General features: G+C 36.0%; 2 long non-coding RNA genes across 3 annotated transcripts; one reads left to right on the forward strand and one right to left on the reverse strand.

The window, feature by feature from the left end:
- Window positions 1-28,851: 28,851 nt before the first annotated feature.
- Window positions 28,852-93,481, reverse strand: LOC129735431 (uncharacterized). Its single transcript, XR_008731069.1, has 3 exons — window positions 93,100-93,481; window positions 55,497-55,569; window positions 28,852-29,008 (listed from the first exon to the last, which is right to left on the reverse strand). It is a non-coding gene; the product is annotated as an uncharacterized LOC129735431 (long non-coding RNA).
- An 11-nt stretch (window positions 93,482-93,492) lies between these two features.
- On the forward strand, window positions 93,493-118,619 carry LOC114016444 (uncharacterized). 2 transcript variants are annotated; one of them, XR_008731068.1, is made up of 6 exons: window positions 93,493-93,784; window positions 96,765-96,860; window positions 97,853-97,958; window positions 103,097-103,270; window positions 108,522-108,585; window positions 112,170-118,619. It is a non-coding gene; the product is annotated as an uncharacterized LOC114016444 (long non-coding RNA). The 2 variants fall into 2 exon arrangements; XR_003560885.2 differs by having other exon boundaries at window positions 108,522-118,619.
- The last annotated feature ends 25,560 nt before the right edge of the window (window positions 118,620-144,179 follow it).

Below are 144,179 nucleotides of genomic sequence, written 5' to 3' on the forward strand. Positions count from 1 at the left end.
CATTATACAAGGCACAAAATGAGACTTCTTGTATTTACTGGCTTCCTTAAAATTCACTATGATAAATTGATTTTTAAGAAATCCCTTAATGAAATGAAGCTTACATGAGTTAATAAACTGTCCATCTGTTTGTCATCTGTTTCCCAATATTTTTTTAAATGATTGATCAAGTTCTGCCAAATTTGAGAAGAGTGGAACTCTCAAAGACAATTTATCTTGTGTTTCATCAATCAGGTGGCTGGAAAGGAAAGGCTGGCCCATATACTTAGAGCCTGAGAAGGGCTTCAGCTCATTAATTTTCTGTTCTGCTTGGCCTGTTAGCAGCCAAAAATAACAAATGGATCAACTTATACCGCTTCTTATGTAACTAGCAATTAATGAGTGAATAAGGGAGTCTGAGGCATCCTGAGAACAGTGTGCTAGGTCCGAGGGATAAAAATATAGGGAAGTGTGGGAAATACTGAAAGGGAAAATACAGATACATGACATATGCTCTGTCATTGGTGCATAGTACAGAAAGCTATAGGAAATCAAGCTGCACTATTTTCACTGCCCAGAAACTATTTAATCACTCTTGTTATAGGTAAATGTTAGATAAACTGTTCATCCTGTTGCTTGTATGACTTGCCAGTCTACAGCTGACTTCTGCCAATGTATGCCTTGCTTCATAGTGTATTTATATTGATTTTCACTCACAGCAAGCCCTGTTCATTGCTAAGTTCTCTATAGAGCCTATGCCCTTTTCTTAGTTCTCTGCTCAAAAGTAACTGAAGGCATACATTACTAAGGAATAAAGAATACATTGCATCCTACAAAATAAAAGGTATTTTGATTTTGTTTGTCTCTTTCTTGATTATAAGCTCTTATTGTAAAGACAATCATTTACTGGGTTTTTATATGGCACTAAGTTATTGGAGGTGTTACCACACTACATTGTTAAGGGATAGCAACAGTTAGCTTGGCTTAAAAGAGAATGAACATGAAAGCACTGTCTTATGTTGCATTTAAACTACTATGAAATATAACTCTTTTTTTTTTTTTTTTTTTTTGAGAATGTCCGCCCAATGGTATTGAGCACTTGTAAGTTTTCATCACACATTCATTACATTAGGCCCTTTGCAAATAGCATTGTTTAACATCAAGAGAATCACTATTCAGGATTCTAAGCTTCATTATATTCCCATTGTGACATCTGTATGATAAGGAAAAGACTAATTTATGTAATGAGATGGCAGACACTTAACAAGCTATCATAAATCAAGTCAAATCATACATGCCTGTTTCTATATGAATATATATGCTTCACTACTACTTATATCATCACTAACTCCCAGATTTCAGTTTACACAAATTTTTTTCTGTTTTTGAGTCTTCTTAATGTAATGAGTCCATTTCTATTTCCTTATTTCAGGCTACTGACATCACTGCAGGAGTATAGCAATAACAGGAGGCTGCAGTAAACAGATCAGAGCAATTATTACTTTCCTTTCAATCTCCTATCAGGTTAGGACATTAGATGTAAACAATATAGTTGTAAATCTCGGCAACATGCTATGAGAGGCAGCTTATGGAATAAGATACTAAAAGAGACAGCAGCATGAAAAAGTGTAAAAATGTAAGGACCAGAAAGAAAATGTCTTTGACATTAAAGCAGTATAAAAAGGTGAGACCTGATTGTCTTTGCAGACACTACTGTAAAACAGGGATAATGCTATCAAAGCAGTGAAGTTAACATCGGTTTATCTGAGAAGATATTAAAAGGTTTATTTTTCAAACATATCTACTCTTTTGTACAAGAAAATAAAATATGGTAAAGTTATGTGATGAGATGAAAGGTAGTTCTGGATCCCTAGGTAACAAAATTAATTCTTTAAATTTTGACCTTATTGGTAGTGCACATAATAAGTAATTTGCTTGTGAAACTTGCAGGTCAGTGTACAGTACACTGAAATCAGTTTACCTCTTACTGTTTTCTTTGAGAAAAGAATAAACCATGTATTTTAACATGGGCAGAGACTCAGGAAATTATTTAAATGCCACAATGTTTCAGGAACTGAAATGCATGAGCTAGAAAGATGACTACTGACTAAAGCAGGCTTATATTTGACTTTTTCATAACTGTGGTGAGAGGAAATATGTTTGACTAAGTTGAACTGGAAGTTAGTAATTTTTCTGCACAGAAATACAATAAGAAATGAGCAATTCAATCCAAAATTTTAACTAATCAATGAACCTATTCCCAGTGCTATTGATATATAAAACCTATAAAAAAAGCTGAAACCTCAGACCTCACATGTATGACACCTGAAACAGAAATCTGTCAGAAACAGTTGTATCTGTTTCACTGATCATGAAACAACTCCTGCCTTGCCATATGTGCAATTAAAGGTTTTAATTTTTTAGTATTTTTTTTGTGCTTCTTTTAGCAATATCTATCACAAAACTAAGGGATTTTGTTAGGCAACTGTCTGTGGTTTGCAGATGAGAATTTCACCTATTTCTAAAAATATTCATAAAGGAGAACTGGTTAAAACGCAAAGCTCAAAAACAAAATCAAAGAGAAAGAATGAGGGTAAGCAATCAAGTATATTTTAAATTATTAAATAAGAAACACAAACCTCAGATTACCAGGAGGTTTTATATTTATATTTGGGATGCTTAATGTGGAAAATTTTATTATCTTATTCCAGGTCCCTCCATTCAATTATCCTATTTATAATACACCTTCTAGAAAAGCCTCCTGGCCTTGATGGAAAAAATCTAATAATAGACCTAAAATCTGCATATCTCAGTACGAACTGCTTGATGTCTCAGTATCAAACAGCATAATTCTAGAAATTTGGTCTTTTGCAATTTTCTGGCCCTTTTCTTACTATTTTTTACCAGTTTTGGACGTTAGCTAAAGCAGTGATTAACACATATTCTTAAGTGAGCTGATGTTGCTGCAACAAATAAACATGGCATGACCCTTCCATTAATGCTGCTGCAATTTGCAAATTGAGTTTTAACAAGATCTAAGTTTTACTCCTGGGGCTTTGGAGGAAAAAAAATAATTCAATAAATAAAGGTTGGCCTCCCAAAGTTATGACAGCCACATAAAAGAGTAATTGCATGGTGTCTTTGGGAAGTCCTGGGCACTTTGATGCTTGGAGTCTGAGTCTTCTTTCTGTTGCTTGTATACTAAAGCGCGTAGTCATGTACTTGCCTGAAAATTTGAGACTGACCTCTTTAAAAACAAAAGGAAAAGGTGATGGACAGGACTGACTCAGACTTACAAAGCAGCTGTACAGGCAGGGTTAATAACTTAAACTTAATTGTGTGGTGTGGTGAGATGAATGAAGTCTAATACCAACATCTAATAAAGATTGCTTAGATGTAGCCATGTTCTTAAACGCCTTCCTGGGGGTCAGTGTGCAAACCAAAGTTTTTAGATAATAATGTCCTTCTAGGTCATACAACCAAAATAGACATATTTTATTTGTTTGTTTATTTATCTGTTCCTCATAAGCTTAAACAGCATTACAGCTGTCTGTTCATTAAAGAAAGATTCATGCTAGAAGTAAAGAAGTAGAGCAGTAATGGTTAACATGCCTATGGAGCACTATCTACCTACCTATGCATCAGTTATCCCTATCTCGTGTGAAAAAGGAAAACTTTTAAGAGACTAAAAATATAAAAAAAACCGGAATGTCAATCTCATAACTTTAAACATTGCATTTGATGCTGACTAATACTGTATCAAGGAATAATTGATCTACAAACTGAGTTTTCAGGCATTTTGCCCCTGTGGGCTAACTAGTGTCCAACCAAGATCAAAAGTGCCTTTGAAATCCTATGTTCAGAGACAAGGCATAAAAGTGTTATATGATCTAGGGCAAAATAACTAGCATGCAGAGAAAAAAAAAAAAAAAAAAAAAAAAAAGTACATTTCTCCCCAGATGATGTGTCAGATCTAGTGATACACTGCTGAAATGCTGATGTAACCTTGGACTGAAATGATAGTAACTTCTGTAAAACTTTCAATTGTGTAAGATCAACATCATCATAAACACTAGGTACGTAGCAGATGACCAATCATCTAGCCAAGGTTAGAGTTCTGTCTTAGAAGTGTAAACATTTTTATACTAAGCTATGTCATGTCATATTGTGTCCTGAACTGAAAACCTGTAGTTTCCCAAGCTAAATGAGAATGACTATTAGACCTTTTGGTATGTTTCTATGGAAAGAAGCTGTAGCTACCCAAGAAAGGATTTATGTATGTACTGTGCCATTTCAGCAGAATGCTGGCAAATGAGTTTTAAACTTCCTTGCTTAACCTCCTATCTGAGACATCTGTGATGTCTAGCAGCTATGCTTCTCGATGCTTATCAGTCCAACTTTAAACTAAGTGATGTCCATTTTTTTTTTTTTTTGCATACTAGCTTATGTATCAGGAAGCAGAAGACTCATATTCAAGGTCCATCTCAGGAACAAGGGGCTCAAACTAGCATCTGCCACACTCCAAGAAAATAACTCTTAAGCACAGAAGGTACTTGGATAGCAAGTTTCCCATTCTCCTGTAGAAGCTGGGACATTCTTTGTTTAGTTTGTCAAACTCCCCAGTTCAGAGGAGCTGTATCTCATTGAAAAATTCTGTAAAGAAAAATGATTCTGTATCTACTTATAACTGCATTCTGAGGAAAAGAGCTCTAGATACATTCTGCCTTCTGGAAAGGAAGAATCTAGCACCTGTTATGAACATGTGAAAGAAAAGAGATGCAGGCTACTCCAAAGAGCAACCTTCTCCACACTTCCTTTACCTTTGCCACCACGCATAGTAGAATTCAAGATTCACTCGACAAGAGTATCATCTTGGCAAACTAGTACTTAGTGCACTCAGCCAGAATAGCTGAGACCTTAGCATATTGTGCTTTTTCTGTATTTTATCTGATGCTTGTTTAATACAAAATTGAAAACACACACGAAGTCTCATACACACAAACACATTTTTGCCCTGCATTTCTGGCTAAATAAGTTTTTAGGCCATTTGCAACTGCAGTTGATTTTTTCAGCCTGACCTAATGTAACAGTGCTAGTGGACAGGGACACAGTTATGCAGGTTATTTGACATCTTGTTAGATTCTTCAAGGAACTGTTTTGGATAATAAATTAAATTTTAAAACAAAGAAAAAAATTACCACACAAAATATTTTTAGAGTAGTTGAAAGAATTCAAAATTAAAAACCTAAACAACTTTTCTGCCTAACTCCTAAGCACTTAAATATTTCTAATTCAGAAGAACAAAAATACTTGTATAAACCTGCATTTCATCATAATGAAACTTTGTGTGTGTGTATATATATATATTTGTTTTATATACATTGCTGAGAACACACAAAAAAATGAGCTAGAGAAGTTTCCTCTCAAGAAGGACCTTCTGCTAGTTATTCTGCCTTGCCTCTCTACCAAAATTAAAAACTAGATTTTTTCTAAGGAAAGCAACTTTTGAAAGAAAATTATTGTTCAAAACCTCTAAAATACTGATGATTTAACAGTTAGTATGGCATTTAATGATTGTCTGACAAAAACCTCAGACCATTCTGGAGTTTTTCATAAAATCTAGGACAACCTAAGTTTTAGGAGTAGTGCTGTACTGCAATTTCAGTAACATGTTCTCTAAAGGCAAACATGAGAGAAAATGAGTCATACAATAACTTGTTTGTGTGGTTTTGCTGTTGGTGATTGGTAGCTAAGCGATATTATTCTGCTTTCATTTGTCAGCTATCATAGTACTGACAACCACGCATCTCTAGCTTTGACCAGAAGCAGATTTCACTACCAAAGACAAATGGCAAGATACACTAGGCTTCACATTTTAAATCATGATCAAGTCCATACAATGCCTTTGGAAAAATGTGATTCGATTAGTCAACACTTAGTGTGTGAGTTGAATTAATGATTAACTACATAAAATCTGCTGAATATATTAACTTTTCAGTTGTAATTGATATTAATGAAAATTTTACTGGTTACAAATCAAAATTACCATATAGGAAAACAACCACAACATTTTTTTAGGGGTTTAATTATATTTTTATGGAAAACTGTTCCATACTAGAAACATAACTGCATAATATGGTAAGAAAGATTGTAAAATTCCATAGCAGTAGCTTATAATAGTTTTCAAAATTACTTGTCCTTATCCAAAGTCAAAAACATAATGTGACATCGAAGATGCATAGGAAATAACCTCATTGCCTTATACCATTTTTTACACCTCTAATTTTAAATAATGTGGGTTTAATGTGGGTTATAGTGTTAATAAAACAGTAAAAAATGTATCTTAAATATGACAGAACGTTTCTCTACCCTGTGCATGTAAAAAGATTACACTAGTTAACTTCTGAAAATCATAAGGCTTACAGGAGAACTAAAAAAAACGACCAAACCCCAAAATTACTGAGATATTGTAATTACAAACGCTATTCAAGTCAGTACATTGAGATACTTGTCAGATTTCCATTTCTATTTGTTCAAAATTACTGATTTTATCAGTCCTAACATTTTTTCTACTTGTTTGATTTTTGTCACAATAAGTAAGCACTGCAAATTTGGCCTCACCCTCATGGTGTGTCAAGCAAGGACATTACCTCACAGTCATGTCATAATGATGATTTAATTAAAACTGGGGAAGTGCTCATATTATGCTAATGAACTCTACTGCCAAAGCTAAAAATAAGTAACTTCAAAAATAGCTATGGAAACCTTTAGAGTGGCAATTATTTAATTACAGGGCACCTTTAAAGAAATGAATGACAACACAAGTTAATATAATTATTTTTCCAGTTATGCAACTTCACGACAGCTGTTAAAAACAGCATTCAAAGTGTAGAATTTCAGCTAACATAGATCAAGGCAGCTCCATGGAGTTCAGTTCAGTGACAACTGTTTCTGATTATGCATTAAGCATTAATTCTTTAGTTGTTATACAACTTCTGTTGTTTGACATCTGAGGTATCACTCAGGTCCCTCTTAATTTATCATTAAAAATACGATAAAGGTTTAATGTACTAAGTTCTTAGCATGTTGTTACACATGGAAGCCCTGACATATTAGCAGGAAAGTCCCAGCAGTGCTGGAAATGGATGATAAATTAAAGTAAGTATAATGCTCCGATACTATGATAATCCAGTCTTAATGAGTTATTGCTGATGTTTTACAATGTTCATTTGTGTTTGCTGCAGAAAGGATTGCAGAGGGACCAAAATGGAACCCCACAGCATCTTTAACTAAAAATATATAGGCCAGACTGAAAGAAAAATCTTGGTTGTATTTAACCACTTCAGGTCAGCTTTTGTGATTGGGAACCCATCTGCTAAATGGCTACCTAAATTCAGTAGAGTCTTCCCTTTTTGGTCTGAAATTTTCCTCCAGAGCTTTTGTAGCAATAGGTACAACTTCTTGATCTGAGCAGTCAGGTTATTTACTCTCCAAATAAGACCCACAGGAATTAGAAAATAAGCTGACAAGATCTTAATGTAGCTGACAAGTAATGCTCTAAAACCACTCTGCATAGACAGACTTCACTGAGATGTCAAAAGCAAACCAAGAAAAAGGACAGGAGTCTAGGTCTCCATAATCTAAAAACACAAGACATAGAGATGCTTTCTTTTTATATCATATCTTATCAGATATGAGACAGCTTGAGTAGGTAGGTTTAGGCATACCTCAGCCTGCCATGGTTCAAACATGCTTTCAATGATCAAGCACACGCCCCAGCCACCAGGTCAGAAGTTAAATGAAGCGTCACAGGTGTTCAGTTCTAGTGAAATTGTGCCGCTGTGTAGCAGTAAGTACAAGACATGGCCAAAAGACAAAGGAAAACCCCTCATACGTCATGCCTAGATTTCCACTGTTATTATGTGGTTTCTCACATAAAGCTTGACTGTGAGCTTTAAATACAGATGAAAGTGATGGTTTTGTATTGCAGCAGTATTTTCCTCTATCACTGGATTATAAAAAACAGAGGTATCAAAAGGAACAAGGCAAATAATAAATTCAAAGGTTAAAGCTCAGATGACTGAGCCTTTTATGCAACTCCAGCCAAACCAACACACCTCCACACACTGAGAAAATAGTAATTGCACAGAATATGCATGTAACCAAAACAAAGAGTATTGAAAACCTTCAAGATGGTAGAACAGTTATAAAGACCTAAATTCTTTGAACTATTAGCAAATTTAAGTGTAGAAGAATGAAGGCAGTGGGTTGATCAGCATTGCTAACATGCAGCTGTGGCCTTGCCTCAGAGGCGGTGGGTTGATTGACATGGATGATGTGCAGCTGTAGCTCCTTCCTGCTAAGTGGTTAAATAGCTCTGAGGAGGAAGGGGGCTGGGTGGTCTGATTTCTGGGGGAAGGAGATATAGCACAGATTGCAGAGTCTGACTGATGGTAAGAGCCTTGTTGTAGCCTACTGGTTTGTTTGTGCTGCAACAATTGGTGCCTTGTGTGAGGCAGACTGAGTTGGACTCTGTCTACAACATTTAAGTATTCCATTATAGAGATAAAAGAGGATTTATGTTTTGTACCTTTCAGTTGCTAAGCTCTAGGATAATTCTACAGCAGATTCCTGGGCTACCAGTATTGAAAGGAAAGTTAGTTAAACTGTCCATGAGACTGATTAGGAAACATCTCTTAAAATCAATGTATTGAACTCAGAGTTTTTACTACAGTTTTTAGAATGTGTCAGAGAAGAAAGGAGTTAGGGTATTCTGGGCTGACTTTTACTAATTTTTCTGTTGACATCCTGTCTTTTTGGGACAGCTGCATTCTCTTGGAGTCAGCAGGCAAAGAGCGTAGAACAGATAACGCACATATCACTGAATAAGACATATCTTATTTTCAATATTTTCTCGAAAACATCTTAATGTGAAACTAATTATTTTAGGTTTGCAATCTTACTAGTGAACTACTCTTCTCTCAACCTCACTACCCATATAGTTAATATAGCATCATAAAAGTGATATCTCAGGAATTTAAACACTATTACACATTTACATTACTGTAACAGTAGGCTTAAGACAATTTGCTGCATTTCGGTATGTTTTGGTGGGGTTGGTTTGTTTGTTTGTTCATTTTTCCCCCCACTGTCATCTCTTTTCAGCAGTGAGAAAGTGTTAGACATACTTTCTAGCATCTAGATTAATCTGTATTACCTAGCATCAGAAGACGTAAGCATAACTGTTCCTAGCTAAAGGTCACTGTATGATGTGCAAATATAACAAATGTGAAATTCTTATAAGCAAGTGTAAAGACAAGGTTATTAGATTTGTGCCTACAATCTTTACCTGTGAATTTAGCTCAGTATTTTAATGATAAGGAACTGGAAACAGCTGTCATTTAAAAAATTCTCGTGTAGACAAAGCTCTTAAGGTAGGGTATATAGTAACTTTAAATTGCTCTGCAACAGTAATTTCAGGGTAGGGATTAATGGCTTCCCTATGATAGCGGGCAAAACATGCTAGTTTTAACTGATTTTTCTGGTGTTTTCTATGTCTATAATTCTTGAACTAAAAATGACACTTGGTTTGTCAACCTAGAATCTTGAGCATTAACTTAAGAGATAAAAATTTGTTCTAATAAAGTCTGTGATAAAAAGAATTAGATTCATACAAGTCTACTAATACTTTATAAACAGATCACTTCAGCACTAATTGTGTCTGCAAAAGGAGAAAGAAAGCAAAGAAAATGAAAACAAGAAAAAAAAAAAAATGTCAAGCCCAAAGACCTTGTTAGATGCCTGTTAGATACATGCTGAGTTTGGCCCTGTCAACACCCGTAACTGTCTGAGATTCCCCAGATGTGGAACTTCTGTGTTGAAATATGACTCAGCTTTACATGGGAACTGAAGAAGATCACAATAATGACATTCAAGTCCAAGAGTGTCTTAATCTAATGCACAATAATCCATTCTATATAGCAAAAAAAAAGATATAAACGAATATGCTAGCTGCTCTACAGTAACTATGCCTGTAGTCTTCTCTCTCTGTGAAATGAGAGTAATATGTAATTATTGTCTTTTAAAAAAAATACTAGAGTAAAAGTAATATGTCCTTGACATAATTAAATACATGACAATATATTAATCACTTCTTTAGATGTCCTAAGAAAAAGTATAATTATGCTTATAATATATTAAACCCCTGGTTATCCTTCATGCTCTGAAACAAGTAAAATTTTCAAATAAACTGCAGATCTCAAAATTATCCTCACTGTTTCAAATGGCAATTACAACTGACTATGCGTCAACTATGGAAATGTCTAATTCACTTGTCAGAAATACATATTTTTATTCTGAATCTCAGATTAAGTGAATTGTTTGATTCTGGAAGTTTTCTAGATCAAGAAACCTTTTTTGGTTTCAGTGATTATGATGAGCATTGAAATCAATTATTTTTCACATCTAAAAAGTATTTTGGTGGTAAATTTTAGTTTGTTGTTGCAAACACAGCAACATAATGAAATGGCAAAATTCTATTTTGTCTGTGTTCCTGGGAAGTCTTGAGCCCGTTATGCTTTCCATATTCACAGACATGCTACCTTTATATTTAACAGTGGCTCAGATGTGTCTCATAAAACCTCTCTTTTGCACATCAAATTTCAGTGAAGAGGTGAATTGATTTAAAGGAATAAAATCATTCATTTTGAGAGAAAGCACTCTATTTTCACTCATATATTCATTCCTTTTAGTTTTCCTTCATAAGTATTAAAGATACATACTCCAAACATTTGTAGGGAATTGCTGTAAACTTCCCGATTTTCTACTACTTGAAATCCCTTGTGATTAAATGACTAATTCTGGGTCCAAACCTGCAGAATCCTACACTGCATTCTGACACTCACTGTGCTGTATGTACATTTCACCATCAAACAAACCATAAAGTTTCATACCTACTTTTAGCTCTATGTGGAACATTCTTCACCGTGTTATTCTGTGTGTTCTTGTGTTTCCCCCCTAAGAACCTGAACTCTATGACTAGCCATGAAAGTACACATGGAGTAAGTCTCATCTCTTTTAAAACTGAATTAATTGAAACAAATACGCACAACACCCGAAGATGACAAGAAAACTTTTCCAGCTTAAATGAACTAAAAGATCCTTTAAAAATCTTCTCACTTGCCTCTTTGCCCCACAGTGTGTCTGATTTCTGTAAGACTATAGCGGAAATAATAGCAAAATGCATAGACACTAATAGTGGAAAAAAGACATTGCATAATTCAGGAATAAGCATATCTGCTTAAATAAAGTTGAGTCCAGGAAGTTCCTACTCCCTTGTATACCTGACAGTGCTGTGGGATTATTGCTTAATTAGTATTTTAGCCTTGGCAGTGAAGATGCATATGAAATTATATTGAAATTCAAAAGCTGCCATTTATCCTGGCTATATGCCAGTCATTGCAGTTATCACTGGAAGCCTGTTTTTCTTCATAGCTCTGTTGGAATAAACACTGCTGAAAATATATAATAGTAATGATAATTGCAGTGTGAAATAGCTGAAAGAATATCAGTAACTATTGTTTAAGGGGCCCCCAAATTAAGGGAAGCACTGGACATGGGCTTCTGAAGTGGGAGCAAGCTCATATCCTGATATCCCTGAATGCTAGCCCTCAGCTATCACCTGCTGGAAAATCATTCTACTTAAAAAGAAGTTTGTAAATTAATTTATCTTTGAAATTATACTCCTGCAGAAAGAAAATATTCAGTATGAGTGGGGTCAGAAGAAGATGGAAGAGAATCTATAATCTAGGATAAGGTTAACTGGTTTTCACTGCTCAAGGTTGCTTTCCTTTCCAGTTTGGAATTTAAATATATTGATAGCATGTCACAATCTAAGAGGAGGAGAAGGAACTTTTGTGCAAGGCAATCACATGCTGAAAGTATAAGGCATTGAGTTAATGAACAAATGAGAGCTGAGACTTCTCAGACAGCCCAAGATAACAGTGATGATGATTCTATACTACATGCTGGCATGACTTTACCAGACCATGACTGCTGAGCAAATCAGTAAATTTGGTAGCTTGCTTAAAATTTTTCTCATAACATAGCAGGAGACTCCACAAAGGTGTTCCTTCAATAAAAGGGAAGCATTATTTAAAAACACAAACCTTGCAATGACAGAAATCCTTTAACAATCCAGTATTTTAAATTCCTCCAACAGACATATCATTTGTCAAACAAATCAGAGAACTGCAGGTACTGAAGCCATGTCAGGATTTAGGCTTTGTCAGTTAATATCCATATGCCACAAACATCGTCACTGTTTCTGACTATGTTTTTATAGTTCTTCAGTTCAGGAGAAAGAAAGAAGATTCCTATAAACCTATCTTTCTGATATTTTCCATGGAATCCTTTTTTCAGCCTTTCTTATCATGAACAGCTTTAAGTTTTTACTTTCTAAGATGTTCAGACATAACAATTATTTGCAAGTTCAAGTATACAATCTGCAGATGATATTGTGTGTCAGATTTATAAACATTATTTTCTTACTTAGAGCAAGGTAAACTTGTTAAAGATGTCCAACTTAAACCTAAACGCACTTGCTGTGGCTTTAAAGTTCTCTATTACGACCTCATATTTCAAGTTGAAACAAATTTGTAAAAGTCTGAACACTCAGCAAGATATTTAATTTAGTAACTTAAGTTCATTTGTTATATATTACCTCAAAAAGCTTTGTACAAGTGTTCCTCTGATAAAAGAGAATTGTTTAACGCAATGAGTGTATATTTCCATCTTGATTAACACATCTCATAATCCTTAAAACAAATTAGGCTACAGTACCTAAAGTTCTGCCTCTGGATGTTCCCCAAAAGCCTTCAATTGCTATAAAGCTGGGGACACGTTGTTAACAAGATTTTATGTTTGAAGTGCAAATTAAGCAGAATTTAAGAGTTGATGTCCTAAGTAGTATTAATGTTCTGCCTCCTGCAAATGCTACAGTACTTGACAAACCTAAGTTTTACCCAGAAGCATTGAATCATGCACCTAAAGCTTGATTTTGCACAAGGCTACTTATACTGGACTGTTGAGTGAGCTTTGACAGTGGTCTGCTACCTTACTTTTGAGGCTATCTGAGTATAAAAAAAACCTGCTGCCAACCAAATTTAAGCTTCTTGCTCCTGAGGTTCTTTATACATTTAATCATAGGATCATAAAAACAGGGCAGGATAGGATTACAGGAGGTCAGCAATTTTATGTCAGGATCAACTCTAATAAAACCATTCTTGACAGGTATATACTGAAGATGTATTTAAAAACCTCTAGTTATGTAAATTCAGCAGCTATATAGGCAATGTGTCATTTGGAAATTGTCCCCGTTTTGCTCCACTGTACTGGTCCTCAATTCATCTTCTCTACAGTCTCAGAGCATTTCTGAGATCCCTTCTGGAATGCAGTTCCCTTAGGAGGAGCAACAACTAAGGGTCTCCCTAGCAAAGCCCTTATGACAATGGTTCACAAGTTAGTTTGCTACAGAAAACTGTCCAACAACCAGTGTATGCTGGATCATGCTAAGTCTTCCTCTTCCGGGCCATGCTGGCCCTCCAACAGTACAAACACTCTCAGGAGTATGCCTTCAGCCTGTATGTGTGTCCTCATCCTGGTTTTATCACAGTTTCCAGTACTGTGACCTCTTTGGGTTTACATGGGAAAATGTCAAAGTAAATAAAAGATCAGAGTCTGTTATAGTCTAGGAAGAAAAATGAATGGAATTTCTGAAAGTAAACTAAAATACATAAAGGGGACTATTCAGGATTATAAAGAATTAATTTATTTCTGCCACAGCTCAGATTCATTGAAATTTGCAGATAAAGCCTGATGCTGAAACTCTTATGCATGCCAATAATCTTCATTTTGTGCTATGCATCAGCTTCAGTACTAGTGGATATTGAAGCATAAGGATTATTTACCAATATAAGGATTAAGAAATCAGCTTTAATAACATAAAGTTAAATCACAGAAAATATCAGTGCTTCTAGACCAGAGATGCTGAGCCAGCTGTACATTAAGGTTTTTGCAAGTGTAATTCAGAAATGGAAGTCAGCTCCAAAGACACACTTAGATGTCTGCAGTGTAGGTGTTTTGCTGAGCCAGTTTTTTGAATCTCCTTTGGAGAAAACAGGAACTAGTCAGTGGGTGGATGTAGTCATTGAAGGTTAGAGACCTACTCAGTAGACCAAATCCAAGTATTTACTTCAGAATTAACCGAATAGTTCTCTGGCTTCCATTTAACTGCAGTCACAAACCAAATAAAATATGAAGCATGATATTGTTTGTAAGAAAAGATGCAAGGTACCTAATTTATTCTCATCAGTGACCACTGAATAAAATAACATGCCCCATTTCTATGGGAATTTGGCATTCTTCTTTTGCTGCCAATATTCAGATTAAATGTCTGCAGCACAACTGAAACATTTTAAGAAAAGAATAACTCTTTCTTCTTGTGCTTACCATTTAGGAAAGAAACCAGAAAGAAATACAAGTTCATCCTCTGATCTGTGCTACATATCCAGTATTAATCTTATTTCTCTTTGAAAAAAATAATAAACCAAAATGTTTATGGGTGTCTCTTCCAAGGGCAGATAGCCTGCAATCACCATTTATCTTTGCTTAATTGTCTATCCTGCAGCTGCTTTGTATGTTTAACTTTTGTTTAACATTTAATGCAGTTTTACTGTAATTCCCAAATAGTGCCAGAAAGGTCAATGCAAACGATTCTTTAGTACTCCAGGTCACAGACCAGGCAAGGTGTCTAAGGAATTTCCCATTCATGCTTCATCGAGTCCTGCATCACTACTAGTGCATGTGTGTTTCAGGTAGCCCTGGGAGACCATGTGAGTGAAGAGCTGGAAAACATCAAAACATGGTTTGGAACACTTAAAACAAAATTCCACTTCTTTCTATAAAATGGAAGCCTTAAATTAGAATATATCTTTAAGGGTTGAATCTCATGAAAGGTGAAAGACTTCTTGGTAATTGAGTATTTCTGACCTTAATCTTCAGTACAAAATAAGAGTAAAAGTAGCGGAGTCCCAATGTGGCTCTCAAGAAAAAGAAAAAAATATGAGTCAGTTTTGGCAAAGGTGCATGCTTTTTTTTTAAAAAAAAAACAAACAAAAAAACACCACAAAAACAAACAACACCACACAGGATGTATTTATTTAAGCTGTATTTTCTGAAAAGAAAATGCATTATTACTTAGAAACAATTGCAGTTTCTGGAAGTGACAAATACTTGCATGGCTCGCTACTGACTATGTGCTCTTGAGTATTTTTTGGCCTTTCATTTTGTTTCTACCACACAGACAGCAATGTTTGGTACTTATTCAGACAATTTGAAGAAAATAGTTGTGTGGTGGGTTTTTGTTGTTGGTTTTTGTTTTTGTTTTTTTTCCCCCAGGCATTTTGGTAATCATAGGGGAATGTAATTGTGCACGAAACAGTACTGAATGAACTCCTGTGTAAAGGGAGATACATCATTTCTCTTCCTGAGCAAGGAGTTACAGCTGCGGTGCCGATATAAGTAATTAGCTGCTTCTTACACCTGATACAAGTCATGTTTGCTGCCTGGCTGCTCAGAGCTACACAAACAGGCAGGTCCTATTTGCACAAGTCAGAAATAATAATAAAAACCCTTTTGCATATGCAGTCTAGAATTCTACCCACATTTAACAGTGCAAATAGCTTTCTGTTTAAATAGTTACTTTAAAAGCTGGGAAACTGGAAGTCTTTTTCAAAGCAATTTTTATTGAATTTGTCATCTAACCAGGCACAACTGATGTCTTGAAGTGTTTGAATAGAAATGGTCAACTATTTATAAAACTGTAGAATGTAAATACAATATATTACTGGCAGTTTAACAATATCTGCATCCTAGTTTTCAAGTGTTGTAGCATCTGAGCTGTGTGGTAACTGCTAGAAATCTGAAATTTGGCAGGGACTTCTGGTGACCTGGAAAAATCAGTTTGCATTTGGCCAAGAGAGTTTAAAGCAATCCTCTGCATATGAAGGCTGTATTTGCATGGACAACTGACAGAAGACAAAAGCAATGATCCATCAATATTTTATCTCCCTCACACCTCTGTATGCATGCACCAGTGATAGGACAAGAGGAAACAGTCTCAAGTTGCACCAGGGGAGGTTTAGATTGGATATTAGGAAACATCTTCATGGAAAGGGTGGTCAAAGATCGGAACAGCCTGACCCAGGAGGTGGTGGAATCACCATCCCTGGAGGTGTTTAAAAAACATGTAGATGTGGTGCTTAGGGACAAGGTTTAGTGGTGGACTTGCAGTCCTGGGTTAACAGTTGGACCTAATGATCTCAAAGGTCTTATCCAACCTACAGGATTCTATGGTTCTGTGAATTCTGTGTTTAGTTGAAGTTTTCAGTTAGTGCATGTCCTGCCACTATCAAAATGAAGAAGAAAAAGAAAATGATTTTAATATAGAAGAATGTACAAATTGTTTTCCAGATGGGGGAGAGATGTGACAAGAGGTTCAAAACCAGCACTGTCATGCCAGAGATGTCATGCCAGCAAACGCATCAGTATGGCAATCATTACCTTCTCACGATGAGGAAGTGGTATGGAACATGTTAGAGCTCTCTCCAGTGGAGGAAGCAGACTTGTGTCAGGCAGGACTGGAAATACATGTATCTAAAGTCCTGAGCAAATCAGAAGCATACAGGTGTATGTATTTGTGAATGGTACTACAGGAGGAAAATCACTTCTGCAGGTATAGTGGTGCCTATCACAAAAGAATAATGCAAAACAATATTGTAACTTTGAAGAAAAGCCATAGCGTGTCACTGCCTTCCACAGATAAACTAGTACATTTTATGAAAAAACTTCAATATGTTTTGGGGTGGGTTTTTTTCTAATTTAATGACATATTAAATAAAAAAACAAGCTATTAAACTGTAAATGAAAATGCAGCATGAAAAGGAGATAACTAACTATACTGTGGGCATTGTTCTGCGATCATATTAAGTTTTTTAGTAAGTAGAGATACTATTCTGGGTGCATGTGCAAATGAATCTGCATGTGTGCTGTTCCATTCCATTTCATTCACTTCATAAAAAATTGCCTGCAGCTTCTTCAAGTCACAATACAGTAGCAAGGTATTCAGGAGCAACAAAGAATTAGAATTGCTGTTAGTGTAACACTATCTAATGCCAAAAGGTTTCTTATTAAAACAACAAAAAAAGATTAGTTCCTTTGGTTTTCTTACTACAGGACTAGAATTTTGAACTCTAGGTATAGTTTGTTCTGACTTCATTTTGTGCCAATCAAATTGCACTGTTGCTTATAGATGAAATTTCAGGTGCCTGCTAAGGACAAACTTCCTATTAAAATCCATATCAATTAGCACTGCCTTGTGTTTCATTCTACTTCATATTTAAATGATTATAAGAATGCCTGAACAGAGTCCACACAGGTGATTTTTAATCTCTAACCATCATTATGTACTTCTTCATGGTCCAATTCATTAGACAGCCAATCACATTTTTGTTCAGTGGAAAGGAGGTTTCAATAATCCAAAACATTTCAGCCTTATACCTTCTACATTATTATCCAGTAAGGTACAGGACAAAAGGACAGAATATTTTGCTAAAATAAAATATATTCTTTGCTCTGTGTAGTGGTATACTTCTATCCTAGAAAGTAACCTTTCCCAGTGCTTGCAAGAACAATACATTTCTTAAAGAATCATCAATTTCTATTATGTCCTAATCCTTATGGGGATGTAATTTAAGTATAGTTATTCTATGTACAGTTGCCAGTTCTCATTTTTCTATCAGGCTGTTGCTTTCTAAAAAATGTTAGGAACATTTTAGAACTAAACCCCGGTTCCAAACATCTTCAAAACACATGTATTTGATGGTTACATCTAGATTTTATTCTAGTTAATAGTCTCTATTTTTATAAAGAACAAATAATAATAATAATTAAAAAAAATAGATTCCACATCCAATTAGGGAAGTTACATGGATAGAAAGAGGTATGAGATTAAGAATGTCCTTGATATGAACATGATGCTAACAGTCTGGGATGAGAACTGCCAGAAGAATATTGGGATGTAATGGAAGCTCCAGGAAAGAATGCTTTTGAAAGCATGTTCCTCTTTCTTTTGTCTTTCATTTCTGTCTACATGTTTTTGAATACACAGATTTGCCTATAAGTGCTAAGCAAATACTGGGGAAACTGGAGAAGGGGGAAGTTACTTTAAAACCCTAGACAGTGAGTTGACTCTTTCTAAATAAACAATTTTATATAGGATACTTGAACTGTAATTGCTCCCACAAAATTACGCTGCTTGCATTGTACTTAAATGAATATTCAGAAATAGTTCCCCAAAAATACAAATTTGGAGAATGATGTTCTTTGTATCAATAGTACTTGCTCACTGAGCTATGTAGGAAAGGAAAATTGTATCTCACTGCATCTTGAGAGCACGTTCTCCTTGTTTTATCACTTGCCCAAAGTTAGATAGAACTGCAAATTAGGCATCTTGTTTATAGGGAGAAACAGAGAACATACAGAAGACATGGGACCATCCTTTTATAGGACAGTTTCACTGAGGACTCTGTGGTGACTCACTGTATGGAAATTCACCATAAGGGTTTAGCCTGAAACTGGAGATGGAAATGTGTACTGAGCTGTAGCGAACAACACGCCAGTTTTCTGATGTGGGCAATTGCCCAGTAGGCATCAAACCAGAAGCCCATTTCCAGAAGAAACTAAATGCTCATTTTCAATTGTTAATTAGGATGGAACTCATAAAAAGAAGAGGCACTTGCAAGTTGCGTTTTTTTGTCACATGTCCAAACTTCACTTTGACTCAGTCCAAAGTTTCAAAAAATTGTAGCATAATATCATTGCTCTTATCATTGGATTACTGTACAGGCTGTCACATGTGGGTGGCTGTCAACAAGATGTACTTCATTACTTTATGCCTCAGATTCTCAGTGAGCCATTATGAGTCATTAAGTGATCAGAGTCATTTGTGCAGAACTGCAGATTCTACACTTTTCATCTCACTGTCTATTTTTGCCCATGGGATATGTTGCCATATTTGTGTTATATATATATATATATATATCTCTAAACACTAATCACAGTAATCCAGTGTGAATACATTAATATAGATTAATACAGAGTTTGCAATTACCAGGAGCTTCAGTCCATGAAAACCAGGTGATACTAAAAATTCTCTCTTGCTTTGCATGTGTAACAGATGATAGAGGGTTGGGGTTTTTTTGACATGATTACCTGAATGCTTTGCTTTACAGCTGATGCTAATGAATATAACATGACTCATTCATTTGGAGTTTACATAGTCCTCTAAATGTCCTTGAGCACATGAGCGAATCTTAGCTCTCAGTGAAAGCCAGTGAAGGCAGTGAACATTGTAGATGCTCAGCACTTCACACAGCTCTGCAAAACAGCCAAAAGTGAATATGCCCCCGAGTATTCGCACTAAAATTGCTCTGGTGCAAATTCAGTTAGTCATGGCAGTCCAAGGAGAAGTAACAGATTCTTTTACTCAAAGCAGTCAGGCACACACATATGTATATGCATACATGTATATATTTATTTATAATCTTTCATAAAGCTGATGCTTAGAACAGTGCCAAAATACTGCTTTAGTAAAGTCAGTACATGGAAAGTAAATACGCATTCATATAAATTCATGAAAATGTACAGCTGGGAAAAAAATCTTGAATTCAGACCTTGCTATGTATGGATAACTTATGCAACCTATTTTTCTAAAAAAAAACCAAAACCCCACCAAAACCTAAAATCATTATGCTGTTATTTTAATTGCCCAGTAGCAAGCATCTCAGCAACTGGATGCTGACCAGAAATTCATCCATGAAGTAAAAGCAAGGGGTAGTCTGCCTTCAAATCAGAATTTAAAATGGCATCAACATTGCTTTAACTTAAGTATGCAAATTTTATCTAGATAAAATCTGTTCTATTTCATTCTGTCTCTGGAAACAAAGTGTTTGCTAAATTCCACAGTCCCTTCTGAATCAACATTTACATCTTACATTTCAGCAGAAACTGAAAAACAGTGTCCTAGACTCACTAACAAGTTTCCCTGCCCTGTCTTTCTGAGAAGGTCAGAATCAACACTGGAGTAGGACAAAGGCAATATAAAAAGGAGGATGATCTCTTGTTCCTGATCCAAATAGGAGTAGATGCTTTATTTGAAAGATGGCAGCACTTAAGCACAGGATGCAGTGCTGAAATATTGCTTCAAGGCACATTCCAATTGACTATCCTTGCAGTCTAAACAATTTCCTTTTTATAAGTCAAAGTGAAGGTGACTGTTCTACCAAGATGCCTTTCTGGTTGCATTATAAATGTAAGTGGAAACAGGATCTGTGTTCAGGACCCAGGACTCATACTGCCAAGAACATAAAGGCTTAGCAGTGTTAAGTGTGAGGCTGGGACACAAGCAAATGAGATTTGTTCTGTCAGAGTGGCCTCTCAGTGTATCTTGCAGAAGGCTATTTTTGTCTCCCTCCGTCAGCACTTAATGTTAGCAAAGCACTGGCAAAAAGCCTTCATCAGTATTGAGGGAAGGTGTTTTATGCATAAGGAAGTTAATCCCAAAACATCTATTCTTATACATTATTCTGCCAATCTTACTCACTGTTGGAAATACAGAAGCAATATACCATCAATAATAATTATTATGCTTAAGCTCTATAGGAACAGTTCCAGAATTTCCAGATGATCTCTACTTTCCAAACAGCCATACTGATTTCCCAGCGTACTGGAATAGCATTTTTGCATGATTTATGTGCCAGATCTTCAGCTGCTCTGAATCAGTGTAATTCTACTAAATCCAGTGGATGTATGTTGTAAAACAATGGGGGACCTGGACTGTGTTCTGTTTTTCAAAAAGAATACTGATTATTGAGTTTATTTGAAATCAACTTGACTATTTGCAGAACAAACTACTTTTCAAGGTGAGCTGTGGGATGATATCAACTGATGTGCTCCTGAAAAACTCTTCAATAATAAACAAAAACATACTTGTATTACAAGCACTTTATGGATTTTCACCCCCAATATCCATATGACCACTTTTCTGTAGTAGGTGGATTAACGTTATTTCAATGCAATTTAAAAAAAATAATAGTTGAGAGGAGAAATAAAAATATCTCTCATAGTGACATTTCTTTTCATAAAATTTCATAGCACAAATCAGTCACTGAACCCATTGCTTACCTTAACTTCAAGCAGAAATGAAAAAAAGATTAATAATATTTTACACAAAACCTAAAACTCCTTACTAGACAGCCCTGTGCCATAAATAAATTAAAATATTGCTATGACATAGTATTAACACCTCGAATAGGATCTTCAATCATAGAATGGTTTCGGTTGGAAGGGACCTTAAGGATCATCTAGTTCCAACTGCCCTGACACCTTCCACTAGACCAGGTTACTCAAAGCCCCATCCAGCCTGCCCTCGAACACTTCCAGGGATGGAGCATCCACAACCAGGCAATCTGTTCCAGTGTCTCACCGTCTTCACAGTAAAGAATTTCTTCCTAATATCTAATCTAAATGTACCATCTTTCAATTTAAAGCCATTACCCCTTGCCCTATCACTACACTCTGTAATAAGGAGTCCCTTTTCATCTTTCCTGTAGACTCTTTTCAGGTGCTAGAAGGCCACTATAATGTCTGCCTGGAGCCTTCTCTTCTCCAGGCTAAACAACACCAACTCTCTCAGCCTGTCCTCATAAGAAAGGTGCTTCAGCCTTCTCATCATCTTCATGGCCCTCCTCTGGACCTGCATGAGGAGGTCCATGTCTTTCTTATGCTGGGAGCCCCAGTGCTAAACACAGTACTCCAGGTGAGGTTTCATGAGAGCAGAGTAGAGAGGGTCAATCACCTCCCTTGACCTGCTGTCCACAATTCTTTTGCATGATTTATGGATGTAGGAGGGAGAAAGTAATCTGAATATACATGCAATTAATTTGCGGTTATGATATGTTTTTAAATTCCTAGTCTTTTAATTAATTCATGGTTTTGGCATTGGTCATGAGAGTCAGTAAGTGTTGACCTTGGTAAGAGCATGAAAATCACCAAGACGAAGTTATGCAAATCATTGTTGTTCTGTCTCAAAAGAAATGCTTTTGAAACCACTGTATGTTGTTCGGTGTGGTCTTCTGTCTGTAGGATTTCATAGTTCAGATGCAAGACAGTATGAACATTTCCAGTTCATTTCAATACAAATGAGGAAATGGATTAAATTAATTTACCTTCAGCAGTAACTTTTTTAACTGCTACTTCTGAATCTATGACAATACATTTGTCCATCCCCTGAAGGCAAAAAAATGGTGAACCAAGCCCATGTCATTGAGGAAAAAAGGAAAGTCATACCTCCCTAAAGCCTCCAGTGTTTTGAAAATCTATGGTATAATATATTAACTTCTAGTTTCAATTAGCATGGTTTATTATCCCTCAAGGTCAGTGCTTTAATTTAAACTTCATTAATTATAATTTCACCTCAGCAAAAGTCATTATCTAATTATTATTTAATTGTGTATTACTGTTACTTAGCTTAATAAGGCAGTTGAGGGTAGACTTATTATAGGAGGCTTTAAGCAAAGTTGAATTTAATTGTTTCTTTTAATGCACATTGTTTTAAGAAATTATGATAACAATAATTAGCAAATGGTAAGTAAAATGGTGAGATAGGTAGGGTAAGATTATGGGGAGCTAAGTAAGGGTCTATGGTAGATCTTTTTGACACAAGCCATGCCTCAAAAAGTTTGTATTTTGTATCCCAGCACAGAGGTTCTAATTCAGGCATTCAAAATACAGCAGAGCAGAGCCTTGAATGGATATGTAACAGTTATCTGATAACCTCTCAGCAGAAGGCTGGATGATGAATGGGTACAGCTGTGATCTAATCTTTACTACACCTTGCATAAAAGGTTAAGACATCTCCAATAGTTCTGGTAAATATTAGGTTTTCAGTTTATTTTGTGAACTACTTCCTTCTCTGCACACAGTTGAATTGGGCATGGTTTAAGTACTGGTTGTTAGAGAACAGCCCAGTGTGGTACACTGTGATCAGACCTGAAACCATCTTCCACTAGCCTGTGTTCCACCCACTGGTCTTGTTCATGTCCTACTTCATTTTTATTGCATCACTGTCACTGCCTAGCCCATAATGAACATTCAATTGCTTCTTCTCCCACTAATGAACTTGTAGGGTGTAATGTTATATTTATATCATCATGATTAGAGTAACAGAAAATGCACATTCAGATATATTACCAGCCTAAAATCCATGATCTTATATGTGAAACATTTTTCCCACACACACACCCCCCCGACTCTATCCACCAAGATTGAATTGGAGTTAAAAAGCCAAGGGAAATAGACTCTTTCTTTTCAGAGGGTTGGTCTGTCAGAGCTCTAATTTGTAATTCTCCTTTTGAGACCGTCAGAGACTCTTTTTGCAACTGAAAAGTTTAATTACTACAGTTGCAAGGGTCATGACTCACTCACTGCAGGGAAGATGAATAGTGCAGAGCTATTAAATAAAGGATACTTGCTAGAGTTATTTTTAAAGGTACTTATGACAAAAGTACTACTTTTCTTTAGGATGATAACTTGATGTCTCGTCTAAATTTCTGCTGTCATTCAGAAAAAAATGCGCTTTTATCTATTCCATGTACTTAGCTTTTAAAATGCCTCCATAGTTCACATTTATTGCTAAGTACAGCTTTACTGGTATCCACAGCTTTTTAATTCATAAATTAAATCAGGAATTTCTGTATTGTTTCGACTATATGATGCTAATCAAAAGACAGAAATAAAATCTTCAAACACTCATTCATACATAAATATGACCCAGACATCAGCTGCTGGCCACATTCAAAATGTTTTCCTGCTTTCCCTTTATGAACATTTGGGTGTTCAAGTAGATCAAGCACATGTAGTCATACAAAAGACTGCATTTCATCTCAAATATTTATCAGAAGTGGTCTTCTGGTGTTTTGCATAACTAGTCTAGCAAAAGAACAGGAACAGCAAAGAGTGTTATATTTTTGTATATACTAACCCAAACTCTGCCAATCCTTATAAGAGCTATTAAATCAAAATTCTTATTTGTAAATTAGTTACAAAAGTCAAGAAATATTTATTTCTATTTTGTTGTAACTTCACTCACATTAGTGGCACAGTAAATATTTATACTCTGATCTTTATTTACAGTATCTCTTTTGTTCCATTTCATTTAGTCAAAGTAGCCACCTGGGAGATCTACCCATATGAAACAACTTTCTCTTTTTCTCAGGTTTTGCCAGAAAACCCAGTGTTTACATTAGAGACATGATGTGTTTGCTGCAGGACCTGTATACCGTAAGACTTTGCCCCAACACCTATATAAATCTGGTATTTTATCCACAGAATATGTATTTTAATGCATTCCCTTCAACAAATAAAAACTTCATGATTTTGTTAGATATAATACTTTCTTCATAAGACATTATTTCAAGCAATTTCCTAGTTCTTGACCTGTTTTAACATAATGTTTCCATACTGTAAACAAAAGTTTTGCAATTGATAAAGGACTAAGATGTGCATCATAAATTGTATAATATGATGGAAATTGTACTAACATCACTTGCTTATTGTCATTTCTATCAACATTACCAAAAATATTTTCCCTGACATTGTACCTTTGAAGGAACTCATTGAAATATATTAAATTGAAGTCATCTGAGGCTGGACATTTAAGAACATCTCCAAAATAATATATAACACTAACCATTTGATCAAATGGTTTATCTTTTCAGAAAATGTCTCCTTCCCTGTCTCCTCTCCCCCCTGCACCCCAGTGAATCACTGTGATTCTTCTCTAGGTACTCTGGGAAACACAATTTTTAATTTTCATACGTCTCCCTCCACTGCTTCTCAACATGATTATATATTTCTCAATCTTCTTAAAGACTGCTGTTGAATAATGACATGATCTCTATTTAATGAACATCACTATGAATTCTTCTCAGCGTAGGACTGCTTTTCTAAAATTAATGCAACACTAGCATGTTGGAGGAAGTATTTTCAGAAAAAAAAACCACTTAATCATATCAGAAATCTAACTACTAATTCTAACGATGGAAAGAAAGTTCAGTTCTATCTAAATATAATCACATAGTTGCAGTATTGATGCTTCTTAATTGTGTTTCCATGATTCAGGGCTTTGAGTATACTCTAGCACAGCTGATATCTAGAGTTACTACTAACAGTTTTTTCTGGTACGATTTTTTCCCCCAAAGAATGTCTGTGAAATTTTATGGTTAAGTTTAGTTCTATCCATAAGTTATTATAATCAAATGTCTAACTTAATTTCTAATATAATATCTCAAAGTATAAAACCTCATTTAAAGCTGAACACAGCATAAATAGATGGAAATTTGATTAGCTACTTCACTGCTTACACTCTAGTATTCTGCCAAAACAGGGTTGCTGTATTTAACTGAATTTTGTTTGGACTTGCTGCACAAGGAGGCCACTTCACTGGAAATGCAATGAACAAAGTATAAACACTTTCTGTTCCAGTTTAAAATACAAACAAACAGGCAAACACAAAAACCCCACAACAAAACAAACCAAAATTTAAACCCATAGGAACCTATAATCCCTTTGGTAATGACCACAGGCATAGACTACAAATCAAGAGAATGACTAAGGTTTTATTAGGTATTTGATTAAATTCAGTGTTCCACAATCATTGGAGAGTGTATGTCAAGTAAAAATAAAAATACCTGTCCAGTAATGTAGCTGGTTTGGCACGCATGCAGAAGCCTAATGAAAAGCAGCTGTCTTAGAAAAGGGTGAAAGGCTAAACATTTTAGAGATCCTGCCCGCTTACTTATTTTAGACTCAAATGAGTGATAGTTATATTACACTCTACTATATCTCACATTCCTCTACAACTAAAATTTATCGTTTTGCTGGTGGAAGTGTGGGAAGCACTTAATGACCTGTCACCAGCAGCAAGCACAGAAAGAGCCACAAGAGACTAAACTGACTTCCAAAAGGATGATATCTGTTTTACAAAGAGTGAAAATAAAACAAAGTAACTGCAGTAAAATTGCTGCACCTGCTTTTACTTACATTTGAGAGGTACCTGGAGAAGCTGTAGGGACCACTTAAGATTCTTTATGTAAGTTAGCGCATTTCCTTAGCAGTTTAGTTAGATGAAGAACTGAAATGATAAATTTTTAAAAACCACTGCTATTTATTTTGTTACAACTCTTAAGTAAATAGCTCAAAATGGGAGAAGTTTGGAGAGGCAGAATTAGATATAGACTAGGGAATTCTTCAGAATATTTTGTGTCTTCAGATACTCCTGTGGAGATCTACATTGGCCTTCAGGCTGTCATTCCTTGCAAGACATTTTCTCTCCCAACAATACATAGTTCGGTAAAGCACTAAGTCAGAGATGCTGTGTGATCCATCTTTGTGATCAGAATGGCAAGGGAGCTTTTGCATTCAGTTTGCATAACATACTACAACATTTGTAGTGAAAGATGCCGATGATATGTTTTCTGTTGAATTATAGGTCATACATATCACTGAGAGCTAACATCTTCATATGCTCCTTAGTTAAAATTTGAAGATGGTGTCATGGAAGCCAGTGACTAAGTACCACACAGCCAATCGCTCACTGCCCCTGCCCCCTTGGTGGGATGGGGAGAAGAATCAGAAAAAGGTAAAACCCATGGGTTGAGATAAGAACAGCTTAATAACTGAAGTAAGTTTAAAAAAAAAATAACAATTTTAATGAAAAGGAGAGGGAGAAAGAGGAATAAAACCCAAGGGAACAAACACAAGTGATGCACAATAGCGTCGGTCACCACCTGCTGACCAATGCCCATCCAGCACCCAAGCAGCAATTGGCCCCTCCCTGGCCAACTCCCCTGCATTTATATACTGAGCATGACATTCTGTGGTATGGAATATCTCTTTGGCTGGTTCAGGTCACCTGTCCTGGCTCTGCTCCTCCCCAGTTTCTTGTGCACCTGCTCACTGGCAGAACATGGGAAAGTGAAAAACCTTTATTAAGAGTAAGCATTACTTAGCAACAACTAACACATCAGTGTGTTATCAACATTATTCTCATACTAAATCCAAAACACAGCATCGTACCAGGTACTAAGAAGGAAATTAACTCTGTTCCAGCTGAAACCATGACAGATGGTTAAATCAATTGGGTGAGACCAGGTAACAAGAACAGTGATACAGAATGTCCAAAACAGAAGAGTAGACGGAATGGTAAGCCAGGTTTTCTCTAAGCATTTTCGAAATTCATCTTTCCAAAACTGAAAGCAGCTGAATTAAAAGAATAGCTGTCATAGGCTCTCTTATGAATCAGTGGAGAGGAACAGACACTGAAGATGAACTGAATTACTCTCTGAATGTCTGACAACATCTGGAGCCACTAGCAACAATATTTATCATTTAGATACCTCAGTTAAATCTCAAAAAGAGGTGTGATGAATCTTGTATATTGGTCAGTAAAGTCATAAGTAGCATGGAAAAACTACAGGGGAAACACAGTTTGAAACTAAGACTTTACCTCAAGGGATCCATGCAGCAAAATAAAAAGGGGGCAGGGAAATTCCACTGGATTCTGATAATCTACATTACATTGTTGCAGAATTAGTCCCTGTCTCTGTTTCTATCTATTCCAAATAGCTCTCAAAAGCCAATATTTAAGCATAGTTTAGGAGACAGTTGAGTTCAGAACCTTTTCCAAAAGTTAGTATGGACAAGGCTGCATCAAATACATTCTCAATGCCACCATACACAGGCCTCCAAAAATATTTTTAAATTTAAATTTAAACCTTGAAGCAATCCACATGTACCCACACCATTCTTAATGGCACACAGCCTACATCTGCAATTTCACAGTATAAAAGTACCACTTCATTGGACAGAGACAAAGATCTCTATTATTTCAGAAACTGTGAACACACGAAAACAGCGTTCGCAGGACAGCACAGTGTTGAGAGGAGATCCAAGTTCTAGGCAAGATAGTATGTTAGTTTCACTTGTTCTGGGACCAATGATAATACACTAGCTTTGTTTAAGTAAACAGCACAAATAAAATACCCCGAAGTTCCTTAATATGTAGGTTAGACATTTAATGCTCTCTCACTGGAAACATGGTTTAGTCTGCTTCCCTTCTATTAATATATCTGCCCTGGAAATAAAGCAGGTCTCTGACAAAAGAACCCACTTCAAAGGCCAGTTTACTAGTAGGACAACCTTACAGATTTGTCATTGTTCGTTCAGAGAGTTAGAATAGGTAGGATTGGCATTGCTTAGTGTCTGCCATGTTCACTAAGGCAGATCTAATTTAAGATGTCTGTAATGTGGATGCCTACTCCTCAGTTAACCATTCAGGATTGTTTGTAAAGGTTAAGAAAAAGACAAGAATGTACTTGTCACTGAAACAAGAACATTGAAAATATTCTTTAGAATAAGATTAAATGCTTATTACTATCTGTTCATTGAAAGGGAAGCCTCAGGTGACTAATTCAGACATTGTGAAGTCCAAGCTTGATCAGCTGAGTCACAGTATGGATATTGCTTGGTAAAATTATAAGAACTACTCAGTTCAGTTTTCTAATTTTAGGCACTTGCGAGTTAGCACCCAACAGTTTTCCAGATAAAAATCTCCATTTAAGAACCCTTAAGAGATTTTGCCCTTTCTAGACAAACTATAGCAGGGGTCTGAAGGCAAACATTTCCACTTACCAGTTAATTCAGCACCAAGAAAGTCAGGAAGCACATACACCAGAAACAAGGATTTTTGCCTCTGAAAGGGACTGTAAAGTTTTCAACAATTTTTTTCTTTAGCGTGAAGGCTCCTCCACAGCAGAACCATACCAGGCAAGGTGCATGGTGTCAGCCATCCTCCCTAAGAACAGTGCAGACAAAGTAGAGACCTGAAACATTCAGAAAACCTAAGTTTATTAATTAGGGTATAATTCATAATACTTTGCCTTAGACCCAAATATAAGTACATTAAAATGGTGTAACCAGCAACAGTATGTAAGTATTTTGTTAGAACTGTGATAAAATAGCAAGGTGCAACGCTTAAGAATTTTACATGTGTTAGCAATATGACCACAAAAAAGGCAAAACGGTGATGTGTATAGTTGCACACAGGAAAAATCTAAGTAACAAAGTCTGCAAGACAAAGAACAATACAAGCAAAAGGGACTGCAAATATACAGTCCTCTTCCTGAATGCAGAAGGATGACTGGCAAAAATGAAAATAAGATGTGAAGTATTAAGAGTACTTAAGGGTGCTGTGAGGGACAGTATCAAACGCCTTACTAAAATCTAGAAAAACTGCATCCACCATCTTTCCATCATCCACTAGGTGGGTGACATTATCATAGAAGGATATCTAATGAGTTAAACAGGACTTTTTCTGAATCCATATTGACTCTCCCTGATGACTTCATTGTTTTTTTTAAATGTCTTTCAATAGCACCCAGTATAATCTTCTCCATAATTTTTCCAGGAACTGAACTTAAATTAAGGTTTTTTGTTGCCTGGGTCTTTCCTCATGCTTTTCTTGTAAATCTGAATAATGTTAGGTAGTTTCCAGTCAGCAGAGACCTCTCCACACTCCCAAGACCTTTGGTAGATGATTGAGATGGGTCCTGCCATAACGTCCGCTAGCTCCTTCAGAATTCTGGGATTGACCCCATCAGGCCCCATAGACTTATGAACATTCAGCTGATACAGCTGGTCCCTTACAATTTCAGTGCCCACAAATGGAAAGCCACTGTTCCCACACTTGCAGTCCTTTCACTCAGAGGACTGGGCAGTCCAAGATCTATCAGTATTATTAAAGACTGAGGGAAAAAAAAACATCAAATGCCTCTGCTTTTTCTTCATCCCTGTTAGTCAGATGACAATCTTCATCAAAAACTGAGCTAATATTTTCCTTGGATCTCCTTTTGCTGTTGATGTACTATAAAAAGCCCTGCTTGTTATCTGAGACAACACTGGCCAGTTTCAACTTCAGTTGAGCTTTGGCCTTTCATGTCTTCTCTCTGAATACACAATTCCTTTTTCCTCTTGAGTTTCAAGACTTGCCTCTTAAGCCAAGCTGGTCTTCTGCCTCATTTGCTTGTTTTAAATAACAGTATCCATATTGTAATTTAGCATTTACTGTAGTAATCAAATTCCACAAGTTAAGAATATCTTGAATGGAAGTGGAGAATTTTTACTGCAAATTAGCCTATGACAAAGCTGAGAAATGTGTAAATCACCATAACTTTGAAAGCATTCAAACTAAGCTGCACAGCCTAGGGAAGGTCAGTAAAATACAGTCAATTCCTCTGCAGCATTTTTAATAAAGCTTTGCTATATATTTACATATGACAGGAAAAAATGCAATAATCAGATAAGTCCATTTTCCCATCATTTTTTTTCAGCACTACGGTAATATTTTCTCTCTTATCAAGCTAAACAATACTGAAAAATAAATGGGTACATGTATTAGAATCCTAGCAAATCTAAGAAATTTTGTCTGTCAACACTTCTGCATGAATACAAATGCAGCCTATTTACCAGTACATCAGAAGGATAACTTTTTATTAAAAAAAAAAAAAAAAGTCAGGAAATTCTGAAGATATGGTACAAAATTCCCTGTCTTCTATTCAGTTAGTGAAACTTCCCAGTACAACATGAGAACATTATCAACATTACTCATTTAAACTGATCTGCCATTCCCATACCACTTTTGTTTTGGTAGAAATAAAATGAAGATTGTAGAGTTGGTTTAGGTAAGTATTTTGAAGTTTTACTACTTATTTTTATTTTATTTTGTCATTGAGAATAATGGAAGTTCAAAATGTCTCAAGGAAATACTGTACCTTGGATGAAACAAACACGATAGCTCATCAGGAAGGTACAGCCTGAAAAAATGGTCTGTTCTTCTGCCTACATATCACACAAGTAAAAAAGTAAGTAAGAACAACTCTCACTTGTTTCATGTACTGAAAAGCTTGATTGAAAATGTGCAGTATATAATTGCTCTAGTCAATGGATACACAAAAAGGTTATCATGCAAGTGGAACACATAGTACTTTACATATAACTGAATTTGGGGTTGGTTTTTTTTTAAATTTTATGTACAGGATTGTTTTTAAACCTTTCTTAACTTTCAGTCTTCACTGAACTGTTCAGGAGACTGTTCTTTGACAAAAGATGATGTCATTTCAAAATAATTTACAGATAAAATATTTGTCATTGTTTGTTTGAATGCTAAGCTACAGTCTCACTGAATTTAATGAGAGCACATTTCCAAGAAAGTACTATCTAGTACACATATAGCCTGCAAAGCAGGTTATACGTTTCATAGTTCTTTACCATATTTGGATAATAAACACAATTCATAAAAACTGAAAAACTGTGGAACTTTCCAGAGGATTAGTGCTGAGCATTTTTCATTAAGTGATGCATTTCAGCTATCTTGCCTACCTTTAACTACATCAAATCCACCAATTATCTTTCGGTGTCTCTACTAGATTATCCAAAATGAATTGCCTTGCTTTTCAGATCTGCAGGCTATAAAGTGCTAAGTATTTGGGCAGCCATCACTGTCGACATTTTCAGCACGCTTGTTTCATGGCAGAGCAGAATTTGGGTGCCAAAGTATGATGAAGAAAAACTGCCTATGTGACTTATAAAGTTATCTCTCCCCAGCCTAATACATTGCTGAAACCAAGTACAGCCTGAAGTGTAGCATCACGTATGTTAGCGGTTACTATCATTCTATGTGTTCCAGAGGAAAAAAACCCCATGTTTTTGTTGGAGATTTCACACATATAACAAAAGAAACATAAACAAAATTGTAATTTTAAATATCTGTCAACCCTAAGCTGTTTTAAACCTTAAGAGGAAAAAAAGCCTTAGAAGCTATTGTGAAACGTATAAATTATTTTGAATAGCCACCTGTTTAACAAGCTTCTGAGAAACGTGCTAATTAAAAAAAAAATTAGGAAACCCACTCTTTTATTCATTAAGTGGCAATCATATAACTCCAACTTAGCTATAAAGGCTTATAACAGATTGCTTTCCATATTGTCCTTCTACTTCAAGAGCAGTTGCTGCTTCAGATTGCATTGCATGGCTTGCCCCAAGCTGGGTAGCATTATAATTCCAATGTTGTCATACTGGATCAGCACAACTGGTCCACTGTCCTAACCCTGTCAATATCAAGTTTATATACTTCGTATCTGTAAAGCTTCTGAAGACAACTGTTGAACTACCATCCAGAGAGAAATACTTCCTTAATTTTCCTTAGTTAGTGGTTGGTCTAGGACCTGAATCTTGGCAGATTTTTTTTCTTTGTGCATGTGCACACACATCTATTTGTGTGTTGTATGTGCATGTATGTGTATGTGCACAGGTGCTTGATGAGGCAGTTCGTACTTTATTAACCCCATGAACAGACAGATAATGATATTTTAATTTTTTAACAAGATGGTAGGGTAGTATCTAAGTATCTAAAAAAGGAGGAAAGAAGAGAGCTCTGATTTTTTCTCACACCGTAATCTTACATAGAAGTGGTTTTAAAAGCTGACTGTAGCAAAAGAGAGCATGAACTATAAAATAAATCAATGATGTTAGGAATATCAGACGGATATTTATATAAGATGAATACTGTCAGTTATTAAAACACAGAACGTAGTTTGGGGAAAAACTCTTCCCAAAAAGTGTAAACTATTTGTTTTCACTTCTGTCTGAAGTCTACAAAAAATAAAAAAAGATCAATTTCTTATAAAAAAATCATAAAGGCAACAGTTGAATATTTTTATATTATCCAAAGTTATTAGTCACTTTAAAGAATCTATTGTCTTCAGCTTTTTGCATACATGTACTGCAAGACGGTCTGTCAAAATGCTTCAACTATAAAACTACCTAGAAAAGAAGTACAAGGTACGCCAAACAAAAACTGAACAGCCTATACACCCCCAAAATTGAAATGTTGTCCAGAACCTTTGAAAACACTTTCTTCTAGAAGATAACTACTTTGTATGTTTTGTGTCATGCTTATTTTAGAAATTTACACTTTATTTTATAATTGTATATCCTCCTAATCTATTAATTGCTGTTATACATATTCTCCTACAGCTTTAGCATAAAGAAAATCAAGCTTCTTTAGTTTCCTTTAATTTAAATAGATCTGCATTCTTCTTACTTTCCATCTTTGCATCTGTTTAATTTCAGATAACTGTTTCTGCACCTACATGATCTGAGTGGTTTATGGAAATAAAGTCTTCCTGTGGTTCAGAAACCACTATTCACTTTCTCTATTGGATATACTTCAGCTGAATCTTTCTACAGTCACATTTATTTCCAAATCTGATTTCTATTGGTGACACATTGTGCTATTAATAATGTGCCCTACATGCTCTCTTCATTATTTGCCTTCAGGGATAAGTTGCCATCTTATAGCTGAAATTCATTTTGTATTTGATCTTGACATTGTATCCCTGCGTGTTGCTCTACTTCAGTATCATCAAGGTCAGTTGTTACTTCCCATGTGATATTCCAGTCCTTCTCCATGTTAACATTACCTCCCAGCTTTGTGACAGTATTTCTTCACATGGACTTGCTTTTTTACAACAGTATGAGAGATCTGAGCCCCCACCTGTTGAATTCCCTTGCACATTTTGAAAATCAAAACTGTCAGTACTTTAGGTATAAAACTTTTTCTCATTATAAGCTAGAAAGTTTATTTCTGAAATGCACAGCATCTGACATATGTAATTAAAAATACTAAACATTTCAAAGCAATCCTGGTATGACTAGTCAAAGAGATCAGAAATCTTGTAAATTAATTTTTCACTATGATCATCTACATTTATTTGATGATTTTTCATTTTTAAACCCAGCAAGAAGTCTGAAACATAATATACTTCCTTTTGCAACTGTTTTTTCAAATGCAATAGCATCTGGACATGTTTTAACAAACATTTCTTAAGTCCTTGATTAAGCCTTTCCTTCATAAGTTCAAAGACTTGAAGCATACAAAAAGAGAACTCCATGTAAATATTATTCAGTCAGCCATATTCTTTTTACTCCCCGGTGACAGCTATGAAATGAAATTCCTATTACATTTTTCAGCTGAGATCTGGGTTGTATATTGAGGAATCCCAAAAGACTGAAGCAAACACACATTTTACAGTGTATGCATGATAAGCATTTTGCCTCTGGGATAGCTGTCATTCGACTACAAAATGTATTAGATTTACATTCTGAATATATAATCGCTATTATAATGTTTCATATCAATAAATTAAAAGATAATGGTTATGATAGGAAAGCAGCAAAATAACATTTCAAAGTCAGTTTATTTTCATATTTCCCTTACCAAGAAGCACTCAATCATGAATATTGAGAAAAAACCCTAAAGGCAAATAAATATGTAGACAGGGTTATGTGGTCAGTTTGGGGTTTGGTTTTTGTCGGGTTTTTTTTCATAAAATATTTACTTGGTGATATGCTTCCCCACCATGTGATAGTTTCCCATATTAGTTGTGGATAAAATGTAAAATTGATGTTTAGATTAATGTATGCTGTATTGATATTACCAGTTTCCATAAGAGAATTCATGTCTTTGCTAAATTCCTGTTTGGACAATTAAATTTCTGGATTGTCTAAGCAGTTTTATTTCAAGTATTTACTTCCTTTATTTTTGACAGGAGTTTAACATCCTTTTCTAAACACTAAGCAATCTTGGCTACAAAACAGTTTAATTTAATCCAGATGTTGCTGAGATTCAGTGATAAGCTAGAGATATTTTGATGTGCCATTCCATTGGAGATGATCAAAAAGGAAACGTAACTCCTAGCTCCTGGCTGTTACCCAATGGCAAATGCCTCTCAATTGCTTCTACTAATTTAAAATGCTCTGCTTTCCGAAATGCATTCTGGAGAATTTTCCTATTAAAAATTCAGTTACAAAAACCAGTTCAGTATTACCAGCCAGTTCTAAGGAGAAACATTTTAAAAGGGAAGACTTAGTTACTCTTTTTTTTTTTTTTTTTTTTTTTGGTAAATAAATCCATTTGTCCTGGTTCCAGCTGGGATAGAGTTAGCTTTCTTCTTAGTAGCTGTAAGTTGTGCAGTGCTGTGTTTTGACTATGATGTGAGAACAATGTTGATAGCACACTGATGGTTTTGGTTGGTGCTGGGTGATGTTTATACTAAATCAAAGACTTTGCAGTTCCTTGGACCCTGCCAGCAAGAAGGCTGGAGAGGCACGGGGAACTGGGAGGGGACACAGCCAGGACAGGTGACCTGAACCAGCCAAAGCGATATTCCATACCATGGGACGTCATGCTGAGTATATAAACTGGGGGAAGAAGAAGGAAGAGGGGGACATCCAGCATTACGGCATTTGTCTTCCCATGTAACTGTTGCGCGTGATGGAGCCCGGCTTCCCTGGGGATGGCTGAACACCTGCCTGCCCATGGGAAGCGGTGAATGAATTCCTTGCTTTGTTTTGCTTGTGTGTGCGGCTTTTGCTTTACCTATTAAACTGTTCTTATCTCAACCCTCGAGTTCAACATTCCTTTCCAATTCTCCTCCCCATCCCTCTGGGTGAGGGGGAATGAGTGAGTGGCTGCGTTGGGCTTAGTTGCCGCCCGGGGTTAAACCACAACACCATTAAAGTGAGTTGGTGATTTGCAGCCAAGATGGAACTGAATATTTTTAAAATATTTGGTTTGATAGTTTCTTTCAATATATATATGCAAGCTTTAAGTACATAGTACATCTGTTTACTGTGCAGACCTGTCCATTTAGAAATAAAAGACTTCAGAAAATATAGCAAATCTGATTATTTATAATGGAAAGTGAAACATTCAGTGAGACAGGTTCTGACTGCACACCTCCAGAAAGGAAATTTCATGTTTATTGTATTTATGATAGTTTAAAGGAAATTAAAGAGGTGAAGTACAATAATGACAAAAGTTGAGACAAAGTATGACATCCTTCTGTCTCACTGTAGACCCCTCCCAGACAATTTCTGATATGTTGCTTAGCTACTTCTTACTGTCTGCATTTCGAGCTGCTACAATCTACCAGTTCAAACAGCAAACTGCCTCCTAGAAGACTGTGACCTTGACACAGACAGTCCTCCAGAGGATAGCTGCCATCACCCAGGTCTTATATTGGTGGCGTTATCCATGGGAGTTGGCCTGTGGTCCAGGCTTCATCACCAGGTGAAGGAGCTAGGCGAGGAGATGAGCAGCCTGTGAGGCAACAGGAGGTTGACAATGTCTTCACAGAGACCCTACAAACACAAAAGCCTGAACAGCACAGTGCAAGGAAGTAAGAATATCAAGAGGCTATGCTTGAACAAGTGGAGGATTGAGGATCCAAAGATGAAAGTACTTGGAAGCTTGCGACTTCTGGCATCAGGAGAAAGCCTCCATTTTCAGATCTGAACTTACAGAATTAGTGCAGTGCTCTAATCACCAAAGAGGGGGATCACGATCCATTAAGGAAAGCTTTGGAGCTAGCTGAGGTGAAAACAGATAGTCTTCTCTTCTTTCCCACAGGTGGAGAGGAAATGGCTGGGTGGGACTGGATGCATCCTGTAAATCGACAAGTGCAGCTGGTGATGCAGGTAGTACTTCAGGTTTTATGACCATGGATCCCTCTTTGAAGAATAAGGACTGCTAGTGAAAGACAGGTTCTATTTGTCAAATTGAGGTAAAGGCAATCTTGCTAAGAAGGTGAGGAAAGCTTTAAACTAAGTATGTCACAGGATATTGATCTGAGGGAGAACAGTGAGGATCACACAGTGGGGAGAGCTTGTTACAGAAAGCCAGCCAAGGCCAGGAACTATGGACAGACTCATCTTAAAATAACTTGATGAAGTCTCTGTACGGGAGACCCTGGTTCTTACAGAGTGTTGAACTTCCCTGCTAAGTTGCTGAAAGGGCAGTACAGCAGGATGCAAACAGCATGGGAAGTTTCTGGAGGAATTTAAGTAATGCAATCAGCAAAACCAGAGAACCCTGAACTGTCTACTGGTAAGACCAACAAAGGAGCACAACTGGGTCATTGTCCCCACTGCAAAACTTAACAAGATGACTCAGCAGAGAAACTAAATTTCCAGAATGCCTTGCAGGATGTTCTGGGATGAAGCAGAGAGAATTTTGGGACTGTGCAAACGTTGTTATAGGATATTTTAAAAGAACTATTTGAAACCTACTGTGAGATGTATAGGGTAAAGACCGAAGGAGCGGAATGGAAAGGATGCAGATGGATAGGGGAGGAGGAGTATGGGAAAATAGAGGGAAAGAGTTCTGCTTCTTTGAGAACATGTTGTTTTCAGGATACGTACATTAACTGAATCTGTTTTACACACAGAATGTTAAATCATGAAACATAAGAAGTTGTTACCATGGTCCTGAAATTAAAATGCAACTAATTAAATTAGTAGCACAATTAATGTTTTCTGGTTTTCTCTTTAAGAAAGGATGACATTTAAATAGTTTTCTTAGCTACTTCTGAGATGACAGGAAAAAAATCATAACTCAATAAAGTTTTTATTTACCTTATACAGTGTATTAAATATTTTCTAAGAATCAAAATAGTTCTTAAGATATGGTTTTAAAATATCTTTAAACCAGAATGTACCTTAAATGTTTTCCGGTCCTTGTATGAGGATCATAAATCTATGGAATACTAGAAAGACATAGATAAGCATAACCTTTAGGTATTACTTTGAAGCCTTCCACACTTTATTAAAATGTTGATGTATTCTACATATACTTCTCAGTCATCCAAGATCTTCCTACACAATCTGAATGAGCTTTACTGTAAAAAAGAACATAATGTGTTTTAATTTAGAAGGATCATGCTGATCACACATGGAAATGGCTGAACTTTCTTGGGATTGGAACTAAAAATCTCTTGGAAGGGATTAAGCTAGGAAAGTTCTACCCAAATAAGTAAAAAAATTAGAAGTTGCAGTTGGCAGATAATACAAAAGTAAAGATAAAACAATTGGTACATTAAAATTTTAATCTTTACTATAATCCCAGTTATAGAAATATTACTGGAATATTAATTCCTTCTTTACTATTCTATTGAATTTCAGTAGCACCAATGAATCTTAACTGTAAAATACCATAAATAACAAGAGATGCTTGTTATGTTTCCATGTATTCTTACATTTTTGTGCTTCGTATATCATTTGGGCTCTCATAGTGTCTCACAGTCACTCTAGCCACATTAGATAATCAGTCAAAAACATCCCTACTAGCAGACCCATCCCTATGTAGGCAAGTTTTTACTTGTGTGTTTCTGCAGACTATCGGCTTTACTGTTAAGGATTACCACATCTCATTTCCCTTAATTAATTAATTAATTAATTAACACTATGATGTATTTCATTTTACATAGCTTTGTGGAGCCCAGCTTCATTTCCACATAGCAGATCCCTTCTTTTCTTGAAGCTATTTTCCTTGTTCAAACTATCCTTATAGCTTGTTGACCTATTTTTTAAGCTCTTATTGAATTGTCATGACAGTTTTGTTACTATCACCATTAATGTCAAGAAGCAGAGAATATAAATTTTAGATTAAAAAAGAAAAATTTGGGTTGTATTTATCAAACCCACAGAGGAGAAGTGACTCTTGAGTTAGTCATGCAATGAGTGGGACTTGGTATTCAATACACACTATGAGGGTTATGCACTGAAATTCAATACTTTTGAACAAGAAAAGGAAAAACTCTAACTTTCATTTTAAAATTACTACGTACATAAAATTGGGGAATACAGTTAAAAGGAATATCTGAAAGATTAACATTAGCTTAGACACAAAATGAAGGTAGTGTAAAGATGAAATAGTAGATATTCAGAGTAGATGCACGCTACCTATCAAAAGCCATTCTAAAGCCAATATACTTTAAAAGGAGAGAAAAGACAGCCACTTTAAGTAAGGAGTGGAAGCGTTATCCAAATTAGAAAAATAGACAGGGGCATAAACTCTAGTGTAGGAAAATAACAGAAGTTTGGCAATGATGACTGTAAACAAAAAAAGTGGAAGTTTTTACTCTGGAGGGAATTTACCATTGTGGTTATCTGGAAACTGTGCTGCTCAATATATTTCTAAATGTTTTAGAAAACAATGAATAATAAGACTAGAAAGTTTGCTGGTAATGTTTAATTATTCAAGATATATGGTCACAGAGATCTGTAAACAAGAAACCTTCTATAATGACACAGTACACAATGAAAATGGAATTCCACATCAACAAATGCAAAGAAGCTGATGGAGAAAAATGTCTTAACTACACATGAAATACTGGCTGCCAAATGAATTGTTATCACTTTAGGAAAGAGGTAAATTAATTTATCTGGTGTCTAAATTAAATAATAAAGGATGTGAAGGCCTTTCTTCACACTTGACATAATTAAATTGTGGAATTTGCCATAGTGTATATACAAGCCAAAAATATAATGGAATTGAAACAGTACCAGAAGTCACAGAAGAAAGATTTATTAGTGGCCATCAAGAACAATAAGTCTAAATATGATCTATATTTGGAAAGTCCTTAGGACACTTAGTACCAAATGTAATGACAGTAGAAAGGTTATTCCTCACTTACTGTTATACTGTTTTCCCTAAGTATATGCTAATAACTTGTATTGTAGCCATTTTGCACTACAAGAGTAATAATACATTTTAACTTTTCATTGTATACGCTAGCTTTCACATAACAATCTTGAGTGATATTTTTGTATTTTTATTAGTATGCATAAAAGTATTCTGCCCTTTCTGAGCTTGTCTAAGAATTACTCAGTATCTAAAAATTACTTTATAAAGGATTAGCATTGAAAGCTAGCTTAAAAAGAAAGTCCAGAACTATAATTCAGCATATTTTAAATCATTCTTTGAAGTTTAAGACTATTTTTTTGTTAATTTTCATTATCTTTTCATCAGACAGCAACAGAAATTTAATTTTTAATCTTGGTCTCAGACTGCCTGCTATTACAGCATATATGTGTGTTATTCCAACTTTGCACAAATTATCTTCATGTATGTATGATGGGAGATAATTTATTTCAATAAATATTTACAATATTCTGCTTTAAATGGTAAATATACCTTAGAGTCCACACACTGAAACACTAGAAGTTGCTTCTGTGCATGCTGTTCAGAATGCCTTGTTAATAGTTTACCTCTTTAAGTCAACAAGAAGCAAAACTTGTAGCCTATAAACAAAGCAAAACTGATTTGTATCATGCCTACTTTTAAAACAAACTGAATTTTGAGGTGAAGATTTCTAAGACAAGCTATTCAGAACCACTCAGTCACATGGGAACATCCAAAGGTATTGAACTCAACTCATCATTCTATGTGAAATTCCGACTCTAAATTCTGTTTTATATAACTCATTCTTTTTAGATGAAAAAGAAATTATACTTCTCTATAATGTTCATTATTAACTGCCTGAATCCTGTACTGGAATTTCAGGATTTTTTTCCTGTAGATTTTTAATTTATTTTGCCAGTAGGAACAAAAGCATCGAGAAAAGTACAAATTAATGCATTGATAAATCTCATAATGATTCCAGTTTATGGCATTTCATACTGTACTGCACATAATCATACAAACTCCTTCTGCCTCCACAGGTCGGTATTAATTTAGCTATGCTGTAAAGTACTCAGAGATTATTCTGTAAGAAAATCACACATAAATATCACTTACCATCAAAAACAAATTAACTGCTATTCCAGATCATGTAACTGAGTATCGAGGTTTTTTTGACAGGTAGATTTAGATATCTTTAAAGGGATTGCATGAAAAGGTTCATGTATGAAATCTGGTTTAAAGAAAAGCAGCAGTTCCCACTCACCCCCATCCCCACCCCACCTCTCTACAGATTAACATTCTTTCAAGACTTAGGTTTAGTACATTTTTGGTCATGGCTATGTTAAAACTTTAGGAATTATGACTCCTCTGGAAATTCAAGTAACCTAGCAGTGGGTATATGAATACACTGCATCATTCCACTATAGACTCTCCTGATAAGGCTCAGGAAGATCTGAAGATAAACCTTGCCAGAGAACACTGAGGTACAGAAGACACTCTGTTACTTTATCTTTTCCATGTCCTTTGTCAGTAGGTCCCTTGCCCCACTGAACAGAAGGTCCACACCTTTCTTAGCCTTTCTTTAGCTGCTGTTGTACTTACAGTAGCTCTTCTTGCACTTCACAACTGTTCCTAGTTTTGGCTTAGCTTTTGTGTGATATCTCTTACATCTGATATAAAAGGTAATAATGTCAAAAAGCTATTTTATGTATACATAGATCTTTCCACAGCACATTTAAACGCTGAATGTCTTGGAAGTATATCAAATTAAGCTACTATTGTGCTCTGCAATTTACTTACTTATTTATTTATTTTGAGGCTTTGTTTGGGTTTTAGCACTTAATTTACTCACATTGTACTCTACCTTATTCTTCTGTGGAAGATTCAGTCTTCTCATGATTAAGTCCCAGAAAAAATTATGCACACTAGTCTAGATTGTTCATCACTGCTTAAATGGAAAGGGAGACCACTGGGAAAAACAGGGCTTGCTCACTTGAGAACTTTAAAATATTAAAGGTGATACAAAGCCAGCTTCTACTGATGAAATTGGTGGGGTTTTTGTTTTGTTTTGTTTTGTTTTGTTTTGTTTTGTTTTGTTTTGTTTTGTTTTGTTTTGTTTTGTTTTGTTTTGTTTTTAACCGTTACTTTATCTGATACACATTTTTCAAGGCAAGAAACACTTGGCAATATTACTTCTGTAACTTTGTTTCATGCTTAGCCTAGACTTCAATTATGCTGTTTGTACAAAAGGGGTATCTTTAACACTGTCATTCTGTAAATGTGTTAATAAATACATGTGTTTCCACAACAAAGGAATACAAGTTCTAATGACCTTCAAATATTTCTAAAATAGCATCAGTGATGTATAAAATTAATAGATTTGCAATCTGACTGCTGTTTACATTTATATGTGGAGAGTATATGAGATCTTACAGCAAAAGCTGAATTTGAAATCTCTTCTGTAAAAGACTGGATTTTTCCTCTTAGAAAGAAATATCTTATGTTCCTAGAATATTTATGTCAGGTTGCATATAAACACATATCCTCTAAGTGCAAAACTTCAGCTTGATATACTTGCAACCTTTATTTTGAAAGAGAAACCCAAATACGCATGTAATTACTAAATCATTTTTAATGAAGTGTTGATCATCATGAATAATGCAAACTACTGAAGATGATCAATGCCCTTGACAGACATGCAGTTGTGTATTCAACTGAATGTATAAAGTTTAATAAATTCTGAACCTTTTCACTAATACGCTGTTGTTGTGAATGTTGAAGTGAATTTTTTAAAATAAATAATAATAATAATTTAAAAAGCACAGAGATACATATACAAAAACTAATCATGTGTGTAATTACTTTGTAGGAACATGATGAGAAGCAAATGCAAACTTCGATTAAAAAGCTAATTTTTTATATTTTTTCTTTTCCCAGGGGCTATCATGTCTCTTTTAAAGCAAAGAGAGAACCCACATATCTTAAAACCTGAGATTCATCAATGTGACCAGACATTACATGCTTCCACAATTCTCTGGCTAGCCTTCTGCTTGATAAGCACAGAAGGAGCAGAAACAATAGGCATTTTGTAAGACAGCCAGCCATGAAGTTTGAATATTAGGAGTTTAATAGAAGAAAAGCTAAGAGTGATCTGTTGGAGAGTAGAGTTGGACCAAATGTATGCACTGCTCTGGACCTGACTATCCTGAAAAAGCTGTTGATGAAACCAAGGTCTGCTTCAGGATTCTTTTCTTTGCATAGAACAAGTATCATGTAATTGCAACTCAATCTCCTAATTGCCAGCATTTGATTGTTATTTACAGTGAAAATTAAACTCACACTGTTATTTCCACTGTAACAGATTGATCATTTTCATCCCAACTCATAATCTCTCTCCCTGCTTTTTTTTTCATCCTCTCATAGAGTTTAGGAAATGGTAACAAAAAACTTAATAGAAATGGAGACATCAGCTTTTCCAGTGATATGTCTTAGGTTTAATTTGCTTGCAATATCTTTTAAACCATATCTTATAAATTTTTGTTAAAGCTGTCTTTAGTATTTCTTATTTTGGGGGTAAATAACTTCTGGTTTTAGGAAGCTGAAGAAGGAACTGTTGAGTAGAGTAGATTGGTTAGAAGCTGGTGTCTTTTTTGTATTAACTGTCTTATTTTGCATCACTTCTGTTTCTAATCCCAAACATCTACTTATCTACACCATTTCTTTATCAGAATGCTTTCTTAAAGGGAAAACCATGAAATGTAACATGTTGAAAAAAATTTAGAAAAGCTAACTGTGGGAAATTATCTGGGGAGATTTTAATAGCATGACAGTGAATATACTTGCATACAGCACAGATGGTCAGAACTTACTCTGATGTCTTCATTGCCCACTCATTCACTTCGCTTCATTTGCAAATCAGAAGATAGAATGCAAAGTTATGTTTTGCAGCAAAGAATAGTTATTGCAGTAACAGTGTGACAGTGTTTACCTTTATGCTAACCATCTGCATCTTCTGTACCATATATTCCACTATGCTTTTAAATAGAAAAAAAATCTCAAAATAGGCACCAAATTTCTGGGTGAAAGATGTGTGTATACACACATATAGAATATATACATACATATAGAATACATGCACATTTATATATTCATATTATGTGTGTGTGTATACCCATACCCACTCACACACACATTCAGGAGGGTTTTTTAAGAAGGCGTCATTTAAATTGTCACACAATTTAACCCATTTAGGCTTCAGCCACAAGGAATATGGTCCTTAAAAAGTGAAACTCATGTCTCCTATTCCTTCTGGAGTCTGTCAATGCTAATGGGAGCTAGGTGAATTGCTTTCAATAACTCAAAAACATAGAAAATGAAGAGGAGCTATGTGGGTCTTTCTAGTAACTTCTTTAATTCATTGAAGAATCTGACTTCCGTATTATACTGAAATTTCCATAAACACACACACAAAAATCAGATTCTTTTAAATCTATGTTCCTGAAAAGGATTTAACACAGGGACAATAAATATTTTAGATTGTTACACGTATTGGTTTAGAAAGATTCTTCCACCAGGGCCACATCACATATCAGATGATTGTCCTTTTGGAGAAAATATTTTCTTATCTTTGTTAAGTTAAACGAAAAAAGTTCAAACTTTTTGGCTCCAAACTGCCATTTGTCACAAAGGATCTGAATGTTGAATGCTAGAGAAATCTAATTACTCTGTATTTCTCAGAAGCAGTTACTTCCTGGTTCTTCTAATATCTGCTTTTCTTCCCAAGGTACAGCTGGATGTGTACAAATATTATAAAACCTTTTGTCAGGTATGTTGTGTGTTTTCTGGAAGGTCCTCTATGTTATTCATGGTTTATCTCAAGTGATCAAATTCACACACAGAACAAACACACACAGTGGCATATATACCTGTGTGCATGTTTATTTACCCTTGATCAACGTAACTATACATATAATAAAAATTTTTGAAGAAAATATTATAAAATGACTAGCATAGGCTCCTTACAGACTCTGGGATAGAATGAGGATTTGATTATCAAAGAACTTTCTAAATTTGTAGTTGATATTCATCTCCATTGAGGTATCATCAGTGTAAACCTTCGTTGTCAACAAAGAGAAATACTTTCAAAACAGAAGCAAACAGGCCTTTATATCTACATTAAGTTGAGAAGACTCATTCTCTGAAAGTATCTTTCAAAATAACTAGGGGTGACCTGGTGACTACCTTGGATGAAGATGCCTGCCCTCTAAATACCTGTGTTGTGCCATATGAATTCCATCCCATTTTTCCTCAGGACATATGTAGTATTTACAAAGGCCACTTAACTAATTAGATTTCCTACCTTATTCATAACAATTGTGTGCAGAAAAGTTTATTTGAGTGGTGTATCTTAATGTAAGATTACACTTGTCATAAGTCATTGAGTATTACAGGGAATTGCCAATAATAGATTATTTTTCAGATGACCTATAGATTCAATAGAAAATTGTCATTGAATTTTACTCATTCAGCTGGCACACATTAAGAAAAAGAATAGCATGGATAACTGCATCTTTATAGTGTAAAGGTTTTCTCGTCTTCTCTAGTTGCCTTAATTTCTTCTTTTTTTTTCTTTTTTTTTCTTTTTTTTTTTTTTTCTGGTTGCTTATTCATTTAAGTAAGATTCCCCTCACTAGATCAGAGAATAGAAGATGGCTGGCAGAAGGTTGCTCAGATTTGATGTATGAGGTGAAAGCAGTGTTACGGGAAAAGTGATTTCCCAAGTCACTCAATTATAATGCCGTAATGAAGCAAAATTACTCCTAGTGAAACACCTTTGTTGAGGAAATATAGTCAACATGATCTCAAGAACAGAGTTAGATCCACTGCACAACTAAACGAGTTACAACATTATGTTTACATGCAGTCTTAATGTTTCATAGTGGCTTGGATTTATTCCACCCTCATTTTAGCAAATGAATTGAGGGTAGAAAGCTAATTTCTCCGTTATCCTCACTTTCTGAGTCTTTGAATGGCAAAGCCAGATTCTTCCGAGATGAAGCTATACAGGAAAATGCAGTCTATTAATTTGTTATTTCATAACAGGAAGAAGAGCACCTAACGTATTACAACTCCTAGCCCATGGGAGCAGCCTAAAATTAGCATACATTACAATGCCTAAAATGAAAATAGCATGGGCTTTTGGTCCCCACACCAACTATTTCACTCTGTAGGTCCACTCAAGCTGTGCTGCACTAATTGCTAATGTAGACACAGCCTCTGACATCAGTTTGAAGGATAGCCTTATTAACTTTCCACTGGAGTCAGCTGGAAAGAGTGGGTACCTTCAGAGTGCTTTTCATTTCCACAAAATCTCTTACTCTTCAAAATACTGCACTCTCTGCACTAGTTATGGGCAGCTAAGCTAATGTTATGTGTCATTTATAAGTGCTTGAAGTGAAAGGTCTTGATGCTATGTCTATGTCTGCACTTAGACTTATTCCTTCCTGCAAAACCTTTATCTTAAAATGAAATCACCTACTCACATCCTTTGAGCTCCAAGTTCCATAAGCACATTCTGCAAAGTTGCTGCAAACCATCCAGGTTAAATGGTACTAACAAACTTGTAATTAGATGCAGGGAAATGTGCTATTCTAGCAAGTGGAAAACCTACATAAACTAACCATCACAATTATAATCTACAAAGTAATCTAATTTTCATATTTATTGGAGAATAAATGGTTCTACATAGCAAGATTGGAAGTAATTTTCTTTGAGAAATTTATTGAAAGCTGAAGCAAAATCCTTGGCAAGAAACTGAATTATTCTGCAACCAAGATGTTCCATGAACATTAAAAGAAGACATGTCAAAATTATCAGTGATTTTAAAAAAAAAACAGAAGGAAAATTAAGAGAATCTTTCTGTGAGATCAACCTTTAACATAAACAGAAATGATCAGAACCGAGCAATAAATGAGCCTGCTCTGTTTATTCAATTTTCTATGATAATACTTCCTGTAATGCTTAAGGTGCAAGTCTTAAGAAGTGTAATATAAGTCACAAGAAATTTGCAGATAGAGGGTTGATTTTTTCAGTCTGAAAGGAGATGTTTTATTTTTTAGACGGTCCAGGTGAAGAAGTTAGAACAGAAAACCTGGGGTATCTAACTGTCAAGACCTTAAACAGATAGTATACGTTCATGTATTAAAATAACAAATTCATAGACAAAGGCTCATATATTTTTCTGTTATGATTTATTATTCTGTGCATGAATATCACTTGAACATTTATTTTTGCCAGTCATAATAGTTTCTTATTGCAACTGGCCTTCCAAGTACTATATTTTCAACTGGGAATGCCTCTGAAAGTACAATCTTCATAGTCTCTATGGCTAATATGATCTTTACTACTTTCCTCTCTTTTCTTTTTTATCTGTAACTCATTAATTCATGAAGGTCAGAAGTCCTTCAACTAGTATGAAAAAACTCAACAGTTTAAAATCCCATAGCAGAAAAAAGTAAAAATAAAAAAACACTTAAAGATCTTTAACTTTCCACTGTTTCTGCCTTTTGGAAACTCGATCAGTGCCTATGTGACAGTAATATTAATGATGATTTTTTGAAGAGTAGGTGTCCTCAATTATGCAGTATAAATTGAAGGTAAAAACAAAACTCTATTAGTATGCATCCTTACACTTCTTTGCCCCTCCACAGTTTCCTCATCACAATGCACTTTCTCTTCTACTTATTGCAAAGAACTATTCCCTTAACTCCTCCAGAGACTTTGTAATAGTAATACATTAAGCTCAATACCACCTGGATTACGGTGTTTGAATAGCTGAAGGGTTTTTTTTTAATTTCCCTTTAGTTTTTTTCTCTTAAACAAAAGAGGAATATTAAATTAAATATTTGAATGTCACAAGTATTGAAAAATTATTCAAAAACATCACCTGTAGAAAATAAAAAAATTACTATCTCTATCCAATTTGAAAAACTTTTTTGTCATAATATATTTGGGTATTTAATTTAGATATTTCTAATTAATTAATATTATTCATTGTAATTAATGAGTATTGCTGAGTTTCTGGACACAGCCATACAGTGATCTCATTCCTACTTTTTCTTCAATGATGTTCCTATGTAAAATGTGAAATCAATCTGACATGGGAGAATTTGGGTGCTGCAGCCATAAGAACAGAACCACAGCATCCAGTGTCACAGGGTCTCAAATTTATTTACTAAGCAGTACCAGGACAGCCGCTGGTTAGTGATTTCTATGCTACAGTGTTCACACACTACACACTTGTAAAAATTAAGGCTCCAGCCTCTCCAGTCCATTTCAGATGTCCACATGGATCCAGGGTATCCCCATACATAGCGATAATTAGCATATTTTACATAAGTCATAAGCTCAGCCCCCAAATGTGTGATGCAAATGTAAAGTTCTTAACAGTTACATGACAACTTGTGTTATCTTTGCTTCTTTCTTTCTTTCCCATATGTACCAGAGTAACCCAAACAGGCAGAGCTGCGTAGGTGTCCTCTGGGTCTCATTCACTTGAGCAGTGGTGCCAGGGGTAGGCCTTACCCCATTGCAATAGCAAAATTATGACTGATCTAGGTTAAAATTCAGTACATAAGGCTTGCAAGAGAAGTTAACAATGATGAAAATCTAGGAAAAGGGACTTAGTGGAGTGAGTCCAGTGAAAGGCCGCTAAGAGTATTAAGGGCATGGAACATCTTGCATATGAGATGAAATGGAGAGGGCTGGGACTGTTCAGCCTGCAGAAGAGAGACTCAGGAAAATGAAGAGAAACAGACTCTTGTCATTGGTGCCAAGAAGCAATATGCATAAATTGAAACACATGTTATTTTGTCTGAACATTAGAGAACAGTTGTTTACTTTGAGGGTCGTTGAACACTACAACAGGTTTCCCAGGGAAGTTGTGGTGTCTCCATCTGTGGAGATATTCAAAACCTGACTGAACACAGTCCTGGGCAACCTGCTGTAGGTGACCATACTCTGATTTAGGCAGGGGCTGGCTGAAACAGTCTCCAGAGGTGTTTTCTGACTTCAGCCATTCTGTGATTCAGTGATTCAGCTCCTCAGCCTTCCTCTCCACCCATCCCTGTATTTTTGATGGTCTTTGTCATCTCTCAGGAAGGTACCATAAGTTTAGCAGACACTTGCTTGCATGCCACCTATAAATAATTCACACTTGTCAGTGATACCCTCATAAAAAATGCACTGGGGACATCAAGTCACTGTTTTATGGTCTGCATCATCCCCCTGGAGCTTTGCAACTGTGTAGTGGCTCAACTTCAAAAAGAGGGGTGGTAAATGCCCCTTCTGGAGTGCTAGAATGATCCCTGCTCCTACATTCCTCTTCTGACCACATACAATGTAGTGTCAGGTGCCTTAAGAACTTCCTGCTTAGCTATGGACACATGAGTGAAAAGATTAATCTTTCCTTAAACATAAACTTATTAAAGTTAGATAATCAATTTTGTGCTGGTTTCCATTGGCTCATTTTAAAGTGAATGAATGCAAACAGTTCTAGAGGGTTAGAATTTCAGAAACTCAGGATTATATATCAAGATAACAGCTTTGAGTTGACTTTACAAACAAGCTGTAAATTATTATCTTGTACTGCATTTTTAACATTTAATAAATTATTCTGATTCCACACCAAAGAGGCTGCATAATTACAAAAAGGGAATTAATGCTAAATAATATTTAAACAAAATTTGCATTTCTTTGCAGAGTTAAAAATCTGAATTCATCTATAAGTGTCAGCCATTATTTGTTTTTCATTTCACAAATAACTTTCTTATCTGAGTCACCTTGAGACTTTATTTACAATTCTGTTTCGGGTTTTTTTTTTCAAGACATGCTGAAATACCACTACATCTGGCTGAGAAATCCAGGGCTTGTTTTAGCAAATTCTTGCTTATGCAGCCAGCCTCACTGGTTTTAGATTATATGGGTTATGAAAAAAATAATTATATAGGCAATGAGTTCAAGATATGTAATGGAACAGGGATGATATGAAGTGAATGCTGAAAATAAGTAGCAATATTCATTGTTGTTTGCTATGTAGTAGTAGTAAAGCAATTAAGACCTAGAATCAGATTGCCTTACCTAGGCCTTACTTGAGATCTTATTTGATATTTACTCATAGATTAAATATGAAACATTTCTTTTTGAAGAGTAAACAAAACAAAATCCGTTTAAGATAATAAGTGTAATACTTTTGTTATCAGGAAATCTTATAAAAGAAACATATCTGAAGAATAGTGTGTCACTGTTAAAAAGCATAAAAAACAAGCAAAAAAGAACACTGTTAGAATAATTGAATCTATCTATAAATAATTTTAGTCTGTTACGTTATTTAACACTTTTTGCTATATATGAAGCTAAAGAAAGTTCCACATTAAACACTGGTACACATTGACGAGGTTTGGGTCATCAACTCATTCTCACTACACCCTCAACCACAAATATTTTATACTTCTAAATTAACCAGATATAATTTAATTCACCATGATATAATTCATCATAGCATGAAGTCCAAAATTCAGACTTAAGCAGTGCTTAGCTGCTTCAAAATATGAAACATAAAATTCCCTTTATTAGACAAAGAACTACCTATAACTAGCCAATTGTAATGTTATTTTTATATTCACATATAGGTGGCTAAATATAGATATGTAGATACAGATTATTGCCAGAAGCTGACATGCTCATTCAGAAAGTTAAATACTTGGGGTTTTTTTGCCTTCTTCAGACAGGAATATTACTAATATCCAAAACAGACATGAACTTTCACTAACTGCAACACTTTGGACAAATTCTACTTTCTGTCCAGTGGTGTTTGACTACAATATGTATTAAACAAACAGGCAAAAGAGAAATAAGATTTCCATTTCTCACAAGAGCTTCCTTACTGCAAAGTTGTTCTTTTTTTTTTTCTTTTTTAAATGAGTCTTTCATCCTTTTATACATGTGACCTCACTTCAGCAGAAATTCAAAAAGATGATACAATGGCTTCTAGCTTTTAAACACCCACCTGTATCTACCACAATGAATGAAAAATTTTATAAGAAAGTGGAAAGACAGAGTAAAAAAAGAACAACTAAATGATTGCAAAAAAAGCCATTGCTAGATTAAGTAATGTCTAAAGGTAGATTATGATCAGATTCAACAGTATATACAATGGCAAATGTGAGAGGTGTGCAGGGAACTGCTTCTTTGCTTCACTTTCTCACCTGTCCAGTTCTTTTCCTATATCAGCTTCATTAACAGACATGCGCTACCAGGGAAATCAAACATGTAAAAGAATTACCAGGTCACCTCATCTGCAGAGAGTGTATGCATCTCAAACAATGCACAAGCAGGGCCTGATTCATTCTAGTACCTGTATTTTCTGTTTCTTTTGTTGCATTTTACAAAAATTAGTAAGCAGTACATATGTGCTTTATTAAAGAAAAAAAGATATTCTGGTCTTTATCGTGTCTTCTGTTTGTTTATCTTCTATCGCAATAGCAAACTTTTTTTTTTAAGATTTTGGCTCTTCTGAGAACAACTGTGAAAGGACTTCCTTTTTCTTTTTAAATGTACTGTGGTTTGGCTAAAACTTTTGCAAGTCTCCTGCCCTCTCTCTATTTTTATCACTTTCATGAAGAATTAGAATAATCAGTTTAATTTCAAAAGTGTTAAATGTTCCCATTTGAAATCTAATTGCAGTCCATCTGGCCTTAGTTAAAGCAACAGCTAAATAGAAGATATTAAGTAGAGCATAATTACATATTACGTTTCAAAATTTGAAAATTAGAAAGTAACTTGATTGAACAAACTGTGGTGCAACAGTACATACCACATAGAATATGCATTCATTCCCAAACTAACTGCTAACTAGGATAATTTATAGAATCATTATCATGTGCTTCTTCTTTTTGAATTTTTCTCTTTGACATTTTTGCATTAAGAAATCATTAAGTTTTGTATTTTAATGTAATTTTTCCATTTAAATTACCAAGCAGTTACTCATGATGGTTATGACTGTGCATGGCTTTTGGCACTAATATATCTCTGAAAACATATTGTTTATAATTCCAAATCCTCAGCTTTATCATTTTAAATTTTAACTCCTCTCTGAAGCTGGAGTAATATCGTTCCTTTGTGTTCAGCAAAGGGAAGCTAGGGAATTTGCTCTTTTTTATTGCACCTTTCTTTCTTGTAAGCTTTAATTCAGAAAATAGTTAAATATGCTCCTAGACTAAGAAATCTGTATGTGCTATACCTGCTCTAGAACTTCCCATTTTTCTTTCCAGCTGTGAATGCATATGGACTGTTCTAATCACAACATGTGTTATGATGTTGGTACTGCATCCTCTTCCTTTTCACTGCTATTAACACTACATTTTCCCTTCTGCACCCTTTCAGCTGCCCTTTAATCCTTTAGTGCCTCTTGTCTGCTCAGGTTGTTCCTTGGTTTAATATCCCCCTTTTTCATCATTAACTACTGTCATTTTTCTTTTCTTCAGCCCCTTTTGCATGCAAGCCTGCATACTTGGCCCTTGCCTATCCTTCTGCTGGTCACCCACCTTCCCATTTTCAAACAATAGAAACATGAGAGGAGTCAGTGGGACTTGTCTAGGCTTCTCTCAAGCAAAAAGCTACAACCACTTCAGATGCTAATCACAACAGATTAGTAAGAGTAGGCTATGGCTACACCTGGCATACTGTGTTACTTACACATAACAGAAAAAAGTACCAGTGAAGTGCATGTCAAAAGTCTCATCAACTTTAGTAACATTAGGATTTAATTCTAGCACACATGTCTACAGTTTGCAATTTAAGTTAATGCTCAACTGTGTCTGCAGCAATCTGTGTACCAAACAGCAAAAGAAAAGGGAATATGGGGGGACACAAATGTGTTGCTGACTTATCACTTTAAATTCCTGAAGCAAAGACACCTGACAAACCACCATTCCCTGAATGTGTTGCCTTAAATATGTCCCATAAAACTGGGGGGGGGGGGGGGGGGGGAGAAGGGGAAAAAAAAAATGAAAGAAAGAAAAAAACCAAACAACTGGGAACTCTTCCCACTGCATCAAGTTTATTAAACTGTGTGCTTACCAAGGAAAGATCTAGAAGACATGGTAATTCACAGACATGTTTCATATAAGCTAGTAAACAGGTAAACTGCTTAGTAGTAGGTGCTCTTCATTTTATTTTCTCCAGCAAAGGAGCTCACTAGAGCAAGTGTATGCAATGTTTTAATATTCACAGAATGCTAGGAATGTCTGTATTGTTTTGTGTAAAATGATTTTACTCCTTTTTTAAAAAAGAAAACATTATGTTCATCATTCAACTTTGCATAAGGCATTAACTTCTAATCTGGTAATGTACATAAAAGTCAAGTGTTGTTAAAGTCTCTCTTAAACCAAGCATATGAATTTCAGCAACATGAAAGAAGTGTATATAATATGTTTTCCTCAGAATTCATAGAAAGTCTACTAAACCCTGAAGTGACTCATGACATGAAACAAGGGCATGTAAAGCATCAGGAGTATAAATACCTGGCCTCGGTGGACTGTTGATGAGCTGAATATTATGCTTCTGCTGTGAAAAGACAGAAAATCCCTACAGCCTGTTTGGATCTGCATAATGATCTGCTTTTGATTGCAACTTTTGCCTGTTGCTGAAGAAATCTGTGGTGGCTGAATTACATTTAAATATGGGTTTTATCATTTTGATATAAAAAAGGGGGATGGTCTTCAAAGGAACATGACCATTTCAGCCAAGTTGTGGATACAGAGGGTTTGTCCCAGGGGTTTTACTTTTGTCAAGGTAGCAATGTGGCTACCCTTGCACAATTTTTGCAGTGTTTCATCACACAAATTGTTCCATTTGTTTCCACAGAATGACATGCACAGTCTAATTACATCCAGCAAAGTTTTGAAGTGCTTAGCTTTAGGCACATGAATGACATAAGTGGCATATGAATAAACTCACCTGTAGGCCAAGACTGATTTAGATATATGTCTAACTGCTTTGTTGAACTAGTAACTCCAGTGCTACTCCATGGGAGTAAGAAAACAGGATTCAATAAAAGTTTGAGACACCTAAAAATATATGTTTCTTTATGTAGCATCATAGGTTAGAAGCAATCTTGTGGTCAGGTAAGTGTCTACATGAGTTTGGTGTTGAAAATCCAATCCCTCAAAGAGATCAGCAGCTCAATTACTTGCCTAAAGATGGGTGTCTTGTGCTGCATGAGATGTTAGAGTGTTCCTAAGACAGACATGTTTCAGGACTGATCATGGCCCCCTGGAATGACCATTAGGAGCTGAGCAGGTCCATAGCCCTCACAGGTGACATACATTTTGGCAACTGATTCAAACACAGACTGCCAAACTGGGCAAAATAAGTGTTTTATTTAGAGCCTTTAAAAAGTCTGGGGAAACAGCCAACAGCTGCAAACCAGTCAGTTTCTTAACCAAACTCAGAACTTAAATACAGAGGTTTAATCCAATCTTTATTTTCCTACCTCAGGAAAACAAAAACAAAAAACACCCAAACCAAAATAACCTGCAGGTTCAGCAATACCAAATATAAAGATGTATCATAAGACAAAAGAATGAGTTCTCAGCAAGTGACTTGCTTTTATTCTTTTTTTTTTTTTTTAAGGACAAAAAATAAATCACACAGAAATTATGCAGTAGAACATCTCCACTATTTTGTTCAAGCAGGACTGTAGGCAGGAGACAAATGGGTACGCCTGACTAGACATCTGAATATCATGGTAAAACCTAGGCAACTAGGCAATGTGGAATAAGAATTTATGACAAGAATAACTCATGGGATGGATTAAATTACTTCCAAACCTCTGTAATTACAAGAAATAGCATGTATTAGAGATGAAAAAGCCATTCCTATTTCATGGTTATGGTGTGAATGGGGTGAACTGCCACTCCATCTATGGATATTCTTTTTTCTTTAGCTTTCTGAATATAGCATACATTTAGCTGAAAAAATGTGTAGGTTTTAAAAATTTAAATACTGCTATGATATTTTACAAGTGGAACTAAGATACAGAATTTGCTAATACTTTCCTTGGTCTATGCTTTTTTACATTCTTACTGAAGAAGTCACGCTCTGAATTAAACTTTGTGTGGGAGAGAAAGGCATTTAGCCTGCATTACCATGTAGTCAGTTCAGTTTGAAGGAAAACAAACATAATGATTTGAGTTGTTAGTATTTTTCTCCTCTGTAGTTAATACAAATGTGTTTTTCAAAAATCTGCAATGCTTAAAGCATTAAGATCAACATTAGTTTTAGTCAAAATTATATAATGCAACTTGAAAATTGAAGACAGAAAACACAGAATGAAGTAACACAGCTTGTTCATGAAGAGCATGAGAAAGATTATGGAATTTATGGCACATGCAACAGAAGGAAAATTATGGCATGATAGATGCATTGTCCAAATTTTCCAAAGGTAGCTTTTAGTTCTTGTACTTACTCCACTGTAACACCATAGACTGCATTTTTTTCTAGTGCTTATTCTTTATGAAGTGATTCAGATTTACTGGCCAAAATCCTCAACTGAATTGTAACTCACAACAGGTTAAGTCCCCTAAGGCAAACAAAGCTAACCATAGAGAAAGCACTCAAGAAAGAAGTCTTCTAGCAAGTAGCACAGAGGTGACATAAAGAACATTCAAGGGAAAAGGTATCTGGTGCATTTTCCTGCACTTACCTACCGATTCCAAATGCTCCATTTATCCCACTTCTGAAATGGTTAGAAATTATATGTCAGAACATATGGTTATCTGAAATAATAAGAAAAATGTCTTAAGTTAACTCGAAAGTCAGCAAAATATTTGTGTGAACAAACTATAGCCTGAGTTGATGTAATAATAAGGTAATCAGTAGTTAACCTATGCATTCATTCTCTCCCAGATACTGCTTCTGATGAGGGGTATTAGATTCGCAGTAGTGTGAATGACTATGGAGTTTCCATTAGAAGGCATATCAGCTAACAAAGTGAAAATCCAGGAACACTTCAAACTAGAAAAGGGATTTTGTTTATGGCTATAGAGAGAAGTATATTTCCTTGAATATCCATAGCCTGCATAGTTTGACAATGTGAGGTCAACAAAAGCCCACCCAGAAGTACTGTCCTGATGTAGATATCCACAACAAAATAGTGAACTAAGAACCACCAGAAAGAGAGGCATGCCAGTGACCTACTCTCTAAGTAGAATCAGAATAAAAACCAAAATAAAATGAAAAGGACTTCATTAATTGTGAAAGGAAAGCTAATAAAACTACTCACTAGAAGAAAACATTCTGATGGGAATGGGGGAAATGGATTCTCGTGTTGGTATTAAATAGTGCAATCAATAATAATTGTAATGGACACAGAAAAGGAAACATTCTTACAACCAAAACCTATAGATTTTTGAGGAGCTTGCAAGAAGTGATAATTTAAATGGAGTTACAAATATACCATCGGCCATTTCTTCAGGACTGACTTTTACATAAGACAAAAGCTGAAATTGACATCTCAGAGATAAAAGTTATGGGTAAGAAAATGCTATATGAGGAGTTAGGAAATATGTAAAAGCCAGAGGACAGTCATGAAATTAAGCATGTAGAACTATGGCAAAAAATTAATTAAATGTTTCATAAAAGTTGCAATGAGTTTTTGCTATATAAGGAGTTTTAGTCAAACTTGACCCCAAACTTCAGAGCTACAGACAAAGACAATATGAAATAAGCTTTCTAAATTGCCACTTACTGAGATGGTGTTGAAGCACAGAATGTTCATTTTCAATGGACCAGGCAACAGAAACATAGGTATTTATTTTATGTAAGAATAGGTAACATAAGAATGAAGTATAATCTGGAAAAAAAAAAAAAAAAGCAGATTTCAATCAAATAGCATTTTCTTGAGAAAGTACAGATATAATTTTTGTTATAAAAATTATGAGTTAAACTCCTCAGATGTGCCTAAAAAAAAAAGTGGACAAGGAAGAATCAGTACTAATAACACATATTCTGAGTTATTTTTTAACTGAAGTATCTGACAGCATCATTCTGCTGTCCAGTCCTACTTGATGTGCCCACCACATTCTACATAGCATCCAATTGCTAGTCCAGAAAGCATAGGCTTTCCTCAAGTCCTGTCTTTTATCTCCCAGCTGTGTTCAAATGCCTTTGATATGCTACCAATGGCACTAGACACTGTTCAAGCAGGTGAATAAATCCCTGAGTGTTTTCTGTACCAATTAAATATAGAAAAGCATAAGAAGCAAGAATATTATGGCTGACATGCACAATCATTATCAAAATAAAAACACTTTCAGTGCTTCAGAAAGTAGAAACCTGACCTTTTCACAAAGGTTAAGTGTCATTGCACAAGAGTCTCTATCATAGCAAAGAGTGCTGCTGTAAGTCAGCATTTTAATTACCTGACTGATTTACACTTCCAGTTTATTTACCTCTTCTCAACAGCCAGCTCATCTTTCATCTTCTGTGTGCAATCACAAGCAGTGTGAAATGTTATTAAAATGGTTAGGCATAATTGATAAAGAGGCAATTTCCCAGCATGCTTAAATGACTTTCAGCAGGACTTGTTTTCTTAAGTTGTTTTTAAGATCCTGCCCTAAAGGTTCTCTAAAGCCTGGCTTCCAAACTCAAGACAGCTGTGGTTTCATGCAGAAGACACTGCCTAATTCAGTGGATTAATGTATGAGACTAGTACAGCAAAAATCTCTCAGTACAGAGGCAGGGTATGCAATGCAAAAGATCCACCTGGGAGGGAGGAAAAAACCTGACATGCTTGCAAGAAAGTAAATACAGAATGAGAGTATTTTTCATTATCCCTGTTCACTTGCAATTAAGAAAACTGGCGTAACTGCCTCCTTACTAGTGATTCCAGAAGGGTAGCCTTGCTTGACCCTTTGCATAGATGTCCATTTTCAGTTAAATGTGGTCCATAGCCTTTCCTGATTACCTAAGGATGAAGGAAAAAAACCCTTTGCTTATCTTACTTCAGCTACTTCAAAACCATTTTTCCACAATATTCATTAAAATTGATTTGTCTTCCAAGGTGATTCTTATTTTATAGACCCATAAAGTGGACATAGAAATAAAGGCTTTAATCTGCATGTCTCGTTTTGAGGAGCAATTTTCTTTTAGGCAAAACTAAGGTCCTATTTCAAACAGCCTAATTTCTGATTACTACAACCTGAGTAAGAGGCTGTTTTATTCTTATCAGCAGAATTTTATTAAAAGGGAACCTACAGCCTTCAGCAGACAAGAAACATTATCTGAACTCTGCCTTCATCACCTCATCAAAGCAGATTTATCGAAAATTGTGCATGTCTAAGGGACTGAGTACTTTGTTGAAAAGACTGTATTGCAAAGAAATGACATCTACATTATCAAGGACAGAATGTTACTAGATTTATAAACTGCCAGGCATCATAAAAGAAATTGCTGGCTGAAGCTATATACTGTTTGCCATGTGATGTCACACTGGATATAATGTAACAGGATCTGGCACATCAGTGGTACGATTAAAGGATAATATTAGTACTGTGCCTTTTTAACTAAGGAATAATTCAGTTCCTAGGGGATAAACGGGAAGACTGAAGAGCTAGGAGCTTATGACTTGAGATTACTGCAAAGAAAAATAATTCATTACTATCTCTTCAACTCCTATTTTATGAATGTGCATCAAAAGTTGGTTTGATAATTGGTATTTGCAACTAGTCCTGAGTTTTAATAATGTATTTAGAATTTGCTTTTTGATTAGCTTAAGACAGTATTTTCATTAAACCTTAAAACATTCATTTTAGAAGAATCTGTGTTTAGAATGTCACTTGAAGAGATGGCATTTCAGTCTCTATTCACTAAAGAAGTCCAGTTATAAAGGGATCAGATTATCCATCTGCTTCAGCTCTCCAAGTCAAATCTCTTCTCAATTTTTTCTAACAGCCACAGTTTTCTTGAAATGAGTTACGCTAGCAGCGTGATGCTTCTCATCGGTAATTGCCTACTTCATATATTGATACATTAAACCTTACACCATAAAGACTGATTCTCTGCCTCTTTGGTCTCTGCATACATTTTACTGAATGTATCGTTTCTAGCATGTGTTCTATGCTTACAGCTGTAGAGACAGTACATGATGTACTAATAATACAGATAATAATACAGATTTCGAGAGCTTTGTTGAAAACAGCTTCTACATTTTACTGAGAAAATAATCTCCTTGGTCTCTACTGCCAGTATCTCTGGTTCCAGAAATTATTCTATCAGGGGAAAACAAACTGAAGTCCTAATGCTCTCAGTAGCAAAACTGTAACTGCAGTGAATCTAGGAATATATTTTTTATCTTTTTTGTCTGCAAATGGTATCTACCAACAATCACACCACTGTTAAGAAGAGCTATGTACAGAACTGATTTGCAAAACTAAATGTGTATCAGCAATAATGCATTTTTGCATTCTGCTAGGAATCAAAACAACTATCCCATGATACATTGAAGCAGATAGTTAGGTACTAGCCCATTGACAATGGAGACAGGACTCTCAGGGGGATTTGTGCTGATTCCAGTCAAGGCCGGCACCTTATTTTCCTCAACACACTCCCAGAATCAAGCCATGAAAAGACAGCAGCTGCCACCAACAAGCAACAGAAATACAAGGAGAAAGGATTCACCCTAAAACAGCAGGTGAGTGAGGAGCTGAACGCAGTATTTCATAAATGACCTAGCTGTCAAATGACTGAGAGTGACTGGCATATGGAAGATACAGTGCTGTGATGGGGTTTAAGGGACCATCACACTGATTCTTCTTTAGGATGCCACTACTGGTCTTGGAAGCTGACTTATACCAGGGAATCTACAAAGCACCAGAAAATGTGCTCATGCTCAGACATGAATCCAGTGTTATGATTAACTGGCATGATTTTGTCTTGAAGTAGTAGCCTGCTCTCAGACAACTCTGGGGCACAGTTCAAGGAATAGCATGTACAACGGACTGTTCCTAATAATAGGCAACCAACCTAATGGGAATCATCCTGGCTGTGGGGTGGGAGGTATGGGATAGAGCCTGGGATGTAAGCTGTGCATGCTGTTTGGCCCTAGAAACAGTCAAATGTTCCTGGACTGTTTATTTACCAGTAGAGATATAGCCTGGAACTAGCTTTAGTTAGCTTCAGTTCTCCGGCTTTAAGGTAACGCTACCAACATCTTTTGCAAAGCATTTTGTCATCTATTTAGAAAAAATATTGGTTAAAATGAGACTTGGTTATTACGTTCTCTCAGCCCAACTAAAGTTCTATTAAGAAAAGAATCACTCTTTCACTATGTTCAGGTCTTCTCATTTTCAAAACCTTTCCCATCTTAGCTCCCCACTACTTATTGATTTTCATCTCATCACATTACCATCAATGCACTCCCTCTTTTCTGCAGATGATGCCAGCCCTAGTTGTTTGCTTGCCTTACTTCTGCCCAAAATATCTCTGTGCTTCCTACTGAGACAGCGTACTGGTGCTGGCTGATTAATTTACTACATACCTACCTTCAGTTGCCTCTGAGGGCCTACTTCTATGTAACTTTTACAGCAAGTCAGTCAATATATAACTTAGTCAACAGCTCAATAAAACTAAAGTTTATTATACAGTCACTAAAAAAAAAAAATAAGCAGAGGTATGTGGTTTTTTCCTCTGTTAAGTCCTTTGTTGTTTTTTTTACTGAAAAAAAAACCAAACCATTGAGACAAGTATCATACCTATCTCTTTAAGTTTACAAGCTTATAAACTTATAGGTTCCAAGCAGAATGGTATAAGAAAAAGTATCATAAATTACAACATAATTAGTATTGCATCAAACTTGGTAGTACACTACCACACCAGCACGACCCAGCTCTAGACATAATATATATCCTGGTTGTGCTGTTGCTTGCCAGAACAGGTATAGTTACAAACCCAAACCTGCAATATTGTGGGTTTAGGTGTATTTCAGAATTTTTTTGTAACTAGAAATTGAACATGTTTATAACAAACTTGTAATCACTAATCCTTTTTACCAGTTGAGAATAACAACAGGTGTAATTTTGTCATAATTTTCAAACCACTTGCCACTGCTTTGTTTCCAAGTTGCATGAAACGTTATTATAATTTATGTGTGCAGCCTGGCTCTTAGCACTACTCAATCTTTAATGTCCCCATTATGTTGCTCTAATAGGTATTCTTTCATACAACTGTTTTTCTCCCTTCTCAAACATAATGAATCTCTAAGTCCAAGACCTGTATTTCTGTTTCTTCTAACATTTTCTTCTCATCTACATCATTGTTCTACTGTGAAGCTTCTCTGACATTAAGGCAGAAACAAAAGGGTTTATTTCTGGGTCTAAACATTTTCCTGCAACTTTCTTGGTAATCTAAAAGTTCCTCTATTACATGGATTTTTCATAATTTGATCACAACTAGCCAAGTCCAGTAGTCACTCTGAGCAAAAGTCCTATAATTGCATATCAGCTGCATATGTTATGGATTATATAGAATTCTAAAGCATTACTGTTGGCCTCAAAGCATTGTTATTAAAGGTAGTTTACAAAAGTAACTGAAATAAATACGCAGTCATTACACTAGTATATGTAACCTGCCATATAAGTTCTCCTTTCTTAAAATTATCAGAGTAAAGTTGTATGCTCCCGGAGTAGAGCTGAAAGCAAGGAGGAATACCCAAGAATAGCTCAACTGTCATGGGATGTTTATTTCAGGATACTTGAATCCAGCTCCTTTTTTCCTCCCACTTTGGACAGGAGAGGGTACTTTCTGAGATTAAGACACCAGAATCTAATTAACTACCTGTGCGCCAGGGATCTTTTCCTTTGAAAAAACAAATAAACAAACCCCAAAACAAAAAACAGACAAAACACAAAACAAAACCAAAACAAGAAGAAAGAAAGAAAAAAAAAAGCTGTTTCTACTCTCATGGAAGAAATACGAGGTTTACTGGAAGAGCACTTCTCAGCATCTAAAGCTATGAGAAAAAATGGAGTCACAGCAATATTCAATACCTAATACTGCTGCCAAGCATTAGGCAGCCTCCTACTGTGTGACCACTGTGTCTAATAATTTTCCTAGTTTAGCTATATGAATCAAGAATATATTTCTTAAAAAAAAGTTTCCTTTGTTCTTTTGAGAATGTAGGTTATATATCTTGTTTCATAATGAATAATATGAATAATTATGTATTCAGAAACAAGCATGGCTCTAATATTTTAAAGTAAAAAAGGAGATTTGCTTAACTGCTTAACTGCTACTTTGCAGATCCCTGTTTTAGGTCAGAGACGTTGCAGTCAATGCATAAATACATTAAAAGCTCAGGTACCCATATATAATTAAAACAGCATAGCAGCAATAATTCTTACATGTATATTTGCCATTGCTGTACATAATCAGGTGTTCTAGCCCTCTTAGTCAAAGCAGATAATAGTAAGAAGGAAGTAATGTGCTTTTAATTTATCCAGTGGCTGGCTGCTTAAAGATCTCACAGAGGACAGAGATGAAGTAGTTCTTTTTACTCTTGGTGAAGGGATGTGAACCTGTTACCATCACCGAAAACACATGAAAAAGAGGCTGCTATGGGATGACACAGGTAAGAAGACTTAATCCCCTGCAGCTAAACAGGAATCTTTGTATTCTGCTTTGCAGGAATAACTCACTATACCCTATACAACTGCACCTAGAATAGAATGCTGAGTTACAAGGTCTATTCCATTACTTTTTAAATTACAAAATTTATAAAAATTTGGTAATGCAGGAAATGGAAGCTGGAAAGTTCCCTAATGTCAAGCCCACAGAGGGACACTAGATGCCTTAGTTGCTAAGCAGAGGTAAATTGAAAGCTACTGTAGCCTTCTAGCCCAGTAATACTGTATTGCCATTGCTAGGAACAGGCCACTGAGTTTGCAAGTCCTCAAAGCAGAGTCTTGTCAGACTTGTCTTGTCTGAACCTGTCTTGAATGCTTACATATTTATTTTTATTTGCTTTAGCTGTGACAACAATTGGTCTAATTTATTTTTTCTAAAAAAAATAATAATCATATTTTTCTTTTCTAATGGCTGTGTTTGAGTTAGCTTACATTTGATTATTTCTATGTTAGGCTTACAGTTTTTGTACAAATAGTAGTAGTAAGCAGTTACTCCTTTTATAACGAGGTATTTATGACTGATGTAGTGATGTTGTGTAGAGAAATACAGTCCTGGTCTGATAGTGGAAGCCCTGAGAACCGGGAACATGGGATGTAGAAGAAGGAGCACAGGCACAGGATGATCAGAGACAGGGCCCAGGCTGATAATGGAGATCCAATGGCTCTAATAAACACACCCACAGCTGGTTCAAGAAATGCAGACCAGGAACTGAACAACTAGTTTTAGGCGTGACAGAACAACAAACAAGGCTCTGACAGACATAAAATGCACCACATCATACACTAAATTTGAATGTAACTTGCAGACTAAGAGCAAGATTTAAAAGCATGTTATCAAGTATAGGAGCATTGACATTATGCTCCTTTCAGCAAAGGGCTTGAATACCCCCACACATACACACCAAACTACAGCCATTGAAGTTAGGATCCAGACAGGCAGTGGAAGGGTGAACACGGCATGAAGGGAAGGAGAGGAGATTAGGAGTTGTGTGTATAACACAACCCTGTGTTTGTTTACTGCATTTGGTAAAGACACTGTCCATGTTTGCTGTTCTTTAAGATGTGCAGACAATGTAGCAGCTGGATTAATCTGCAACCAGCATGTTGAAAAAGGGCGATATTTATTCTAAAATCAGTAAGCACATTGCTGATTTTTCATTTTTAACTTTTGCTATTAAGTGGCAAAATATTGAAAAAAGATACTCAGATACACATAATACCTAACAAAGGAAAGACATGGCATTTAAAAAGAAACACACTCCCCTTTCATTTATATGATGTTTTTTACAGGATTGTGTTTCTCTTGAAACTAGATTGATTGCATAGACTCCAAACATTAAAGCTTCTGTTTAAAGCAAATGAACAAACAATTTATCTTTGCCACGTACAGAAAACAGTTTTGAACGTTTTTAGAAATTATATGCTCAGAGTGATAAAGTAATCACTAGGAAAAGCAAGTAGGTCTGTCCCATGTACAAATTTATACTATTAAAAAGACTATTTATCATTCTTGTCTAAAAACCATAGTTCATTTAGAAAAAGTACCCTTTCCATCACCACAGTTAGAGTCCGGAATTTAAAGAACTCTCACATAGCTCTCTTGGTTTTGGGTGTGGATTAGGCACTGTATGATTTTTCTTTAAATGAGCACATTCTGAAGAATTTTGTTTTCTCCTGACAAACTAATATAGAGTCTGACACGTTAGGGAAGTAAGTACAAAAGGTGTTCAAATAAATAATTTCAGTCATTCACCTTTCTGTGTAGATAACATTTCAGTTAATACTGGAAAATTATGGAATGCTGCAAAGTATTAAACCTCACAGAATGTAAGAATACAAGCTGGGAGTTACTTCCAGCAGAGTCTGATACCTTAATCATACTGAAGAGTATTTGGTTTTGAGGATAACATCACTAGAAGAAAAATAACTAGTTATTTGTGCTAACTGCTGCTCAGCATGTGTAAAGCTTCCACAATTTGGTCCTACATATTTATTCAGAACTCAAAGAATGTATCAATTCTAGAAAGATTTAATTAAATTTACCACATTAGTAACAAAATATTTTCAGAACTGAAAAGTTAACTTAGGGAATTGAACTTCTGAAATTAAAGTATTACGCTTTTCTATGTCATGTTCATGCCTTCATCTTTCAGGAAAAATGGAAAAGTAGGATTCTTAAAGGTTGGTTTTGATCACCCTGACAAAGTAAGCAGGCTATTTGCACACATCACTTGGATTAATTCTGCAAGTACATATCTGTGGGAAGGAGTTAGTTCACAGCAGTGACAATATGGTTTTTTTGGACAGAAGTGTTTGAAGCAGAGTGGAATCCGTGTTGATTAGGCCTTTGAAAGTTTTTCTGTATGTCTTGGCAGTATGTGAGGAGCAGGAATGATGATTTTCTACATAGTCTAAGACTAGTTTTGTATAAATCTTTTCAATTTCAACCCGTTTGCCTCATCTAGAGTGCTCTGTCATTGAGTGCTCCAGTTTCCATCCTCCCCAGCTCCATCCACTGTTAGAAGCAAGAAATCTCTGGCCACTCTAAGAATGTAGAGGAAGTAGCAATTTAAGAGGTAGTGTATAAATATGAATCGTCAATGTGTGGCAATGAAGACTCACCATCTTTTCTACCATGGCTCTTTTCAAACAGCATTTAAATGACAGGCATGGCATAAAATTATAGACCACATTTATTTGATTTCTTTAGTTGTATCTATGCTATAAATTAATAAAGTAAAACAAAAGGTGAGAAGTTGGGGCTTTTTTGTTCCTGGAAGAGAATGGCTTGCATCCATGGCTCCTAAAACATCCCCCCAAAACAGAGGGGTCATGTCTCTATCTATTAACATGCCTTTAGCAAAAATAACTTCCTGTCTACCACATGTAGTTCAGAGAAGAACAAACATGTCTGAGGTCTAATGAAATCAGTGTTGGATGAAAAAAAAGTCATGTATACAAGACACACTTTTATAAGTGTCACCATGCATGAAGGAATACTAGCCCTTCTTCTATGTCCCAACAAAGCATGCAAAAACAGAAGTCCAGTAGCAGTGACAAGCTTCTCCTACCATGCAAAAAAGTTTATTATAAAAGCTTACTGAGTGTAAATACAGTCTCAGAAGCCACAGGCGCACTGAAGCCACTGTGAAGCAAAGGCTCATTTATGGGATCACCTTCACAGCTCTATGATTACACTAGTGCTCTACTGTTTTATACAAGAGGACGGTGTCCTCTAACCTATCTGGTGAGAATAATTTTTTGGGAATTGCCCTGATCTCTACCTTCACTGCAGCACTTTTGTTTAACTATTACTTTTTTTTTTTTACTGGAAAATCCTGTAGACAGAAGATAATCTGGATATAAAGCTTTTCAGCTACATAAAACTGGTGCTGAAAAGAGCAAGACCTCAAGTTTTCTTCACGACTATGTAAGTTATGCTCCTTTACACTTCATGTGATACGTTTGGTATTCTAGAACAAGATTTTAGCTAAACGACTTAGAGTACACTGGTTAATGTATTTTATACAAAGCTTTTGAGTTTCTTTTAGTAAACAACAGGATAAAACAAACAAGTCTTTTATTACATTTAAAATGCTGATCTCTGAGCTGTTATTAATTTTAGGGTAGGATGGAGGGAAATAAAGACTGAAATTGCAAAATACTCTGGTACTGGAACACCTACAGTAAAAGCATTTTAAAACTTTTATATCAAACATTTCTGCATGTCATGGGTGTACTTTCTTATGCTTATCTGCAAGTACCACATTACAATCTGATGAGTCAGAGATAAACAATTTTTGACCAAAGCCATTAAGTTTCGTAAGGGAAGCACTCATCCTAGTAAATCTGGCATAAGCATAATCTTCTGTAGTTTCTTTTCTCTTTAAGACACAAATACCCTCTAATGAGAAAAAATCTTCAGCATGTTGCAGTTCTTCAAAATTTCTAACATTAGAAGTTGTCTTTGGCAATGGCATATTACAGCAGTAAAGGTATGTGTACTTTTCATAAATGCAAAATAACTTGGAATATTGGGTAAAAATTGACATATTTCTGTTTTATCAAGGGGTTTGGGATTCTGAATTGAACCTTATGATATTTAACTAACTTCAGGGCATATGTTTTTTAGAAAAAATTCTACGGATTCTGAAAAAAAAAGCAATCAAAAATTTGGGGTTTACTTCCAATACTACCTCAGTTAACATTTACAAAGGTTTAGCCACTAGATATTATTTAGCACATTATTTAGTATAAATAGTTTTGTTATCTCCGTTCAGAATCATAAGTTGCATTTTTGAACATTCAGGCCTTAATTCACTGTTTGTTTAATATCAACTACAGTAATTCTTTCAGACATCTCTCATGCTTGAATGTAAGTATCCTGCTAAATATTTACTGAATTACACAAACACTTCAACATTCAGCCACATCAAGCAATCATAAGAGTAAATTCCATTTATGATTTTTTGTCCCTTTTTTATTCTTTGAAAAGAAGGATTTCTGCTTATTTTTCTTATTAAAAAAATAAGTTTTGTTGAACACAACATAAAGTCTTTAACAGATGCCTGCTGACATGTTTATTAAGTATTTTAAGTGCTTAATAACCATTATTTTCCCCTCCCTTTATTGAAGAAGGGAACTATACAGTAGATAGCTCAACACACAGCTCTTTTAAAAGAGCAGTTCTAGTTTTTTCTTCTCTATGGCAGTTATTATCCATCCCTTTGATGTCATTTTTTTCTACCTGTGTAAGCCATTTTAAACGCCTCTGCTGTATTTCTGAGTTGCGATTGCTTTAATGAATATTCACAATCACGTTTTTATGTGAAATCATTCCCTCCTTTGGCTATTCTAGGACGAATTTACTTCATAATAATGGCATTAAACACAGAATAAATTAAATGTGTTTTTTTATTGATCTATCCTGTGATTTCAAGTCAATTTTCTATACTGTATTGTTACAACAACTGAAGAAGAAATAATTTACGTAACTCAGTATTTGCTAATATTATACAACAAACTTTAAAAGATTTCATATAATTATGAAACAAAGAAATGTAGTTATTGAGTTAGTTTACAGTTAATTTTCCCACAATCAGTGGCGTAACATTTAAGGAAACGACAAAATGAGTATATAATCAATATTCTTTGGTATTGCAGATCTACCTAATGTAAGCTTTAAATATATATGGAAAGCCAGATAATTTGTAAAGCAAAGCCTTGAAAGATATGGAATGATAAATTAAGGTAATTTGTGTGAATAATTTGAAACTGTGATAATTCGTACAATGACTACATTGTAGTGATGGTACATTCAAAAACCTCACACACCTAGTAAAATGAGGTTGTCCAGTTTTGAACTCTGTCTAATGCAAACGTTGTTAGTGTAAACCCTATGGACAGATTAAGATGAGATTGTATGCCAGATTTGAATGTGCAATCCCTATGTTCATATTACAGTAAGTAAAAGACACCCTTGAGCTTTGGATCTTCATTGTGTCATCGTAATGGCACAAAAAGACAAGTCAAGGAAAGGGCACTTGACATCATACATGTAAGTAACAGACAGAACCTGATAAAAATGTTTAGCAAAAACATTCATTTGAAATAAACTGCTTTTAACTGGAATGCCATAAATTTCACTTAAGGAAACTACCATTCCTGTGGTTGTGGGAACTTCTATAGACTTTACTGAATTATACAATGCAATGTGATACAATGCAGTAACAGAGGTCTAGAATTAAAGCAGTAGATAAATGGAAGAAAACTGACACATGTGGACTCAGGAAGAGAAGAGAGGGGAGAAGATGATAATGGAGATAGATGTGATTGCACAGGTGACTGCTCTAAGGGTCTCAGAATTATTGATAACAGTCAATGGCAAAACAGAGAGGATACTCAACAAAATTAATTAGGGAAAAGAAAAAGCACATGTGTGGCATCTGGCATTTTTACACAGCTGCTGTAAGGTCCTCTTGCCAATTAGAAGAAAAACACAGCAGGTAGGTTGCTTTGTCTTTGACTACAGTGCCACTGAAAAAAGGGAACATGCTTTTTTCTCCTGCCTTGTATCATTTATAGTTTGCCTCCACAGCTGATGGCTGAGATGTATTACTGTACCATTTCTCAAAGCTTCCCTCTGACCTTTGTTGATCTGTATTCTATTAACTACCTTGCTCTCTTAGATGCATCAACTGAATTGCCTGACTGAAACAAGGGACAAAACTAATACTAGTAAGGTTAGTACTATCACTAGTTCACTGAGACTTGGAAATATTTTCCTTGCATCCACTCTCCCTTGACTTCACTGTATGGTTTTGACAAAAAAGATCAAATTTTTTTCCACAGTACAGAATGTCTCATTACATACCAGGCACACTTTTCTGCCTTTGAGTTCTACATGGATGAATGGCTTTCTAAGTCTGCCTGATAGTTGCTGGTAAACTAAAAATCCAAATTATCAATGCTGTGCTTTAAAACTGGTTTCTTTCCTTACATGGGCTCCTGGTTACTCACAAATAACATGGTTTTCCAGAACCGGAACTTTTGTCTGGCTCATGAACAATTCCAGTATATGTCAGATAATCACAACAAATTAACTAGATGTACAATTTAGTTGTAACTCATGTTAAATGGGAAAAACTATAGAAATTAAATAAGCAAAATTGTTTAATTCTAATTCTTTCTTATTGGTGACCTGTATAGTCATCAAGTAGCTGAGCAAGATGATACAATATGTAAGTGTACCCAACAAGTACTGACTTGTTAAGAGTTTTTTGACCATTTTTGTACAAGTATAAGCAGCAACACAAACTAAAAAGACAAGTTTATTGTAATATACTGGCTTGGCTTGAGTATTACAATGGTAATTACACACAGAAACACATGTATTGTACATATGTTTCAATAGCTTACTAAGTTCAAGATTTGCACATGATAAAATGGAAAGGGAAGTCATGGGCTTAGTCTCTTCACCCTAAAAACGTAACAGTAATGGAGTTACTTTGAGGATACTGCCTCACTGAGGATTAAGACAGCTATAATTCTGCTTTTCCCAGTATTTATAATGTTTAACAGCATCTCTGTTTGCCGATTTGCTTTTATGATGAAAGCTGCATAGAAGGATTATTTATTGCCTCTGAGTTCTGTGCTGTTATCCTTTTTGCTCTTCAAACCTTGCTAGGCCAATTAATATTCCTTATCTCTAAGAAGGGTAGTTCTTCTTATCCCCAAATACACGTGGTTTTACAGCAGCTCCCAACACACCAATTATTCTAGAATACCAGTATGATTTCATTATATTATGGATAAGTGCAGACTTTGTTCTACCTATGAAACTAAAAAAAAAGCAGAACATAATACTTCAACATTTTGCTTTTTGCATTCTGCTTCAATTTTTCTATCTTATCCTTTTATAGAAAATTGGGTACTCAACACAGCTGAAAGCAAAAATCTAACATTTAAATATCTAGTAAACTATAATGAATGTATTTATTTTTTTCAAAAGGAATATTGTCATTTTCTGTTCACAGTTGAAGCCAAATCAATGAGAATTTACTCAGGTAACTGAGTAGCGGTGAAAGGGGGACCTAAAGAGTTCAAATCATGCACAAGAACTGATACTCAGCTTCACACAGATGCTGCTCAACCCAGTGACCTGGATTTTCAGCAGATGTCACATGGGCCTTCTAGACCTATTGTAAAATGGATCTGTATTAATAATTCATTACTGCCTTTCCTCTCTAAACACTACAGCCATTTATGTAATATTAAGAAACTCCAGTGTTGTGCTCTTTATGCCACCATCTTACATAAAGAAATGTACATCTACCTCACTTCTCCTTTCTCCAGGCTCTACAACTGCAATACATTATTTAATGATAAACAACATTATCTCCTGTCATTACTGATTAGAAATGTGGTTGCTTAGCACCATCACACAATTGTAGTACTGAATATGGAATAAAACAAAAAAAATAATTAATTATATTTTGATGTCTTATAAAATTTGATAAAACAAAGTTTGTAATTTGATAGAAGATGAAGTGCCTCTCCTATATGGGCAGACCACTACATTTGGTAGAACCCATTCTGCATCTTTTTTTAAAGCACCCTTTTACAAGCTTCTTTTTTGTACTCTGCTCAGAAGGCTGCATTATGGCATTACTTACAAATTACAGTGGATTCACCCTGAAACATGAAAATCTCAACTGTAAGGCATATTTAGCTTACATGTAAAAACAATCTGAACCACAAATTTCTCAATGTGAAAGTTCATAGAACTAACTCTATGTAATTAATTATTAATATTCACATTGTTTCAGAAATATTAGAAAGCATTTCATATTCATCAAAGTACAACTGTATTTAAGAGCTGCTGCTTATAGCACCAATCATTGCAAAAGGTCAGGATATAACATTCATTGCCCATTTTTTCTAGTTCCAAAATGTTTCAAAGTGATTTACAGTTGTGACATTTTGCATATGTTTAAGTTTTAGGTATAAGTAACAAATTAAAATATATATCAATAAACAGATAAATCCCTGTAAGTGATTTCCTAAATTTTTCCACTTAGAATGACCAGGTAAGGGGATAATAGCCCTCACTCTGCAATAAAGTACATTTAATTTTAAGAAGAAATGACATTGATATTTTATCCTATTTTTTATATAAAAGCTATTTAAGGCTACAACTATATATATTTAGAACAGTAGGTCAAAAAAAACAGAAAACACTGTCTTACCATAATTTCACCAATGTATTTTTTTTCCTGTCTTGATGGAAACTGCAGAAAGATTTCCCCGTAAGAATCACAGAATGTATGATCCATCTCACTCAATTTTGACATATAAATTCAGACCACTACATTTACTGATTCATCAAGTTCAGTGGAGGGAGCTAGGTTCATTCATTTACAGAATAAAACAGATTTCTCTTGAATGTCTTTCTCACTCCATTTGCTGAAGTGGGGCTGGTTAATATTTCCTCATAAGAACAACAACAATTTACCATTTTTAAAAATAAAACTTTAACATTTCCCTCTTAAAAGCATGTCTTTGTCATTAGGGCCTTTTTCTAAGAATTGCCTTCTAAAAACCAATTTGACAGCCTACCCTTGTCTATGTACATTTATATTTTGTGATCTGTTCTGAAAGTATTTCAAAACCACGGACAATATTCTCTGTCTTGAAGGACAAACTTATAAAGAAAATTAAAATTCTTTTACTCATCTTCTGTATCTGTAGCTTATTTGATATATGATTACAGGCAAAAATACATGTGTGCAACATATGAACACTCTCAAAGATATATACTCCCTTTTTTTCCTATCTTTCTCCTGAAATGCTTTGTGTTCCATTCATTTGAAACCGTTCCAGAGATGAGTACAGGATGTCTAGTTTTACAGCCAAACCAGAGGCACTCCTTATAACTGTGATCTGGGAAATGGAGCCACTCATTTTACAGCCGAACATACCTCTGTCTTCCATAATGTCTCTATAATGTATTATATTATGTCTCTGTAATGTTTTATACTGTAATCTATAATGCATTTTTTAATTTTAATCTTTCAGTTCTTGTTCAAGACAGTAGATATCATATCCTAAGGTTCATGCTGCAGAATGCCAGCAACGCTGACATCTTTTTATGTAGAAGAAAGTCCAAATGTCACTCAAAAACTTGTGGGTGGTAGACTGGGAAAATTCTCTCTGTAGCCATAGGCAGGGTGTTAGTTACCTTGCTCTGCACGGTTGCTACATTGTTGCATCGCATGGTTAGAAAGAGAGGTACACGGCAATGGCAGTGTAGGCTGGCATGAATAGGTTAACCAAAACGGAAGAAAACTGAATTTTAAACTTCCTTTAAAGAGCAGTTCTTCCAAGTTCAGGCTGGGGCATAGAAGACTGACATAAGTAAAGACAAGACACTTTAAATGATCTATGGGGTTAGGGGGTTGCTTTTTGAATTTTGACGAGGATACTCTTTTTGGAGGCCTTGTTAAGTTCTGAGGTTATGTGCGAAGGAAGGGAAGAGAGCTGACAGTGATAAACTGGGAAAACAAAGCTTTTCCAGTATTTTCTGTCAAAGAAGAGCTCAGCCATACTTTTATTTCAGTGTCATTGGCTGCTTTAAGTTGCCAGGTAGTATTTTACATTTTTTTCTGTATTTTCCAAACTCTCATCATTGCCACTGCTGGATGGCTGGAATAGATGCCCGGTCATTGGCTGCCAAGACATCAGGAGTATGCTCATCTGATGGCAAATATAGTATCACACGCACCATAGAGGGGACTTAAACAGTAAAAAGAATATAGACACTTGTGGGTTGATATATGACACATTATTCTAGAAATAGGTCATGTTCTTGCCAACAGACATTACACTACCACATCCAACTCTATCAAAGAGGTTTTAGAAGTGGTGGGAAGATGATTTTTTGAAATAAATCTATATTTTGACTCATCTACATCATCTTAAGAAATAGAAGAATAAGGAAGGTACAGTTTTAATTAGTTCCATGTGTAAGCCATTCACTGCATAGGAAATGAGAGGGTTAGGGGAAGTTCAAGTATTTATTGTAATTACTTGTTTAGGAATCAAAATAATAATAAAAAAAAACAGGTTATGACTTTCATAACTAGGTGATGTGTTCTAAGGGCAAAAAAGGCAGTATGATCCAGTGAGCAAATTACAGGTTGAATCATGTTGTAGTTTATATTTTAATGGCAACCTGTAATGTTTCCGTGGGCGTTAAAGCCTAGGTTTTGGGGTTTTTACTTTTAAAGATTAACTGATATTTCAGAAGGAAAATTATTTATTTGGAGGATCTGTGGTAGATTCTTTCAATTTTTTGTTCTTTGAATATAAAGATCATGATGTAAAGAAGGAATTTTAAGTAGATCTGGTTGTTCTTACAGAAAGACAAATACCTTCACTTTGGTTTGAGCCTTATTTCTGAGGAAAACAACATGGGATAAATCATAATTTTTGAAGGCAGAGTACATAAGGAGGACATTTTATGCAGTCCACTTTAGTTGTCTAACTTTACTAGTTGTACTGCCTTCTTAAATGTTGCAGGCTAGTTAGATCATTATTCGGGGTTACACTTTCATTATTTTGAATTCTACCACCACATGCAGAGCCTGAACTATTCGTGGTGTTCAACTGTCATGCTTGTAACGACATATATATGGTCTGATTAAAGGAACTTGTAAGGAGGAGCACTTGTTGCAATGAATATTCTTTGTATGGTGAAAGAGTTAATCTTAACTGTCCCAAAGTCCAATAATTCAAGATTAGGTGATAATATATATATCACGTACACAATGCTTGATTTCACATATGTAGAGGTAATTTCTCAATGTTATGTATTTTTTATTTTGTTTAGTCTTGATCAGTGATATAAAGCTATAGTTCTTGAGTGCTAAGCTGTTACTAAAGGAAATAGCATCATGTTTGTAGGCATATATATCATTTATATATATATAAATATATACAGTTTATATAAGCAGAACATATATAGCAGAGATTGCAATTCTTAAAATTAAGATAGTGTCTTGAAACTGAATTAGATATAAATTGCTGGAGAAGTTTGTTTCCATTGGAGAACACCTTCAAAATAATTATAAAAATATTCTAATTGCCTTTTAAATGTGTTTTCCAGCACTTATGGTGATTTGCACACACTTTTTCCTTTTAATAGCAGCAGAATGACAGTCAGGCTATTTCATTAGAAAATGACATAATCATTAAGAATGTTTTCAGTACCAGGACATCTCATAAATTCTGGCATATGAAATCATATTCCAGATTATGAACTTATTTACAAGACTCTAATTTATTTTTTTAACAGTAGCAGTTACTTTTCCTGTCTTTCATGCAGGTGTTCATAACTTAGACTAAATTCAAATTTCTTAGCAATGTTGAAAGAAGGATATTTCAGAAATGTATTGACAAAAGAGGAAAAAAAGAAAATATGAACACACAGGAAAAATGTTTATGTCAAAAATTTTGCTATATGATCTGGACAAGATAATCAATTTTTATTCATTCACAGTAATTAGGCACAACCTGTAATAATAGGGAGTATTATTTATCAGAAACTGAAGTTGTCTGTTAATGATGAACCATTGGATTTTTTTTATATTTCAGCAAAAGCTTTTACATTATCTTCAGTTTGCAAGACTAATGCTAATTACTGTACAGATTAATAGCTGTTAAGTATGTCCTACATTCAGTATAAGTGAATAGAAATTAGTCTTATATTTAGGATATAAATAAACATCATTGTTCATAGACTGATTTTAACTCCTAAATACCTACATAGTCCTGGCACTCAGAGCAGCCATTATAGTGCCCTTTGCATTTATAAGGTAACAAAATACATATAATATCATAAGGCAAAGTTAAGTGACCTTGGCTCAATGCATATAAAACCGTAAGTCCTGTAATAGGCAGTGGACAGGTTCTTGCTAGTTTGACTGTCAGCTGTTTGTATACTGTTTATACTCTCAGTAATTTAATTCTGACAAGTGCTATGATGGCAGATAGGCTAACTGCGGTAGTAAAAATTTTTGCTTATATGGAAAAAACTTAGTTATCATCCTTGCTATTCCTGTGGCTTTTCTCGGTTTCACTATGAATCAGGATATTATTTTTACAGCATGCAAGTTCCCAGCTGTCATGCACAGGTAACTGTGGGCGTGTCCTATCATGTTCCAAAACCACCTCAAGTTCCTATAGAAACAAGTAATATAAACCAGCCTTCAACTTTCAGATAATTGACTGCAGCAGCAAGAATCATCCTTAAATACTATTTTTTAATCCATAATGTAATGGCCATGCTATGTGCTGGGAGCGAGAGGATGAGAGAAAAGAGGGAGTGTGAAGCCACAACTCTGGGAACTGATTGTAAACAAAAAAAAACCCCACCCCACCCCCCCCCCCCCCAAAAAAAAACCCAAACAAAAAAATGGACAGTGTATTCACATCAGCGAGAATTTTTTTTATACTTTTGCATCTGCAATGGAATATGTATGACAAGTATCAGCTGATAGTAATTTCCCTGCTCTACACAGCAGCCCAAATTTTCATTTTAGGCTTTATTTTAGTCACTGTTGCCCATGCAGACAGGGAGGTTGTGAGAAGTAGGTTTTCACAAATAAAGTGAGTCCTCAGGTTCACTGAAGACTACAAATAAAAAATAATCATATGATTATTGCATAACATCATCTTGGGGCAAGGTTAAGTTGTACCCATAATTTCACTGTGCTTTTCTAGTGCCTTAATATTTTAGAATTTCTTTAAGTACTCTTTTTTTACAGTTTAATTTGTAAATAATTATAATATATTCCAATGATCATGTTGAAGGACAGAGTTTGGGCTTTTGTTGGGTTTTTTATAGAAGTTATTTACATTTTTTTGATACAGGCTCTTACACTTAAACCTTCTACCACAGAGGTTTTCTTTGTCGGGATTTTCTTCTTCCTGTCTGCTCTTCCTCTGAAAACACAGAGATGGATATTATTTTCTCCTCCAGAGTTTCTTTTTTTTTGTTTCTCTTTTCCCATTATTGCCTGACTTGAACAAGGTTTTGCTCCTCTGGGCTTTTGTAACAACAAGCCTAGAGGCTTGCTGTAGAACACTTAGCCTCTGATTCTGACCTTTCACACACAGGATGAATTTCTTATAAGAACTCTCTCCTCTAACAGGGATTGTCAGTCAGGTACAGAGTTATAACTTATGTTGAAAATTTCAGTCTACAATTTTTCTTGATTAAAGCAGGCTGCTGTGTTTATCTCAGTAGGATTTAATATCAGTGGGGAGATTACAAGTCTTAACGTTTGTGCACCACATACAAATAGACTACTTGGGGAATAAAATTTAGAAAAAAAAAAAAAAAAAAAAAGGTTGTATCTGGAATGTAATCAAAGGATGGTCTTATGTAAGAAAGAATTGTAAGAGTCTTTTTCTTACTGGTACAAACACATGGAAGCTACATGCAATCAGACAAATTGTTATGCACCCGCTACTACAATAATGTCTTTTAAACATGTCTATACTGATTGTATGGTCTGTTCATGAAGTAAAATGTGGGGCTTTTGGGTTGAGTCTGGGAAGGGAATATTTCTTTTCTCTCAGCTGTAGAGAACAGAATCTATGTAAATAAAACAGAACACATTTAATTCTGTGAGAAGTGTTAGGATTCACATTTTGTGCCTAAGGCTCTTTCTCCCAGCCCAAGGTGACCTCACCCAAACTACATATGGAGACAATCTCCAGCCTCTTCTGACCCCTGAAAATTACCTATGTGCTGGCAGACTGCTAGCTGGCACAAACCTAAACTGTGCTTCCTGACACTTAAAGAATACACACCATCACAGACCCATGCTTAAGCAGAATGCTCTGACTTTTCTACGTTTTCCAATATAGGTATTGTTCCTCAGACTGTAAACAGACCCCACCCTTCAAACAAAGGCACAGCAGCTAGCGCTGGAGCACTGTCTCATGTTAATTTTATTTTTCAATGTCAAGGGAAAAAAAGTGTAAGCTGCAAGAAGACTCACACCAGTTCACAGGCAACGGAGCTGGTGAAGGGTATGGAGCACAGGTCTTACCAGGAGCAGCTGAGGGAACTGGGATTGTTTAGTCTGGAGAAGAGGAGGCTCAGGGGTGATCTTATCACTCCATACAACTACCTGAAAGGAGGTTGTAGGCAGAGGGGTATCAGTCTCTTCTCACAGATAACTAGCAACAGGACAAGAGGAAATGCATCAAGCTATGGCAGGGGAGGTTTAGATTGGGTATTAGGAAAAAATTCTTCACTGAAAGGTGGTCAGGAATAGACTGCACAGGGAAGTGGTTAGTCATCATCCCTGGAGGTGTTTAAAAAACATGTACATGTGGTGCTTAAGGACATGGTTTAGTGATGGGCAAACAGTGGGACTTGACAATCTCAAACATCTTTTCCAATCAAAATGATACTATGATTCCTACTATTTTGAAACGGGCACAGGTTTCTAAACAGACAATGGGGAAGACCTTCCAATTTCCTTACCCCTTTTTTAGTACATTTGAATGCTTGAACAATTCAAGAGTTTAAAAGAGTCAAAAACCCCAGTGAAAACCTTGAAAGGGATGTGTGTCCCAATCATACCTGCAACTAATAAGAACAACATGGAGATTATTCTCAACAGCCATGCTGAGAACGTTTAACACAGTTTAACGCTAGTTATCAGACAGGTATTTCTGACATGACTCTATGACTCATTTCGTAATGCAGTCCCCAAGGCTGTGCAATTAGATCCTCAGGTGGCAACAGCAGTATGCTCCAATGACATGAAAATACTTGCTGCTAATGTATGTTAGTTTAATATCTGACAGTCAACCAAAATACAAAATCTCTTCAAGGAGGTCGAGACTGAAGATAAGACTTTGTGTGCAAGACAGATCGGAGTTCTGAAGCCTTCCTTAAAGCAAATAAATACCTCCTTTTTTTTTTTTTTTTTTTTAATGGAAATGTGGATAGTGTTTGTACAATTTGCTTTTTTTCTGCATGTGTGGATTAAGAGTCCCAAGAACATTTGATAAGAAAAATAAATAATGAGGTTGTTTCTACATAATGATAGAAAGCAAAACACACAAAAAGACATTGGTACTTTGCCAATTAGAAAAATAGAACATTTAAGGACATATAAACTTTAAGAAAGGGACATACTTAAAGGTACCATGAAAGACTCTCCATTTAGGAGAAAATCTCCACAATTACAAATTAAGATTTAATATAGTTCTTACTTAATAAGACAAACAATGCACATTATCCATGTCCCAGGTGATCATACTTTATATGATCACCAGGTGATCATTCCCTTATAACCAGCCTACAGGGTATAAAATCAGCACCTCCTTCAGTTTTGTATATTATTATATATTAAAATTATGTTTGATCTTAAATCATTTACTATTACAGCTCCCATAGATAAGATTTAAGCTGTTGACTAGACAGAGACTTAGGAAACTCGCCATCACCTTAAACATTGAACGACAGTTGAGTGAGATTTTGAAAATCAACATTTTTGATTTTTCCCCTACAGTGATAACTAGGTGCATTATCTCCTTTTGGAGGTCTCGCTCCTTATACTTATCCATTAACATGTACAGGAATCTTTTTTAATTTCATAGTCAATTCACATACTGTGAATACATTATCCGTGTTTAAATATGTATATGGATTGATTTCTTCTCTAAGAGATGCTGATTGCTAATACTGCTTTTCCAATCATACATAAGGAGCACTAAATATCTCTGGTCGTAAGGTAACTGCAATAAGCAAAAGTCATGCTGACTCCAGACATCACAGTCTCTGTTGTTGTATTTCTCAGCCTTTTTCAGTCTTTATCTGTAAGTCTGTTTCTTCATGTATACAATTTTCTTTTTTCCACAGTCTAATGCCACTTTGTGATGTCTGCATAACAATGTGTTAAAGTGCAGTACAGATTCTGATTTATTTAAATAAACTCAAGATCACTTTATCAAGCTATTGCAGTGACTTCGCTATTCCTGCTCTGCCTTAAAATTATTCAAGAGATATCTGTGGTCACTTATGCCAAATCAATAGCTTTAAAAATGCGATACAATCCATACACCGTAATTTTTTTCTCCAAGACAGAATACCCAAATATCCCTTCACAGACCATTTCAGATTCCCACAGACTAACATTATTATTCACCATCTCTTGTTTTAAACTGCTTAGTAGAATTGCTCTTACCATGCTTAGCTTGAGGGAATGATGAATTTCCATACTGGGTGAAGCCTTGCTGTATACTATTTGAACAGAATTTTTCTTGTAAGAAATATGATTTTGGGGGGGTTGACTTTGATGAAATGCAGAAAATAAATATATTATAAAAGCTTGCTTTTTAGAAGTTTGGAGTCAGGGGAGTAAGTACCTATGAAGTCAGTTGCATGCTTGGTATCACTACTATATGCCATTCATTACCCCAGCTTCTTATTCTATTTTATTAGATTACAAGATTTTTCACCTAATAGTAGAGATAATAAGCATTTTATTAGCAATATGAAAGAGAAAAAAGCTTTAGCATCTGCATTATGTTAAACTCATTCTTTTCATTGATTGAACTTCCAATAATTTCACCACAGACAAAATCTAAATATTTTTAAATTCTCCCAGAACATGCAATGGAAAAAAAAATATTTGTCACTACTGGGGGGAGAGGGGAAAATTAAGTAAGTGCATCCAAATAAGACTTTCTGAGTCAGAATCAATCACCTAAATCCATATTCAATCAGTCACCTAAATGTACATTCTAGACCAAGCAGTGGTATAACACTTTGCTTCAACTAAATATTGATGTGGAGCAGAAAAACTGACCTGGGATTCTTATTAGCAGGACCTGTAATTATTATTATTTGTCCTTCCGGGGTGCATATGGAAGTGGAATATTCTGCTTGAAATAAGGAAATTAAGAAATCACATATGCTTCAAGGGTGACCGAGACTTCATAACATAAATAATCTAAATTAATATGCCAATAAAAGTTATATCTCCCTATCAAAATACAGGATATGAAATGTACATTTGGTCACAAATATAATTTAAGCAGAATTAAATTTTATGCATAATAATGTTCTCATATCACTATATATTTAAAAATCTTAAAAAAATTACAGAATGTACAATGAGTGCATGTTTAAGATTTTGAATCTGCACTATATCCTAGTCAGCTGGCTAGACATCAATCGCCACTAAAGTGCATTATCTATAAAAAACAAGTTGTTAGTCAAACTTTTAATTGGCATGTATATTTTAAAAGAAAACTGAAATAAATCCTACTTTCACTTGACATAGAAACTTCGATGTGACCTTTCTTTCTGGGTTAAGTTTGATAGTGCATTCTAAAATACCATTATCTTCCAGATGGCCAGAATAATATCAAAGATATAGGGTGTGAAGCTGTTTAGAGAGTTCTTGATTGCACCTGAGAAGATGAGAGCAGGCAGCTGACATTTCCAATGCCTTGATAACATCTGTTTTTTCCACAGTATCACTTCACAAGACTTTCATTATTTATCTTTTTTTACTGCACTGCTACCAATTTCTCAATTCTTTAAAAAGAATCTGTGATATGCATTTTCTGCCCAGACTGTCTGATGTTATACTGTTCCGGCAGTTATTTTCCACTAGTCCCTGACATTTATTAACTTCCTGTTACTGATGCATTTGTTTAGTTTCTAGAAAATAGTTTTCACTACTTTCAGTCTTCTACAGGGATGACAGTATTGCTTTTGTTCCTTAAACTACCTTGTTTCAAGTTTTCTTACTGTAAATCATCAGTTTATGGAATAAAGGGCAATATGGTACGAACCCCTTGGTTTGACAGAGAGCAAGGCAGTGAAACAAAGTATTACATTTCAAATTCATGTTCATTTTAACTTTTTTTCTATACAGCCTTTCACCATCTTCATACTTAGTAAATCAGCTAATCAAACTCCCCTAGGTTTTCTGCTGCAGCTCAAGAACTTTGACAATTACAGACACTTATGAGATGATTTTTCTCACCTGACTTTAGACACCTAAAACCTAGATAGCTTAAGAGAAATATGTTGAACTGTTCAAGTTGCTTTAGGATCTCTATTTAATCTACTAAGAAGAAAAAGGATTTGGTGCAGAAGGGCCATCCTGGACACTTATTTTGGGATGAAAAAAATTAACTATTTCTAGAGGTATGCCTTTATTCTACTTCCTGAAAAGGAAAAGGGAATGTAGTATTTGTAGCTCAGAAGCAAATGGTTGACTTGGGATATCTAAAACAGCTGAATTCTTTCTCAAGTAATTTCACTTGATGCTTGATGTTTTGGCCTATTATTATTATTTTTTTAAATTTCTGATAAATCATTTGTAGCTGTAGCTGATACATATTATGTGAAGCTGGTGTTTCCATATGTAACTTTAAGAGGAAAACTTGTTAAAAAAACATGAGAACACCTTCATTGCTAGTTTGATTTTTAAAAGCCTGTTCAGGAGGAAAAAAATTGAATTATTGTTATATTTCTATTTTTTCTTCAGTGAATTATTTTATCTGTTATTAGCAAAGGCTAATTAATATCCAGGTGGGTTTTTATTTGTTTGTTTGTTCTAACTTTTATTCATTTAAGTTTTACTTACTGTGTTTTACTACACACATGTAATAAGTGAGATAACATATGTAGTTTGATAACAGCATAACCTGAGTGAATGACTAATGAAATTCAAGTTGTTAATCTGATACAAGTCTGAAAGAAGTTTTCATACACTCATGTATTTAGAACACTTGAAATCCTACCACCAAGCAATATGAATGTTAAGCACAAGAATTTAGGTGGAATTTATATGAGCTGAATTTCAGGAGTTTATCCTAGCTAAATTTATATTGCTTATTCTTGTATCTACTCTGGGACCTTGTCACCTCTCCACTACCTGTTTGCAATAGGGTAGCATGGTACAAATCTGTAAACTGCTTATTTTCTTTGCTGCCTTTTTCCTAAAATGTCTTAAGCAGAAAGCTAGTCCCAGTCAGAATTGTGTTTTCTTTTAAAAAAATAGGAGATTTCTCTAAACCAGCTCCTTTCTTTCTGGCTTTGTGTTTCAGAACTGTGTAAAATAAATAAATAAATAAATAAAAAATAAAGCAAGGTCAAGTGGACTGGTAATTAACAGAAGTCAAGAATTGCTGAGTTACTGGAGACAGAGAGGTGGAGGAAAAAATAAGGGACCAAGAAAAGAAGTTTAGGATTATTCATGATTTTACCACCTAAACAGTTGACTACAGATCAGAAATGAATAAAATTACTAGACAATGAATAAAGATTTATTTACTTTTGTATGGCTTGATCTAGATGTTTCATTACTAGATATAATTAATTGACATCAGCTTGTGTGAGATTCTTTTTCTATGCCATAAGGGAAGTAATTCAGACATACATGTTGGATGTCATTTTTTCCTAGTGTATGGTTTGGAGAGGTGAGTTGTCTCCTCTTTTTTTAAGAGGAGCTGATTTATTTTTATTTTTTACAGAGGGAAGAAACAGATAGTGAGGCTTTAGAGAAATACTGAATGTGTGGGTGGAAGAACAGGAATGAAGGACCCAACATCAGCTCATTAATCAATAACTTAGGCCTAATATTTTGAGTTAAAGTGATGTCTGTTGAATCACTGTCTCACCGGTAATATTAAAACTCATTCAATCCAGAAAGAAAACAGAATATAAATCATAGAATGGTTTGTGTTGGAAGGGTCCTTAAATAGCAGCCAGTTCCAACTCCCCTGCCATGGGCAGGGACACCTTCCACTATTTGAGATGCTGCTCAAAGCTCCATCCAACCTGACCTTGAACACTTCCGGGGATGGGGCACCCAGAGCTTCTCTGGGCAACCTGTTCCAGTGCCTCACCACCCTCATAGTGAAGAATTTCTTCCTTATATCTAATCTAAATCCACCCTCTTTTAAAACCATTACCCAAGGTGTTTTCATTTATATGTCATAAATAATTTGAGTAAGTCTCTTATTTGTTTGTTCCATTTTTTTCAGAGCCAAGATGGAGAAATTTTTCATCTATGTCCCTTTAAACCATAAGAAAACAGCAAGAACTCACTGTGCTTGCTGCAGTAGTTGCACTGGCTTGATGATGTGATATAAGGAAGTAAAAAGACCCAGCAAATTTTAAGAGCTAAACTCTCTAACCAGTTCACCAGAGACAACCAATCTGTATCATGTCAAGAAGAAACAGAGTGGAAATGCAAGCTAATGAATAGCTAGTGCAAAAATTTTAGATGTTATGATGTGACATAACGGGTAAGCACCTACCTGTAAATCAAAAGAGATTTAAAATGCAGATTCAATTTTTCTCTTTTGTTATGAAAAATGCCTCTGTCTCTTTATATCTGAGTATAAATAAATTGTTAAAATGAGAACAATTCTACATTACATTGCAACTGAAAACATGTGTATGTATACACACATAGAAAAAAACTGATTGCTGTGGTGAGAATCCTTAGTATACAGGTAAGTCAGATTGCCCTTAAACTTTAAAATAAATTTCTGCTAAATTCACTCCTTAACAGCACTTTTCATGCTAATGCTGAGTTCTTAAACATTAGAAATCATCAATATTGATACAAAATGTGTCAAAGCGCCTTCAACAAAGTGTCAGTACAAACAAAGTGTATCAAAGTGTATTCAACAGTTTATATTCCAAATTAGCTGGGTGTATACAACACCACATCACTGGTGACTATGGTTCATGGCAGTCTTTGGTGAGATCAAGGTGATCAGGCTTTAGAGATCTTTGAAGTCAGAAGTGCAGTGTCATGTCTTGTTCTACAATTTTCTTCCCTTGTGCCTGATCTTTTTTCTGCTATTTGCCACTCACCTCCTACCCTCAAGGGGGATATCATTTCCTCCTCATAATGATTATTTGCGGGTGAGGGGTGTCTTTCCAGTTATCCTGGTGTACGTGGTAGGAAGCTCTGTGAATTTGAATACAAGTGATTGTATTGTCCTCTGCAACTTTTTATTGCTTGGTTGCCTCCTGCATGCAACCTGCCTTTTCCCTCTTGGTGGTCACATTATTCTCATATTATGTAAAATGCTTAAGGATTGTGTCTGGCTATGCCTTCACACTGTTAGAAAATGCTTGCATACTCTTGTTGTTGTTTACATTATTTCAGAATGGTTATATTCGGGTTTGTATTAACTATACCCTAGTCAATACATTTCTAATTTCTAGATGTCACAGGGCTCTGGTTTGGCTACAATTAGTTGTGATATGCTGTCCCTATGCCTCCTGTGGAACATACAGGCTTCCCAAAATGAAACAAAAGCCTCTTCATTTTAGCTACCCAAACTGCATAAAGGCTTCCTGGCAAAGGAGTTTCAGACAGTATCTCTCTGAACAGGGACTGTAGAAACCTTCAGCTTGTGGCCATCTATCTTTTCATAATTCATACAGTTTAGAAAGTGCTATTTATATGTATTTCCTCTTTGCAAAGATTTTTTCTAGAACTTTGTCCATACCAGAGGGTAAATTGTGAGGAACAAACAAGCATGTGAATTGGAGGTATACAGTTAAGATACACTGAGTTCTTTGTGCCTTGAGGGGTTTTCTTCTTGCCAGAAAACCTTCAGTCTTGCTAGCTTGCTAAAATAAATCATCTCTGCCTATGCTATTGTGACTTGCCTCCCATTCCTCCTAAATAAAAAGCAGATTATAACATCAGTGGCACTTCAACGTCAAAAGCCAAGGAGATTAATGTCTGCAGTGAAGAGCCTTGGCTGAGCAAAGGTGAGTGCTGAATAAAAGGGAGGTGGCTATTTGCAGATGGAAGGAGACTGAAATAGAATGTGGAAGTACGAGTGGAAGTACAAACTAAAGATAAAATAAACATATTTGGAATTCTATTGACATTAATTTCCTTTCAGAACTTGATACTGAACCTGCACATAAAAATCCTAAATCCAATTCAGTACCTGTAGAGATGCCACATTCTGTTGGTTGTCCAACCACAGTAATTAGGTGCAAAATGGTGACATCAGCTATGCTCCTTCTCTTGTAATTTAAGGGAAAAAACCATGAAATTCCATCCCACAGGTCATGAGTAGAGTTGTTTATATAAACAACTGAGCTTTGTTCCAATCATCCATTACAAGTAAATCAAGCATTCTCTTTTTTTTTCTCATTTAATAAAGGGCTGCAAAATTATTCTGGTTCCTCCACATGTGTTGGAGAATTATTTTTCAAAATTATTCACTAAATAGTATGGGTAAAGCACATTAATCTCTGGAATTCTTCACAAATTATGCACATTAAGTATTTGCAGTCACTGTTACACGTTTTTGGTATCTGATGACCAATTACATTTAATTGTTTCTGCTTCTGGCTACTTTGTCTTATTTAGGTGAGAAGTAAATAATAAACAGTGCATGAAAAATACTATGTCTGCATTAGAAAGCTATTTTGTACCATAGGAGATGCTCTTTAGATCAGAATACCAACGGTAAAGTGACTATGTTGACAATGTTTTATATGCAATATGGCTTTTTCTTCCTCCAGACTAAATTTAGTCTGTTCCCCAGGATGAATGATCCCAGCATTCTTATGATTTGAAGACATCCAAAAGGGCAAATCTTTGGTTCAAACACTTAGATCTGCATCATCAGTTTGAGTGCACCTGATGCATATCTGAGAGCAGAGATTCTGCTGTGGTTATCTCCAAAACCAATCAAATTCTTGTGAATGAATATCACTTTCAAACTGAATCAATGCTCAGGGATGGCCAGAAGATTCACTTTGAAACCTCACTACTGCTCTTACCAAGCATGCTAATGTGGACACAAATAACAGATTTTTCCTTCTTTTATGTTAATAATTTTTGCCTATAAATATAAGCTATTACATTTAGAAATGTAGTACAAACCATATTAACAAATGTAATAAAATATAACCATTCCTCCAAAAGCATGTTATTTTTAGGAATCTTATTCTTAGGGATTAAAAGGGGTGTGATACAGATTGAAGAGAAAAACCATACGCAATTCACACAAATAATCACAAATAATCTATTTTTGCAGCTTTTTTTTTTATTTTATTTGTTTGGTTTCATGGTGTGTATTGTTGTTGGGGTTTTTTTAATAAATATAATGTTATTACTTGTGGCTTACCACTATCTAATTAGCTTCTGCTTTTCCAAGGCAAAATCACATCTTGACAGACTTTTTGTATTTTTTAATTCATAATTCCACTTAGTTTCTTTTAACTTTGAAATAACTGGAGCTGTCTTAAGTCTTGTTTAACTTTGTCTATATAATACTTTAACCTGTCATGACTTGTATGTGTAGCAGTCATTTAGTCAAAAATTGTAACTATGTCCTGAAAGATTAAATGAAATACCATCATAGAATAATTTCTTTTCAACTAGGCCCATGATTTATTGAGCTAGACAGAAATGCATGCTCCTTTATGCAGCTTCTCAACCCTACCAATGAAATGACATTAGTAAAGCATCACTTAACTGTAGCTCAGAACATACAGAGTACATCTATAACAGAATTAATTTTGCTTTTTCTATCTAAATCAGCTTATTATGTAAGTAGCACTCTAGTAGCATTGTTCCAGTAATAATCTATAAATCAATATATCACATTGCAGCACTGAAGAAACCTGTAAATTCAAAATCTTCATCAATAAAATGATAAAAGTTTGTTTGCGTGTTTTTCCAAAAAATCAGTATAAAATATAATGTGTATTATAGTGATAGGGCTAATGTAACTGTTAAAGATATAGATACACTTGAGAATCTAGTCAATATGGAAGCTTCCTGAAAGTGTGTATATTGTTTTCCTGTATGAAGTTGTTCTTTTCTTTTTTTCACTTATGTTTATGGGTTTGATCCTTTTACGATTTTTCATTTTCTATCCACAAAATTTATATTAATGGAATGCTCTGATAAATAATATTACATTTATGAGGTGTTTAAACTTAAAGCTAGAAACAATTGAGTTGGTAGTGATTTCAATGCCTGTGAAAATAATGCTGTTTTAATCTAAAAACAAGTATTTTAGAAGCATGAAATACCTCAGACTTTAGAAATATTTGTATCTATGCTTCCTCCTATGGTGAACTGTGTTATGGTTCAAGCTTTCCCAGTGACCTTTCCATGTGCTACCACCACTAACTTGCTGCCTCTAGAAGCAAGGGGAAAAGTGTTAATTCACCTGTATCTACTAAACTGTTTCACTCAAGATTTGGGTGTAAAATACATGATATAAAAAGGAAGAAGATGTTTAATGGGAAAATCTATTTATTTTCTCTGAAACAAAATGAGATCAAATAAATGTACTCATGTCTTCCTCTGCGCAGTGCAAGGCTGTTTACAGATTACCAAATTAACATGTAGCTATTACAATTCTGTAATAAATCCACTGAAGGCTTTTTTTTTTTTTTTTTTTTTTTTTTTAAATTTAACTCTCCCACAAGTGATGCAGAGGAATCATTCTTCCATTGGTTTTTGCCAGTTTCATGCTAGGTTTAAGCTTGTTTAGCCTTAGTTCTGTGTCATACTTTGTTGCATCGCTCTAGGTGCTCCTGTCTGCCAGGCCGTACTGCTGTAGGTATAAAACTATCTTGATATAGTTATGGAAATGCTTCCCTCCTAACTGAAGGCATGTAAAAGTTTGACAGTCAGTTTAAACTCTCATCATAGTCATTGCAGAAAGAGAGAGAGAGGACAAAGCATCTCTGAGGGAAGACATAAACCAGCCTTTGGAAGAGCTCACTCCACAGACTATCAAGGAAACCTAGATTACATTAGATTAAATTCCTACCTTTTACAAGGTTAAAGTAAATGAGCTAGAATTCATTCTTTATACCAAAGCTATTATAACTTTCTCTATTCCTTATCCTAACTCCTTCCACGCCTCTTTGATATTTATTGGTTTCATTCTTAAAACTCTGCCCTTTAGCTGTCTCACTCTCTCTCCTTTGTCATCTTTCTCCACTCTCCCCTTCACCATACAGGTGAGTAACAAACTCTGATTTTTGTTCTTAACAAAATGCCTTCTTCCTCTGCTCCTTGAAAAGTTTTCCAACTCCTGTAACAGCTAGTCTATTTCTTCCCTGCAATTTCACAATCGGAAATCATTTTTATATTCTATTTATTGCAATTCTATAAGTCTTCCTTCTTTAATTCACTTAATTCTTCAATACACTGCTATTGAAACTGGAAAACATTGTGTCTTTCTGGTCTCAGGAGCTCCTCAGTTTTCCTCACTGACCTGAATATCATTTTAATACACTGACGATAAGTATGCAAAAACTATATATTTATTGAGTAGCATTTTCCATGCAACATTTTCAGAATAAATGATGGCATAAATGCATTGACAGCAACTACTCTCAGAGGATGAGGTATGCATCCCCAATAAGCTCTTTATTCACCTTAAAGGAGAGTAAATGACAGGGAGCACAAGATCTTATCTAAAAGGCAAAATACATTACAGCACATAATGCACATAACAGGTCTGCTCAGATATGAACTATGGAAAAATGCAAGAAATCACTACAATAATATGCCTGAAGACAGAACGCTTATTCTAGTTATGGGTGAGTGTGCTGTTCAGATCAATTAGATCACGTAACTCCTACAGACAGTAAGAACAGCAGTAATAAAACCTAAAGCAAAGAACATATTGCACAGTGTGTTGACAAGGTCAAATTGATAGTAATGATGTGTGATGGCAGCACTGCAATAAGGTCTAATACTGTATGCATCTGATATTGGCTTTCATTACCTATACCCTGGAGTACCGTCAGAAGCTCACTAAAATGATAGTGATTACCCAAAGGGCAAAGGCAAGTAAGACAGGCAGTTTGGTACTTGTGCATCCTGCAAACTGCATGAAGGCAGACAAAATTGTACCTGAAGCTAGATCTACAAGGCTTACTACCACTGGGATCAAGTTGAGTTTATACTGCCTTTTATTCATTTTTAAATTGATGCAGTGCTTTAAAGTGTATGCTTAGTGACTTTATTAAGACAGTCCATCAGAGACTGTGATAGCTCTCTTCAGAAGTCTACAATCTACATTATAACTATGTACTCTAAATCAGACTGTAATGCATACCAGACACAGGGTATACTGCTGCTCTGGAAGCTCATGTTTCAAGTCAATACTGGGTGACACTTAAAAGCTTGGGGCTGTCCCTAGTATGAATAAAGCTCAAATGTTTGAATGAGTGTCCAGTAGTTTTGTAATACAGCTTCTCTTTCATTCTTTAAAAGCCAAAACAAAGTCAGTCCTATGCCTTACTGCCAATAAAATACCTCCTGCTACTTCCTGATATTCTTCAGTATCTTTTCTTTACTTCTTTCTTACAAAAGAGGTGATTTAAATATAAGTAGCTTTAGTCTCTACTGAATAAGACATGCTCACACAGAGAAAGGTTAATGAAAAGTAAGGAGTGTCCTTTGGAAGGGTATATAAACATTGCAAAGAAATGCATCTGGGAAGTTACTTCTGGCCTTCTTTAATGTCCTCACAGCTCATGCAGAATGTGAATAGTTGAATAGAATTAAGCGGAGAATTTTTCTATGGGGTACTTCTCTGGATCATTTAGGCATTTATACAAATAGTGGATTTTGTAATGTCATCATGTACAATGATCCCCTTGCCACCCCCGTCCAGAAAAAAAAAAAAAACAAAAATAATAATCTGAAGCCTGAAAATTTGGGGGTGACAATCAAAGCAGAGGTGAACGTTCAGAAAATGGGAACTTAGGAAGATGGCTGCTCTTGGCTTTCCTCTTCTTTCCAATATTGACATGAACACCTGCTCTTTCCCCAACTACATGACATTTCCTGGGTGTTGTGACCCCTTTGTTTTGCAATGTTAAATATTCAAGGAATCAAGGCTGGCATAACAAGATTTCAACAAACTTTGTTAATCAGCTATGTGCACATACTCTGAATCTTCCTGCCTTTGCACATCACGCTGCTCTGAATTTTTGTCTAGCTTCTCTGACACAGTTTGGAGGATTTTTGTGGCTGTAACTTCTTGTACAGTCCTGAAAATATGGGGGGAAGGGGTGTCAGGTTGGGGAAAAGGAGCCCTGTGAGGAAGGGGCTGGGTGCTGACACCAATTCAAACACAGTAGAGATGGGTGGGGACAACAGAGATGTGGTGTCCATAGCATTTGGATCACCCAGATGAGCCACCTCAGGTATTCAGTTGTTGCAGAAGGAAAATATAGCAGTCTGGCACCTGCATGTTTCAAACCCTAATGTAATGTTTTAAATAAAGGCCTCTTTGTATCAGATGCATGAAGCATACAGACTGGAGGCTTCTGGAGAGTTGGTCTTTAAACCAAGGCAAGCCTATTTTCTTCTCTCTGCTCAATGGCCCCATTTCTGCCCCTCAACAATCTCTTACTATGCAGCAGTACCATGGCTGCAGCTGTGATGCTATGTCCTACCATTACATTCATAACTCCTTCAGAAACTTAAGTGTGTGGACTCTCTCTCTCTTTATTCATTACCTAATTGGGAAGTTATATTCTGTTTGGAGAATCACTACTGGATATACACATTCAGGAAATCCAGTCTCATTGGCATTATGTTGCATATTCTTGGCAATGCTCTCTGAATATTGTTTAAGTTTGTATTTGTCTGGTTATACCCTTTTTCCTCCCAAAGGCCTGGGTTTCTCACAGAACTTGTTGGGGAATAACAAAAAAATATTAGAAAAACCCAGACTAACTTGTCCCTGTAAGTAAGAGCCTAAGAATTCACTTTCACATCTGCAAATATTCAGAAGTTAATAACCCTTAAAGTGTCCAAACTCATAAGTGTAAAAAAGTCTTTAAAAAATCTTAGCACAAATTTGTCAACATTATGTTTTAACCTACGCATGATTCCTGTAGAAAACTGTACATACTGCACTTTTATTACTAAGCATAACTTTTTGTTTCCCTAGGTTTTCTTTCTCAGAGGAGAAAAGCCGCTTGCTTTATACATGCCTTCTATTATTTTACTCCTTTCCAGCTTAACTATAAAAAGCCAAAGTAATTATCTACGCAGATACATTATTTTGAGGTTTGCTAATATCAGTTTATTGTTGACAGAATACTATCCTAACACCTTCTCTTACATATATTATGCACTTTCAATCAAACAAAAAGCTTAAAGATTTGTCAGTGCTTCGATTATTCTATACGCTCTTCTTGTAACAGCAGGTATGATTATGACTAACGTAGCCTGCATCAAGATGACTTCCCTAAAATACTTATATTAAAAAGGAGAAACAAAACCACATTAATTATGTTGCAGCTCAGAGTTTTGTGCTGAATAAGAAAACATATACATGTAAGCAGTATTACAATGGTTGTAATTAGTTCTGCAGTAAGAAACGTATTAAAATCTACTGTTCTTTATCAGCTGGGAAGCCCTTTTTTTCTGAAGCATTGTACATGCTTCTGTGAAGAACAGAACAAGAGAGACTCCTGCTGGCTCAAACTCAAAAATTTAACACTCTTACCAACTTTATTTTTTCCATTCTTTGTGCACTTACAATTACTCGTTTGTTATATAATAATACCCAAAGGCTTGGAAAATGAGTGAATGCACTAGACACACTCCCGCAGCTCAAAAGAGCTGACTATTGGAATTTTTTTTAAATTTCTGAGACAAGTAGAAGGAAGAAGGGCAGAAATTGAGGATACATACATACAGTCACATAATTTATCACCTAGTAGCTTATGTGATCTGATGCTGTAGTGAACTTACATCTGTAGTGAACTATGAGGCTACTTATTCACTGCATGCTGTTGTTAGTGTATAAAGTGATCATTTGGCCTAAATATTTATATATATCCTATGCCAGAGTAAGCTAAACCAAATCATCAAGTGCACACTTCACAAAATTTTTGTTCAGCTTAATTCTAGTCTCAGGCTAAACTGCAACTTATTTGGGCCAACTATTAAGAGTAACAATGACATTATCATATACTGTTTTCCTCACAGGACATTGGCTTTATTCTGTGCACAGGATGATGGCCACTGCTCAGAGAATGAAGCAACAATGCCTCAATATTCCTTTATACTCCGCCTGCAGTATGTCCCTACGTACTATGCAAACCTGCACTGAATAAGGAATTATTCATCTCCCCTTGGGCTTTTTTTTTTTATAGTGCTCACTTCTGTATCTGAGAGCTAGATCCTTAGAAGAATTTAAGGGGTGGACAGAAAAAGTTATTTAATATCCAAGTCCCAGTTAATGTAGTGGGAACTACACACTTTGAGAAGCACAGAACCACCAAGACAGCTCAAAGACACCTATCAAGCCCCAAATCCAGGCTCATAATTTCTAAATAAAGGAGCAAACTGCTATGCAGACAGTAGCGGCACTCTATAAAATACTGAAAAAGGCAGTCCACCTGAGCCACCAATTCCTGGCTCTTGGAAGGACAAGTGATCTCAGTACCTCTTGCTTCTGGTGAAGTGTTTCTGCCCCTTGCTGGTTTTTGTACACTACAAGGAGATAACCCCATTCCAACATTAAGATTCTCAAACCATTTACTTGGCTGCCTTCCAACCCTAGAGGTGCCTAACCTCCACAGGTTAAGTTTCTCAGGGTGTGTATCTGCATCAAATTAATGTGTTTTGTCAACAAACAGGCCTTGCCCACTACTCAGCCACCACTAGAACTTAGTATCAAGGATTTTACACACTATGTCACCTAGGGTGAGAAATATGTTTTCTCAGAGATGGTAAACCTCACAGAACACAAAGCTGGGAGAACAGTAACATTTTCTTTTATTGAATAAATTAGTAGTTATGAATTCTTCTGGGAAATGGGAGATTCGAATTAAAAAAACTTCTTTAAGGGGACTTGAATGCACATTTCCAGAGCCCTCCTGGCTCTTACTGGTTTAAGATTACACCTACCAGGATGAAACATTTCTGAAAATAAACGTTACGTACTTCAACTTGAAAAACACACCTTCACCACATTACAGCAAAAGGAGAAACATCTGATTTGCTCAGTATCACATCAGATACTTATAAAAGGTCTTACCACAGAATCCATTTTGCAGAATATTTCAAAAACTTAAGTTGTGAGTCTCCCACTCTCAATCCTTCATCTTTAATGTCTTTCCCATCTTCTGGGAATAGGCCAGCGACTTCACTATCACGTTCATGTTAAGGGCAAGAAGGCAGCGGCAAAAAAAGAAAGCTGATACAGTGACACGAAATTGAAGTTGGCATTAAAGTGCACAAGACCCCACGACTGCAAACGGCAGTCTCTGCGATCACAAGCGTTGCCTCAACGTGGCGCACCCCAGCCGGGGTCACTGAGCGCCTCCGGGCGCCGCCGCCCGTGCTGGCTGCACACGGCCCGCTGCCAGGGTGCGCCCGGCCCTGCTGGGCCCTTCCCGCGCAGGCAGCTGCGCGCTGCGAGCCCGCAGGGAGCATGGCGGCGGGGGCCCAGCGCCCCGTCGGTGGCAGCCGGCCCCAGCACGGCCGCCACGCAGAGCCCTGCAGCCAACGTGATCGGCTCTGTCATCAGGGGGGCTTACCAAATGGCGGAGGATAAACGGGAAGAGAGCCCAGAGCAAGGGTAGCATGGCAAGGTGTTCACCTCTGGGGGAAGTTCTGCCTCCCCTGTAGCTCACTGGGCTGAGCTGACGGTGGAGGCAGCGGCCAGTTTTGTTTCAGGTTGCTGCTGCTGATGGGAGGTTTTTTCCCCTTGTGAGAACCAGGTTAGTAATTTTGCTTTGTGGGTACAACGGTATGCCAATTTGCTACAATATAAGCTTTCTGAATAATTATTGGCTGTTCTATTATTTAATGGCACCAGCTTTTTTAGCAGTCAGTTAAAGCTTTAACTCACTGCATCCATGGGCTCGGCTAATTTTCAGCAACTCAATAACAGTAAATTATTTAAAGCAATACAGAGGACCTGTGTTTTCTCACCACTTGACAACTTGTGAAGCAGGAGCCAAGGACTTAGTAGGGCTGGGAACTTCCATAGCAGAAGTGGGAGATCACAAACATTTTCCTCTGAAGCCTGAAACCACCATGAATAAGGGCACTTGTGATTGACAGCTGTCACCTATTGAAATTCATTTATGTTGCCTTCCCTGATGACACTGGAGGTGCAAATGAGCTCAGAGAACTCAAGTCTGGTTATATGGTTTAATTTTGTGCTATTTAGAGATTCAGCTTAGCCTTCAAAGCAGAGGCTGAAGCTAAATGTATGTTGCCACCTAAAAAGTTAAGCAGGACCTTGATGTGTTACGTTGAAAACACATTCAGGTGGGAAAAGGAATTTGCCCTGCTCTAGGGAGTCAGGGACAGGGCACTGGCAAGGGAGAAGCTCTCTCTTGGTCCTTTACCATCCTCAGAAGAGGAGATGGAAAGAGGTTCCCAGGTATCCCCTCAGTTGTTCCACTCCTGGGTTCCCAGAAAAATCTGGGATTCATCTGGCAGATGAATCTATTCAACACTTTGAAGGAAAGGTTTTAGTGATATCAATATTGCCGTAAATACTTCAGAACTTGCAGCAGGAAATCGATGCTCCATGAACAAGGAGCATGCTTGACTTTGCTAAGCCAGGTGTTAATAAAGAGCTAAGCAGAAATTACCTGTAAGTTAGAAATCATTAACCTCAAATTTCAAAAGCACTGCCTACCTCTTCTGAGTCTATGACATTTTCTGCTGTTGGGCGATGTAGACAGGTTCATTAAATAAAGAAGTGATGGACTCTTTTATAAATGTAAATTGATGTACAAAGCTTATTAATGATGTATTATTTACAAGTACATCACCAGAGTTACAGCAGTGGTTTTTTACTTTTACATTAGTGCAGGTAGCAGCAAAAACTATTGTAGGTTGCTAAAGCTGTCAAAATGTAAAAATAAACCAGAGCTAAGTCTTATATAAATGGGAACTATCTTCTACTATCTGAAAACTTCTAAAAGAATACAAAAAAGTAAACAATTTTCTATTGCAACTGCTGGGCCTGATCCTGGTGCTGTTGATCGGAACAAAAAGATTTTGAGACACTTTTTCTCAACTCAGCCTGGATGTAGCCAGGAGCTTTGCTGTAATATGCTGCTGCATGTGTTTATTAATCTTTACATTGCCCTGCATCAGAACTTTAGACTTGTTAAAAGTAACAGTCTGGCTTTTAAATGGAGTGTGAAAGTTAGATAATAAATGTTATTGCTCAAGAAAAGACAACAATGTATTTATTTGTTTGACCCAGAGGGATTGGCACAAGCTTTCAAATTAATTTTTTAAATTATAGAATCCCTTAGGTCACCATAAATTCAGCACTCCCTTGTTTCTGCTGAGAATATGCTAATTTCAGATTTCCTGCTGATGAGCATCCTATTGTATAATAAATATGTGAAAAACTCAGTGAAGCATCCTTTCTTTTCAGCATCTTTGGATGCAGGGGACATTCCCCAAATATACAGATTCAACTTTACTAAGAAAGAAAAAATGCGTGTTGGTTATAATTACAAAGATATAATAATTTTGATTTACAATTTCTGACCAGAGATGCATGCCAAATATTCTTTTTAATGTGGTTCAAAACTATGTAATTAGTAAAAGAATTAGATGCTCCTGCCTCAGCTAGTTTGTCCACCAATGTATGACTGACATTGTTAGGACAACGGGCAGGGTACTGAAGATGACTAAGTAACAAGATCTAGTCCAAATGTATTGTATTTCAATGACCATCCTCAAGTATTTTAGGCTGAAGAAAACTTTCCAAGTTTTCCAACATTTTTAATCATTTTCTCTCATCCGAGTTGCCAAGATGCTGCAAGTTCCATTCAAGCATGGAAATCTTGGTAAGATTGAAGTTTCTTATACTTAGAAGAGACTGTACTTCCTTCTGCATCTGTACATTCACAGCTCATCTTCACAAACAAATAGGAAAACAAAAGATTGGTAGTGATCATTTCCATTACATTTGAAACACAGCATCAGGTATTCTGATCTGGAAGCAGTAAGAGGAGGTGAAATATGTGATAGAAAGATGTTGATAAAACCTAGACTTCACAAAAGTGTAAATATGCTTGGTGTCATTTTTTGAAAAGTCAGCACAGACTTTTTAAATACAAGTTTTCAGTATGTGAGCATAAGAGCACACAAATCAAGAATTAACAGTTCTGGTTTCATACCAATTGTTTCCCATTATGAACCTTTAGATTTTTGTTGCAGTATGGGGAGAAAAAAACAAAACTCCAAAATGAAACCAAAGCCACAGAACTGAAAAACAGATGATTCCATTATTATTTGCACCATTTGTATAGTGCAAGTTTTAGACCCAGGATATTAACAAACAAACAAACAACCACCAAACCCAAAACAATAGACAGACTAAAGAAGTATACTTTCTTGCTACTTATTACACTTTATTGGTGTGTGTACAATTTTAAAAAGACTGCTTGCATCCTGTTTCAGGTAAAGTGTTGTTTGATAAATGAGTTTAATATACACGTCTGCCTCAGAGAAAACTCTCCCTAAATTTCAGAGAGGCATTTGTGCATAAAATCCGTTTATCACATTGTCTAAGCCAGGATGCGATCAGCTCTTGTACCATGGAAAAAGCAGACAGACTTCCCATTAGTCTTTACAACAAATTATTTGTGAGTTACAGAAACTGAAGTAAATATAACTAAAGACTTCATGCATTGAGAAACACCATGATACTTTTATTTATAGGTTGTTTCAGGAAACAGACATACATACCTACACAGAAGACAGTGCCGCCTTGGCAACCAACGTACTAATCCAGCTCTCATTTCACAGGAGACCAGAGTAAGTGGGGTTTTGTTTCTTTGGGGGATTTTGTAGCTTGGTTTATTGTGGGGTTTTTTATTAGTACAAGGCCCACATCCTTCAAAGAAAGAACTTCTTACTAGATAGAAGCTGTTTTTCTCTTGTGTGCACTATCATTTCAAGGGTCACTGTGATGTCACTGTCATCTGAGATTGATTGAATAAATGAGAATACTTGGAATTTGCCCAGATCTCATTTTTTCCAGTATTACCTATCACCTCCAATAATAGTGCCATCCATTACTTTCTACTTGCATCTTCATAACAATTCAGAATACAGACAAGTTCCACAGAACTTGCATTTTGTGATTTTTCCCTTGTTAAAGACATGATGGTTTCATATAGTTCCTGCTCATATATTCTCAGTGTAACTACCTACATCCAAAAATCAATCAAGACTTACTGCATTTTTTCAGTTTTTCTGCAGCAATTCAGACATGGCTACGAAAATAAGGAAAATATTTTAGCAGTAGTTCTTACACAAAAAAAATGCATATTGCTACAAAATCAGAATATCATGTCTCTATTATTGCAAGATAATAGGTGACAGGCATTGTTTTTAAGATAAACAGTAAGAGGGCTACACAATCAGAGATCATAAAAAGAACTGGACATTACATCTCCTGATATACTTAAAATAAAACTCTACAACAAATTAAAAAATCTGTTTGTAAATCATACATGAACTAGTGGACTTATGGAACTCTGTAATTTAATATTTGAACAGCTATTGATTTCCATGCATGCCATAAAAGTCCATGCTCAATACTTTCTCAATAATGACAATTTGTCTTTAATTGCCAGTATTTTCAAAAATTGGTTGATGTAAGGCTGACCAGTCGAAGCAGTAATGGAGTCTGACAGCATTATAAAGTAAAAGCTTTATTGTGGCAGCAAGAAAGGTGGGCAACAACATGCCCATAAAGTGTCTCACTAGGTCACCAACAGCAAACAGAGGATGGTCACCAACAGCAAACAGAGGATCACGAGCGATGCCATGGCTCCAGCTGATGGCCAGGGATGCTATGTGTCTGGATCACCTGGCAGCAACAGCCAATCACACAAATGGCTTCTGAAGGTGAGGAGGAGTCATACCACACCTTGGCTTCACCGGTGGCAGTGCGATTTGATAGCATAGCTTACATGGATAATGTGGGCAGCATCCTGCCTACACTGCTGATGTCGGTCAAAGGGCAGGGTATCGGGGGTAGGGTGTTGGCAGTCTGCCTATGCTGACTGCCAGCTAAGCAGCAGGGTGATAGGAGGCAGAGTGTCACTTCCACCTCTTGATTCTCTCAAATCATCACTTGACATGAAGTTGCAGGCTACAGGTAGAAATATATATAATAACCTGGGTGAGTTTGGTGTTCTGAAACCTGCAGGGTACAAGTTACGTGTCAGAAGTTGAAAGCTAGCACATCACAAGATGGATATCGGGGGTGTCACATTCCAAGTAGCTCAAAAGTCTGTGTCTGGCATAACTGTAAATCCCAATGGAGTATCTCTGAAAATGTATTTCCTGTGATTTTTTTATGTCTTAATGCCATCTCTGGAAACTGAAACTTTTGAAAAACTTTGTAGCATGTCTTACACATCTCAATACACAGCTATGTAATGTGATCTGATTAAACTGAAGTTAATTAACAAAATCCTGCTCACTTCAGTGAATTTTATATTGGTTCATATGATTGCATATCCTTTTGATGAACGGGAGAAAAATGCATCCAGTACAAATTATAGATATTTTACGATATTTAACTCTGAACTTCATGAAGAACAAGCAATTCATAATTTAGCTCTAAAATTTCAAATCTGGTAAACCCCTTCGATTTCTGTTTTTCATGATAATAATAAAATTTCAGTGCTCAAAAAGAAATAAAGGATGAGAATCTAACTGATTTAATGTTAATCAGTTGGGGTTTTACTGGAAATTAGTAATCACTGTTTCAAAATATTTTTCTCAATGGTCTTACATCAAATTCTCAGAAGATATAAGCACTTTTTAGCTCCTACTTTAACTTAGCACTGCCTAACTGTTTAGAGATGCAAACAAAATCGACTTTGAATATGAATAGTTTGTGAGTTACTACTGAAAATACCAATTAGAAATGAAAACTCTATTTCTGTCCACTGTTTTCATCTTACTTACGCACATGCTACTTATAGCTACTTTTCTTCAGAACTCTTAGGGATTCAGGGAAAAAAAATAAAGTCTGTTTTGGCTTTTTGCTACATTCTTTAAAGAATTCTTCAATGGAGTTCACCTTGCCTTACAGTCTTATCAACTGCTAGATGTCATAATTACTTCAGCTCTCCTGATGTGATTACCTTTAGTATTTCTCCTTCCTCTCCAGGGAAATTTATGTCTATTTCTTAGAGCTATCCTCTATCATCCTTTTTGAACACTGAAGCAAATCCATTTTCTTTTAAGTGATATCCGCCTCTTTTGACAATAAATTTGCCATCTTTCATAGGGTGTGGTGTTTCCCCTGCTGACCTTTTTTCCTCGTGTACTTGAAAATTGTCTTCTTAGTCATAGCCTGTGTGTGACCTTCCTTCTACCTCCACACTTTTGATTTTCTCATCTTCTTTTACAATCAACTTCATTCTCTGGTCCTTTCTCTTCATCTTCTACATTTGGGGTTTTATACCACTTACATAGGTCTGTTTTACCCTTAGATACATTTGTCTGTATAAATACTCCTTCATTACTAGCATGGTTTCAAGTTTGTTTTTGTTAGTTTACCTGGTTTTGGTTTTAGCTCTAAATAAATTGCACCTATATTGTTTATATTCATTTTTTCCAAACTTTCTTTTTCCTCATGATAGTAAACTATTCTCTTTCCGTGTTTATTCTGAAGCCTAGAAGTCCACCCTAGGTTTTAGAGATGGTATTTTTCCCTTTTATTTCAAATCAGAATCATTATTTTAGCAAAGGAGTAGCTTCATAGCTTAAGGTGCAATTGAGTTTCTGTCTTTTTAAGGTCATATCTCTGAAAAAAGAAAAAGTCTAACAAATCAATTAGTTTTCTTAAGACAGAACAGTGTAGCACTGATAGATAATTCTGAAGTTTTCCACTAAAGACAAAACCAATACAGGCACCATTTCAAAGTCCTTAAAATAAAAACAGCTGTAGAAATACTAATATGACTGCTTTTAAAAAATGAACCTTTCTAACTTAAGGTATGTTACTAAGCTGAAATTCTTCACTGAGGTAAGAATGGAGCTCAGTATGGGAATTTCTGCCACTTTGTCAAAATGTGTGCATTTGTGGGAGCCCCAGCTTTCCAGTGTCCTATGTTTTGGTTTCATATGACTACATAGCAGGATGCTTTCTGTATCAGTCTTGACGAGAAAAGTGCCAATAAAAGAGGCATGCAGCATTCAGTGGAATTAAAACACCAACACTCAAAATATGGTTACATAAGGATAAATTTATCTTTTAAAATTAACCAAGGCAGGTACAAGATACTACGTTTTCTCTGTACTTATTAGACATTAAATAATGACTGAGGCTGGAGAAAGTCTATCCCTAAAACAATTAAAAAGCATTAACTCTTATCATTCCTGGATAGATAAAAGTTTTCATTTTGTTTAAAGCAAACCCATGTAACAAAAAGTTATTGTAATGTCAGAAATAGAAAACTGGTATTTCTTCTTATCACTACTGTCTAGGGACTTTTCCCCCCTTATAGACAGCAATGTGAATGGGAATTAAATGCATTCATTAATTTAGAGAATATATAATATTCTAATATATTTTAGATAATATTTTAATCTAAACTATAATAAATCTGTTAATTAGAATCAAAATATTCAGTTTATTTTGTTCTTTTGAAATGAAATAAACTGAATACCATGGTTCTGAACAAGATTGTGATTTAATGCAATCTAAATAGCCTGTTTTATGAATTGTTATAGTGAATTTCTTTTAAGTTTCCCACTTTCTTGGTAGTGATTTGATAATAAGAACAATGGGATTAAGTAAAAGACTTATGATTTGAGAGAGTGACTTTAGGGAATTACTCTTTTTTAGGATACCTTACATGACTTGTGACTACAGAGAAAAAAATAGAGATGAGAGTAAAGTATCTAGATTTTCTAATCCGTAGTGATAACCAGAAAACTTAAGAGTTATGTTTATATTTGGAGAATGGACTGTTGACCAGGCTTTGTGCAGTTGTACTCTTGCTGTTGGTCTCTTGAGATTTGAAATCCTGTTAGAAGGAAAAGCATGCAAAACCAAGGATGTTTCCATAGATCCCACAGGCTCAGTCTGAGATTTCGCAAAAAATATGCAGCCTTATTTATATTATTTAACTTTATGCATAATACATAAAAGACCTCATCAGAGTGGAAATTCAGTTATGACATCACAAGAAAAGAATCAGAAAATCTCCCCTCTCACCTAAGCACACCAACATCAAGGCTAAGAACTGGTGCTGGCTTTGGCTGGGGTAGAGTCAATTTCCTTCACGGTAGCTAGTATGGGCCTGTGCTTTGGATTTGTGCTAGAAAGTGTTGATAACACAGGGATGTTCTCCTTCTGGCTGAGCAGTGCTGACACAGGCAAGGCCTCTTCTGCTTCTCACCCCACCATACCAGCAAGGAGGAATTGGGAGGGGGCATAGCCGGGACAGTTGACCCCAGCTGGCCAGAGGGATCTCCTATCCCATATGGCATCATGCTCAGCATACAAATCTGTGGGAAGAAGGAGACACATTCACCGTTATGGGACTTGTCTACCCCAGTAACTGTTACACATGATCGAGCCCTGCTTTTCTGGGGATGGCTGAACACCTCCCTGCTGGTGCAAAGTAGTGGATGAATTCTTTGTTTTGCTTTGCTTGTGTACACAGCTTTTGCTTTACCTGTTAAACTGCCTTTGTCTCAACCCATGAGTTTTCTCACTTTCAACCTTTGATTTCCCATCCCACTGTGAGGGGAGTGAGTGAGTGGCTCTGTGGGGTTTAGTTGGCAGCTAGGTTTAGACCAAAGCACAACTATTACACTTTTCCTTGATTATGCTGTCCTTGAAATTCTTGCATTTCTGGCTCTGAAGCAGTTTGGAACCAAGAAAAAATCATGCTTTACAATTTTGGGGAACGTGGAAGAGGCAAGTTTAAATCAGGGAGCCCTACTGAAGCCAATCTAAATCAAAAGACAGTCTCAGCCTGATGTGTCATGCTAGAGACAATAACGGTACGTTACCTCCCCAGCTGCAAGCAGACACAGCTGTTAACAGACTGTGCCATCAGACAGGCTTAGGGAATGTGATTTACAAAAACTACTTACATATTTAGTGAAAATATTGAAACTGAAATCATACCAGAGTTTTTCCTGAAGACAAGCCAGAATGAAATTAGAAAAATATATATGATTACAATTTCAGAATAATGTAAAAGACCTCTTATGGTACCTTCACTACATACGTTAATATCTACTTTTTCCAGTCACATTGGCTCCTGATACCATTCAATATGACATTCCCTGCTTACAGCTAAGGAGCTAGCATTGTCCAAGCAAGGTGGCAGTATATGGCTAGGACAGAAACACCAACCTGTAATGAAACCATAGCCTTAGAAGTTCAGACTTGCTTCTCTTCCTGGAGCTTGCTGTTGGCTGGCTGAAGTTACCCATTCACACATCCAGGTAGCTGGTCTGAGTCCCGTTCCCCACATGTTCTTCCGTATTCCTATTCATTGCAGAGGGTTTCAGGGCTGAGCTTGGCACAGAGCCTTACAGAGCCTTACAGCTCAGGTGTGATGGCGCTGAATGTCTACCTCCTTGGTTTTGTTAGGGAACACACTCTTATATGCCTTCAGAGAAAAAAAGAAGAAGAAGTTGTTATTATTTAACCAATATTCTCTTACTAGTGGACTAGCTAAAGGGACAGAAAGCAACTACTGACCTAAAGTTTATGTTCTGGTAGGTTACAAAGACTAAAGTAAGAAAATACATTTTTCGCCTCAGTTTGAAATATAATAAAAAACAGACACAAGAAGAATAAAGCTAGCAGTGTTATCTTTGCATTACTGGTCTTACCTTGAATCCCAGAACTGTCAGCGTTACTTTTGAATATAAACACAAGAAGAACATGTTACCACAAAGGTGACTTTAGTTTCTTTGCCACTGAGTTCCCAATTGCATTATGACAGAAAATGCAACATGACTAAACCTGAAATGTATTATTTCTGATCCTTTTTCCAAAATAGAGTGACAAATGAGTAACACAAGACTTTCATCGTACATACAAATACTTTCACCATGTGAGTGTTGCTCAGAGTATCATGGCCAAAGATACCTTATGTCTGCCATAACCTGGGTGCATGGTTGTGTGATAACATTGCAAGAGAATCATGTCCTTTAAAACATTGAGATTGAACAAGGTAAGAGATGAAAACTTTTATTTCATATATCCTCCCACTTATCTCCAGACTGTAATAGATTCCACAGTTACATCCTACCTCTACATAAGAAAATGAAAATAGTTTTATTGGTGACATTGAGAGGGGGTCTGTATCCAAATATATGTTTCTTATTACAAACACATGGTCAGATAAAATCGGATTAAATGGAATATTGATATTCTGCAAATATTTCATTTTACGTCTATGGTCTATTTCAATTATTTTAGGAAGATTTATTCTAGTGGTTTTTTCTCCATATATGTAATTGTAATAGCATTTGTTTTCAAACCCACTGCAACACCCTGGCTGTGATTTAAAGTCCATGGAAACTATGGGGAGTCTTTCCAAGGAAATGTCCAGTTGCACTTCTCTTAAGCTAACTCTTCACAGTATGGCAAAAATTCCCAAGAGGTGAGGATGTGAAGTATAATACTTATTCTATTTATGTCTTATGCACATTTCTAACTGCCACGATTTCTACTCCCACAAAACATCATAGTGTCTTCCTTTGTGTACAGATTAAAATGAACAAATCATCAATTCAATAACCTTGTTGCATATGTGAAAGTCCTTTATTTTTATTTATTATTTTTTTATAATTTATATTTATAAATAAATTATATTTATTCTAATGTTAAGCATTAGAAATGTTTAACAGCAAATAATTGCCAGTTGCTTATGTAAGAAACACTTCAAGGAGAAAAAAAATAGCCAGTTTGCAACACTGGAAACTAACTAATTTTCTGATAACTGGAAAATCAAGCTGTGCCCAATTCAGAAACTACAAATCTGCAATACTGTAGTAAATTATTGATAAAATTGTATTTTAAAATTCTTCTGTTTAGAATTAGGATTGCAAGCTGTTTATTTTCCTGTACTACATTTAATAGCTTGCTCCTGAAGATGCAGAGTTCAGTACTTCCACTGAATGTAATAAGAATGCAAATGTAAATTAAGTTACTTGCCTGAATATGTTTGCTGAATTGGGTCCTAACATCTCAATTTTCAGGGTGGAGTGTGTACATTTAGATATGTGATATATTCTGATGGGAGTCATGCTACTAAATCTCTGTGAATCCCCTTGAAAATTAAGTCATGGAAGAAAAGGCATTTGAAGCTTTTATGCATAATAGTACCATAGTTATTATGATGGATAAATGGCTTATGCTGTTTGACCTTTTTTATGAAGAGGCCTAAATCTACTTTGTCCCTTAGCTATACAGGAAAAATGACCTTTTTTTTTCCAAAGAATGGGCTGTTAAGTTTACCAGGAATATGTCTGTATAGTGCAAATTATGTTCATATTATATAATTCTATATAATATGTGTTTGGGATTCATACAGGTATTTAATAAAGTCTCTAATGTATGCAGGGCTCAGAATCTAGCAGCTTGTTTAAATCAGTCCAGTGTTTTTCATTATAACTCTAACAACCTTCAAGACAAACATTGAGGTAATGGCAAACCAGTAGGCTTGCAAAGATACAGGAAAGCATTACTTTGTCTAGACTTCTCTCTAGATTTCTCCTCTTCAAATAATAATAGTCTTTGACTCCTGTTAAATAAATAATTAGTACAGAGGAAAGGTAGGGGGTCTGTCTTTTTTATGTTCGGAGCAGACTCTTACAATTCTTTGGCCTTCCAGGTTTGTCTGCCAAGTAGCTCAGCTCAATTCAGCAAAGAATTTGCTGGATATTATTTTATCATATTTTATCAAATTACTTTTCCTGGTATCAAATTCATTTACTATGAATAGTGTCAATAATATTTAATACATAGCAGCTGATGTATTTCTTTGGCATCAGTACTACCTGTTATTGAGCACTCGTGCTGACCTGGATGTTCTGGATATTGAGGCACAAGCCTCAATTGCAATGAGGCTACGGCCTTTTCTTCATGTATATCTGGTAACCTACAGATTACTTCAGCAGTATTGTCCATCTACGCCATTTCCTTAACTACCGCTCAGCTGATATCAGTCTCTTTATACCTACAACAACTCTGGCACTTCTTTAAACCACCATACGTTCAAAAGTAAATTACAACTATCCTTAAAGCTATAGAAAATGTAAGTGCAGTAGTCGCATTTTGAGATATATTGACTGTATTTCAACTTCTTCTCCTTTTTCTGTTTTTATTCTTTACCTTTGTCTAACACAGTCCTATTGCTGTTGCTGCAGATATCTCCTCCATAGTTTTCACTGTCTGAAGCAGATTACTTTTACTTCCCATTCATTTATGTGTCTTTATTTGTTTCTCATTTGAAATCTCCCATATATCTTTATCTTTTGCTAGAGTAACATGGGTCAAATTAAACTTACTCTAGAGATATTTATTTTCCTCCAATAGCAATAAATTGGGCCTTGGGTGAGTTGCTGAGACACAGGTTCCCAGACTGTAGTTCTATTAATTATGTAAAATTAACCTTACCATTAGGTGTCTTTCCAAATCCAAAACACAAATTCCAAGGCAGTAAGTCTTGATCAAGATGCACAGTAAAACAATGCTTCCTCATAACCTTCTCCTTTGCATCTCAAAATTTCAGCTCTATAAGGAAATTGCTTTAGCTGAGTTCATCTCTTAAGACTAGTGTTTCAGTAAATGATTAGAGTACAAGAATGTTTTGGGGAATATTTGAAAATACTGCTAAAACATGGATTTTGAACTCAGTAACATGAATATTCAATACAGAAATACAGTCCCAAGAGTTTACTTCTTTAGTTAAGGAATTTGAAGCGTTGCATAACTGAAAACTTTCACTTAACATCAACTTATTTATTCTCCCTGGAAAAAAAAACCAGAAAGATCAGAAAACAAAGGAAACAAGTGCAATCCATGTGCTATGTGATACTCATTGAGCCAGACAGAATCTGCCCTCATCACAGAGAGAGAGAGAGAGAGAGAGAGAGAGAGAGAGAGAGAGAGAGAGAGAGAGAGAGAGTGTGTGTGTGTGTGTGTGTGTGTGCGCGCGCGCGCGCGCGCGCAAATAAATTGAAAACACGACACACAGAGTCTACATCTCTAACCATTGCAAAAGACTGATCACAGGCAGCTGGTCCATTCAGTTACAGAAAGCTTTTTTACATGCGCAAAGCCAAAGAAACCAAAGAATTTTTTTAAAGGCCTCATAGATCAGGGCTACAATGAGCTGCACATTTTTTGTATTTCCAGAAGACTGTAGGAAATTAGATATTTAAATTGGTATGTCATCATTCCTTGAGAGTATCACAAATTGGTTCTGTTTGATTTATTTGAATGTGTTTATGCAGTTCCATTTTCAGAGTCATCATTGATTGAAAATGTGCACTTATCTTTAAGATAGCTATTTCTGTTACTGCTGTTTAGTATTAATAATTTAATTACTACTTTATCACATATGTCTACATTACATTCAGATACTGAAATTATGTAGCCACACAAAGACATGAATCACTTGTAAAAAAAATGCTCCTAGCAAAGCTAAAACACTAAAGAGAAGCTTTCAGAAACACAGATGTGAGGAGATATAAATGACAAATATATCTATTTCTTGTGTAACCTATTCTATTAAGCTTTGAAACACTATGGAAGGTTGTCTACACACTTGGCAAGTTATTCACATTCCAAAACTGACTGTGTTTTTTAAGCACAAATATTCAACCTTCAAATATTGACTTTGCTAAACAAATTTGTCAGTAAGTCTTTTTTCTTTAACAATTAAAATTCTATTATGTTACAAAAAGACTATAACATTCTAGTAACCTTTTCCGCAAAATCTTTTGTGACAGGAAACTGACTATAGCACAGAACTTATATTGCAAGACCTAAGAGTAATTTTCATATGAAGTGAAGAATTAGAAAATATATATATATATATATATATGCTGTTTCACCACCACACATCCCACGAACATATGGTGGGTTGAGGTGATATATACTATTTTTAAGAACAAAGAAGGATTTACATGTGAAGAAGAAGCATTAACAGTGAAGAGAAGAAATGAGCACATGGAATGTATGAATTGGCAGCAAACTTAAATGACTTGATTATTACTGTTAGTACTAGTGTGAGAAATATTACAACCACCACAATTCAAAAGCAGCAATATTATAAAAATTATAATATAAGAATTTTTAGAGCATGGATTAGTTTTAACTGCCTCTTTGGCAGCACAAAGTGCTTTCAGTATATCCCTGGACACTTTCCACAGGCTCACTTCTGTTGGATTTGCTCTCCAGTATTACCTTGTAGATTGTCCCACTTAGAGGCTCTGTATTGAAACCAGGATTGTGCCCATTCCTCCCTTGTACTCTGACTACCCTCATCTATCATAAGTGTCCATGTGCCATTTTCAACTGTATCTTCCATCCACACTTCAATCCCAAGGCTGCAGCTGCCCCCACCCAGAAAAAAAAATCCTTTAGAGGACGAAGAACTAAAAGGACAACATCCTATAATTTATGCTACTACGATCCAACTTCTGTTCTCTGTGCCATACCTACACCACTGAGAGTAAAGTGGAACAATGTTGATAGTCCAACTGAAGTAACACTACATTCTCTGAAAAGAGCAAATCTGAATTCCTATACTGAAATACAAATCTTTAAATATTTAAAATAATCAAATAATTACTTAATACTTGGTACACTTTCACATAACCTGCATATTAATTCAGCCAAAAAAATTACCTAAAATATAGTCTGTATAAGTGTAACTCTTAAAAAAAAAATATTTAATGTTCATTATCTTTATTTGTTTTGCTTCTAAAATCCTGAGCCACTTGGTTCAGCATGCAATAAATCCTTGAAGCACAGTGAGGAAACAAAGTAGGAAGGCATTTTATTTAACAGTGGATAATTTAAAAAAAAAATTATCTTGCTTGTTAAAGTGAGATGAGAAGTTTTCTATTAACTAGGCTGGGAAGCCTTAGGGGCCACTGAAAGCTTTTTAATTGCATATTTAATTAGAAATGTGCTAGAGAGCTGGTGTTCAGCTTTTCTGAAGCTCATGGCTCCTGACAAAATGTCTGCTTTTAAGCCATTTTGTCTCTTGAAATGTTTTCTAAAAAGTGGGTTAAACAGAAGAAGCTTTAATTTGGCTATTTTCACTTCAAAGGGATTTTACTGTTTTATCAATCCTACCATAAAGCCAAGGTGAAATGACATGTTCAAAAGTAAGCATTTTCAGGTAAAATAAGACCTCTAAAAAGAACAAACTTTAAAGATTCTTATAGTTTGTTGTTCTTGCTTAGCTCACCAGCAACAGTGGAAGATGAAAGAAGGAAAGAAGAGAGGGAATACATCTGGCTACTACAGGTACAGAGTTTGCAAAAACACAAACTGTCAGCCAGTTTGTCCAGCAGCCAGTGGCTGAAGCTGAAGAGAAATAAATTAATGAATAATTTCTTTGTATTCCGGGTAGAAGAATGTTGACAGCACTGCCTGCAGTTATCAGGGTTCCCAGCATTTGCTCTAAACCTGGACAAAACATGACAAGCCCAGTATGTCTTCTGCCAGTGCTCAGTCACACCACTTTTACCCCAAAGTTATCTGACAGAAGTTTGCTTGAAATTTAGGTTGCCTCAGAAGTGCTAGCTTCGCCTGAGGTAATTTAACGGGTAAAGGAGGGCAGCCCCAACAAAAGCTGACAGCACTGCAACTCCTAGCATTGCAGGTATGAATACACATTAGTTATGGAGGGATAAAAATGCTTCTGAAACATAGGCTAAACTAGTAACATAAGCTGCTGATTTTTTAATCCGTATTTGAATAAACACAGTATATGAATAAGTAGTCTTTTAGAGGAAGAATGGAAAGCTTTTTTGTTGTTTTACATGACAAGCCCTATTTTCAATGTAGTTTGCATTAAAAAAAAGTTAGAAATACATGGAAAATAGTTAATTAAAAGTGTGATTTTGTACACTGAAAAATAAATACATTCTGAAAGACAACTAAATAATTAAATCACATATGAGAGAGCACAGCTAAATGGAGAGAATGTGCAAATGTCCTTTGATAACACACAAGAAATCCACCAAAATTGACATGATATATTAGCGGTCACAAATCTTTGTAAGAACATGTAAGTGCTAATGCACTGCTGTCCTTATTTCACCTTCACTCAGTAACACAGCCAGAGACTTGAAATTCCCTGGAGTATCTACTTAGATAACTTCATCTATGCGTTTCATGACTAGTAAAATCCAGCAAGAGTGCCCAGACCTTGTATTAACACTGTAGGTTTTTTATTTTCTGAGTGAACCACATCCATTACTTTATGATACTCCATGTGTTTGATGATAGAACATGGCAAATATATTTGAAAGGGCAGGAAATAAAGTTTGTTAGAAATAACTTGATTTGAGGAAGTAGGCTTGAATATCACCCAAACCCAGCTCTTATGTGGCACACTCACTTAATTTCTGTCATCCACTATTATCAACTTACCCAAAATGCAATCCTATTAAAAATACTTGAACTTTACATTTGAATGCTCAAAGACAGGTCTTTGAGAGTAATAATATTTCTGATTATCCTCTGCTCTGCAACTTTACCATTTTGTTATTTATTTATAAATGGGGATTATCTTTAGTATGTGTGTTTACAAACTAACTCCAACAGTAGAGGCTAAGAAAAAGCCTGAGAATTGGCTTTGGAAAAGTGGTAACTAACTGTGGTTGGTAGATACATTCACACAATAGCCAAAAATGACATCTCTATTAATATTAGGTGCAAGAACAGCATTCATGTTTTTAATCATGACTTACACAAGCTGAAGTTACAGATCTGACAGTTTTATGCAGAGGAGGTTGACTTAATTCATACCTCTCCTTATGGAATTAGAGCTGTATACATTCATTCATTGTTCTCCCATTCTTAAGATGAATAGTGTTGTGCAGGGTCCAGTCTTGTCACTTGTTACACAAACCTGTAAAACACAGGTGTCAGGTGAGACAAGCTCCACCATCATCAGTACAGCAGTGATGCTCAGTTCTGTGCTTCCACATCAAAAGTGAACAGAGCTGATTCTCTAGTAATTCTGTGTTTGGCATAGGCGGAGTCCTGAGGGAAAGCTGGCTGGTTTAGGCCAAATCCTTTTAAAAAGACATGATGTGGCCTGGCAAGAAAAATTCTTTAAAGTTAGCTGGTAGCTATGACGGAACCTTCTGCTGAAAGCACTAGCCAGTGGAGTTCCAAGGTTATGGACAGTCCTAAACTCTTACAAAATTACTGTTGATCTTTGATGCACAAATAGCCACAATGGCTGAAAAAACCTGAACTCCAAGTGGCCAAGAGTGACTCAGTTTTTGCTGTAATATCTTTCCTTCCTCTCTCATGTTCCCAGGCAAAGTAAAGCTTCTCTAACACTGTCCGGGTAGGATGACCTGGGTAGGCCGTAGGATTACATGTTTGCATATATGGGGATCATTATATACTAGATATTACAGAAAGAAATTGAAGGAAAGCAAAAATGATAATGTTTGTCTTAGACTAAAATTAACTTAGTAGCCCTCCAATTAAAGAGACATCCAGCAGATCTACTAAAAACCCATTTGCAAAAATCCCCAAAGACTAGTGCAGTATCCAGTGAAAAGGCACATACAATAAAGCTGAAGCTATCATCTGTCCCTATCCTTTTCATTAAAAGCTATAGTGAAAGTTATCCTGCAAAAGTAAGATTCACTGGGTATTTTGTTGCACCACAGCAGCTAATTTAAGAATCAGACTCACTGTATTTATCTCAAATATTTTTAACCTAGATTGACATTTTAGAGATGAACAATGGAGAATGAGATACAGTTGAAAGCACTATGAATAAATGATAATGTTTTACTCATTTCATATTAATTCCACATTCTTAAGCTTTTTAGCAACCAAATTAGTTAACACATCTCTGCAGATACACTTGCTTCATAAAACTTAAAATAAGAAATGGCTTAAATTGAGCAGGAATGAAAAGTGGGCTGGCCGCTTGCCATACTGTCTTAGACTACTGACATATTTTACCCAGCACTATGACATTCAGTTTTACCAGTTACAAATGGACAAAACACTGTCCTTAATAAAAACCATGCTGCTTTCAAATAAGACCTTATTTATTTCCAAGATAAAACCCCACAACTGGGAAAAACTACAGCTTACAGTATTTAATACAGCTCTTTTAAGGCTTCCCAGATTAAGTCCTTCTCTTTAATTTAGAAATAAATATTGTCCTAACATTGGATGAGATCCTCAGGCAAAATCTCTGTAATATCTTCCATGCCTTGTTCATCAAATTTAAGAGTACCCTATTTACATGTGTTGCTTTTACAGTAGGAAAGGCATAACTCTTTCAACCTATTAAACAGGCTGAGCACCACCAATGCTTCCTGTTTTCAGTTCTTCCAAAGCATTCTGGATAAAAGCAGGTGATACTATTTGCAATACCTTTTCCCTTCTGTTTTGAAGAGAGATGAAGCCTTGCATTTTTTCTGTTTCTTTCTATGGGCTGTGAGGTTGCTCTGGAGGCTTGTGGAGCACGCTTCTAGTTTTAAGAGGCTTCAGGGGAGAGGTAGGTGCCTTTGAATGGCTGCTTATTGCTATGCCTGCTCATTGTTCAAGCAATCATGTCCTAATATCAGCAAATTAAAGACATTAAGGGCATAGCTTGTTTGTAGCTGGATGGAATCTACAGAGGGTTAGAGGACATAAAAAATAATGTTAAGACAAAACTGAAGAAGCATACTTCTATACAATATTTAGACATATGGAAAGAGATCTGAAGTTAGATACAGAAGCCAAGGAAAATCAGTAATGATTCAGCATAGGTGGTGAAGCAGGGTGGTATGTCACTCTACTGCGTTTTCAGACATTTGGATTCTCAGTGGCAATTTCTATATTTTTATTTTATTTTCTGACAGCACATAGCTTTTGCCTCACAAAAAGAAAGGCAATCTGCTTCACAAAATCTGCAAGAAGTCAGCAAGAGTGAGAAGCTTTTACTTTTACAAGAATAGATGATCGTGTACACCTAACAAGGCACCTGCTCCTATCTGATGGTTACTATAAAGTTCTCATTTTGCAAACTGACAGCTTGTGGTAAGAAAGGCAGCAGTATTCTCACAGTCAAGAGCTCAGTAGGAGTTCTGGAAGGTAAGATACTATCAATTAGTTGATCACAACACCAGGGATGCTGATTTACACAGACCCCAGCATTATCTTTTTGCAAAACAGCAGATCTTGAGTCAACAGGAGCTCAGTGGCATACTCCCACTTCCCCCATTACCTAATCCGTCAGAACTGCTAGAGAAATGATAGCAAGCTAAACACATATGTTTATATAAGCATGTGCATATCTTTGTATGTATGTGTGTAGGTGTCTCTATACATACACCTATGCTTCAGGATACGTTGTAACTGTTTTCTTTTTCAGATTCACTTCCTTGATACCAAAGAGGCTGCTTGCAATCTAAAGTGATCTTGTTGTCTAATCATGCCCCTTATGTTAAAAAATCATATATGATTTCAGCAGGTTATCTCCAAGGAGAAACTCAGAGGAGCCAGCAATTTGTTTTTCTTCATCAGTGTTGAATTTTGTCAGTGCTGGATTCCTAGCATCTCTGAGACAGTGAGGTGCAATACTTGAGTTTTAACTCACTTTGCATCTTCCCTATTTAATTAAAAGAGAAACTACCTGTTGCAGCACAACAGACAATTTCTAAAGTGTTTATTAATGTTGGTTGCAACATTTGCAGTTGGAATAAAGGATTTCTGTTTTACAGTTCCCCATTCATTTATTCCTTCCTGCCCTCTGGAGGTCTCAGATTTTATCATGACATGTCTACATTTCAAATTTAGCTATCTTTTTCAGCTGTACAATCCCATTTTGGTGATCCAATCTCATGGAAAAGTAGTTACATTTTACTTTACACTCAGCAATTTTATTCTTTGCTTAGTGGATACTAGGTATCAATAGATTCCTTTAAATTATTGCATATATTTGTTGGTAGGAGATAGGACTTTCTAATAGATTTTTTTCCTAGTGTGTTATTATTTAAAAACAGGAAAATTAATTTTAAACCTTAGGAAAATGTTAGCTTAGTAGACAGAAACTGATACTTGTGGTAACATTCTTATGACTGTAATTTGTCCACTGTAGAGCCAAAATGCATTAGAGCTGCAATTATATATAATATGAAAGATAACTGTCATGTGCATTGATTGCTTTAATTAAAATCTGAATCATTTAAGATGTGAAACATTTAAGATTATTGTATTAGTCTTTCACTTGCTAATTCTCTCTCCTTGTTTCTCATGTCACACCATTCTAAAGAATCAAATCAAAACTATGTATGCATACAAATTTCCCCAAACAGTATATACTAATTATTTATCTGAGGGCAAAGCGTTTCTGGAGGGTTTCTTGATGAAGAACCAGATGCCTACCATGAAAAATAAATACTGTCTAATTTTGTATGAAATTCCAAACCAGCATCTAAAGCCTTGGAACACCCATTTTTTTTTTCCTGAACAGCCAAGAACTGCCACAGACAATTTATGACTCCTTGACTGGCCTTCAGTGAGCAAAAAGAGACCACACAAAGGATTGTGACCCTCAAATGTATTAGCTGTGTGTTTGACCTCTGAAATACAGTTGAAAAGGAAACACCTTGCCCCTTTCCTGCTGTGACTGAAATTTATGGAGCAAATGATGCCCAAGCAGCTTAGCAAGACTAATTAAGGACTACATAAAAAAAAACATGGCAAATTAATAATCTGAATTCTAGTAGCACTACACAGGGTACTGAACCACACTATGAAATGTTACACTACTGGGCTTTGATCCTGTCTGAGACTTCATACAGAGAGTAAAAAAAAAAAAAAATAATAAATTGTATTTTGAGAAGGAGTAAGAGTGATTGCTTATGCAAAACAAGCCTATAAAATTTGCCACTGTGACAAGTCAAGAAGCTGTGGTATATTTAGTAGCAAATTAGTAATGATATGGTCTTCAGACTCCTCTGAATGCACAGTAGGAAGCAACATCAATCACTTTTCCTGCTTCTTTCCACTCTTTCAGTTGACTTCCAAACATGTGTCTAATCCATTTATATCATAATTAATCCTGGTGTTCCCTTAACTTCCTCTTTTCTACTTGACATTCTCTGACTCCCACAAACTTATATTAAGTTGCATCAGAGAACAATATTTTGATTAAAAATAGATCACATAAGTCTTCATATAATCTACATACAAACAAGTCTTTTGGAAATAGTATTTGTGATAAGTTGTTTATCTTAGGTAAATCACAGAATCATGGAATGATAGAATAGTTTGGGTTGGAAGGGACCTTAAAGATCATCTAGTTCCAACCCCCCTGCCATGGGCAGGGACACCTTCCACTAGACTACATTGCTTAAAGCCCCATCTAGCCTGGCCTTGAACACTTCCAGGGATGGGACATCCACAACTTCTCTGGGCAACTTGTTACAGTGCCTCACCACCCTAATAATAAAAAATGTCTGTCTTCTTTATATCCAGTCTTAGTCTACCTTCTTTCAGTTTAAAACCTTTGCCTCTTGTCCTGTAAAAACTCTCTTTGTTTTATAAGCCTCCCATAGATATTGAAAGCTACAATAAGGTCTCCCTGGAGCTTTCTCTTCTCCAGGTTGAACAACCCCAACTCCTTCAGCCTGTCTTCATAGGAGAGGTGCTCCAGCCCTCTGATCATCTTTGTGGCCCTCCTCTGGAATTGCTCCAACAGGTCCATGTCTTTCTTATACTGGAGACCCCAGAGCTGAACACAGTACTCCATATGGGGTCTCATGAAAGTGGAGTAGAGGGACAGAATCACCTCCCTTGACCTGCTGGTCATGCTTCTTTTTGTGCAGCCCAGAATACAGCTGGCTTCCTGGGCTGCCTGTGCACATTGCCTGCTTCTGTCAAATTTTTCATCCACCAGTATCCCTGAGTCTTTCTCCACAGGGCTGCTCTCAATCCTTTCATCCCCCAGCCTGTATTGATACTGGGGGTTGCCCTGACCCAGGTGCAAGACCTTGCACTTGGCCTTATTGAACATCGTGAGGTTCACATGGGCCCACTCCTCAAGCATTTCAAGGTCCCATTGAATGGCATCCATTCCTTCAAGCAAATCAAATGCCCCACTCAGCTTGGTGTCATCTGCAAACTCCCTGAGGGCACACTCAATCCCATTATGTATGTCATTGATGAAGATACTAAACAGTAGTGGTCCCAGTACAGACTCTTGAAGAATACCACTCACAACTGGTTTACACTTGGACGTTGAGCCTCTGACTGTAACTCTTGGGACACAGCCATCCAGCCAATTCCTTATCATTCTAAGGATCCATCCGTCAGAACCGTATGTCTCCAATTTAGAGGTAAGAAATTTGGGGGGGGACCATATCAAGGGCCTTTGAGAAGTCCACACATTCGTAGTTCTTCCTTTGTCTGATTCTGTGGACAAGGGAAAATTAAAAGGAACATAATTTCATTCCTAAAACTATTTCTATGTCATGTGGCAGATCTATAAATTAGAATTGGGTCATACCTGACAGCCAAGCAAAGAACTTAAACCCAATTAAAAGAGATAGTGAATTTTTCAGGGATTTTTTCTTTTTCTTTTTTTTTTTTTTTTAAGCACATCAGCAAATGAATCAGAGAAGAAGCACAGCATGGAAATGTAAGCTAGCCCATCAAGGTCCATTAGATGCTGTCTACACTGTCATGATTTTCCTCAATTATTGTTTTGCACAAACAGCTCTCTTACATTCCTGTCATAATAGCGGCCTCTTTCTAACCAAAAGACTGCAGTCTGATCAGATACTCCCTGTGAATGAAAAGACTACTCGGGGAATGAAAATGAAAATGTGTAGATTTTAATCCTATCAAGACTATTAGGAAAAACATAAATACTATGAACTGCTGTGTTTCTAAGTGGTATTTCTGAGCACAACCATCTTTCAAAAACTTAGCACAAGAACCTTTACTTTGTGGATCCCAAACACCCTCACACACAAGATATTTGTCAGATACCCATCTATCTTTCTCAAAGCTTTCAACAGAAGCCTTCTCAGATATTAGAAAAGGCTACGGGGGGTATGGGTAGGGGTGTGGGTGGGGTGTTGGATCATCTAAAATCTTTCAGAATTTACATCTAGGTGTTCAATAACTATTTGGATCTTATAGTAAGTGCAAAGGTGTTCTTAAATCACTGAATTTTACTTGCAAAAATAAAAGAAATTAAGTAATTGTGAATGTTTAGACTGGCCACCAGGTCCACTGATAAATCTGAGAAAGTAGCCCTAACTGGGAAGCCATTACAGACTTGTGGGATGTCTTCTTTAATAAATGTATGTATGAAAATCACCTGGTTTAAAATCCTGTTTAAAGAGCATTTAAATTCAGTATTTATTTATTTCTCTATCTATATATCTGCAATCTGTATTTGAAATCTTATATTTTCTGTGCTCTTTTTTTAAGATACAGAAAATGAAAGAATTTCTATTTACTGTATCATGCACAGGTTACAGGCTCCTGTGATGTTAATTCTGTGAGTAAAAAGTTATTGGTTTTATTGCCTCATTTTCTTTTTATTTAAAACTTAACACATACACTGATAATGATTTCACAATGTCATGAGCAATGTCAAAGCATTTTCTAAGCTGAAATGTGAATGTTATGTAAAGCCCACATTAGCCCCTATTAAAATTCAGCTATACTAACAGCACTTTTTGGCCGCTATCTAAGAATTTTATTTCTAATCAAGCCTTAATTTATCCAGAAGGACTAGTCTGCAATGCATGCATTCAGGACATTACATTATGAATTCAATTATCTGTTGTATGTCCAAAAGGGAAGAACCAAAATGTAATATAACAGGATACTGCTTCACTGATCTAGAACTCGTTGCCATATATATATATATATATATATATATATATAAAAAGCTGATTAAAATGCATACTTAAATTGCACAAATCCCACAAATATTTTAAACGTAAATAAAGGAATATTTTTTCCTACAAATGTGATTCTACTGGAAAGCACTCAGTTTTGAAAGATGCTAGCTATTTGCAGCAAGAGTCTGAGAAACCTCACTCCCTTTCCTGAAGTTCAGCATGAACTGAAAGGTTCTCAGAACCTCAAAGAAGCAAGCCAAAAGCAATTACTTAATATGAAATTTGTCCAGGTGCCTACCAGGGATGATGGTGAGTGGGAAGATTTATTTTTATACTGTGGAAAGTGTGCTTTATGCTTTGCAGACAGAATCAAGAAAAACTGTTTGCCCTGAAGATCTCACAGGCTACTTACAAAAAGCTTTCAGTGTTGCACCTTCTGTGTAAGCCCTGAGGAGCAAAGATATTTGAACATCAGGGAAGACTCAGAAAATGTATAAACTATGTCATCAAAAAGGGCAAGAACAGGAGTTTATAGTGTAAATGCTAGAAACCCCTCCTGTTCCAGGCAGGGAAAGGAAATTGAACATGGGAGGCAAGAAATACAGAACCTGATATAAATCATGAAAAGATAAATAAAACCCTCTCATTGCTTTCCCTGAACTTTGCACACAGGTTACAGTTACGTGTTTAATCAGTGTGTTATTCCTTCTGTTAGACCTCTGGAGAACCGGGAGCAGCTTCACATCTATCAACAGATAACTTCAAGTTCTCTTGATTGATCACTATTTTTCTCAGTGAGCTGGAAATAAAAATAAATCGTTCTGTCATCTTTCTTTACAAAATAACATTTGGTACTTTTCTGATCCCTCCAGAAGAAAAAACGAAGGACTTAGAGAGAGAAGAATATATGAGCTTTCACACAAATTATATTAACCTACATTACTAATGACTGGAAAGACAATTTCAACATTCCTGAACTCATGAAAACAGATTCACGTTTTGGCTATAATAGGAAAGGTTAGTGCCTGTGAAGCCAGTTGAGGATTTTACTTTGTTCTAGAAATCTCTATTTAAAAACTCTAACCTCCTTCTGAATTTGAAGTCTTAAATGCTCTTATTTTCCACAGCTATACCATAATAAAACAAAGAAACAAAAATACATCCATACTATACTATATTTTGAAAATACTATGGTATCTATCAGCATCTTCAATTTTTGGGTTGAGTAAAAGGTATCCAACATTTTACAGGATATGTCTGTCTGTGGTTTACTGTCGTCACCATTGTGAAGAAAAAGTTGAGATAACACACACTATTTCAATCTGGATACACTTTTAATCAAAATAGTCTGAATAGTTAGACTTTTTTTTTCCTTTCTGAATCTGAAATTAAGGAATGTTTAAAAATGTCTAGTTTTCCCCTAAAAGAAAACTTGACAGGTGAGTTCTGTACAAAGATAATATCCTTGTAACTACCTCATATGATCAGTATTAATTTTTTTTTGTTGTTCAGTGAGGGATTGAAAAATAGTGCAGAACTTTAAAATTGATGGAATATTTTACATCTAGGTTTATATTGTCCTTCTAATAAACAGTGTTCTGAACAAAGAGGAAGACTAGTGTTTAATTTCTGTCTCAATGTATTTTATAATGTCAGCCCACTAGGCTTGTGGCATTGTCTTGTATCTCTTTTTTTGTTTGTTTAAACCTGTCAGAGTTGAAGAATTTAGATTCATCAACTTCATGTTTTAGAACAGAAGGAAAATAACTGAAAACTGTTGACTCCAAAAACCTTGAATATTTTATCCCGCTACCAGGCAATGCTTGTGTTCATGATGATGGTAAGGAATTGCCAATCAGTCAGGTAGAAGTAAAGAGATTTTCAAACCATAAGACCTTTCCTACAGGAGAGATTTAACATCATTATATTTGAAATATGACCTTCCCAGTAGCATTTGTAATTATACTTCCAAATTAGAACTAATACACTCTCAAAACCAGTCTCTCAGTTACTGAGCCTGTCAATTCCAGTCCACGGAAAAAGTGAGCTTTCAAAATAATGTTGGAAACTTTATACTACAGAGAAATGCAGATATTCTTGAATCCTAAATAATAAGTATCATCAACTTTGTGAGGGACTAGCAATGAATATTAAATGCAGATTTTTCTTGCTGTCAGACTTGAAAGTAAGATGTAAAATGAAATAAAATAAGTTTTCTAATATTAGGAACACTTTTTACTCTTCTGCCTACTTCTATATATTAATTTAACAATAGTGAAATACAAATATCTATACTGTTCATAACCTGGCACGTACAGTTATTTGTTGCCAGATTTGTTTTTGCAGATAATTTAATTTTTATTATTTATGGTGTATGAATGAATCCTAAACCATAAGTTGATTAAGACCTTATGATAAAAAAAGGTGGAAAACACAGTGGGAATACAGTGGGATATTCTAGATGTTGCTACTGAACATCTTCTCTCCTGTGGTAGTGGATCTTCACAGGAGAAGAACAGTTCAGGTTAACAAAAAAAAAAAAAATCTGCTTTCTGACACTGAAGTGATGGATTAACCCAGAGTGAGAAGGTAAACATTTCTAAGAGGTGTGCGAACCACTTTCCAGCTTTTTTATTTTTATTTCATATCATAAGATTTGGTTTCATTCCAAACTTCTAGGAAGCTAACTTCTCTGTAAATTTTCTCAAACATTAACACAATACAGATAGAGGTCAGAAGTAAGAGATTTCATCTTCTACCTCTGAGGACAACCTGATGCTCAGCTTGCAAAAAGGTACTCATCTGAGTACCAGGTACAGGTGTTACACACCTAGTGGCACACATGCAGCTTTCAGAACATTTATCTCACACATAAAGTCATACGCACTGTATACAATTACATTTTGAACAAATTCACGTACACCTTTCACATGGGGCCCGCAGAGGCATAGTCTGTGACAGAGAGGAAGGAAGGACACCTGGAAGGAGGACTCAAAACCTCCCACTAGCTGTGCCTTAACTGCCAGCACTACAAATCAAGTATATCTGATCTGCTCTCATTTTCATCCTATTATTATTGTATTTGCACCCCTACAATTATTCACCACAGAAAAAAGGCAGGAGACTATTTTATAGTACACAAGGCTAGTCTTTTAACTGCCAAGGGGCTTTCTTGGAGGATGGCAACAAATCATGTTGGGGCAGAATCAAGCTGTTACTCTTCCCAGGAAAACATTTTTACCCAGTCACACAGCAGTATTTTGTCTGTCTTTTGTTTTGCACTAACAGCAAATGCAGCTACTGTGCACTGAACTCACTGCTGCCTGCTGTGCATACATCTACATCTGAGGTTTAGTTCCCATCAGGATTATTTTGAAGCAAATCTCCCTGTGTACCCCACTTACTATACTTTTTTTCATATCACAGAAATTAGATCTTTTTGGAAATCAAAGAAGAAAACACACTCCAGAAGGATACTGTTGTGGTTTAACCCCAGCCAGCAAACAAGTACCATGCAGCTGCTTACTCACTCCCACTCATCCAGAGGGCTGGGAAGGAGGATCGGAAAGGAATGTAAAACTGATGGGCTGAGATAAGAACAATTTAATAGGTAAAGCAAAAGCTGCGCGTGCAAGCAAAGCAAAGCAAGGAATTCATTCACCACTTCCCATCAGCAGGCAGGTGTTCAGCCATCCCCAGGAAAGCCGGGCTCCGTCACACATAATGGTTACTGGGGAAGACAAACGCCATAAATGCCAAATGTTCCCCCCTCCTCCTTCTTCCCCCAGTTTATATTCTCAACATGACATCCCATGGTATGGAATATCCCTTTGGCTAGTTCAGGTCACCTGTCCTGGCTGTGTCCCCTCCCAATTCCCCATGCCCCTCCAGCCCTCTTGCTGGCAGGACCCAAGGAACTGAAAAGTCCTTGATTTAATACAAACATCACCCAGCACCAACTAAAACCATCAGTGTGCTATCAACATTGTTCTCACATCAGAGCCAAAACACAGCACTGCACCAGCTACTAAGAAGAAAGTTAACTACATCCCAGCTGAAACCAGGACAGATACCTAATGTCGTCTAGCTGCTAACAGACATGGTGTTCATGGGACCAAACAAGAGCTACTTAAAAATGAAATACCTGAACTGTGCAGTGGGGACACCAGGACCTCAGCACCAACTGGTTTACTTTGTGGATCTACACTGATTCCACCACAGACACAGCCTATATGCATTGACCAGTCAGAGCAAGACCAATTCATACTGCAATTTCAGAGACCGAGAAAAAATTGAGGTATTTTTTTAGAGACTTGTCATGACAGCATTGAAGTAGGAGCCTAGGAGCTTGGCTAGGTGAACTGGTTAACTTTTGCACATGCTCAGATTCTTGGGTGATTAAAAATTTTTGAGTGGCTAGCATTTAGTGTTTAGCCTGGTTACATCTCTACAAGCAAATAAAACAGAGTAAGGGCATTGGTGCAAACACAGGTACAGTCATCTGTACGATGTCACCATCAGCATACTCAAAAGGTTTTGGTCTGGGCAGGTGTCGTGGTTTAACCCTGGTTGGTAATTAAGTGCCATGCAGTTGCTCACTCACACGTAGTAGTTCTACTTACTCACTTAACATTCCACCAAGCCCAGGAGGTGTAAACCAGACTCAGTATTCCTAGCACCAGGGTCAGGACCTGCACTATGGTGCTGGCAGCAGACCAAAGATACTCAAGATCTCCCAAACCCCTAAATGTTTCACTAATTAGCCCTGTGGAGAAGGGGGAGGTGTGGCCCCCACCCACAGGCTAACTCTGGGAAAACAAAGCCCAAGGTGCAATTGTTGGGTTGTTGGCGTTACCCCACAGGGGCCACCAGGCACATGGAGGTGACACCACCACCGAGTGCACAGACCAGATTCTTTTCATTCATATCACCAACCAGTGCTATATAGTACAACACTATAATAACTTTTACCCAGGTCCCAAAGTAAACAAAAAACACAATAGGGAACACATGCTGTAAGCAAACTAAACAATGCAACCCTGGGACCACGAGCAGCAACTTCAACAGCAGAGAAAACAGCACCGTAACCAATAAGTATTGACCTAATGCAATAAGCACTGACAACAGTTTTGTTCTAACACAGTCTGATCAGGCCTGTCACTATCTCAACCCTTTGGGCACCAAAAAGGGCTGTTGTGGTGTAACCCAGCTGGTAACAAAGTGCCACGGAACCACCCGCTCACTGCCCCTCACCCAGAGGGGTGGGGAGGAGAATAGGGGAGGAATGTAAAACTCAAGGGCTGAGATAAGAACAATTTAATAGTTGAAACAAAATAAAAATGAAAAAACAATAATAACAATGATGACAATAACAGTTACAACAACTAGGGGAAGGGAAAGAATAACATCCAGAGGGAAAGGAACACCTGGTGCACAATGCAGCTGCTCACTGCCGACCGATGCCCAGCCCTTCCCAGAGCAGTGACCTGCCCACCCCAGCCAGCCTGGCAGGTGTGTATATATATACATATATATATATATACCGGGCATGATGCCCCATGGTATGGAATACCTCACTCCTAAGATAATTATCCCAGCTGAAAACAGGGCAGCAGGTTAAAACATTTCTTAGATGATGGGCACACACAGTACAAGGGAAAGTGAAGCCCAAAGACTCTTCCCAAAATTCCTCATACTGTATTCTGATGGAAAAGTTCACCTCTCCATAAAAGCTGTTAAAGAGACATAGTATCTTTCTCATGTGATGCTGTTATAACACATGCTAATTCCTGCCCACATTAGCTGGGCTACTCCAGGGTAACAGGTGGTGAAAGAAGTGGGATAACTCTGTAAGCAGGAACCTCTAAAACAACAGTTCATACAAACTGTATTCTTTACTAAATCCCAGTATTTTATTCCTTCTACCTGGAATTATCTGATCTCTACAGAGAAACTTCTATGATACTGAATACTTAGCAAGGAGAAGACTGAAAATGCAGTCATCCTCCCAATACTGGTCAACTTAGCAGTGACACAGAGTTATATCTGTCAAAAGTTGCTTTAAATGATAAATCCAAGAAAATACCAAAAAGTGTTCTGGTGTCAATGGTTTCACAAGGAAAATTATACTTGTATAAATTAAAACAAACAAAAGACACAAAAGGCAAGTTTCCAGTTAGGCAAGGACAAAAAGACAGTATGAAACCTAAAAAAAACCATGAATGACTGGGAAAAAGGACATTCTTGAAAAACATAAGAAGCAGTACAATAAATGCAGTTTCCAGAGCATGGCATTTATTTGGGATTCATGAGACACTAATAAGATCATCATTACCTAGTGCATACAATTTTCAAGTGCTTATCTTATTTAGGAAAAAAAAATAATGTCTACTTTGGAAAAGGGTTCTATATTTTTTTTGAAAAAACAGGTTCACAATATCTGCAGTTAATAACTGTAGAATTAGTACATATAATAATATGATACTTGAAGGGAGACTTTTAAGCATTGTTTGCTTATGCTTGTAGCTTTCAAAACAGACCACAAACCCTTTGAGCTAAATTTTTCCATGCTTATTTTCAACTTAAAAGTGATTTTTTTGAAAGTGTAAGAAAATGTGAGTTAGCTACTTTGGAGTTACCTGAGCATGAAAATGTGTTTTTCACACCTAAATATGACTTCTTTTTGCCCTTTGATGATTCAAAAGTAGTTTAATTTTCAAACTTGGCATATAGCATGTACTGTCACCTACAGCAACCATATGCTTTGAAACAGAGCAGAAATAAAAGATAAACACATTGAGAGAAAAAATAATTTTTATATGAACCATAGTCCGTTCCTGATTTTGTTACTGTTATTCTCCTTCTGCATGGCGGGAATCCTGCTAAAATGTTTGTAACTGTAAAATCCTATATTGGTGCAATTTTGCTGTTGACTGTGCACATATTTGGAAGTAAAGGAGGCAAAACAACTGCATCTGTTATTTCCTCTGTGCCAAAAGGCAATAATGTTAGCATATAAACAAAGACAAAACAATACATTTATGCCAACAAACTAAGCTGTAACTTTCAGTACCTTGCCTTCTTTATACTATATTACATTGAAGTATATTATTTTGTTGTGGGTGTGCTAGACTTTATAATTCATTTTAATTATGAGACATCTCACAACAAGCAAACCCTTATTTTGAAAAATGGATTCATTATATAAATTGTACAACTGATTTAATGCTTGGACTTGTTTATAATCAATAAGTCAAATTTTCATAAGAGGGTCAGTCAGAAACTGCAGCATCTAAATGTCGTTGTGAAATTACTATGAGCAATCTAAGGATAAATCCGTACTATACAATAAAGTACCCTGAGGGATGCTGAACCAGGCTGGGGTGAGTCTCTGACATCAGGTGGCACAATCAAATCTTGGCAGAGGTTTTGGGAGGTGAATTACCTGCATCACCTATGCTTGAGTCTCACCCAAGAACAGGATTGCGCTTGGCAGCCACATTATGCTCCCACATGTCGTGATGATTGCAGTCATAGAGCTAGTGCCATTGCTACCAGCTGAGAATGAAGGCTGTGGTCAAATGGGGCATGTACCATCACTCCATTATATAGATAAAACCATTGGTTGAAAGACAAGAAAACAGAGAATATGAGTAAAAGGCTAGTTTTCACAGTGTAGCAAAGTCACCTACAGAGCTTCAAGGTTATTTTGATATATGCATATAGATGCATGTATATATTAAGATAGCTGTGTGTATATGTATTAAATAATAGCTGTATTTTATACATACATATAACATCTGGAAAGGTGAGTAAAGAGTGGAAATTTGGCTGATTATATGAAGTTATTCAAGGGAGTAAGGACACAGCAGGTTATGAAGGATATTATGAGACATTATAAAGCAATAAAATGGAAGACAAAGTTGACTGTAGATTAATATAAAATGCAGCACACATGGAGAAACTATTCCAGCTTCATATATTAAAAGCTGAGCTGGACGATGACTGTTACTATTCAGAAGCATGACTGGGAGTTTCATAACATCGGGTCAGTGCTTGGCAGAAGTCAAAAGAAAACAAGTGAAGTGTAAAGAATTATGTCTTGGTTTCAGCTGGGATAGAGTTAATTTTCCTCCTAGTACCTGCTAGTGTTGTGTTTTGGATTTAATATGAGAATAATGCTGATAAAACACTGATGGGTTTTGTTGTTGCTAAGTGGTGTTTATACTAAGTCAAGGACTTTTCAGCTTCTCAGGCCCTGCCAGTGAGAGGGCTGGAGGAGCACAAAAAATTGGGAGGGGACAAAGCCAGGACAGCTGCCCCAAACTGACCAAAGGGATGTCCCATACCAAATTATATCATGCTCAGCATATAAAGCTGGGGGAAGAAAGAGGAAGGGGAAGGAGTTCAGAGTGGTGGTGTTTGTCTTCCCAAGTAACCATTATGTGTGATGGATCCCTGCTGTCCTGAGGGTGGCTGAACACCTGCCTGCCCATGGGAAGTGGTGAATGAATTCCTTGTTTTGTTTTGCTTGTGTGCATGGCTTCTGCTTTACCTATTAAACTGTCTTTATCTCAACCCCTGAGTTTTCTCACTTTTACGCTTCCAATTCTCTCCCACATCCCACCAGGGGCAGGGTGGGGGGAAGTGAGCAGCTGTGTGGTGCTTAGTTGCTGGCTGGGGTTAAACCATGACAAATTACTAGGAAAGAAATAAAGAATATAACCAGAACAACATGCCAGTGTGCAAACTCAGGGCCTGCCCACAGTTGTGCAGTCTTTTCCCCTCAACTCTGAAAAGGATACAGGGGAACTTCAAGAGTTTCAAAGGGCTACAAGACCTAATGTAACCTAAAGGTAGATTATTAAAAAAAATGCAAAACAAGTGGGTTTAAGAGCATGGACAAGAACCAAATGTTCTCTGTCTTTTCCCATGTAAAATTTAGAATCATGAAATAAAGGGTGTAAACGCTATATAACACATAAAATTGGCTAGGTGTATCCTTCATAATTTAGTCTTTATTATATTTTGGTGCTCTTACTGAACAGACACTTTAACCTTTCCTAGACTGACTTTCATCAACCTAGATAAAGCAGGTAGTTTACACATTGAAAATGTAAGTTAGGATTCTTTTTATCAAATGGATGTTTTAGAATAAAAGTGAAAAAAAAAAATGAGAGAGCTGTTTATATTGCAAGTTTCTTTGGCAACCATCAAAGTTTAGTATGGTGATGGGTAGAGTTCCTGAGTATTGAAGGCAACATTATTTAAGTCCACAAACTGCAGGGCTCTGAAAGGAGCTGCATTGCCATCATGTCCTTCAAATGAATAAGGATATCAGTGCACATAGTCCTGAAATGTTGCAGAAAGTTTGGTAGACATTACTAGGTACTATTTCCGCTTGCCAGTTTTATCCCTATTTAATATTAATCATTTTGTTTGTATATCACACTATGGAAGAATACTGTTCTGTATCTGGTATCCAAAATAGTCTTCACATTCACGTAGCAAGGGTAAATAAAATAAAAAAAAATAATTTAAGAAAAGAAGTAGCAGTATAATTTTCCTTGATGAAAAGGCCTCAGATTCATCTACATAGATATCCAAAAATATTTAGCCATGGCTTAATAAAGGCCCAAACAATTTGAAAAACAATGTTCAGAGACAAATTTAGGTAGAATATGGATGACTAAATCTGTACTGTGTTCCCCAAGCCCTCTTAAAAATATGAATCCTTGGGATGCTCAGATTCCTCAGTTGCTCAAAATTCTGCTTATCTTTTTGTCTAAAGGCACTTTGAACTTGACAGTAATGATTTACTGCCTTCTAGATCAAGCCTGTCTTCCACAAGAATTCACAAGAACTTCTTCTTTTTTTTTTTCTTTTTTTTTTTTTACTTTTTCACTTTCAAGGTCAGAGGTTTGAGAAAAGCACAGGCAAGAGGGTGTTCACAGAATACATTTATTGAATGAACGCCATAAAGCAGATTTAACTACCATTTTCCTGAAGAAGGAGGGCAGAAGAGTTGTCAATGTCCTTTAGATAAGGATTTAGTGCTTAGAACATTCATCGAGGATATGAGATATTCTTGTTTTAATTTCTCCTCTGCGTGAGGAGACTTGAAACCAGAGTTTCTATTTATGCACTTTACACTTCAAATACTTAATCAGCCCTTGGAGCTGAATCCAAACTCCAGATGTCCCAGAGGAAAGTCGTAAGCACTAAATTACAGCACTTGTTCGCTTACTTTTCCTTTATCCCTCCAACACAGTTAGTCCGGAATTGCTTTAGATCAAGTGGAAAAACTTAAGACGATGCAGATGGGACTCCTCACACATTCAACCCTCATTCCTCAGCCTAATGCACCGTTACCTGATTCGAGAGGTCCAGCCCACTGCTCTAGATGTAAAAAATCTGCAACCTCACTGGGCAGTGCAGTGGTTCAGTACTTGCCTGACTTGATTTAGGCTGAGAGATCTTTAGTCTGCCTATTGCCTAAACTGTTTTAGCTTAACCTGTTTTAGATATGGTAAAACCCCAGTAGTCTGCGTAACAACCAAGAGCCCTGTTGTGCCAGGGGAGAACAGGGAAGGCTGTTCTGTAGCATTCACAATTTAGCCAGCAGTTAATGAGTAGGAAGCAGTCTGCTAATGAGAAGGAACAGGCTGTTTTAAGAAAATATACAAAAAGTCATTCAGACAGACCCAAGACTGCAGTGGAACGGGCCCTCAGGACTAGTACTGGACTCCTCTAGGCAAATACCTTTGGACACTGATGACTTGCTGTGTCAGCCCACCTCTCTTCCAGATGAAGACAGTCACCACTGAGCTTAAGATCAAGGGGGAGCCTAGTCCCAGAGAGAAAAGAAGATACAGTAGGCTGTTCTGTGTAACAGTTTTAACTGTTTGTAGCTCTTATATTAATTCATAGAATCATAAAATGGTTTGGGTTGGAAGGGACCTTAAAGACCACCTAGTTCCAACCCCCCTGCCATGGGCAGGGACACCTTCCACTAGACCATGTTGCTCAAAGTCCCATCCAACCTGGCCTTGAACACTTCCAGGGATGGGGCATCCACAGCTTTGCTGGGCAACTTGTTCTGCTGTCTTGTCACCCTAACAGGGACACATTTCTTACTAATATGTAACCTAAATCTACCTTCTTTCAGTTTAGACTATGACTGTTAGTGTTACTGTGCTTGGACTACTATAACTGTTGAAATTTTTATTAGACAACTAAAACATTAATGAGACTTACAATAAATTCTTGTCTACCTATACATGGGGTGTTCTCTTTTGTCCATGATAAGATTTTGTTTATAACAAAAAAAATTATTACTGTCCAATTTTTTAGGCTTTTGCTTTGGAAGAAGGTTACAAGCTATAATGCCAAATGTAAGGAGATGCTAAATATCCAGTGTGCAAAATGCTTAATCCAAAAAGGACAGGGTTTAAAACACACTCATTCCTTATTACTTTGTCTTCCCACATGAAGTTCATGTTCAATTTCTGACCTTTTGCCAGTCTACCATTTCTTGTTCTTACCATGTTCTCGTGAGAAACCTGTTCCAGTGGTTAGGCAACTAATACTTAACATTGTGATGCTCAATATTACACTATTTACATTGCTCTTGGCTTTGGACCTTTCTTCCAAAAGTCACCTAAAGCTTACAAACCCATTCAAGTTAAACAGAATTTTAAATTAGGTTTTTCAAAAGAATTTTAATACATAAATGTTCACATATGGCACAAGATGGCCTTTATATTATAAGCTTATATACTAAGCAGTGGAAACATCTAAACTGCAATGAAAATAGTAAATAATCTAAATCTTGTAAACAAATTTGAATATTCCATTTGGTATAGATTATCATATATCATACACTTAAATGCATAAATACTCCACAAATTTGAAACAATTGTTGGAAAACATAAATGCACAGATTGGTCTACTATGTCAAGTATCATTTCATTTGTGAATCAATAGATTTTACCCAGCTTGGAAAAATCAAGAAAGTATTTTGTGAATCAGAGCTCTGAGTTTCAAAGTCTAGACCCAAAAGAGTTGTGTTTGTTGACAAGTCACTGTTAATAATTACTTTTTTCTTTCAAATATTCTAGGTACTTAATCAGGAATCAGGCTGTACAAAAAAATACATAAGTGATCAAACAACATGCAAAACCAAAGAGGTAGCAAATCTAAATTATTAGTTTGCGTACCATCTGTATGTTAGAAATTTTTTATCTAGTCTACACAGTCAATATTGAACAGTGGATTCAGAAAAATATTTGAAAAAATTTGCAAGAGATGTATTGAGAAAATGGACAAAGTTTACTGTAAATGTTAAAAACCGTCCAAACAGCCTTTGTTATGATCTCCTTTTTTATGGAATGCAAGAACTACTGAAAAGTAGCTCTGGTTCAGGTTTGGTTTTGGTTTTTTTAATTGACCTTTCAGTACCCCAAAATCACACTGGAAAGTATGTGTGGTCTGAAAAATAAACATGGCTCCCGAATTCTTATCAGGTCCTCTGCTACACAAACAAATGCAATTTAATTACCTTATTTTGTAGTTTAAGATTAAAAGTTGGTGATAATAAATGTCAATAAAAAAAGAATGTTCAGATACTTAAGAAACATGTAAGTTAATTAACTATTAGTTCCCTTCTTAAGAAAATGCTTCTCAAAATCTGTTACTAGCAGTTAACAGCTGGTGTATTAGCTAATGGGCAGAAACAGTTCCAAGGACAAAGATAATGCTATAAAAAAGCAACTAACTTTAGTAAAGATGGATTTTTCAGAAGACTGCTGATATTGTACAGGGTAGCAAGTATTCTGTAAAATAAGAGCATTTTACAACAAGGAATACTGCAATATATCTACACAGCATCATTAAAGAATTCTGTTACAAAAATAAAATTATTTTATTAAAGTTAAGAAGACTTCTTGATACAAATGTTACTATTTAAATTTATTGCATAATCTTAGGTATTAGTTTGATTCCAATAAGAATATTCAGCTCTTTTAAACACAAAAAAGTTGTTTTCTTGAATAGCAAATGGTAAAAGTATTAACACAGACATTGTCAAAAAGATGAACTTACTACCAGTGTAGTAATTTCAGCAGTGAGCTCACGGCATGTTTTATCAAATGAAAAGTGAAGTAAAATGAATTAAAACTTGGTATATTGAATTCACAGTTTGGCACACCTTTGCAATTATAAGAAAATGCATTTTGTTTATAATTAGTACACAGGAATGTATTTTCGAAGTTCACATGAAAAGAAGGGTAAGTCAAAGCAAACTTTAATGCTGTTTTTAAAATGTTTGGGATTTTGCTCTTTTATTTTGACTTTTTTATTTAAGAAAACCTGTAAACTGAGATATTTAAAATGTTCTAAATCTATGACATTAAAGAAATACGATATAGGTTTTTTGTTTAAGAAAGTATACATTCATATAAAAAAAATTAGTTTCAACTAGCAATTATCTTCATCTTTAGAAAAGGGGCAAGGGAGAAGATTTTTGCAGGTGCAAGAAATGTAAAAAGTAATTCCAAACTAATTCTTTTTTCCCCAAAGTTAACAACTACAGCTTTTCAGCCAGAGTGTCCCATTTTGTTTTGTGTATTTCTTTCTAGAGATTGAAACAAATAGCAGGTGATCACTGGAAACAATACGTCAGATTTATAATGCAGTTGTATAATTTTGTTATCTTCAATAAACTGAATAGAGTTTCTACAACCAGGGAATTAGAAGTTTGCTTTCATGAAAATTTGGATTTTTCTGGCAAAAAAAAAAAAAAGACAGCAAAATCTGTTACGTTGTCTAATAAACCACTTGAACTGTAGAATTTTGGCTCATACATCTATATAATTTAAGTAGAATCCCAAACAGTTATTTGTGTGAACATGAAGTTTGCCTTACATAGTACTTTCTTTTATTTATTCTTTGGAGGTCTGGCTATGGAATCACAAAATTACATTTAACTTCCAGCAGAACTCTAAGTGGTTTACAGCTACTCTCTTTTTAAGTAATTGCAGTTAGCAGTTAGATTTCCCATTTTCATCTCCAGGATTAAAACCCTAATCCCTCAGACTCTCCTCCAACCTCCTGTACCCCAGGCAAAGGCCATCTTGGTGGCTCCAGTTTGTCTGTGCCTCTTTTGTTCTGGGCAGCTCTCTGGTTCCTCTCGTCCTACTGCTTGTCACTTAGGAGAAGAGGCCAACACCTACCTCACTACCACCTCCTTTCAGGTAGCTGTAGAAGGTCTCCCCTCAGCCTCATTTTCTCCAGGCTAAGCAACCCCAGTTCCCTCAGCTGCCTCTCATACAACTTTTGCTTCAGACCCTTCACCAGCTTCCTAGACCTTCTCTGGACACACTCCAGCACCCCAATGTCCTTCTTGGAGTGATGGGCCCAAAACCAGAGTAATCAAGGTGTCCCTCTTAATGTAAACTATTACCACATTATGTATCTATGCATAGCTTTACTCTTGTCTTTGGTAGAAGTGTGAAAGAGATCCTGATCAACATTTCTCATTAAAGACCTCACATTTTCACTCTCTGAAGCAGAAAGTTAATTAGTTTTCCTATGTGACCATAAATTCCAGCTGAATCACTTCTATTCACAACGCATCCTCCAACTTCAGAGCTGTTATTACATCTATAATATGTAATACCAACATTATCCTTGAATAAGTGATATTCATCTTAACCTATGTGTGGGAAAATTACGTCGGAGTGCGGGGAGGGGAGAATCAGAGAAAACTGGGACCTAATAGAAACGTAGTATAACAGAAAGCTTTTTAGGGTAAAAGACAGCTGTGGCTTTCGGGATGGTTAGCATGCAGGGAATCTACTTTAGCAGGGCTCCCTAAGCTACACACCCTGCCAGCTCAGCTCATGCTGGTAGGAGTAAGGGGGTAGAGTGGAGTGGAGACCACTGAGCCAACCACTGTGGGCAAATTACTTTCCTCAGATGAAATAATCTCACTGTAATACCAACACACACCTCCACCCCAAAGTTACCTGCCTCCAAGGTACCACCACACCTCACTGGGCACGTGATACCAATCCGTAACAGTATGTATGTATGACTGGAGTCACTCAAGCCCCACCGAAATGTAAAGACAATGGACTGATCCTGGACTGAAATAAGTCCAAGAGGGGGCAACTGTTGTCTGAACTGCCAAATTACCACACACTGATTCAGTGTTTAACACAAATTTAGGTCAAGCTGACCCAGTCTCTACAAATGAAGGGACTTCTAATCAAGAGTCAGCCTTGGGAAGGATGAGTGACCAAGAACAGATGGTGAAAAGAACACGGTTCACTAAGAAAGGAGCATTCAAGTGAGGAGGAGACAAGCTGGTAAGGTGTTACAACCCCCATATATCAACAGAAAATTGGTCAAAAGTAGGACAAAGGAAATTGTGGTAGTGGGAGATCATGACCTCCAACTCAAACAGCCCCCCCTGCAAGGGACCAAAACCCCACTTGGGGAGCATGTGTAACTAAGTGAAAAACTTCAGCAGTGCTATCTGAGGATGTGCACTAATTTACACTAGAAGTGAGAAACTTGGAACCTGTCCTGTGTATGATAAATTAATATGAAAGTGCCATGAAGTATAAAAAGTGGGAAGAAGTTAAGGAAGACTCCATCATAACTTGTGGGACCAGTGGACGGGCTGAACCCACCTTCTCCCCCATAGGGACACCTGTTGGGTAAGCACTTCATTCTATGACTAACTCTTGATGGCTGTTATGAAGTGTTTGTTTTGGGCTTGTTTTGCAGTCAGTGTATTATCACTGGCAATCTTCAAACCTTATTCTGTCACAAACTTGCATTTTGTATAATGAAAGCCTTCAGCTGAAGTTCATTTTGTGTAAGTCTCTGGAGATTTGAGCAGTTGTTACACGGGATCTGACTCAGTGACGCTACCAACAGGGGTCCCTGAATAGGTCAGTGGAATCACCCCCCAATACAGTGGGCTGTCAAAATGCAGGTAGCGGGCAGGCTGGTCGGACACAAGGGTCTCATCTTTCTTGGGAAACTGACAGGCTGACCAAATGTAAAGGGTTCAAGGAAACGCCCTTCTTAACATGACACTATGTTAATGCATATGATGACACAGCTGACCATGCTGAGTAAAATAACTCCACTGTATCACTCACCTCTCAGGATGGGTATACTTAATTCCTATTTAGAAAGGGTTTTGTAATTTTCAAAAGAGCTACAGATTTGTAACTACTGCTTTAAAAATAGTCAAAATTCTTGAAATGTAATACAGAAGAGGAATTCACAAGGCTCAAAAAATGTATCATTTGAAAAAAGGAAAAAGCATGTGTATGATGACATGAATAAATCATAGGATTGACTGGGGAAAAAGTTCAGTAAGATTCGGCAAATTCACTCTCTGATTTGCTCATATTTGGTATTGTTGAATTAATTACCCAAGATTTGAGCTTCCAGATGAATTTTTTACCAGTCATTTAGGTACCAGCAAATACATTGGTGTTTTTGTATATCAAGGTCTGTTTTTCTTTTTTTTCAAGTGAAAATGATATTATATGATATTTATGGATTATATTAGAGAAAGTTTATTTATTATAAATAATTCAAAAATCTTCCCTGAAGTGATTTGTATATTTCCAATTTAATTAAGACAGGTGTTCAGCAATGTAAGCAAATGAGTTGTGTATCTCTTTTATCAGTTTCTGTAATTTTTTCTACCAACACGTTAGCCATGACTTATATAAAGAAAAGGTGGGTTTAGTCCTGTCTTGTCAGTAACATACATAGAAACAATTTATTTTATGTGAGCAAATAAGGCATTAAAGCAGGTCACCAAGTTTTTTGTGGGATTGAGTCAAAGTTGAAAGTTCTTTCTAAGGTTGCTGTGCCAATTTTAAACATAGTGTAAATATGTCTTCTCCTGAATGCAAGTTACAGTTGCTACTATAGAATGACATTATCACCTTGTGCTAGCAGAACTTTGGCCCAACTCCAGCTACTATATATGTTCATATCTGTGTTCAGAGAGTCAGAGAAGAAACAGACAGAGGTTATCGTATCTTGATCATTCCTTTGAGTTCCCTTGAGATCAGCTAGGTGTCTCTCTCCAGATACTACTGGGCAAAATATGGTGAACAATCGGATTTGAAGATATTTTTTTTTTCTCTGACCAGATGAAACCATATAAATAGAAAGTCTTCAAGACAGAGATATGAATGTTTTCAGTTCTAATAACATTCTAGCTACATAAAAATAACTATTGAATTATTCAAATGCTGAAGTTACCATTTGGTTTAGTACTGGTCTTGGGTATCATTTTTTTTTGCCTTCAAGAACACAGGCAAAAATATGGCAACCCTGAAAACTGAAGAAAAATAGAAGGGTAACCACATATGAAATCAAAATATTGAGAAGTGCAAACAATTCCAAATATAGCATGCCCAAATAAACCTCATCTCCAGATACTCCCAATACATTTTTTTCTCCTTATACAAGAGATTCAGTTATTAAACGGTAAAATCAACACACTTAATTCTAATAATAACATATTCATAATGAAAAAAAGGAAATGTTCATAGTTCTTAAACTTACGACTATTACTTTTGAGTCTTTGTTTTGAATATTTTTTTTTTACATATGTCTTCTCTATTTTTTCACTGTAAGATTTATTTGAGAAGCATATGTTTCCAGATGGAAAGACAGTTTCCAATTTTTAGTTGTAATTAGCCTTATGTGGTTCAGTGCTACATGGTCCAACATCTTAAAACTGAGGCCAGATCTTGGAAACACACTTTAGCATCATAATAACCAGGTCTGCAAGGCCCAAAAGTTGCACTAATAGGTGCAAGATTATAAAGCAAGACCTAATAATTGATTATGCAAGACCTAAAAATTAGACAATTATGTACAAGGTACTGATATTTTACAAGTTTGAGTTGGACTGTAATTTCTCTAAACATAAAAGAGGCGATAGTCTACTAATTTGGGATTTGCAACATCCACTGGGTGAGAACTGCAACAAAATCACAAGACGACAGAATGGGTGAGGTTGGAAGGGACTTCTGGCAGTCATCTGATCCAACCCCCACTGCTCAAGCAGGGCCATCTACAGCAAGTTTATCAGGACCATGTCCAGATGACTTTTGACTATCTCCAAGGGTGGAGGGTCCACAACCCCTCTGGGTAGCCTGTGCCAGTGCTTGGTCACCCTTCAAGCGCAAGAGTGTTTCCTGATGTTCGGGCAGAACCTCCTGTGTTACAGATTGTGCCCATTGCCTCTGTTCTTGTCATTGGACAGCACTGAAAAGAGTCTTCTTTATACCCTTCCTTCAGATATTTGTACACATTGATGAGATTGCCCTTTGAGCCTTCTCTTCTTTAGGCTAAGAAGTCCCAGCTCTCTATACTTTCATACACCCTCTATAATAATATATGACTTGCCCCCTTCCTTAAGCATGAATATTTATTATCAGTGTCAATGGTAGCATGTATACCTTGCTTTCTAAACACCAGGCTGCAAACACAAGTCCATTTCACATCTCCCAGGGGGAGCAGCTGGCTCACGAGGCACCCTCACTGTCAGATAAAACAGCTGCAACCTGTCCCTCTCTCAGGACTATGTTAGAAGGTGGCTTGTGTCCTTTTGAATTCAAGTAATGAGGGCTTGGCTGGTTGGTTCATTTTCTTCTGCCAAAAAACTATGTAGCTAAAAATAATTCCAAATTATGGGGAATTTCCATTACTTTTCCTTTTGACAGTTACTAACCCAGATTTGGGTATTTCTTGCCTTGTATTCTTTAACTTCTAAAACCGGGGGGTGGGGGGGTGGGGGGGGGTGGGGCGGGGGTAGGGCAGGCCAATCTTTCTTATTGTGTAAGCCAAAAACCAAAACCTGCATAAGACTGACAAGTGCTTATAAGACCTGTACTTTGGCTCTCTCTTAGTTGAAAAGTATGGAGGCTCAGAGGGGCTGGGCTATGTGTCCTCCTTGATCCCATGATAACTCCTTAGGTTAGGTTTTTGGTTATACTGCAGTTTTTGGTTATACCGCAATAATTTGGAAAAAGTTTCATATTTTAGTGAAAACCTTATGCTTTCCAGTTTTATATATTCTCTTCAGATATAATATTTGTTGTTCTAACTATAAAAATGAAAACATTGTGGTGTGGCTTGTTTTCTTAATCTTCCTAATGCAAAACATGGTCCTTACATCAGTAAACAGCCTGAAGCATTGCCAAATGTCTTTGTTATCGTTTCTTTTAGCACATACAAATGAAGTATATCTGTTGGGGGTAAAAAGTCAAATAATGGAGGGTGAAAGCCATTGCAGGTGTATGTTTTACTGTGTTGTCAACTGAGAAGCAAGTAGAGAAAAACAGGTGTCACAAGTGGCATGCAGAAGGCTGTTACAGGTAAAAGAACAGTGTAAATATGGTGCATGGGCCCATTAAAAATTAAGGTGAGTTACATTTTTCTTCTCTTCTAAAAAAATTATAATCAAGAAGGCAGCTGCTATTCTTGAAGTCATTTAGGTTTTGTTTGTGTATATATATCAGCTTCAAATTTTTGCTTAATTTGGCTCAAACTAAGGAGGGGAGCCTTTTTTTGGTCCTCTTTTTGCATTGTAAATTAGTACTTATTGACAAATGGTGAGAAAACGTCACTTCATATATTGGGTGGATTGAATACAAACATGCTGTTTCTAAGAGGTATTTAATAACTGATGTTGTACAAGAGACAAGAAACAATTCCTCTGATGATAGAAAGGTAACAGAAAAGAATTAAATCAAACCAAAGGATATCTGTGGGTGTAAGATTGGTGCTTAAAAGCTTTCTTTCAGCATCTCCTGATGCTATGTGCAATATGATGAGGTCAAATTGTCATGTTTCTTCCCTTGGTTTCCTAGTCAAGATGAGGGTCTGCAAAACCCCATTCTAGGCAACAATTTGCCACTGTGCTGAGCTGTGATCTTTGCCAGCTTGCTGCATTTCTGATTCCTTTCTCATTCTTTTGAGCACTATACTTTTTTAAAAATGAATGTAAGATCTTCAAGGAAACTAATTGTCTCATGTATTTCCATAGTTCTTTGCACTAACAAAATTGTATAGCATTAAGTGAAATGTAGTGGGGACTTGGATAAGAGGAAGAGAATTAAAATTTCAGATGTCTATCTGCTTTTTACGTTAGTTTATTAGAGGGTTTAAAATAACAACCAAAAGAGAAGTTCAGGGATTTTAGTCTCAGTTCCCTAGATAGCTGGATCCAGGATCATTTATGTCTTCTTTCTCCCTTAACTGTTTTTTGGCTCCACAAGCTTCAACAGGAACAATGGGAAAAGTTCCCCTGGAAATAATGTATAGCCTTATCACTACAGCACTTGAGTGGGTAAAGATTTCCCTTTTCCTCTGTGAGTGATGTAACTGCTAGCCAATTTACACTTCTATTTTTTTATGTTTTCAGTGGAACTTGGCTGACCTTCAGGTGGCCTGTCTACTTAAATTTGTTTCATAACAGAGCTAGAGGCAGGAAGATAAAAGCACCTATCCAACTATCTCCTCAGAATAAATACTTCCAAACACATCTGGAAGACATGTAAATCATGTAGTCAGGAGCCAAAAGAAATATTTTTAACTTTTTTTGTATTACATTCAGTAACAACATCACTTGGGCTAAAAAAGTACTAAAACTTGCACTTCTTACAGATATTTTGTGGGGTTTTTTTATTATTCGCTCATAAATCTGAGTTGATAGAGTTGGCAAGAGTCCAGTTCACAAAAAAAATAAGAAGAAATTAGTCATGAAGCACTGTAGTTGTAAAAGCTATGAAACTCACACATTCTCTTGTGTGGAGATTCACACAAGTAGCCTAATTGTTGCACCATAAACTTACACACCTTGAAATGTTAAACACAACCTAATCTGAGAAGTCCTAGTTTTATAGAACTAGGAAGCATGTGGAAAAGGTAGTGGTAAGAGCTTAGAGTAATTATAAAGGTCTTATTTTGTAGTTAATTTTTTCTATTCTATTTATTTGTTTGTTTTGTAACAGAAGGCACATGTAAACCACTGTGTTGTATTACACTGTTCATTATAATTTTGCTGCCTTTCTGCATCTTGTAAGCCTTCTCCCAAACTTCTTTCTTGACACTAAAGAGAGCTCTGAAACCTGGATGCATGTTATCTTTGTGAACTCTTACATAAGAACCAACTGATACAACAGTTTTAGGATGAGTTCCTTAGTGTCTGCCAAATGATGTATTCTAGAAATAACATGCAAGGTAAAAGCACTTGACATACATACTTAATCAAGAATTAGAGCCTTGACAAAGTATTACTATGTTTCTATAAAATTATTCTAGTTCACGATGCAGAAGGATCATCCTACAGTGGCTTAAAAAATTTGTATTCGGTTAAGAGTGACTTCCAGCAATTCCTTGGTTTTCTCTCCCTCCATCCCTTATCAAAAACTATTAACTTTACATATTACATATTACAAAATATTTCATAAGATACATGTTAGAACACTTGTAAATGCTCAAAGTGTTAGATTCTAGCCTTTTCCTTGTATATGTTATAGTTTCCCAAAAGGTCAGCTAACGCCACTCTGCTGCAAGTCTAGCCTGTTCTCCACAGGGAACTGGCTGGCCACATAGGTCTCAGACTTTCCCTTCTCATTGAACTAGGTTTGAGCCATAGAAAAACACATATATATTTCCTAATATACTTATATATATATATATATAAATAAAAATTATAAAAAATATATAAACTATTTAACTCTTCAATTTTAACTATGTCTTAATTATGAACCTAATTTCCTCATATACTTTTCCATATAATGCATATACCAATTGGTGCAATGGAAGTTTCCTGTAAATGCAAGTCTCCAAGTCCATATTTTTAACAAAATGCACTTGATGGTATGAAAAACAGCACTGTAATGGGCAGTACTGCCTAAAAGCATCATCCTTAGAATGACATGAAAAAGAGTGCACAGCTATGATTTTAATACATTTGAATACGTATACTTGATCTTCTTTCTGTTTTTCATTAAGCTTAAAGAAAAGTTTAAGTTCCTTGTGCAGCCCTGTTGGCCTAATGAACTATAAAGCAGAGACAGTAGATTCAAATCTTCTTTGTAATATACAGTTAGGTTTTTTTTAATAAAATGGAGTATTTTCCTTGTTTGATCATGCAAGAGGCAGCATGCTTAAATGAGTAAATCTAGTCTTTATTGTGGCCCCAGTGGCCACTCTCCTGTTAAACTGGTGTCTGCTGTTAAACTTGTTATCTGTATCTGTGTCTTTGGACAAGTGTTCAGACATCCTACAGGTTCCTACCATAGGACTGGCTGCTTTTTTCACAGATGTTTTCACTGACAATATGACCTTGGGTAGAAGATGGTCTCAAGTATTCATTCTATATTTTGACAGCATGCTAGCTACAGTGCTCCGGTTATGAACCTTCATCTTTATTTTTAAGACTGACTGAAACCAGAACATATCCTAAACTTTGACATTTCTCCTTCTGTTTATACTTTCAGTTGTTTTATTTTGGGTAAAGGATTGTCTTTCATCATGTGTATATAAAACTGAGGCATAGTGGGACAGAAAATCTCAGTATAAGTATTTTTAATTATGGCAAGATTTCAAATTAGCTGACATTAGGGGATCACATCAGATGAATAACTGTTGGTATCCAGTCCCACTGAAGAGCTTTAAGATACACAGTTTGGTATCCAGGAATCTGTTTGGAAAGATTCGTGGTTCCCCTGGGTCCTTTGTTATAACTGCCAGACTGTGTGGATACTGTCACAGTTGGCAAAACTGGTAAATACAAGACTAGCCATCTATAGCACTAGACAACTACTCTTACGCAACTGAATAAAAGCCCTTAGGTTCTCCCCTAAGCCAGATAGACATAGGCACTTCCATCTCAAGATTATTGTCTATATAGATCAATTTATCGACCTTTTAAAGATGGTGGTCTCTCTTCAGACACTATAGAAGACTAAAACATTTATATATTTTATGTGTGTTTGGGTTTTTTTCTGAACAGCTAAAGACAGTGAGATAAATGAATCATAACAGATTTTCTACTGATGAAAATTAAAAACCAAACTTAGAAAGAAGGTTAGGAAAATTAATTTAGAACTAATAAGCCTACCCCCCAGCTCCCTAACTAAATGTGAACACTAAAGAAACATGTGACTAAGATACCACTTTAAACTGTAGTTTTCCCACAGTGACATTTTCTCACGATCTACATAAATATTCCGATTTCACCTCTCAGTGCGTGCTGGCATATAAGGCCTATTTGGTCACTGAGCTAGTAAAGCAGTTAATGGTTTCCAGAGAAGTGAAAATCACAACAGCCACTCATGTTCACAACAAGCACTCAAATAATATGCTGAATTTGATCTATTTTAAGGCTGAACATAATGCAAAGAAGGAAAGCCTGTACTATAGCAACAGCCACATGAATCCTGACACGTACATGCATGTTTCTAAAAATCATATACTGTGCAAACTCCACTATATAAGAGCTATTAGATGGCCTTCCAATGCTGGAGTCTACCTTTTTCATCTCTTAGTGCATTTCCCAAGGAAATTATTGTACATAAGATATACTTTTATAAGGCTCTAAATTAATTTATCAAAATTTGAATGTGAATAAAATGCAGTCAATGTCACATAATTCAGAATTACTTTTTAAAACAAACTTTATATGACTGCGTTATAACAATGACTAACTTTTTAATTGCTAATAAGGGTGTCTTAAAGAGTTGTAAAATACAAGAACATAAATTGGCTGGTTCAGTAAAATCAGCTGCAGACTATTTTCCTACATTTGCTAACTAACAAATCAGGAAATATATTTAAGTCATGGTTCTGATAAAACTAGCAAATCCTCCTTCTCAATTGAAGAAGCTTACTACTGTCAGCAGGGACACAGATCATCCAATCTGACATTGTTTTAGAAAGCATATTTTATTGATACTGTTTATTGGTATATGTAGGCAAACAACACACATCAGATTAGGTCCTCATAGTAATACACCTCTGTTACTCTTTGCAAATGGCAAAGACTGACTAAAGGAAAAGGTATTCAGTAATCCAGACACAGAAACCAATACTAAGCAGTAATTGAAAATTACGTGTTTGCTTGGAAACTGCTGAGAGTACTGCTTTGTTTCAATGGAATAAAAAAAATAAAGTAGGCATTAAAATAGTAAAACCTTTTCCTTCCTAGGTACAATTGATTTTAGTTTTTAGAAACACCAACAGAGAATACTGAGTGTGGTTCTTCAGCCTCAAAAATCTCTCAAGACCACCCACATGTTAGAAGACTTAGCCTAAGATTAGCTAGATCACATTGGACAATTCAGATGGAGTTATTAGGATATGGATGCATAGACTTAGACTCAGATTAACAATAATGAAATATGCCTACTAAGAATAATGACCCTTTCAGAAAAGAGTACATCTAATCAAGTCTGTTATGCACCATTGAGTTTTTGTTCAAGGGGCTTGCTGTTTAATAGCTGTTTGGTAGCATTTGGAACTGGATGCAGTTATTAAACAATGTAAAAAACCTGATTTGTTTCTTGGCAGGAGGAGTTAGCCCTTTTACTCTCACTCAGATTCAAACAAAATGACCCCTAAGTTAAATAACTACAGAGAAGGTAAAGCATATGCATGTGATAATGGAAAACCTGACAGCCGATTACTCGCAATCTTGCAATCTTCTGTTGGACGATTTCATTGGAAAACAAATTTAGATATATTTCAAAGTACTCTGAATCTGAAAGTACTCTGAATAAAATAAGGAGAATGGGCACAGTATCAAGAATATTGTCTGTAAAGATAATTGTGGTTTGATTATTTCTCATTGTCTAATTGTCTAATGAGAATATGCTGCATTATAGCTCATAATACATCATAAGGTATCACAACAGCATAAAAACTGTAAGATGCAAGATGTCCCTGGCCTGGCACCTTTATTCAAGAAAATAGAGGAACAGTATTCATAAAAAGTATTTAACTGTTTCACTAATAAATCCCTTCAGCAATTGTGAGACTTAAAAAAATCTATATGTAATTAAGTCAATAAAACAATTAACTTTTGCCAGAGATTCAGAAATAATGGATAATTCCCAGTTGCTACTTTATGAAATAATATTAATTTAAAAAAATCACCACAGATGTCTATGAAAATCTGGTCACTTTTACTCAAAGACAGTCTACAACAACGATTTAGACAGTTAGGGTGGGCATTCCCTAACTGCCACACAGCAGTCGTTTATTGCATCAATTTTTGTCATACCTGGGATTCATCTGACCAAACAGGTAATTGCAAACACATATCATGCTAATACAGATTTGTATCCAATGGCTAATTTAACATTCTGTTCTAAATAGATCACATTAATTTTGTGCAGGAAGGTCACATCCAGTTGCCTAACCTTAGGTTAGGCCAGTTGAGATAGTAAGATGTTCCCTGTCATCACCATCTGCTAATTCAAAAGGTTGCAGCTTGTAAAGGACTTCTTTAGACATATGCCAGCCCTATGCAGATAGACATCCTAAAGCTCTAAAAAAGCTCAAGATGTCTACGTTTAGATAGTCGAAGTGAGCCTGCAGTGCCTAATCATCTCTATCGTTTCATAAAGTTTAAAATGCCTAGCTCAGATTGTGCTATCCACATTTGGTTAGATGACTTCAAGCAACAGTGACTGAGTACATCTGATCCTCCTAGAAGCCAAATCAAAAATGGAAAATTTAAATTGCCTCTGAAAACTCACATATTTAATTTTGCCCTTAAACAGACTAAGAAAATTCACAGAAGCCTATATACCTTCTACCTAACTGTGTATACTTAACTAAGGTAGGTCCACCTGATCTCCCTGTGTACGCCAGCCTGTCTAAAGCCCAAAACTTACAGGGGTAAGTCTGACCTCACTGTAGATGACCTCAAAGTACATGACTGAAATGGTGCGGGTTTAGTGCTCACTGTTGTGTAAATGTGAACCCTCATATAAGCTGCAGCTCAACTCAGAACAAGTCAATCATCCAACCATTAAAGTTGGACAGAACCAGCTCCTGGTTTCTGTGGATATATTTGTAAACTAGACAGAGACAGACCATTGCTTTTAGCAGTGGTATGCAGTTTCCATACTGTTGGATTCTTAGCATTGCTTTTCATCCAGTTTTAGCTTGTCCTAACTTGCATTCTTGCACCAGTGCCCTGGCAAGACAAAATCCACAAGTAACACATTATTCTCAATAGGTAGCTCGGTTATGACCACTATGTTCCATCAATATAGATGCAAGCTGTGCACTGCAACTTATGTTTTAAGGTCAGAGGACTGCCTTTGGTCTGTATCAATTTATACTCCCTCCATCCTCTGCAGTTCTCCAACACTATTCCAGCAGGCACTGGGCTAAGGCACAGCTTCCCCTTACTGCAGACATTCCCAACTAACATGCACACACACCTGCGCTTATGCCTTAGGGTCATCAGATACACCCTGGAAGAAACCTATAGGTGAGTACCATGAAGACATTCAGACTTGGCCTCAGAGAACAGTGACTGGCTCTGTTTTACATAGCTGTCCATCCAAGTTTAATTATTCATCTACACTAAATTATGTTGTTTCAAAGGTTTGAACAGTCAGTGATTTTTTTTTTCCATATTTCAGGATTAATATTTTGACATTACTTTTCCTCCAGAATTTAAATGAGAAGTCAAAATGTCAAGATTACACAAAATTAAAGGTCTCAGAAAAGTTCTATTGAACAATGTCATTCATTTACATTTCATTTTTTTAATCTAGGAAAAAAAATTGAAATTAGATAGGGAATTCTTCAGTCTTGAAGGAATTGCATGGAAGTATTTCATACACCCATTCTCTTTCTTGTGTCAAATACTTCAGTCACACTGTGTCTAAGATTACTGTAGCATTATGTGTCTATTATCATTTGCATAAATCCTTA

Source organism: Falco cherrug, chromosome 2, assembly GCF_023634085.1.
Source record: "Falco cherrug isolate bFalChe1 chromosome 2, bFalChe1.pri, whole genome shotgun sequence".
Taxonomy (NCBI): Eukaryota; Metazoa; Chordata; class Aves; order Falconiformes; family Falconidae; genus Falco; species Falco cherrug.